Consider the following 144,179-nt stretch of genomic DNA (forward strand, 5'->3'; position numbering starts at 1 on the left):
AAAAAAAAAAAAAAAAAAAAAAAAAAAATAGCTGTAGCTTTGAAGTGGCCAGAAACTATGGCCATCATTTGCTCCTCCAGGAAGATACTACACTAGTGTTGTTAATCTGCAAAGTGGTTTAAATGTAATTTATACAGTAAACAAAAGAACTCACAAACTGTAAAAATACTCTTACCGGCCATAGATCACTGCAGGTTCCAGCTCAGTCTAAAACTGCAAGGCGCACTGAAGCAGCTGCTGAACAAAACTTTTAGATTTTTTTAAAAAAAGAAAGTCTGCAAAACTAATTTCCCACAAAATAGGGCTCAATTTCCGTTTAAGAAACTACCTCTTGCAACTCTCATACAAACGCTGACTATTTTTTTCCCAGTGGCAAATGAAATGACTGTGTGTGTGTGTGTGTGTGTGTTCAGAATCCTACTGAATGGAACCAAAAGTCCTGGATTTGGTAAAAAACAAACTCACACAAAATTAGCGTAGAAGGAAAACAAAATACTCATGTTCTAATGATTGTTGATCAATGCACTACTTTGATGCAAATGTAGTAAGTCTGGCTGCCCTGGCACATTTTGCTCTTTGGAAGAGCCTTCCAAGTTTCTCCAGACACCAAGAAAACAACCACCACCAAAGCAAAACGTCCTGATGGTGAGGGGGCAGAAAAGCAGCAGAGAGGCTGGACTGGAGAATTGGTTTTGGCGGGGCGGCCGTCTGCGATCTGTTTGTGAGCCTTGTGAATCTCTTTAGCACATTTACGCAGGGGAGGTTTTGCCTTGGATTTGCCACTCTTTAGATGCATTTCTCCCACCCCCACCCATATTCTCAAACTCAACCATCAGCCCCCCGTGCAGTTTTGAGAATTCGGATGGGGGAAAAGTGCATCTAGAGTGGCAAATCCGAGGCAAAACCTCCCATGCATAAACACCCTTTTTGTTTTCTTGATAGCTTATGGGTGGGGCTCACAATTCTCTAAAATCAATAGCGTGTTCTGGGACTGCATTCGGGTTGGGGCGAAATGCCTCCCTTGGCTTTCTCAGCTCGGATCCTCGCTGGGCTGCGAGCAGAAATGATCCTGGCTTCATGGCACTGATGCTAGGAAGTCACTCGAGGACTGTTGCTGGCAGGGGACTGCTGTAAACCACGGGGAAGGGCGGCACGCTAATCGTCCCGCCTCAGGAGCATTCTCTCTGTGCCATTTATGCATGGGAGGTTTTGCCTTGGGTTTGCCGCTCTTTAGATGCACTTTCCCCCCATCCATATTCTCAAAACTCAACAATAAGCCGCCATGCAGAGTTTTGAGAATTCAGATGGGGAAAATGTGCACCTACAGAGTGACAAATCCAATGAAAAACCTTCCATGAATCTCTCTGGCCATTGATGCACGGGAGGTTTTTGCCTTGGGTTTGCCGCTCTCTAGATGCACCTTTCCCCCCACCCAAATTCTCAAAGCTCAACAATAAGCCCCCGTGCAGAGTTTTGAGAATCCGGATGGGGGAAAAGGTGCATCTAGAGAGCGGCAAACCCAAGGCACAACCGCCCGTGCGTCAACGGCCACAATCTCCCGCGCTCTCTTTGCACCCCCCCCCCCGCGAGGTGTCCTCTGGGAAAGCGAGGAAGGCAGCCGGGTGACGGGTTCTTTGGAGTCGCCCTTTACGCGCGCGAGAGCTGTCAAGAGGGAAAGGGCGGGAAGCGGCCAATCGAGAGTAACCACAACAAAAGGGGGGGTACTTTTTTGGCGGCAACGTGAGGCGCGCGCCAATCGAATTGCCCAGCTGAGGGAACTTTCCCGCCTGCTGCTGAGCGCGGGAAGCGCCTCGAGCGCGCTGCGGCTCGCGCTCTGGCTCCTATCCCCGAGTGCCCGAAGGCGGTCTCGCGCATGAACCGTTGGTAGTCCAACCGTAGCACCTAGAGAGTCCGTTGGCTTCAGCGCCCCCTCCCCCAGTTCATATGACTGGAGCCTCTAGAAGTTGGATTTGTTTGCCCGCACAAATCGATCCACCAGTCAGTCTTTCGTGCTTGCTTTAATAAATAAATAAATAAAAAAGACTTCCCCAATCCTTCCCCCTCTAAGGGTGTGGTTTTCAAATTAAGAACATTAAAAAAAGCCTTTAAAAAACCCTGTAAAATCAAGCTGGTGTATATAGAACTTAGTAGAAAAGGGCAAGAGTCCAGTAGCACCTTAAAGACTAACAAAAATATTTTATGGTAGGGTATGAGCTTTCGTGAGCCACAGCTCACTTCTTCAGATCACTGTGGCTCACGAAAGCTCATACCCTACCAGAAAATATTTTTGTTAGTCTTTAGGGTGCTACTGGACTCTTGCCCTTTTCTACTACTGCAGACGGACTAACACAGCTACCCACTGTGAATTATACAGAATTTAGACCCTAATCTTTTCTGGGCAAATCTGGTTATCTCCCAGCCAGTCAGTTCTTTAAAAAAAAAGTTTCCAGGAAAAACTGGAGAACTGTGAAGTCACCACCCAAGTAACTCCATTATCTATGTGCCCATTTTTGTTGTTGGGTTTGACCTTGAAGACTTTTAGTGGCTATGAATAGGGTGGCCTTAATATCTGGCGGGTTATTGGGTATTAATCTGGATTCTTGGAGAGCAGGCAGGTTTGTTAGACGTCCAAAGAACTAAATCCTGTCAGTGGTCGCTCCAAGTATGACAGCCAAGCCGTTTAGCCAGAGGGGCGAGGTTAATTCTTCATGATTGCTGGAACTTGGAATCATTTAATAAGGACAGCATTTCCCCCCAGCAAAACTAAACTATAGGTGATTCTCTATCAATTTCATGCCATGACTGAATATTCACTTGTCACAAAGCCCATACTTTGTCAATTGAAAAGAATGATCACATTCAGCTTTCTGTGTGTGTGTGTGTGCCCATGAAAAACACTTCATATATATATAGCATTTTTCATGGGCACACACACACACAGAGAAAGCTGAATGTGATCATTATTTTGAATTAGAATAGAATATAACCTTGGGAATGGGAGTGATCACTTATATTGAACATCACAGACCTGTGTTTATATTTGTGGCAATGTTTGTATCAGTTGGGGGAGAAAATTCTGTACACATCTTTCTTACTTAATTTCCTTCACTACATGCTGTACAAAGAGCACCCATTGTAATAAGAAGAGAGAGGGTCTCATTCAGAAACAAAACACTACTGACTATTTATACAGCATTTGCCAGAGTTTATAGGGATTCAAGATTAACTAGGCAAGTTTAACAACTCTTATGACTGCCCAATCTGGGGATACTTTTCTAGGAACACCTGTAAGAGAGGTAGTTTGACTGTCCTTGTTGCAGTTGGGAGTGGGAGAGGATGCTTAGCCCAGAGATGTTTGGACACCTAATATATTCAAGGCCTAGGCAAGAGCTGAATCACTGACTTCACAGCCTTGCACTCTTAGCCAATATACTGCATCAGCCTAACTAGCTCCTTCTCAAATCCTGTTAAGCAAATAAGGCAGAGAGCATTTTGCTTGCCAGTGGATGAAATCATGATAGTTGTAATAGGAGATATTAATATGGGAATCCCCCCCCCTTCTTGGTGGATCTGAGATGTCTGAGGATGTGTAATAGGAAATATCCTTCTGAGCTACTGGGTCCAGTGGATCTATATAGGTCTGGAAATATTGGTTCAAGACCAAGCCTGGAGAATCAGTTTAAAGGGGCTCCTCTGCACATTACAAACACTAGGAAATGAAAGCCGGGAGCCAAAGAGGTGCTTTTGGCTTACTCAGTTCAACCTTCCAAATTCCTGCCTTATCACCAGGATGCTTTTTGAAGGCCCCTGTTTCCAAAGCAGTTTGCGGAATGGGTTCTTCTATTTGAAAAATGTGAGCTCCGCAAGTCTTAGGAACATTTTCGCAGTGCAATTTGTAAACTGGATTGTCACATGTGGGGATGTTGCGAATCCTGCCTGCTCCTGAGGGGATGCTGCAGCTGTCATTCGGGGAATGCAATCTGCGCTAACACAATCATTCACGAGTCATGATCCCTATGGTGCGATGCATGTCTCCTACCCCGCAGTGCTTTTAATGCAGCACCTCTGTAACACGTGGAGGGGGCCTTAGGCGGCAGGGACCCCAGCCTCAGTTTGCCAGCTGCAGAATGGGAATCGCGAGTGACCCTCGGAGGGGAGGTAAAGCGAACAGGAAGCGCTTGGCAGGCGGTGGGGGAAGGAGTGGATGCGGCGGACTCTTTCTCGCCATCCCACCCCCACCCAGGCGATCCCCCTCGCTGTCCCCTCCGGAGCATCGCGGGGCGAGGGGAGCGGCCGGCGGCGCGGCTGCTGGGGCGGCCGCCCGCCTGTGGTCAGCGCCGCGCAGCCTAAGCCAGCCCCCCGGCTCACGTTACACGCTGCCTGTATTTATAACCTCGGCGAGCCGCTTCCCCCTCGGCGCACTCGTGCGGGACCACCTTCCTCCCTGCCGGCGCTTTCGGGCCGTCGGAGCGCGGCCAGGGGCAGGGCGAGCCGCGCGCGGGGAGGAGGAGGAGTGTGTGTGTGTGTGGGGGGGGGAGAGCTGGAGCCGCCGCGCCGCCGCGCCCCCCCTCGGCCGCTTCTTGCTCGGGGGGCGGCCGGGAGCGGCCGAGGAGCCGGGAGCCTCTCGCCGGAGCCGCGTGGCCTGCCATGGATCACGCGCTCTTCGGCTGCCTGCGCAGCCCGCACCATGCCCCCGGGCAGGGCTTGCACCCCTTCTCGCCCTCGGCGCTGGCCCTGCACGGCCGCTCCGAGCACATGTCCTACCCCGAGCTCTCGGCGTCGTCGTCCTCCTCCTCCTGCATCATAGCGGGCTACCCCGGCGAGGAGGGCATGTTCGGCGGACAGCATCACCGCGGGCACCACCACCACCACCACCACCATCACCACCACCAGCAGCCGCAGCAGCAGCCCCACCAGCCCCTGCAGACGAACTGGCACCTCCCGCAGATGGCTTCCCCGCCGCCGCCGCCGCCGCCCTCGGCCAGGCACAGCCTGTGCCTCCAGCCCGACTCGGGGGGGCCCCCGGAGCTGGGCGCCAGCCCCCCCGGACTCTGCTCCAACGCGCCCAGCCTGGGCAGCGGCACCCCGACCGGGGCGGCGTGCACGCCGGGAGATTACGGCCGGCAGGCGCTGTCGCCGGCGGAAACCGAGAAGCGCGCCGGCAAGAGGAAGAGCGACAGCTCAGGTAAGCGAGGCGCGCGCGGCCGGAGCCGGCGGCGCAGAGAGCCGCGGACCATCGCGCGCTCCCTGGGCCGGAGCAGGCGGGAGTCGCTGGGAGCGTGCGGCATGTGCTTCTCTGACACCTGGCTTTCCCTCCAGCCCTCTCTCTTCTCGAGAATCGCGCGCCGCTTTCCCCCCACCATAGAGGTAGGCTGTGCCCTGGGACGAAGTATTCCAGCGGCTGTTTGGGGTCGATCGTTTTGAACCATGGCTCAATAGGAGGGAAGCCGATGAGAAATTTGTCAGTGTTCTTCTTATGGCTTTGACAGGGCATGTTGGAAAAAATATTCAATTTACATTTTTAAAAGGCAGTAGTAGAAATGCACCTCTGCCCAAGAAGGCGCACGACAAGCAGATCTTATATAGGCGTTGATCAAAATACTTCATCATGTATTGTAAACTATTTTGTACATAGCAGTTTTCGTTTTTAAGCTTCTATAGCTTAAAACATAGAAGTAGATGTGAATACCAATTTGGTCAAGTCAGATTTGAAAATTTTAAAAGGTATTTCTATGACATGGAAGTAAATTCAGTCAATTTCATTCTTTGGCGCTCTGATGTTGAGCACATTTACTTGAAAGTTCATTTGATTCTAAAGTTCAGAAATTTTATTCTAGCATTTAATAGGGCTTATCTTTTTAAAAGTAAAATTGAAATATGCATTCTAGCTGTAGTGTAGATATTCTACAGCCAATTAGTATAGTTCTACAAAAGTTTAGAAAGTGATACCAACAGTGATACCAACAGCCTCAGTTATGAAAAATTGGTCCCATAATAAATCTGATAAAGATAAGACACCTTCATGCCTTTGTACTAAGAAGGTAAATGAAGCTATACACCTTAAAAAAGAAAAGAAAAATATTTCAGATGTTACTAAATGTCAACGGTGAAGTCATGGCTTTTGAAAACAATATTTCTTTTTTGAAACAGCTCTAATTTTCTAATAAAATATTTCTAATTTTGACATTGTATTTCCTACTTGAATACTTTTCTTTGCAAAAATGCCATTTATGTCAAGAAATGTAGGAACTTTTACAGTAAGAAAGGTTAGATTCTGATGGTTCTGATCCTGATAGCTTGATCTCCTACAAAACAATTGGTCCTGAAGTCTTTGATTTTGTAGTAAATAGTGGTTGATCTACTGTATATAAACTATGATAAACAATGCCTTTTTGTGTCCCACCATAGAATGTGTGGGATAAAAACAAGAATTAGTCCTTATTTCTAGAGGGAAATTATATTTAATTGGTGAAGGATGAAGTTATCCATTTGCACTTCAGAAAGTGAAGGAAATTGATAATTCAAGGGGCAGATAATCTTTCATTTTTTATTGTACACAAACATTCAAAAATCCAGGAAATTAAGGATTAGTTATGAGTTACAGCATGATTCACAAGTTAAAGTGTACCCAATTCTATACACATTTTCATGGATGGAAATCCTATTGATTTTCACTGAGATTTTTCCCCATGTAAAAATGTTCAGGATTTCAGCCTTATATCCACATCCTATGAAAATAACACAGAAACCAACTTGCCAATATTGTGAATAGAATTGGGCACTAGTCTTGCCAGTAGAAATTATCTCAAATGCAAAAGCTTCAAATTTCAATTTGTATTATGCAAAAATATTGCTTTCAGAGGATTGTGCAATATTTATTACTATTTATTACTATTGTAACATGTCGGAACAGTATATTTAACATTTGTATAACAAGGGGCAGTAAGCTCTCAGGGATTGCGTGCCAGTATTTTGTAAGAAATTATTGTGAATAGTATATATTGGGTTTCTGGTTCAAATCACTATTGGTGTGACATAATTTAAATAATGAATTTTGGGATAATCACTTTTCCATACCAGTAGTGAGAAGGTTTTGAGTTCCTTTTTCCTGAAACATTTACTTGCGCACTAATATGAACAGATTTATCATACTTACATTTTAGTAATTTGTTATATTGAAGGTGTAGAGTCATATTGGCCATGTAGACTTCTACAAACTATTGAGTTTGTTAAAAGTTGTGTGTCCCAAGAATATCGATGCAGTTTTCCACAATATATATCTGTGTGTCTTCTAGAATTGTGTTGACAATAAAGAATTTTAACTAATTTGCTTCATCCAGCATCACTGTTGTGCAAATCTATTATCTCTCTTGCATTAACAAAGCAGTTAGATCTCTAGGAACTGAAAAAAGCAATGTGTATTTCTCTGTGTTTCATTACAATTTAATTGCCGCTTATAAACTCAGCTGAAAAGTCTTTTTGCAGAGAGATGAAGCAACTTAATTTTTGCCCTTGTCTTATCATTGCTTTTCAGCAGGTTTAAAGGACTTCTCTAAACATGACTTGAGTTGTAGCAGAATCATAGAGAAACTGTCATCTGTTTCCTACACGATTTGTGAATGATATCATGATGGGAAATACAGTCATCCAAACTAGCGGAAAACTGCTGACAGTTCCTCCATGTGCCTGAAGCAGCTGTATTTTGATAGCCCTCTCTGCCTGAGTATTTCTACTTTTTTAAGGTAGCCTAGATTAAAAAGAACAACAATAATTAAAAAACATTAAAAATTAAAAATTGCTTTCTTTTAAATAATCCGTATTATCCAAGTCATCATATATCTTTCATATCAGGAACTTTGAAATTTATTTCAATATAGTACTGAATATCCGTATAATCTTGTTACATATGGTATAATTTATCAATACAATTTATTGTATTATTGGGATGGTAGAGGCTTTTTTTTTTGGTGTATATGTCACTAAATAAGTAATCATTAACAAAATACGAGTCCTTACTTACAGTGCAGCAAATGTTTTCTTGACTTGCTCTCAACTTTGTTTGCAAAACTATAGTTTACAATTACAGTGGAGCTCAAGCAATTGACTGTCACAAAGCTGTCACAGTAGTTAACATCCCACCCTAACATTTAGGATGTGCTGTTGTACAATTATCAGTAATATAACTAGAACTTGTACAGGGGTCATAAACTTGCAGGCCCCATAGGATTCAGTGGATCTTGCACCAGTAAAATAAGATAGGGCTCGAGATGTAAATTGTTGTACTCTGGGTTATACGTTTGCCTAACTAGAAGGGCCTTCTGAGATCTTATTAAATTTCACTAACTGCAACAAGCATTTGATAGAGAGAATATAAAATGATACAATTTCATACAAATATTAAAATGCCTGGAATCCTATTTAGAAAATATTAGTCAATAGAATTTTGGAATAAAAATGAATACATAGATTACAACCACATTTTGAGTTTCAGTAGATAAATTATTATAAAAAAAAATGCTAGACATTTTGTAACTGAATAGTGTCTCTTTCTTTGTTACACACAAACATACAACTTTTAACAATCCTATTAATTTTCTCTGTGTGTTGTATGTGTGCGTGCTGTCAAGTCACAGCTGACTTATGGCAACCCCGTAGAGTTTTCAAGGTAAGGGGTGGTTTGCCATTGCCTGGCTCTGCGTGGGCTTGAGACTAACCCAAGGTAACCCAGCAGGTGTCATGTGACTCGCCCAAGGTCACCCAGCAGGTTTCATGTGGAGGAGTGGGGAATTGAACCCAGTTCTCCACATTAGAGTCCGCCGCTCTTAACCACTACACCACTTTGGCTCTATTAACTTTCTGAGGCACTGAGACACACCGTGTCTCATATACATATATACATCTTTAATATTACATTCCAAATATTAACCTGAAATTTAAAGAAAAATGTGAAACAAATGTAGTTTAACTTTGTATTAAGATGGGCCTATAAAATCTTTTACATGTCAGAGTTTTACTTACAGTTTTCCTACACTTTGATGCTAAACTATTCTATTTAATTAAGTGATATACTTAGCAGCAAATTCACCTCACCTTTATAGGAGAATTTCAAATATACACATTTAGGAATGGGTTATTAATTAGTTATTAATTATGAAGATAAAGTCATTTTAATTTTTAAAAGAAATTTTGAAATACTTAGTTTTAACATACATGGCCACCTGTTAGCTTGATTTTAAACACTTCAGACACTATCTAGCATAGTTGTGTGTGTAAAGTGCCGTCAAGTCGCAGCCAACTTATGGCGACCCCTTTTGGGGTTTTCATGGCAAGAGACTTAACAGAGGTGGTTTGCCAGTGCCTTCCTCTGCACAGCAACCCTGGTATTCCTTGGTGGTCTCCCATCCAAATACTAACCAGGGCTGACCCTTCTTAGCTTCTGAGATCTGACGAGATCAGGCTAGCCTGGGCTATCCAGGTCAGGGCATCTAACATAGTTACGTATGCTTAAATGAATTTAAATCAGTAGGCTAAAGTGTTCCTATTTTTCTATAGGTTTTGGCCTATAATTTTCTTCTATTGTGTTTATTAATGCGACACACAGAATGTGAGTCCTGACCTGGATGGGCCAGGCTAGCCCAATCACGGCAGATCTCAATAGCTAAGCAGGGTCAGTGCTTGGATGGGAGAACATCTGGTTAATACTTGGATGGGAGACCACAGAGGAAATCCAGGGTTGCTTTTCAGAGGCAGGCAATGGCAAACCACCTTTGTTCGTCTCTTGCCTTGAAAACCCTCTGGGGTTGCCATAACGCAGCTGCATCTTTACGGCACTTTCCACCCACAACAGAATATGAGTCATGTACTGTTGTTGTATAATTACCAGTAATTTAACTAGAACTTGTTTAGGGGGTCTTGCCTAAACTCTATTGCTCAGCGATTGCCCAGCACTAGTGTTTGATAGATTATTCTCTAACTATTTGATGTATTTCCCTAGAAAAGCCTTCCTAAAACATTGGCCCTCACCAATGTGCTTATTCTAAAATACCTTGGATCAAATAATTTAATAAATGTGTGTTAATAGAATGAATTCATTAGTTTTAAGACTTCTGATTACATTTCAATAAGAAAAACGAGTTACATGTATATTCAAAACAAACTGCAACTGATTCATCAAAGTTCTTACATTTTTCAGCACACTGCTAGCAGGCGAAAGAAATATATGTGCTATGAGATGAATGTTGTTGTTTTTTCTGGACAGAACTAATTTGTTAATTATATTTGGATTTTAAAATCAAAATATAATTTATCACAAATGAGCATGCCAAAACATATAGACTGATATCCAAAGAGCTACTTTAGGCTGTCCAAACGTCTGTCCAGTTCTATTTTTCTTGGACAGTGGCCCTCCTTACCTGTCATTTCACAACCTGTTTTTGAAAGTCCCTTCAATTTCAAAAGTAGTTTTTTCCATGTTAGCAGGGGAGTTGATTTTCAACAAACATGTCCAAAGCTTCTTTGAGCGCTTGGCACTAATAGCACTATTCTCTGGATCATGGCCCCTTTTTTTGGCCATCAAATCACAGCTGATTAACAGTCACCCCATAGGGTTTACCAGGCAAGAGACATTCAGAAGTGGTTTGTCACTACCTGCCTCTGAGTGTATTCTATTTACAGTGGTGTGTATCCATCACTTGTTTTCCCCTGTTGGTAGGACATTTCCTCCGGTAGAGGAAGAAGGCAGGTGATTTCCGTTGATGCCTCTTTTCCATTGTAGATTCCTACATGGTGTGAAGTGCTATTCCTGGATGTGCTCTCTAAACCCTGGGACAGCTTTTCATAGGGGCCCCACAGTGGACTACAGAAGGGTGGGAAAGTCCTGTTCCACTATGCTCATGGTTTTGATTGGGTATAAGCACCTATATTTTCTAACAGTAGTTATGGCCATCATGATTACACATTAGAAGGTAATTACTATACTGATACCAAGTGCTGTAATAGTGCTTTGTTTTGTTTTAAAATCAGCATGTTGTTCACATTGTCAGCACACTGTTTCAGTGCTGGATCAAAAACTGACTCCAGAGCTTGCATGTGGCAAAGAATTTTTTTTAAAGTAACGTTTGAACTGCATACTCTCCATTCCTTAAGATCATGCCCCATCACTCTTGCATAAGATGCTGTTATCAAATACAAAAGCCCAAAGCATCCATGGATATTCTGGACTAGCTGTGCAGTTCTTTGGAATTAGTATCAAAACAGCTCCCAAATAATTTGCATGTACTATCAGTGCATTTTACCATTTTGGAATCTTGTAAGGAGCAGTCCCAAGCAAATCTACTCAATTGTAAGTCCCATTTTATTCAGTGAGGCATACTGTCGGAAAAAGGGTTCTTAGGAGTTGCTATCAGTCCTACACTCATTTGTTTGAAAGAAGGCTGCAAGAATTTCAATTGAGCCCATTTTTCCACTTGAAGATTGATGCTAATGAGATGCCCCTGGAGGCAGCAGGATCTATTACTGTATAGTGCAATCTTGAACAATGTTACACTTTTCTATGTCAACTGAATTCAATAGATTTAGATGGGTTAACTCTGTTTAGGATTGCACTAGTAGTTTCCCATAAAGCCATATATGTATTTAGGGCCAGTTGTTGTTAATCTGGGCTGTGTTCTTCAGTAAAAGATCCACAGTTTCTGGTTTCTCTCTCTCCTGTATTTCTGAAAGCAAGGGTCACTTATAATTTGTGCTGGCTTGTAACAGTCCAAACTGAAAAGTAGTATTGGAGTAATATCATTCACTTTAGACATACGTTTTGTTTGTACACTTTAATTGCGCTAACGTGTAACTTTTTAGGCAGCTGGCACTAAAAGGAATACTGTCTGTCAATTAAAAATATTGCATTCTTTTTGTAGTTTTTGTCATTTCAGTCATACTGACAAGTGAAACAACAGATTAGAGCCAGAGCCATGTAGGGTGGTGCCTGGAGACCTCCCAGAATTACAACTGAGCTCCAGATTACATAGATCAGTTTTCCTGGATAAAACGGCTGCTTTGGAGGGTGGACTCTATGGCATTATACCCTGGTGACATCCCTCCCCCTCCTCATACACCATCCTTTCCAGGCTTCACTCCCCAATCTCTAAGAATTTCCCATCTCAGAGTTGGCAACCCTGGGACCATAATAGCAATAACTTTTTAAAAGTACATTTTGAAAATTTCTCCTGTAGTGAACAATTTTGGGTTAATGTTACAAATGTCTTTAACTGTATTTTAAAAATAAGGTTGGTATTTTAAAGATATATAGGGAACAAAGAAAGTTCCCTAGGATTAGCAGACCCCAATATATTTCTCAAGGAACCTAGATGTGAGGACTCAAGGACCCAAAGAAGTTTGTGACTCAGTGGGAGGGAAGAGAGACCGGAATCCCCACTCCTGTAGCCTGCAAAAACCATCGATCATAGCTAAAATAGTTATTGGGGTTATGACCAAGAATACATACTTTACAAGAACATAGACAGTTCCCTGTTTTGGAAAAATTAGGAATATCATCATTCGCCTCTGTCCATACATTTAATAACTGCAGCTAACCACGGGGATATTATTTTGTGCCCTCAGTGTGTATTTGACCACAAGGAAACTTCTCTTTTAAATTTTAATTGCAATAAATTTTAATGGCATGTATTAATTCAATCCATTTGCAAGTAAAAAAAAAACATTTACAGAAGTTGAGTTAGCTTTTAAATCTAAACTCTGTTGTTGGGCCCAGCTACTAGGGACCTGTTTGGAGGCAAGTACAGAGATGAAGAAAACATGTAGCGATTATTTCTTTCTGGAACAAAGATCACCTCCTGATGCTAAACATGTTAATGTAGGTAGTTCCATTGATTTCAGTTTTTCATATAAGTGCACTGAAAAGCTGAGGGTGATGGTGGGCTGGCAGGTCTAACAATGGATGATAAAGAGGTATATAAACAAGGCAGACTTTTGTAGTGTGTGCGTGATTCATCGAATTTGATAGAAGGGATATTTTAAAATGTGCTAACAATTACACAAAGGGATCATTCCTGTAACTCAGAAGTTTGACTCTTTCCAGTGACCGTGAAACACTTATCATCCATTGTGTTTGCATTTAAAGGATCAACCCTCCCATTCTAAGAACACAGATCTGCTTTACATATGCTATCTTTCAGCCTGTCTAAAAGAGGCTGTTGTATATGTTTTGGGGTAGTCAGTGATAGAACCCCTTTGAAATAGGTGAGCAAAGGTATGAAACATAGACTTTTTCAATTATTTTTAAAGGCCCTTTGCCATTTAGACCCCCACAGAATTTTATGGTACTTTTATAATGGCAAAAAAAAAAAAAAAACGGTGGGGGGGGAAGTCTCACAGGAATTAATCAAATTATTTAATTCGGAAAGAACAACAAATTTTACTAAAATAATACCACCAAATGAAAACCTACTTGAAGATAAATAAACATTTAACATTTTGTTGATAAAAACCTCTTTCTGCTTTTTTCGAAAAAAGTTATTTTATACGCATATGCACACATGAGCGCACAGACACAGAAGAATAAATGTAATTTGTCCCTTAATTTTGCTGCTTTCTGCATTGCTGGCTTTTTCACATTGGATATCCACAGTAATTCACAGCTATTCTTGCCTTTCCAAACTGGGCATAAATCAGATGACTATGCATCCAAATACAAATGCTGTTCATTACTTTCAGTGTGATGTGCTGCTGGATGCCCAACCAGGTACAAGTACTGTCCTTTGCATTTAGTAGGATGAACTTCTAGATTATGTATTCCCATTCTTAAATCCTGTGCGTCTAGTTGGCCATGACAGAAAGCAAATCTGATAGAATTGGGAGAAGCATAATGTCTGCATAATCGGAACTACAATATCGGAGCCTGCAACATTCTTACAGCATGTCTCTAGACCAGAAAAGTTTTTTTGTTTATACGTAATCTTATTCCGTTTAAAGAACTCTAAAGTTGAAAACGGAAATTTATGTTTTTGAAAAAGTGATGTGAATAATACAATTAACTGTTGGAAGTATCAAATGCTTCTCACTTCCAACAGTGAACTGTATAATTCATATCATTTTTTCAAAGACATTAATTTCTACACACTCCTGTTTCTGCCTTTCTCAGAAGCATCTAGAACAAGAACGAGCTGGGCTTGGAAACTGGAAATAGAGTTCAACCTAAAACCATCACAAATGTCTGTAGAAACACAACATATTCTGTGTAGCACTAAAGTTGTTTCAGAAACAGATTATCTAATGCACTAAGGCTGCAATCTTAAGAACACTTTCCTGGAAGTACGGTAAGCTCCACTGAATAAAGCAAGGCTCACTTCTGTGTAGACCTGCTTAGGATTGCTCCTTAAAGGGATCTCATCAACTTAGCCATCTTGAAAGCCCAGATATAGGTAGGGTTGCCAGCTCTGGCCTGGGAAAAGCCTGGAGATTTTGGGAGGGGAGCCTGGGAGGACGGGGTTTGGGGAGGGGAAGTACCTCAGCAGGGTATAATGCCACAGAGTCCATCCTCCAAAGCAGCCACTTTCTCCAGGGGAGCTGATCTTGGTTGTCTGGAGATCACTTGTAATATCAGGAGATATCCACCTGCCACCTGGAGGGTGTCAAGCCTAGATATATGATCAGTTCAGAGCATGGGAAGTATTTTACCCTAGCATAGTCCCATATTGTTCGAGTAGTATATGAGGAGACACGTATGTTTGCTGATGGAATTCTGGTTCTCAGTTATTACCAAAGGCTAATGTGCATTTCTATCTCAAATGTGCAAATCTAAATCAGATTTTGTAATTCTAATGATATATTGTGTCAATCCCAATAAATGGTGAAAGAAAGAAAAAAGATAAGTAGAAAACAACTTTTTTGTAAAGTGCCATCAAGACGCAGCCAACTTACAGCAACCCATTATGGGGTTTTCAAGGCAAGAGACTAACAGAGGTGGTTTGCCATTGCCTTCCTCTGCACAGCAACCCTGGTATTCTTTGGTGGTCTCCCATCTAAATACTAATTAGGGCTGACCTTGCTTAGCTTCCAAGATCTGACGAGATGGGGTTAGCCTGGGCCATCCAGGTCAAGATGTTTGTAGATAGGGTTGCCAGCTCCGGTTGGGAAATACCTGAAGATTTTTTGGGTGGAGCCTGAGGAGGGCAGGGTTTTGGGAGGGGAGGGACTTAAATGCCGTAGAGTCTAATTGCCAAAGCAGCCATTTTCTCCAAGGGAACTGATCTCTATCAGCTGGAAATCTGTTGTAATAGTAGGAGATCTCCAGCCACCACCTGGAGGTTGGAAACCCTATTTGTAGAATACACATTTTTCTTCCCCCCCCCCCTTCATTGTACTATAACCCTCAAAATGTCCAGGCCTTCGTAACCAGCTTGGGTGTTTTGCTGGCTTTAGCTTTGAACCGTAGCTCTGATTATTTAGTAGAGAGGAGAGAAATACATCATACATCGATTTTCAGAGGCAGTTTCCTGGCTGAACAAATCCAGAGAAGGTTAATGTAGTTGCTGACCTAGTGAAGTAAGGGTATAGAGGTGGCAGGCATTATCCACTGGGAGGAGGAGAGGGGCATTCCAATAGCATGACCATATATATAAGGAAAACACTCCTTAGTATGTGTGCTGCTTTTAGTGTTTTAGGCATTATCAAGCGGGACACCTTCAAGGACTTGTGGACTCATTATTCCCTTGCCTATTATATTAGATGCTGTGGAACACAGGCAGGATGCTGCTGCAGTCGTCTTGTTTGTGGGCTTCCTAGAGGCACCTGGTTGGTCACTATGTGAACAGACTGCTGGACTTGATGGACCTTGGTCTGATCCAGCAAAGCTTTTCTTATGTTCTTATGACCTTCTCCATACTATTTCTTCTTTCTCTTCCCTTTGTTGCCTCCTTAGCCAGTCGTTTTTCACTGCTTCCTTTTCTCCTTCCCTTACCTCACCAACCAAGGTACCTATCTGCTGTCACAGTCTTCAGGGTTTCCTCTTTTCCTCCCCGCTGGCAGCCTTTTTTTCTCTTCTACACCCTCCCCCAACTACCTTTTTCTATTCTTCAGCTTGCATGGTAGAAAGTTTCCTGGGATTTGCTGTGGGTTTTTGCCCTGATGAGTCCTCCCTCAAAGGCCAAAGCTACCCTGGAAATGGCACTGAATCCCCTCCCTTTTTCTGACAGAAACCAATGCTGGAAGGCTGGCAATATTGTTGTAGTTTCCTAGCAACATCCACTGAGGGCATTTGTTTCTTAAAACTACAAGTGCTACTTCTGTCATTTTGGAGGGTTTTAACATCCCAAATTATTTTATTTATTTATTTGTCTGTTTTGGTTCCAGATTTCAGATTTTTCTTCAAAAAAGAAAAGTTTTGTAGAAAGATCTGTCATTCCTTTCCCTGGCCCCAGTCTCTGGATTAAAGTATCCATGGATAGGGGCGCATTGAGAAGTAGATATATTGATGTTGAGTGATTCATGAGTAGGCTTTTCCTTCAGTGTTACTCCTCTGAAGATGCCGGCTACAGCTGCTGGCGAAACGTCAGGAAAGAAAATACCAAGACCATGGTCACACAGCCCGGATAACCTACAAGAACCGATGAACTCTGATCGTGAAAGCCTTCGACAAAATTATATCCTGTTTATTTATTGTAAACGGATCTGGGTATTCTTTGGAACAGAAGGGCAGGATAGAAATCAACCTACTAACTAAAAGGAACGGATCTTGGAAGGGTCTGGCGGGGGCACTTGCCCCCGGCACAAGGAGAAGGGTGCGCCAGCTCGGGCATGGGCAGAAGGAACACCGCTGTACCGCGTCATGGGTGTAGCTGCCCGTCCACGGCACAGCTGGTGCATATGCCGCCTGGGCAGCCACTGTTCTCCTTCTCTTTTTATTTCTGCGGGGGCAGCTGTCACATGCCTTGCCTGGTGCATTTGTCTCTGCCCCAGTGCTTGACTCTAGCGTGCGCATGTGCATGCAACACATTCCTTCCTCGCTCCCCGCTTCCCTGGGTGCTCTTTCCTCCAGCTCCGTGTCTGCTAACTAAATAAATTGTACAGATTTGTTATAGCAGCATGTACTCTGCACACAAATCTCTAAACTTTTCTTAGAAAACGTCTTGGGAATCAAACAATGGAGAAGAAGCATCCACACTATTCCAGCAATATATACGTTAGACCAGGGGTCCTCAACCTTTTTGAACCTGTGGGCACCTTGAGAATTCTTAGAAATAGTAGTGGGAGCAACCACAAAATGGCTGACACAGGAGGCAGACTCAGCCACAAAAGGGCCACTGGAGAAGGCAAAGCCACATGCACAGAGAAAGCCCAAGTGCAGGAAAGAAGAGGAATAATTTTTAAAAATACACTGGGAAAGAGAAATGAGAAAGAGAGAAAACCAATACTGCGGTGGCAGCTGCTGCTGAAACATTATTTATATCTGCACAGTCAATAGAATCTCCAGTAGCCAATCAGAAGCCCACCCACTTTCTAAAGCACTTGGCAGGCACTAGGACAGGTGTCAGCCAGTGCCATGGTGCTCAGGGACACCATGCTGAAAAACCCTTTAGTTAGGGTTGCCAACCTCCAGGTACTAGCTGGAAATCTCCTGCTATTACAACTGATCTCCAGCTGATAGAAACCAGTTCACCTGGAGAAAATGGCCACTTTGGCAATTGGACTCTGGCATTGAAGTCTCTCCCCTTCCCAAACCCCGCCCTCCCCAGGCTCCACCCCAAAAACCTCCCGCCGGTGGTAAAGAGGGACCTGGCAACCCTACCTGTATTAGACTGTGCTGTATTATGATGTATGAATTTACCTCTGTTAATGCCTTTTGGGGTGAGTTACACAGTGACCCAGATGTTGTACAATCCTAATCACAGTTCCACCTGTTCAAAGCTATTGATTTTTAAGCCCATGGACTCTGTTCAGAATTGCACTGTGAGGATATTACTGCTGTACCACACTTATATGATGGCAAGACTAATAATTTAGTGTGTTTTTGCGTGGATATTTAATCTTCGTACTAAATCTGAACACCCAATTTGCTAGTGAACTGAATAAGAAAAGGGCAAACTAAGACCTTTGGATGTCCCGGATCAGATGAGAGATAAGCAGAAACGGAATTCAAGGAGGTAATGCAGTCTTTATTGTGTACACCCTTTATGTGGCAGGACACTGCATCACAGCATGATTGCAATAACATTAGCAGGACTTGGACATGAAATATTACCAATTAACCTGCATAAATATAAAATAAAAAGTAATGCTGTGTTGGCCATGTAATCCACATGGAAGAAAACATGATTAGGGAAATTAAAATGTTTTCAGTCTGTTAATACTATGATTTTAATTTTTTAAAATCTACTGTTCAGTATGAATAAATGAAAGCTCAGGAATAGGCTGTAAAACCCTCCAAAATGATAGAAGCACAGCCTGTAGCTTTAAGAATTGAATCCCCACAATGGCCATTGCTAGCCATTTAACTGGCTTTTTTTGTGTAAAATGGGGCAAAAAGCCCCATAGAGAATAGTAAGGCTGCACCTGCAAAAAACCAGGTGCAGCAATGCCATTCTTGGCGCTAGTGTCTGGGCCCCCCGGAATGCCCCACGAACGCCTCCCGGGACGCTGGAACTCCCCCCAGAATGCCGGCATGGGCCTTTATGCGGTGGGACGCCAGTGGAAGGCCCCACCGGTATGCTGGGGTGGTGCTGCCATGACATCATCCAAAGACCAGTGTCCGGGCCTCCACGCCGGTGCTGGGGCCACTAACACCAGCGTAAGTAGCCCAGGCACTGGCGAGGGAAGCCGGCACAACCCCTTCCTGGCCTCCTAAGGGCTTTCACCCTTGAAGGTCAGGAATGCACTGTGAATCCTCCAAGTTAATTTTTAAAAAGATTTCAGATCTTTCTATAAACTTGGGCTTTTCTCAGGTTTGTAGAAATATATGTCTTGTTTGTCTATAGCTTCAGTCTCTGAATTTAGGTATCCAGAGATAGAGCCACACTGAGAATTGCGTATACTGACAAGTGGGAACCTGTGAGAATTACAGCAGTGGATTCCCCGTGCCCACCAGACCCCAGCTTTGCCATGGTGGTAGCACCTGTATCCTGCCCGACCTGAGCTTCACTGTCTCAGTGGCGGTGGCAACATCTACCCAAATTCCTCCAGCCCTAGGATAGCTGCAGCTGCATCTTCTACTCCCCCATGGCCACCACCGCCATTGAGGTGGTGAATTTGTGGTCAGGGGGGATGGGAGTGCTGCAGATCCTGGCCTCCATTGCCAGCCCCTGCATGACTCCTTTCTTTTCTTTCTTTTATTCTTTGCTCTTATGACAACAGTCTGGAGCACAAACAGTTCCAGCAACAGGACAACAAAAAAAAGAGAGTAACAGTAATAGTAACAATAAATATGCCTATGACAACTATGGCATCTGGTTTCTCAATTCTATCTGTTAAATTTGATTACATGGGGGGGGGTGGAGTTGGCAACTGCCAAAGTAGTATTATGATCACTTCCAGCCAAAAGGGTCTGAAGCTTACAATAGGCTGGAATGCTAACCAGATCCTTTAGAAGGGGAGAGACAAACATAGTTCTATACCTATGAAATTTTGGACAATACAATAGACAATGGAGTAAGGTGTCAAATATGCAAATAGAATCCTCCCAAAGCAACCAAACCCTGCATGGCTCCACAACTTTGCTGCCAAGTCTGGCCTTCTCCACTGGCTAACCCACAGTGACTCCTATACTCCACTGCTGGCCCCAGCCCACCTCCCCAGCTTTACTGCCAGGCCCATCTTCCACTGCTGGCCTGTCTGGCCCAGCTTCTGGCCTCTGAAGTCAACCAAGCTAGTGCTGCTCATGACCTCCTCTGCCATCATCATGGCTCCCAGGCACTAGCAGAGAAGGTATTTAACCATTCATCAATGTAATTTTTAAGACTTTCAGATTTTTCTGCAAACCTGGGACTCCTCAGGTTTGGGGGTATTTAAACCCCCTCAATGTAATTTTTTCAGGTTTTCAGATTTTTCTACAAACCTGTGGGGGGTGTGTGTGGTCCCCATGAGTTTGCAGAACTGTTTGTGTCAGTGTAGCCCTGATCTGTGGATTTAACTATCCACAGATGGGCCCATGCTTGACTATTATAAGATATATTAAATAGAATCAGTTTAGACACAATATCCATGTAACATCGGTACCCAGTGAGTTTGACATAAATGGGACTTCAACTGGCTTAATGTTGGTACTGAAATGTATGCATTTCTTTATGTGAGCATTTATGTTCCATGTTTCTCCCCAAAAGGGACCTGAAGTGGCTTACAGAAAATTCTAATGTACAACCACAACCAGTATAAACAATACAACTGAAATAAAACAACGAAAACACAATCATATCCTGGGCTGGTCCTGGTCCACCAAGCTGCCTAACTCAGGCCCCAGGCTGTGAGTCATGGACTAAGAGCATTTTGGCTTTTGTCCTCACCTTGCACCCAGTCTGGGCTAAGTACCTGCAAGCAGAGGAGAAACAAAGCCAGGCCAGATGGCTTTCATCTGCTGCTAGCAAGCTATCAGGATCTTCCTCCTTTCCTTCTCTGCCACAAATGTACCTGGGAATGCCCAGGTTTAGTACCTGCAAGCATAGGAAAAACATACTCACCCCAGAAGATAGAATTCCCAACATTTGGTTCACTGTATGTGCTTAACTACCAAATTTTGTTTAATGGGATTTACTTCCTGGTAAACATTGTTTGGATTGGGCTGTAAGCGCCATGTCATTTCAGGACGATTTAAGCACCCTCTGAATTCTCTAGGTACTTAAACACCATGGATTCCATTGAGATTTAAGTGGCCAATTTGTTTAAAGATCAGAGTATTAGTGTCTCAGCTCTAGTTGAAATGAGAATTAGATCATATGAATTATAAATTGGCCACTCTACTGCTAGTCCCCAAAGGACTTCTTTTCCATCTCACAATCCCACCACACAGTTTGGCACAAACTGAAGTCTCAACTCAAGAGGCTTGTGTTCCAAGACAGAAATAGCAAGGAGAACTGAGTGTCAGGATTGAGATGCATTTGCAGAGCTCTTTTGGAGACATTTTTACAGCTTTTTGTCTGAGCTATACCTGGCTCTAGCCAGGAATAAATCACCTAATTTTTATGAATGCTAAATTAATCTTACATATAAAAGCCAAACTTCAGGATACTTTTGTGAAGTAAAATAATAAGCTTACAGAGATTGGCCTAGGACAGTAAATCAAGACATTATCCAAAGACAATAAAAAGATTTCACAGATGTTTAAGGTCTGCAGTAATTTCTTGTAGACACCTTGTCCAAATAACAGGGAAGTAACTGAAGGACGAACTGAAGGATAACTTTATTCTGACCAGACAAAGCTCCAGCAGGTTTGTTTGATAACTGACTGCCAAATCACTTATGATTCTTATCCATCATTTTCTCTTAACTATGCATTTAAATAGCACTGAGCTGGTAAATATCCTGTTTTCAATGGAGGTTTTTCACACAGTGGCTTTATATCTATCCTGACTAATCAAAGGCAGCTGACTAACGAAAGGCAGAAAAAACAAGGAACCAACCAGCAGCACCAATTAAACTTCATTAAAAGCTCATCTTTAAACAAAACTAGAAAAGAAAAGCATATGAGATCTTCAATGAAAATAATAATAATAATAATAATTCACTGGGAAGCAGAGTTGCCAACTTCCAGGTGGAGCCTGAAGATGCCTCAGAATTACAACTGATTTCAAGACTACAGAGATCAGTTCCCCTGGACAAAATTGCTGCTTTGAAGAGCAGATTGTATGGTGTTATACTCTGCTGAGGTCCATCCCCTCCCCAAGCCCTACCCTTCCCAGGCTGTACCCCCAAATCTCCAGGAATTTCTTCATCCAGAACAGGCAACCCTACTGAGAAGCTTGTCAGGTATTGTGGTGCTGGGCATTTGCTCAAACCCACAGGAAAAAATGCATAGGTAACAAAATAATTAGGCTTGTATTTCATAAGAGTACAGATTACCACTGACTGGCAACAATAGGGAAGCATATCAAAATATAACTGTTGAATAGGAGAGCCTTTGTTTAAATAATCATTCTCATTCAACTTGTTTAATTAGTTTGAAAAAGATGCAGGAGTTCCCGAACTGAACCAAAAGATAAACATGGGTTGTTTTACCCTGAATAATATAGAAAGGAGATCAAATCTGGTAGCCATTTGCCTAAATATACATAATGTGATTTAAATATAGTCTCCAATGCAAATTATTCTGTTAAACTGCTTGGAAAAATCTTACGGCTGAAAGGTAGTATAAATGTCTTGAATGAAAAAGTAAATAAAGATACATAATGTATTAGGTCTTTTAGATATCTTATGTGTGTATTATCTCACCAAAAAGATCGAAAGCTCAAATGTATATTTTTCAGCCTAACCTGTCTCACAGCCTATTGTTAACAGCTTCAGAGCCTGGACTCCATGGCATTATATCCCTGCTCATCTCCCTTCAGGAATTTCTGGAAATGGAGTTGGCATATGGTTGGCAGGTCCCCCCTGGCCACCAATGTGGGATGGGGGGTAGAGTTGCCAGATCCAGGTTGGGAAACTCCTGGAGATTTGGGTATGGAGCCTGGGGAGGACAGGGACCTCAGTGGGCAATAATGCCATACAGTCTACCCTCCAAAGCAGCCATTTTCTCCAGGGGAACTGATCTCTGTAGTCTGGAGATGAGTTGTAATTCCAGGGGATCCCCAGGTTCCACCTGGAGGCTGGCATCCTTAAATTGGCAATCCTAACAACATGTAGGTTTTGGGTTGCCAGCTCCAGGTTGGGAAATACCTGGAGATTTGGGGGGTTGAGCCTGAGGAGGGTGGGGTTTGGAGAGGGGAGGGACTTCAATGCCATAGAGTCCAATTGCCAAAGTGGCCATTTTCTCCACATCAACTTATTTCTGTCGCCTGAAGATCAGTTGTAATAGTGGGAGATCTCCAGCCACCACCTGGAGGTTGGAAACCCTATGTAGGATAGAGGCCTGCTGTTTTCAGGTTGCAGTATTCTGTAGCAGACTGCAGAGATGTAGCTGGTCGTAGTGGGTGTGTGGCAAGGGGTATGCAACTGCATTTTTCTGTGCTTTAAAATGTCTTCTGCAAGCTTATTGCCCATCCAATGCTCTATCTTGTTAACATTCCTGTTGATATATTTCCTTTTTAATGTTTCATCTATAGCTAGGGGTACCAACCTCAAGGTGGAGTCTGGAATTCTCATGGAATTAGAAACAATCACCAGACCACAGAGATCAGTCCCCCTGGAGGAAATGGCATTGTCAGTCAGCAGGGACCATCTATGGCAGGGGTGGGGAACGTCAGGCCTGGGGGCCGTTTAAGGCCCGCGAAATCATTTGGTCTGGCCCTTCGTGGGTCCTGGCAGATCTCTAGCTCAGAAGGATCTAAGACTGGTGATCTGCCCCCTCCCTTGGACAGGAATAGCCTCTATTCAAGGCTGATGTGAGTTTGTTTTGCCAAGAAAAGTAACCTTTTCTGCAGGGGCAGCTACCTACTTGGGGCTTGGTCGGCTAATTTTTAAGTTGATGATTTTGTATGGCCCACAAATGATGTTATAAATATCCAAATGGACCTTGGCGGAAAAAAGGTTCCCCGCCCCTGGTCTATGGCATATTAAAGTCTAGGAGAAATGAAAGTCCTAGAGTGGGCACAGAGGGTGGATGCTCTAGGCCTTCCACTTCTTCTGTGGTATGCCATATATACTCTTCGATATACCATAGACAGTAGGAGAAACTGATTGATTGTCACCTGTAAAGACACGTAAACCCACAGGCCAGTTAGAGGTTGAGAGAAGAATGGGGCTGCTGTTGGTTGTCATTCTCCTATGGATCTTCACAGTGAATTTTATTATACTTTTGTTATTTGAATTCCTAGCTATTTTGAACCCTGGACAAAGCATGCTATAAATGTTTAAATAAACATGACTGATCTATCAGCTCCTTGCCTTGGCACTAAATGAATGGGTGCTCTTCCATTATAAGCCTGTGTCTTCTTAGCATAGTCTAGTCCTAAATCACTCCTGGCAGCCCATTGCCCTTTGCTTTAAAAGATTGTCTCACATTCCAAAGCATCACAGCTCCTCATCATGACCTTTATTTCAGACACTGAAGCTGTACTATCCCTTATTTTGACATTTTGATCTGGCTGTCTTAGCAGACTTTTCAGTGGCTTTTAGTTATTATGACATTTTCTTAACATGTTGATTTTTCAGTCTACCCCAGCTCCTTCATTCTTATCCAGTCATTTGCCAAAGGAGGTGGGTTTAGACGTTTTATACCAGTCTATACACCTCTTAAATACTTATTTTGGAAGGCTTGTTATTGTCTGTGTCTATGTACTTATTGAACTTGCTGTCTGCTAAAAGGCAAGAAATAGTAAATGTAAAGAAAACTCTGAAAGGACATGCTGTTGAAATAATGTTTTTATTCACCTTAGTATATTAAATAATTGAGAGGCTAGAAAGAGCTGGCAAAAATGAAGTTGCAGTGGAAAATGAGCAAGTAGCCTAAACATTCAGGTCCTTATGGATCGAAAGGAACACTGACATGTTTACAAAGCATTTCATTCCTACTGTTTGTTCCCTTCCTCACCCTACAGTCCACAAACCCATTAAGCTGGAATACAGCGGATTCAGTCTGCTACTGAGGCAGCAAATATGGTTGACGGTTATGGTGTTAGTGCTAATACTGTACTTTGTTCTGTTTCCCCACACACAGATACCACAGCCTGTATATCTATAGGCTCGATATAGCACTACACCTGCCAGCTACACCACTTCCTAAGGGCTGTCTGTCACCTGCAGTGAAATACCATTGTTCAGTTTATAGGGTGGAATGTAGGGCATTTAAAAAACCCTGTGTGAAGCAGCCCAAGCAACACCAAATTGACCTATTTGCCTGGGAAAGGATATTCAGCTATTGTGGCACATCTCTGTTTGCAACTCTGTACCTAATAAAGGAGATCGAATCAGGTTGCCCAGCTGAGTTTTATAGGGCATGATGCTTACACTTTGTTTCTGATTTACAGGGTACTCTGCTTAAGAAAAATGTTGTGCCTATATTAGGTATACACCATTCACCAGAATAAAGTGGTAGAGGGCTAAGGTACCAGAATAAATGGTACCACTTTAGACTACAAATGGAGTTACATTTTTCAAAGTTCTCCAGCATTTTACAAATATTTGTGTCTTGCCCAGTTAGGACCCTGATGGTGGCAAATGTAGAAAGACACTAAACACCAATTTTAAAAACAACATATATGTAAAACAGCAAATTAAACAGGAATGAGTGCCAAACAAAACAAAAAACCTTCACCCATTAACAGAAGGCAATGCTATTATGATGAATCTTCCTGGGAAGGGAATGCCACAATTTTATGCCATAACAGAAAATACCTTTTCTCAGGTTTTCTATTCTCAGATGACAGGATCACCCAAAGCAGGACCTCAAAAGATGACTATAGTGGTCAGGTAGCTTCCTATGGGAGAAGGCAGCACTTCAGGTATGCCGGTCCCAAGCCACACAAGCTTTAAAGGTTAACACCAGTTCTTTAAATTGTGCCCAGAAACAAACTGGGAGCCAGTGTAGATGAAACAAGATTCTCACTGCAGCATTCTGTACCAGGTATTGTTTCCAGATACTCTTCAAGGGCTGCCCTACATAGAATGTATTACAGTAATTTACTGTACATGTCACCATGGCATTTATCATAGTAGCAAGATCGAACAATAATAATTCACTGAAAGTGGAAAATTATCTTAGCATGCAAAGAGCTAGCCTAAAATATTTCTCTCTGATATGCTTTCTTTTCCTACTAGCAATTTGAAATGGTACAGCTTGTTCTACCATCTCATTCAGCTGTGTGTACACACCAGGTTTTACTGCCCTTGTAATCTGTGTGTATTGTTATTGATGGAATTGTTTTACATACGTTAACCATATCTGTAGATGCAATTCAGGATTTCGGGGCTTCTGCTCTGTTGCGTTTGCTTTTCAAATGACCAGTTTTGCAGATGCTTGGCTGAGGAGTCAGATTTAAAAAGAAAATTAATCTGGATCAGGATTATTTCAATGATTGGATTTCATTACCTGGTCCAGTCAGCATCTTCACATATATTGGAAGCTGCCAAATATTGTTGACTGGATTGTTGCTACTCCAGCCGTTGGCTTTTTCAAGTGATGTAACTATGAAAGTACTCTTTGGACCTATAATAAAGGGTGTTAGATAATATGCCTGTACCCATTTTCTTCATTTTGGTTCCTACAATATGCTGCCCCTCCCTTAAACGGTCTTTGCCCATTTAACACCTCAAAACTACTGACAGGTCTGCTCTTTGCTTTCTGTGGCTAAATTTGATCAGCAATGTTGTACAGTTTACCTTGGCTCCCTCACAGGTTTCATATTAATTTTTCATTTTTTATTGCTCCTATGTAATATTCTCCACTGTCTAGTTCTATAGGAACTATTGCTGCTCATATTCCAAAGAATCTAGCCAAGAATTAAGAACCCTTCTTGCTTCCACAGATTTAATCAGAACGCTTAGTGCTTTTCACCTGAAATGATCACAAAAAATTATTTTTTGCCGGAACATAATCTCTAATATATTACATTTGATGAGTTTTCATGTGCATCATATCTAAAATGTTGCTTTATTACTTGACTTTTCAGCACTTAGGATATAGCATTTCTGCAAAATTTCAAGAAAATGTGTGACAATTACTGTGCAAATGCACATAATGAGCCTGGCTTGATTTCAGAAAGGCAGAGCATCTCTTTTTACTACAGTTTCTTTATACTCTGGTTAGAATTCAGCCTGTAAGCAGGAATTTTGGTGTGTGTGTGATGTTCACAAAACCAATAAATCTGTCATCACTGACTGGCCTCCATTTCCTTTGAAATAAACAAATCACTATTAGATTCTTTGAAGCAGCAGACTGCCAGGAAACACAAAAGTCACTTTTGCTTCATCCACTGAGATAAAGTAGTCAGTAAGTGGAAATGAGCTGCAGCTGAAGGAGTTTCAGTGTTCTCACACCTGCTGGAAAGTACAGTAGATTTCCACACAGCAGGAATTCAAACAAACCTCAAATCATTGTGTTCGGTGAAAGTCTCCTAGCCAAAGGAATGAATTGCTTTTAAAATGACTAAAATAAAGCTGGTTCTATAGGAACATAGGAAATTTGAAAATGGAAAGCAGACCGGAAACCCAGCTAGGTCTGTCACTTCCATTGAATTAGCGGCTCTTTTTCCTCTTACTGTATTTAAGCTACCAACTATTTCTGTGACGTCCACATTGGAACAGTTAATAGTACTTCATACTTCATTAACCTTTAATAAACATAGTTCAAAAGACATCTCGTACAGATTCTCACGATCAAAATCAAATCACACCAACCCAAGATGAACAAACCAGGGCCCCTATCAGGCTCAGAAATATACAGTATAAAATACAAATAAATATAAAATATATAAAATATACTACATTTTTGAAATTAAGCAAAAGGTTAAAATAATCTGCCCATCCAGCCGGACTGTGATACAATACAATAAACAATAATAGTCATAATCATTGACCATTCACTAGATAAACCGCAATCACAAAATTCATAGTACTAAGCATAATATCAATAATGTGTGGACACTTTTCTTGGTGCCCTCACATTTGTGCCCTGTGCATTTGTGAAACTAACATGATAATTTCACTTTCTCCTTTGTCAGTCACTTCACGCAGTTCAATAAGTAAAGTGTTTTCTTTTCCACTTATATTGCATACTGGCTTTCTCTACAGTTAATGCATTTAGTAATGCCTGTTTTGGTTATGTTTTATTCTCATTATGCAATTAGAGTGGGTTTCAGGCAGGACAATACAGTTGTTTTACAAAATTTAGGACTACTTTTGAATACGAACCTTTGAATGTGGAGATTTTGTGTGTTTGATTATTGTTATACTCACTGAATGCGAAATCACCCATTACACTTAAGACAAATTCAACAATTGCAGGCTGTGCCTTAAGCACTGTACTATGCAAGTGCAGAATCCAGTACCAGATACTGAATTGAGTATCCTCAGAATTCATGTTCTTAATACAGAAGTATTTAGCCTTAGTGGCTGCTAAAGTAAATATGGAGAGATCCTAGCTCAGCAGAGTACACTTGCTTTCCATGCAGCAAATACAGGTTTGATTCCTGACATCTCCATTTAATGGATCTTAGTTAACACCTGTTGGGAAGACCTTTGTCTGACTGAGACCCTGGAGAGTTGCTACCAGTTATAGGAGATGATAGATGAACCAATGCTCTGATGGTATAAGAAAGCTTCATAGATTCACATATGTAATTTTGAAAAGGTATGAACAATATTTGGTGAATTCTCAGAAGTCAAAGGGAAGCTGTGAAGGATTTCCAATGGTCAGGGATGTCTGCATCCTGAAGTAGTGCTTTGCTCTTCTGCTTGGTGAGCAGAAATCTGAAAAACGGCAAATATAGGAAATACCTTGAACACACATGAAGCTGCCTTATACTGAATCAGACCCTTGGTCCATCAAAGTCAGTATTGTCTACTCAGACTGGCAGTGGCTCTCCAGGATCTCAGGCTGAGGTCTTTCACATTACCTACTTGCCTAGTCCCTTTAACTGGAGATGTCAGGGGTAAGGGACATATCTGATAATTAAAATAATTATTAATAATTTTAAAATGCCAGGGTCATTTTGTTCCTGGCCGCATGCCACATGTGCACAGCTGAGGGTGGGTGAGCAGCAAGGAATACTGAAAATGGCATATTCAAAAGACATTTGGGGTTAAAACCCAAACAATAATAGAAGCAGTACCTCTAGCAATAAGAAAATAATGCTCTCTGGCTGTTGCTAGGCAAATACAACAGTACTGTCAGCCTTCCAACCTTGGTTTCTGTTGGTAAAAGGGGGAGGAGCAGGGCCCTTTTCAAGAGAAGGACAGAAGTAAGCAGGAAAAGGGGAGACGCTATGGGGGCTTTCAGGGAAGGGAAAGAGGAAATAGTGGGGGATGGGGGAAAATAAGATTGCCCTCACAAATCCTTGCAGGTTCCCCACTTGTAGAATCCTAATTCTCTAGCACAAAATGTTCTCAATATGAAATACAAGGGTAAGTGTCTATGACATCTGAATTCATATTTTTATGGATGCATTCTGGACATTCTGAAAAGCAGTTTCCCAGTATATATTTCATCCTGTAACTTTGACATAAGCCTTGCACTGTGTTTCATCTCTGTGAATGACTGGAGACATAATTAAAAAAAAAAAAAAACTAGGGTTGCCAATTTCCAGGGGAGGGGGGGGCCTGGAGATCTCCCAGAATTACAACTGATCTCCAGACTACAGAGATTGGTTCCCCTGGAGAAAATGGCTGCTTTGGAGGGTGGGCTCTATGGTATTATGACCTGCTTTGGTCCATCCTCAACCCAGACCCCACCCTCCTCAGATTCTACCCCCAAATCTCCAGGAATTTCCCAAGCAGGAGTTGGCAACCCTGAATTTGAAACAGAAATCTAGGAAATATTATTGTAAATATTCATATTTTTCAGCCACCTTTCATTGCACAGTTGTCATTGCTTATACGTGTCTTTGTATTCCAATAACTGCTAATTTATAAATTTAGTACTTATTGGTACATAAAGCCACATGCTCCTATATGAACTTGCTTGTTTGTTGACGCCGTCTTCAGAAACCCTGCTCTAGGTGCTTTCACTTTCAGAATTTAGACCCATGGTAATGAGATTTTTTTAGTGACTTAGCTCTGGTTATGGAATATTCTCAGAGATGCTCAGCTGGTGCTGCCTTTGATGTATTTCAGGTGTTTGGAGAAAACGATGTTATTTTCTCTTGCTTTTAACAACTGATTTATTGGCTACTGCTGCTGTTCTTTCAATCATTTTATTGGTAGGAATGTCTGATGTAGTGGTTTTCATTTTCTCTTTCCTTGGAAGTTTTTAATCTCTTCATATGTATTAGTTTAAAATATGATGCAATCTTTTGTTGTAAAGATATACAAGTTGCGTAGGGCATCAAAACCCTTTTGAGACGGAAAACTGTTATGCCTGATGTTCTGGGGTAAGAATACACTGAACACACACATTGTTTTCATTGAGCATCTACACTGTCAGTGAACCATAATGCTGAATGGTTTATGTGCATGATTTCATTGTTTTGGCATTTTCTCACTGTGTGGGTAGATCCACGAGCAAGTATCTTTGTTACCGTACATTTATTTTTTTCTTCTACCACGTTTTGCTGTGTTTGCTGTAGGCATTTTCAAATAGAAATAAAATATTCAATGCATATTTTCAGACCTCTTAAAATGGTTTTAAAATAAATATAGAGAAAGGAACAAAGAAATCTAAATAAGCACAGGTGCACTACTCAGGAAGTATGAAAAAAGATCTTTTAAAAGTTTTGAGTCATGTCCTTAGATAATTTATTTGTGTAACTGCTAAACCACCTCACTGCAGGAAGGAAGAAAAAATTGAGGACTATTAAACACTTAGAATTACATTTTATGAACTGCAGGGGGTCTTGGCCACCTGACAGCTACAAAGGGACAGTCAGAATTTCAAATCTCTATATAACCAAACATTTAAATAATATCTTTTTACCACCAGTGAGTCTACAGAAATATGTTTAAATTTGTAGGGGAAAGCAGTACTTAATCCCAAATACTTGACCAATGGGCATCAATATTGATGAATATTTTTCTATCAGAATTTGTGTATAATATGTTTGTTTGGCAGTCACAATGTTATCTTTAAATTAAAACACAGAAACACACTTGAATCACTAAAGTTTGAATCCAACCAGCGACTTCTCTGTATTTTCCAATATACCATATTTTAAAATCTATTTTCCACGAAGTTTACAATAGAATTGACAAACAAAATCTGTTAAATATATGTACCTTTCAACTGCCTTTAAAAAATATATTATCAGCCGCTGTATTATCAGCCGCTGACAGTGCTATCCCTAGCAGGATTATATGCCTTTGAGTCCATTCAAGTCAATGGATTTCGAAGGTTATAACTCTGTTTAGGATGGCACTGTTAGTACAATGTCTTTTGTCCAAATTTCTGGTTTAATCCAAACTGCCCCCCTTAGGAACTTCTTCCTCAGATCGGTTCTGTATATAGGGTGGGTCAGTAATGTTATCATATATGAAGAGATGGGAGGCATACAAGCTGCTGAGGAATGACTCCTGACCCCAGAAGTAGCTCTGTAAGTTTCTTCGTGCATCTGATTTTCTCTTGTTGCAAGAGACCTGGGCTATAGACGATGCTTTTTGTCCTGGTTTTTCAGTATTGTCCATCCCTGCCAGTAAAGATTACATTGGAGGTAGACCCCAAGTTTGTATTTCATGCTTGATCTCCACTACCCTGTAGGTAAAATGGTCTCAGCTTCGTGCTTGCCCTCCCATGGCTGTGGCAATCCTCCTTCAGGTTTCCAGTTTGTCACTGCTTAGTGTAAATGTATGTCCTACTTTTGAGGCTTCTTGTGCCATATGGAAGAGGATAGATGCCTTTCTGGATAATCTGAGATCTACTCACCGTGGAGTTCTGCTGTTACTTTGTGGAGACTTTAATTATAGACTGGGGCAAGGTATGAGGATCTGTTGGGCTCTAAACATTGGATGGGAAAGGTGAATGTATATTCCCCTTTTCTAGATAGGTGGTGGTCTAAAGACAATAAGGTTAATTTAGCAACAGTAAAGTTAGCTCAGCTCTCTTGGAAAGATGGGCTGATTATTCTTAATGGCTGCGAGGGATGGGGTGACCAGAGAGACTATATTTTCCTTTCTGTTCACTGGCAAAGAGTTATTGACTATGCTTTAGTTTCACAATCGATTTGGGGTTCGGTGAAGAGTTTTAAAGCGGGAGAATTTTATGGTGGTGATCATCTCCCCTTCCAGTTAGTGCTGGATCTCCCTTAGCTTGTCCACCAAATCAGTTCCACTGGACCACCAGTGGAGTTATATAGGAACATGATTAAAACCAGTTAAATGGACTCGGACAAACTCTCACTGGTCTGGTGCTCTCCTTTTTCTCAGTTTTGATGCTTGCTGAAAACTATTATTGTTGCAGCCCCTACAGTGGAACTTGGGGTACAGAACTTTGTGGTGCCATTGAATGTTTTACAATCCCTTTATGTCAGGAACTCAAGGCCCCTCTTTTCCTCTCCCTCTAGGCTGGATAGCAGCTGGTTTGACAATGAGTCATAGGGTTGCCAATCTCAAGGTGGGATCTGGAGATCTCCCAGAATTAAAACTGAACTTCAGATGACAGAGAGTTAGAGAGTGGATTCTATGGCATTGTGTTCGGGTGAGGCCTCTCCCCTCCCCAAACCCTGCCTTCCTCAGACTCCACCACAAAATCTCCAGGAATTTCCCAATCTAAAGCTGGCAACCCTAATGGCCTGGCCCCAATGAGTCCTCACTCAGATGCCAAAATAAGCCTGGATAGGGTTCTGCCCCTTACCCTTTGCTTTTACTAACAAAACCAAACCTTGGAATGCTGTGGTTGCCTAGCAACAGCCACTGAGGGAATCTATTGCTTAAAGTTACAGGCACTGCTTTTATCATTTTCCATTTTTTAAACCTCCCCCCCCCCATTTTTTTTGTTAGATTTCACACTTTTCTGCAAAACTGGGTCCTTTTCCAGGTTTGTAAAAAGATCTGTCTTGCCCGTTCACAGCTCCAGTCATCGATTTAAGTATCCAAAGATTTGGCTGATTTTGCTATTCGAATATAAGATAAAACATATGATCTGTTTTTATTTATGGTTTGTTAAACCAGTTTACAGGTTCAGATCATGGTATAGCTTGACAAATGGTGTTTTCATCACTATCACTCTTTCTCTGGTCTCCCAGCGCAGAGACCTAGCTAGTATCTTGGCCCTTTTTGTGGTGTTAGGAAACAAGTCAGAATGAAGCCAGGATGTCCACATTTGTATGTGTAAGCCCAGGTTTCAATTTCTGTCCCAGATCACCTTCCACTGGGAGGGGAGTGTGTCTGCTGACCCCCTGGGCCTGCTGCCATCCAGCCTTGAAGGCATCTTCTGCCCTTTTGCTCCTGCCACAAAGGGACTACAATCACCTTGCCCTGGTTCCTGCTACAATTCAACACTTTTGTGTGACTCCTATGCAGAGGAAGAATCTAAAACAGAAATGCTGAATTGGAACTGAGCAAGAGATTAATACTACATCACTCCCTAATTTAAACAGAGCCTTGGATTTCTTAACTCACTATAGTTGTTAATAGTTCAGCAGGAGCCATATTTTGAGAAATCAATTGGTTCTTATGTTGCAATCACATTATCATGATGTATCCCACTGTAATCTCTTTCTTATGCTTAATACTGCACCTTCCTTGATTTATCTCCCTGTAACTGCATTCACTTGGAAACTGCACCCTATTGACCTCTCTCATCATTTATTGTGAAACTACCACTATTCCATTCCCTTATGCAGGGACTCACATTTGAATGATTTACAACAGGATTTACAAGTCTCTCTACAACTCTACAACTCCTCCTCTCCGCATCTTTTCTGATTTTGGTTATACAAGTGTTTGTAAAATAACATATGCATTTGAAGAAGTGAGGTCTGACTCACCAAAACTGATGCAAAAACAAACTTCATTAGTCTTTGATGTACCACTTGATTTGTTTCACTAGGATTAGACTAACTCTTTGACTTGAATGTGGAAGATAAAAATGAAAGGATCACAGGTGAGGTATTCTGTAAGTCTGGGTGTGTCTGGAAGCTACATCAGCCTGATCTAGATATCCTAGTGGCTCTATTCCCAGATGCATGAGGACTGGTTGTTGTTATCTATTGGTGAATGAAATTCACTTTTTTATTACATCACATTATTTAAGGCTGAATTCTTGTTCTAGAACTAAAGACTCAGAGTCAGCCCTGACATAGTAAGTAAAGCCTACATTCAGTGGGAAACTGAGACAGAGAGCAGATCTGAGAGTTGATGATGTTGCCACGCAGGCTTCTGCAATTCTTTTTTATCAGCTGGAACTTTCCCAGCATTATTCCCAGATGTGTTTTTAAATAATGAAGCCAATAGTAAATCCTAATTACAGATGCTGGGCATATGTCCAGAGGCATGGCATGCAATAACTTAAAAATGAGACTTCTTTAGTGCCATGGCTATTGGGGATCCTGGAATTACCACAGAATCCCTGAATGCTTCAAGAGTAGGCATGCAGCATCATTAGAACAGAGGCAGCTCTTTGTTTCTCCATTCACATCAGTCTTGACTTTTCCAGCAGTGCTTTTTTCCTGATTTTTACCAGCTGAGGAATCTGAGGGTGGGGTTGCAGTTGGGTTTTATATAAAAGCCACGAAGAACAGAGTAGCATGAATATATCCAGCACTTCAACAATTGGATAATTTAGGGCAGGGAGAACTTTGTGAGACTCAGCTAGCTACGGTTTCATCATGCATAGATTTGAAAGGAAAGACTTGACGTTTCCAAGAATGTCTGTTCATCTTGCAGTTTCTTGGAATGAGATCAATATGTGTATTGTATAAAGTGGGATAAGGAGAAATACAGATGGTCTTCATCCATCACAGTAAGTAAGGTCTCTTTCATTGGGCCTTGGACCAAATCCTGATCAAGAAGAAGCCTGCATGTTGGTCATTAGCAGTGCAGTCCTAAATAGGGCTGTTGGGAAAAAAAATTCGGTATAGTTCAGATTCGGCCGAATTCAGCCCGTCTGGATTTGGGATATGCCGAAGTCCGAACTCCCCAGCTTCGGGTCGTGCAATTCGGCGCGAATTCAAAGTTCGGGGAAATAAATCAGCCCAATAAAGCCATTAAAAACAACCGCACCTTTCCGCAGCTCCAGGGGGGCATTTTTGGGGGTAGAGGTCCCAAACTTTCAGCGGAGCTTCAAAGGACCCTTCTTGCAAGACCCCCCAAGTTTTGTAAAGATCGGGTCAGGGGGGCTGAGATATGGGCCCCGAAAGGGGTCCCCCCACCCTTAATGTGCATCTCTGAGCAGAAAGCTCCCAGCTCCCAGCCCCGACAAACAAAGCTCCCAGCCCCGACAAACAGCTGAGAGCAAGGGTGGGGCAGGTGCTAAGAAGTTTGCAAAGCAACACAACTGCAAAGCAACACTGCAAAGCAACACAACTGCAAAGCAACACCCACAACTGCAAAGCAACACCTTTGCAACCATGCAAAGCAACACCTGACACCTGGGAGTTTGCAAAACATGGAAAGGGTCAGAGGCAGCTAGCTATGCATAATGAGCAGGAGGGGGTGGAATTTCCCCTTTTGCATCGGACCCGGGACCAGGAAAATGCATTCTTTAAGTAACCATTTGAAAACCAGTTTTGAGCAAGCATCAAAATAGACCTAACCGATCTCATGAATGAGGGAAAACCTGAGAACACACAACTGAAGCCCCCCCTCAAACCAGGGAGAGAGAGAATCGAGGGGGCACACACACCCCAGGCAGAACGGGCGAAAGCCCCCTTTGGCTTCCCCCCCACCCACAGAAACTGCTTCCCCCCCCACACACACACACACAGGAGAAAAATTATAGATTAAAGCCCCCAAAGGGGTCTTACTGTGGCTGTCTTCTGTTCCATCAGGAGGGGCTGGGAGGCTCCCCCCTTTTCTCTTTCTGTTTTGCCGCTCTGGAGATGCATACGGATAGGGTGATCCATTCATCCCAATAGGGAAAAGGGGAAAGCCCATATCTCGGGACCCCCTGACCCAATGTTTACAAAACTTGGGGGTCTCTTAAGAAGGCTTGTCTGAAGCTATGCTGAATGTTTGGGGGCTGCACCCCCAAAAATGCACCCCCTGCAGCCATGGAAAGAGAAAAGGGGGGGAGCCCATATTTCTGCCCCCACTGAACCCATCTTTACAAAACTTGGGGGGTTTCTTAAGAAGGCTCGTCTGAAGCTATGCTGAAAGTTTGGGGGTTTCCCCCCCAAAAAAGCACCCCCTGCAGCCACGGAAATGGAAAAGGGGGGAGGGAAAAGGGGTGGAGCCCATATCTCGGGAACCCCTGACCCAATGTTTACAAAACTTGGGGGGTCTCTTAAGAAGGCTTGTGTGAAGCTCCTCTGAAAGTTTGGGGTCTCTACCCCCATAAATGCACCCCCTGCAGCCACGGAAAGGAGCTAATGTGCACAAGCACCCCCTACGAGGATTTCTCTCTCTCCCCGGCCTGGCCGCGCAGCAGCTGATCCCTCCAGTACTCAATCCTGACTGATTGGCCAGAAGAAGACCCAGCTTGGCCACCAATTGGCCGGGGGAGGAGAATGCTGCTTACCGACGGTTATGCTGCTTACTGACGCCCTGAATTTGCCAAATTTATTCGTGAACTCCCGAACTCACTGAATTCGGCTCCCCCGGCCTTAGCCAGATAGCTGATCACCAAAAAAGCTGAATAGATATTAGGCTTTTTTTGGCTTCGGGTTTCCCCAAGCTTTTCCCTACGGGAATTTTTTTGATGAGCTCTGGGGGAGCATTTTTCAAGATAGTCTCACCAAATATGCAGCAGAGCTGCAAGGGACTCTCCTTGCATGAACCCCAAAGTTTGGTAAAGTTTAGGACGGGGGGGTGCCCAATTTTATGGGCCCCCAAAGGGGTCACCCCCTCTTCTTTGGGGGCCCATAAAATTGGAACCCCTGTCCCTAATTTTACCAACTTTTGTGGTTCATGCAAGGAGTGTCTCTTGCAGCTACCCTGAAAATTTAGTAACTCTACCTTGAAAAAAGCCCTCCCCCCCAGAGCTCCTCAAAAATTTTTCATATATACTATAATGGTCCCCAATTTTTTTTGGGAAACCCAGAAATAAAGCCAAAATATCTATTTACCAGTATGGGTATTTGGTTTATTTTGGGTTTCCCAACAAAATTTGGATTCAATAAACCCAAACCTGAAATTTACTAGGTTGGTTTTTGTGTGTGTGTGTGTGTGCAGGCTTATCAGAAGCATAGTTAGGTGTATTCAGTAGGCTTTCCTAGGACAATGTTCTTAGGATTGGACTGCTGCAGCCAAAACAAGAAGAGTCTTGTAGCATCTTGATGCTAATAAATAAATTGTTCCATCATCTTTCATGAGCCAGAGCCATCTTTTATCAGGTGCATTTTTAAGTAGTAGTCTGCTTATTAAAGTTATTTTAACATATGTGAATGAGTTTGTTCTGAGATAAAATTATACCCACTTTAGTCTCAGCAAATAAGCTCTACAGATTTAGATGTACAACTCCAGAATATCCCTTATAATTTAAGGCATTGTATTTGTGAGGCTGAGGAAATGTGCAATGTTACACACTACTCATTGGATTACAGTATAAGTGAAAGTGTACAAAGTTCTTTAAAAATTAAAAAAACCTTTCAGCTTCAGTGTTCAGAATTTTATTAACATTCATGTGTTCTATTGCATATGCATAAATTATTTTAACTTGTATTACTTTATATATTATATAGTACTTTATTAAAATTACCTTATATATTTTATCCATCACTGATGTGTGATTTTTGTGTGTGTTGTGTATTTGATTTTGATCATCGTGGCTTTATGCTGTCAATTTCACATGCATAAAATTCTATTCATAGTTTGTTTTGGCTCCTAGCTAAAACAAACTTTCTAATATGATATATTTTATTCAGTTTGTGAGGTGTTAAATATCAATAGTACAGTGTCCTATAATGATTTTGTTCAGATTAATGCGATGGAGAAGTTATCAGGATTTGCTGTAAAGATCGTAAACCATATTGGTATAGACACTGCCAACATTTTATACTACACACATTTTTTAAAGTTCTAAGTAAGAAGTCATTCATTCATAGCAGGTTGTCTACTTTCTCTGAGAGAAGCCAACCAAGTTCTGGTCCTTTTATTCTGATGAAGAAGGCATGCAGACCTACACCTACCCATGGGCTAGGGTAGGACTCTGAGTTATCTTGGGGGATATTCCTAAGCAGCAGTTTTCTAAGATAATGCCGAGAACCTCTCTTACACATTTCCTGGATAACTAGTCTTTGTACACGACAGGGGGATTAACTTGGATTCTATGCAGCCTGAGTAAAACTGTGCTATACTAACAACAACCTTTTCACCTCCCCACTTCCAGTGCAATCCTCTAAGCCTCCTAGACCTGTATTGCTGTAGATCATTGGATCCCTATGCAAATCATAGAGGTCAAAGTGGGTGGGGGGCTACAGTGAGAGTAGGAATTGGCAAAAATGTCCCTCCCCCTTCTTTGAGCAGAAAAAGGATTGTATATTGTATTATTTGTATCATCAGTATATTTTATATGGTATCATCAAATGTTATATTGTATCATCAGTATATTTTAATGTAATTAAACTTCATACATTGTTAGGACAATATAACCCCCCCACACACACAAATTGTGTTTCAGATGATGTGAATAAAATAAAAGTTATGTTTGGAGTGTTTTATTTATTATGTATTCACATTAGCAAGCCACCACTTATGCTGCAGAAAAGACGTCAGAAAAGACATGAGTGAATCACTTGCAAGTGTTGGGAAATCAAATAATAAGAGTTCAAGTAGTGAATATGTTTCTCCCTGGTTTCTTGGTGCTGCTTTTATCATGAAAAACAGCTCTCTGGAAGTGCCCTTAGTATACATCTGTGCCACATAATTTTTTCATAAATGCAAACTTTCCTTTGTTGAAATGAAATTATATTTTGGGTGTGTAGGTTTATGAGTCTAAGATACAGACACTGTTGTGCTAAGTAGTTTAGCAAATGCTCATTTTTCCAGAGATGTATGATAGATATTTTATAAGTCAAGAAAATGTGTTTATTTATTTGATTTTTTTTTTTTTGCCTGCCTATCCTTCAAGGAACTAAGGGCAATATACATGCTACCCCCATTTTAACCTCACAACACAAGTAAAATAGGCTAGGCTGATGGAGAGGCAGCCAGTGAGCTTCATGACAGAGTGATGTTTTGAACCCAGGTCTCTATCCATAGCTCAACATTCTGGACACTGCATTGGCTTTCCTTTTAAGTTCTGCCTATTTTAATTCCAGCAGCGTTCAGAAAGTGTCAGAATAATTCTTATTCATAGATGTGATATTGGAAGGATACAGGAGTGCATTCGTTTGGATCCACTGAAGGATTTCTGCAGACGAAAGGGGGAGCAAGTTTTGCCAATTCCCCCTTCCTCTGCAAATCTTTCTCCCCCTCATTCTATTCCTAGGGGTCCCCTATCCCGCACAAGCAAACTTTGGGGGCATTTTCGGCTGTAGCAGGAGGGAAGAGGTAAGCAACTCTGTTCCACTGACAGAATGCTTTCCATCTGTAAAAAATTCTAGTGGATCCAAGCCATAGTGTACAGTTATAGTGCAATCCTATCTGGTTTGAGCAAACACCGCACACTTTCCAACGTCACCAAGATTTGTTTTATATTGTTAGTACACATTCTTACAGACAAAATGTACTTGGCTCTGTTAGTTGTTCCATGTATGAATAAGTCACATTATACAATACAAACAACCCCCCCCCCAAAAAAAATAACAATATTTGTGCTGGCAAAGGTTAACAATGTATAATAGTTTCTAAGAAGTTTCTCTTGTCACACACTTTTGGCTTTCTCAGATGTTTTGCCATTTGCTTCTAATTTTGCTTTAGGCACAATTTCAGAGGCAATGCTACTAGAAACGTAATAAAATTTGGAGCTAAAGCAACATTTGGTGATTATTGTCAATATCTAACAAGAACTAAGTTAGAATCAAGCATTTTGGACATCATTCCAATAATTGGATTGATCACCTTTAGAGGAGATTTTTTTTTTAACATGTTGGTTGTCTCTATACCAAATCAGGTCACTATTCTATGTTTCAGTCTTCATAAAATTAGGTTCATCTGTATTAATTAGGATATAATTCTTGTGGACAAATAGTATAGTATCAGAGAATACATCTAGTAATTACAGGTAAAGCAATTGGTATAGATTTCAGACAAGAGCTGCCAACCTCTTATGTAATCAGTGATAGAACTGAATCCAAAAGGGCAGGTTCTGCTGAAGCCATCGCAAGCTGCAAATAAGGCATCTTTTTTTTGTTGTTGTTGAGGGGCCCTTTTAAAAAGGAGGAAAATGTTTGCCAGTTGTATAGCACCTTTGCTCTTAACAGGTGTCAGTTGGAGGAATGTATTCCCATTGTTGCAGCAACCAGGCCAATACTCCTTGTTTTGTGCACTGTGTTGAAGCAACAAGAAGACCACAGTGCAGCACAGCATAACAGGAAATGTTCCTCTAGTTGCTTGGCTAGAACGACAAGAATGTGTTCCCTTTCCCTGTCACCTATTCTGCCTAAGCAGGCACGTATGACAAGCTTAGTTTGTCTTTTGTGGTGTTAACCAAGTCTGATTGCCTATATGTTGATACAGTGGGGTCTTCCACGTGGGTTATCTGCTCCAAAACAGGTTTTGGGGAATAAAAACAAGCCAAATTTTGCCGAATCCGAATTTTACCGAATGTTTTTTTTCAACAGCCCTACCCATACACACACAGCATTGTGGTGCATTTGTGCACCTCTGGAGGTTTCCCTTTTCTCTGATCTTTCTCAAACCTACTTTGCTCTGAAGTTTTGGAAAAGACCAAAGTAAAGCCTGGATGGCTAATGTATGGGTGGATAATTCAGATTTTCAGACCTACATGGCAGCCATTTTCCCTGACCCTGTCCTGGTGGTAGCCATTCCCTCCAGCCACTAGAGGGCCATTTATTTTAAAAAAAGATCAGCACTAGAAAAGTTTTATATAGATATATCATTGCAAATAAAGATGTAGTCGGTTCTCTGAATTCTCAGCTTTCATTTTGTGAAAAAGCAATTCTCTCATCACTGTGGAAGTAAAAATAAACTAGAATAGAGACATATTGGAAAATATGCAAAGCATACTGAGGAGAAGTCACGTCGGCTGGGTGGGATGTGCTGTGTCTGCAAAGATAAGGGGAAGAGTAAGTGACTGCAAGATTGGAATGGACTGGTCTGGAGCAACCCATGACCAGCTGCAGAGAAAAGATACTAGGAAGTCAGTTTCAAAAGAAAATTCCACCTTTAAGTTTTAGTTGTGCATGCTTATCTAAGGGTTTCCTACAATCCCATCACTGTGTGGAAGACACCAAAGTCATCATATTTACTTGAGGAGGAAACAATCTTGGAAGGAAAAATAATAATGTCAAAGTAGAAGCAGACATGGGAAACAAAGACTGTGAATCCCTGTGAGTAGCAGCAATATTAGGTACTGTTTGGTGGGAATATTTCACACTCCTTTGAAAACTACATTTCACTTGTCCTAGGCTTGAATGTGCTGCAGTTGTCCACTGGTAAAGTTTTTGTTTTGTTTTAAATCTAACGGATGCTCTCAAAGCTAACTATCAACTGCCTCATAGAGGATGTGTGCCTGAATCTTACCCAGAATGTGTCACTACATGATTGCTTTAGATACCCAGTACCTTTTGTATTCTGGAGTCTTAAATGGACTACTGCCACATGTGGATTAGCTTTCCTGATGTCAAACTTAATTTTCTTTCCATACTTAAGAGATTTCAGATATAGGGTAAAAATTAACATGCTTCAAAAATAGAAAATGGAAAGGTGCTATGGCTTATTATTGCTCATAAATGGTGGAATACCAGGACAGACTATTTACTTTTATTCTTGTTTACATCAACAAAAAGTGTAACTGAAGATATATCCATTGCTCTAGTGGCTTACAAATCCTGTACTAAACTAAATTATGTAAAATTATATTGTCAAAGGCTTTATGTAAAATATTTATGTAAAATAACCTTGTACAATTACTCAGCAAGTACCAGGAGTAGTATTAAACAAAGATCTAAAGAAAACTTATGCTTGATTAAGTCAAAATATGAAACTATTTTATTGTATTTTAATTGTGGAAGTTAAGTGAAAGGATTAATCTCACAGATGATCATTCAGTCCTAGTTTGCATCAAGACATGCTGGCTTCACCACCTTTTCTTTTTCACCCACTTTGCATGCAAATACCTACTTGGCATCCTATTTTGCACTGTGGTGCCTGACCTCAGTACATCACCAGCTCCCTTACCCAGAGAGAAAACGTTTGTTCGAACCAAGTAACCTGATTTGTTCTTGAGCATATGGAGGAGCTTCACTGTAGGCTGTTGAAACTGGGGGAGTTGGAGTCCTAAGCAAGCCCAAGGGCTCCAGACATATCTAATGAGCTGGTTAGCAGTCCCGAGCACTTATTTACATGATCAGTCATACTGAAATATTCTTTTTAACTCACTCAGCTCTAATTTGTTGACATATTTTAGTAGCTAATCAGAGGCTGGAGTGAGTTTAAAGAAACAAAAATATATGTTGAGTGAGCTTCATGTGGGTAGGTTGGTGCTGTGCCAAATTATGATTTGTGCTTGTGATGATTGATTCAGATGACCCCTTTGCCACATACCATGTGCCACATACCATGAGCGAGAACACAGTCAAATTCACAACACTGACTATGTAAATCTGTCCTGAATTCTCTCAAGCTCTGATTGTGCGAGATTAATGGTGTACTACTTTCACTTAACCAAAATGGTAAACTATACAATCAAATACAGATTATTTGAATAACTGGTACACAAATGGTGCAATGCTGGGAATAAGACTCACTGAACAAAACTGAGTAGGATTCTGAGTAGACCTGCTTAGGATGGCACTGTTAATAGTTTTTTTTTTAATTCTCTCACATTGTTAACTCATATGGGTAGTTCATAGGGTTGCCAACCTCCAGGTAATATATCAATCAAGATAGCACTTATGGCCAAACAATGCAAAAGTAAGCACACTTATGCCAAAACACTGTATTAGACTATTATAACCAAAAGCTAGACATACAGTTATAACATTTCCATTACTATAACATGTACTATGCCAAATATAATAGTCCACAGCTCATTCAAGATATAAGCCCATTCTTTCAAAATGTACATTGATATCAAGATTAGTAATTGTAACTTTATAAACGTCCATAGATGCCAAAAGTAATGGGTTTCTGGTAGTTATTCCCATTTTGCTTCTGCTTCTTCAATCATGGCAGTCCTACGGTGGAAGAATTAATCCTGGAATCTTCGTTCTGTAACAAACATACATGCACATGCATTCAAAGCTCTAGAAAGGCATTCCCTTAAAATTATAATACAAATGCTCCCGTAACATAAATCCAAATAGCATCAAGATAGCATAACATACCCGGAGGTCGGCGTGTAGCCCTTCTCTACTGGCGGATGGCTGTCTAAGTCATCTGCCTTAACTCGTCTCCCCCTCTCATTTAAAGAAACATTCTACCAAATACACAAACGTCCTCCTACCATACAATCATTTCTGTCAAAGGTACATTATTCATTATACAGAAAAAACACAATTCCCCATCCACAACAATCTTACAACTCTACAAAAATTATTACAGAAAACCCAGCATGCAATTCTACAAGCATATTACAGAAAACTCGATAAATCTAAATTAGTATTAAGTCCTTTGGGAGAAATGGTATTGAAAAGAAATATGAACCTAGACTCTTGTTGTGCCACAATGCGATCAACGTTCTGGATGTGGTAAAGTTTACCCTCAAAGCACCACACCACAAAAAAATGCATTTCATGATCTTGATGTTTCATTAATTTATAATGCACTGTGAGGGGTGCCTCCATATTGTTGTTCCTTACCTGGGACCTATGTTCCCCAATTCTGAGTTTTATTTGTCGTTTAGTCTTGGCAACATAAAGCAATCCACAAGGGCAGTGTATAATGTAAATCACAAATTTACTATTGCAATTGCTAAAATGATTAAGTTTAAAAGTGAAGCCCGTGCGTGTGTCCTTAAATTCTTTCACGGGCAACACCTGTGCACGTGCGATACAGGATCCACAGCGAAAATGCCCTATAGGTTGATCCTTGTTCTGTGGTCTCAAGATATCTGAATGAGTCAGATGATCCTTAAAGGACCAGGTCCTACTAAGTCCAAATCTTGGCGGATGTACACAGCCCAGGATGTCACGAACTAAGTTCCAATGTTTAGTGATGATTCTTTGTATATCTCTCACTAAAGGGGAGTATTGTAAGGACACTGTAATGCCCGTATTGGGACTTCCCTTATAAGGAACTTCCCTTAGTTCATGACATTTTACATAATGGCACACCAGTCGTTCCTTGCTCAGTTTTTATTTTGTAGGAGGAGAGACTTGGAGGTGATCCAAAGTAAATTTTGAGTTTCATGATCTGAGGTTCCTGATCACAGGTGGATAGATGGCACTAGTGCCAAGTGGGATATGCCATGGTATAGTGCTGGGGGGAAAAAACCCAGTACAGAACTGTTGTCCCAGCATATAAAACTAGCTGTTAGATTTCCCCTTGTTTTTAATTTTGTTTATATATTTTTAGAAACAGCTTTGTATGAAACAAGAAATGAGAGGGAGGCTAGTAGAAATGGGGAATGTTACTTGTCTTTAACAACTGAACATGTGGTTCCAGGGTTTAGGAGGTCCTTGTCAGGATGTTGCCTGATGGACCAACCTACAGAGGGCAGGCATGAGTTACCCCAAGTGGGCACACAGTTTAGTGAGTGATAAGCAACACTTCCTCTAGATGCTATTGCAGTTCCAGGCAAATGAGCTAGCAGCAGTGGCACCTGTTTACTTTATTCAGAGGCCAATTTTCTTGGATAAAACTATGGTGGATTATAGAATAAAATCCCTGTGCAATGACGTAACCTCCGACACAATGCAGAAGCGCAGGCATTGCATTGGGGGGACGCTCTATCACTCTCCCTAGAACTCTATGGAAACCATAGTTTTGTGGCATGTTCTAGAGTGTCTCCCCGGTGTGATGCCCGTGCTTCCACTTCATATCAGAAGTGACGTTATCACACAGCAATGCGGATCACTGCCCCCTGTGCCTGCCTCCCAAAAGCTCCGGCCAGTTGCCAGGAGGGACCCATGTGCAGGCTTGAGGCTCCAGCAGATGCTTGATGCTACTCACAAGGATTTTCTCATTAATTTCATTGGACCTGGCATCTCTGCTAGAGATTAAGGAATCTCTGTGTGGTACTGCTTCTTTTTCTGAAGTGAATGGGGAAACTTGTAGAAACAAACTTAATGTGAACAGCACAGAGCACACTGGTCTCTGATTTAGGGAATACCTACCAAAAGGTACTGTTAAGAAGAATATAAGGATATTTGTTCTTGTATTTTCCTTAAGGCGTATAAGATAGGAGAACACTGGAAAGCAAAAATACTTGTAATTAAAAACAGATTAATTGGGAACACACACATATCTGTATATAAACTATGCACAATGAATCTTTGAAAAAATTACATAAATGGGAATCGAGGTATAATCACAACTCCAAGTCAAATTCCAGCTGTCACCAAACAAATCTTTGTTTGTGGCAGCAGAACTGTTTCTCTATAGGCAAGCTATTATTATTAATTGTGAAAGTTGTTTCTGAGGTTATTTTTCTACCTCTGAACATATCCGGCCAAATGAGGTGGTGAATGTTCTCAAGTGAAAGCCAATTGTTTGCCAACATCCTGGACAACTATAACAGTTCAGTTCTTGCCTGGATCAGTTTTCTTTGCAGAAACTTACAGGACTTTTAAAAATCCCAATACATTATATTGTTTGGGGATTAAAAAGCACAGCAGATTGGAGTTGTTTTATGACTAGCCCCCTTTTTTGCAAAAAGAAAGTGGTAAACTGCTGTATTTTGGGGGCATTACTTACTAATGTGCAAATGACAATGTCCTAGAAGGCAAACTTGTAGAGCCAAAAAACATGCAGCTGGAGTGGAATCTTTCTTCATATTTAAAAAGCGATTTAGTTTATAAATTTAAAATACTTGCAATCTGATGTCCCTAAGAAATTATACTGTATTTTTAAATGTTGTGATTTTTCCTGAGCTTTTTCTTCTTAGAAAAGAATGTTAAAAGAAAAGATTTTTCTTTGAACTACAACTTTTGCTATTATAATTCTGATAAAAGACAGGGCATAAAAGGATGGTGGCATAGTAGGTTGCATTATATTATGATACACATGAAAAAATTAAGTAGCATGTAATAACACTGCAGAAGTTGTACATATTTCTTGTTATGTGTTGCTGACTCTGTTGATTATGTTATTGGTGGCCGATCAATTATTGTAGTGAAATTAAATAAATACAGAAACTAAAGTTGCCAGGTCCTTCTTCGCCACTGGCGGGAGGTTTTTGGAGTGGAGTCTGAGGAGGGCGGGGTTTGGGGAGGGGAAGGACTTCAATGCCATAGAATCCAATTGCCAAAGCAGCCATTTCCTCCAGGTGAACTGATCTCTATCGAGTGGAGATCATTTGTAATAGCAGGAGATCTCCTGCTAGTACCTGAAGGTTGGCAACCCTAACAGAAACTGCCAGGGATAGCTGCAGATATTTATGCATCCTCAAGGGTAGAGGATATTGGGATCCCCATCCCAGTTCCATTCTTCCAGTCCCCCCACACATTTTGCAGCTCCTTGGGTCCCTCCCTTCTGTTCTGCACAATCATAGATCATCCAGGGCAGCAGCACTGTTCTGTCTCCTGTTGGAATGGTGCTGGAGTAGAACATGTCCCCCATGTGTTGTTTCCTCTGTTGCCGCCAGATATTCTGGATATAAGATAGCAGCAGACGAATGTTGTTTTTTCCAAAGAATCTGGTCTGTTATGTACATCTGGAAAATTAACCAGGGTTTGTGCAATAAATTGCAGTGTAAGCAAACTACAGCTTTTTGTGATTGCTGAGAAGAACTGTTATGTAACACTAGGGATATCACAGTGTTCAGTTACTATTATATGCAGTTCTTCATAGGTCAACATTTGTATTCCCCCACCATGTGATTAGATGTTTGAATGGTTCCAGGGCCAATAGGAGCCTGCAGATTTAATTGTAAGAAATAAGGAAAGATAAAAAGTTCTATTTCAGGTTTAGAAAGCAACGTGTGTTCCTGTGCTTGAATTTAGCCTTTAGGTCAAACGGACTGTGGTCTGATCTTTAGAGTTGCCAGGTCCGGGTTGGGAAATAACTGGAGATTTGGGGGTAGAGCCTGAGTAGGGCAGGGTTTGGGGAGGGGAGGGACGTCAATGGGGTATAATACCATACAGTCCACCTTCCAGAGTGGCCATATTCTCCAGGTGAACTGATCTCTGGAGATCAGTGGTAATAGCAGGAGCTCTCCAGCCACGACTTGGAGTTTGGCAACCCTACTGGATCCTGTCCCTGTATATCATGGAGGAAAGGTATTCATGCATTCCTGCTCTGCTCAGCAGGCACATCTTTCCCACATGAAGTTGCCCTTGGCTTGGGGAGCAGTTCTAGGGATGTAACATTTGAATATATAATACACACATAAAATCCAATTGTGTAGTCTGGAACAGCATGATTGATATCCCTGTAACAATCCAGGAATTAAGTGTATAATTTGGGCAAGGGGTTGGATCCAGACTATATTTTTATGTCAGCAGAATGCAATTTTTATGCCCTACCCCTCAGAGCACTGAATTCCACAAAAAGCTGTTCCTAGGGGGATAAAGAACTCATAGGAACAAAATGAGGGGGGCATCAATAGGAAGAGGAAATTGGTGGAAACTGCCAATTTAGTCTAGATGGGTCCAAATTGTGATTTTGGTTTCATTTACATATATCTTATTTAAATGTTTTAAACATGCATACATATCCAGGGAGGACTGGATTTTTGGAGGCAGGACAAGCCTGCCTAGTGAGTGCACTCGGAAAGGGGCTATTTTGCTCCCCACTGCCCATTGAGAACAAGACTGAAGAGGTGGTTTGCTTTAATGTATCAAGACACAGAATTTTTGAGAGAAATAATTTGTTCATTGGAACGTAATCTGCCATATTCCACATAAGCTCTAGCAGAAAACAAATGTGTTACTCTTTGACATGACTGTGGGCAATAAAACCCCTTTTCAGATGTTTAAACTATTAATATTTTACAACCCTTTTTATTTTTGGCTTCTCCTGAAAGACAGGTAATTCCATTTAATTGCATGTGGGAAAGTACTTTCCACTGTTCCTTTTTCTTTTATGGTTGGTGTTACACTTCAAGACAATGCTGTAAAAGTAAACTGTGAATGAAATAGTAGAATACGCATGCTGGCAACCCCATGGATTTTAAAAAAAGAAAAGCAGATAACGTCTGGGTATTTACTAACCTACATTTATGAGCACAGCTGGCCCTTTTTGGTTCCATTTTAATACTTTCACAGGGGTAGTAAGATACATAAAATATGTGTATAAACCTCATGTATGGATACATGCACATATGTATGATAAACCGGCGGTGAGACATTCTTTTCTAATACGCAAAGTTTAGCTAGAATTCAACAGATGAAATAAAAGGAGAAGATCCATGTGTGATTTAGACTGTAGAACAAAATGGATTGTGAATGCATGGTTAGGTTTATAGATAATGTACGCCATTAATATGTAATATGGACCAAAAAAATTGAATCAATGACGCAACAAGAAAGGAGAAAGTAATATGATGTGGAAGCATTGGATTGAAGCCAGCTCATTCTGCCTAATTGCTGGTGCAGTATCCCCCCCAGGGTTGTCGCTTCTTCCAGACTTTGTGCTCATGTCAGAAACTACTCCATGCATTTTTCCTCCAGCATGATGCCTATTTTATGGCTATCATAACAGATTCTCCTCTTTCACTCTTCCCCAAATATTCCTCGAGCCATCGACTGGAAGTGACACCAGCACTTAGCATGCTGGTGGTAAGTGTTGCATTTGGTGGTGCTAAGCAGATCTGTAGGTGAAGGAGGGAAAGTGAAGAATATATTTATTTGAAGAAAAGCCACTAGCCCAGGGTTTGAATCTTTCTGGGCTCATCCCCAAGATCAGAGTGTCATGCTGCTGTTTACTTATGTACATACTTCATTTATACCTTAGCTTTCTCCTCAATGGAGAACCCTGGGAGGGCACTTTCACCCAAAGTGGCTTACATCATTCTCCTCACCTCCATCTTATCCTCACAAGAACCTTGTGAGGTGGGTTAGGTTGAGACTGTGTGACCGGCCCAAGGTCACCCAGAACAGCTTCCCTGGAAGAGTGGGCATCTGAACCTGGGTCTCCCAGATCCTAGTTCAGTTCTTTTTGGTCACCATGCCATAAACTATCTTTGTTGTCATATAATACTGTAGCTGAGCACAGTGACGTTGTCAAAGCACAAATTGTCATTATCTTTCATGTAATCCTACTTTGAGGGATGGCTTGTAGAAAGGAAAAGCAAAGCAATAAAAGGTTTCTGAAGAAACTCAACCCGTGTTAAGCTTTGTGAGTGTTTCAGATTTTATTGCTAAGTATGGAAAACTTAAAGCTTAAATTCCTTGGCTTACATGCAAGCTATTTATTATTTTTGGTCAGACAGGAGCTCGTGCACTGGGGGAAGGGGGAAGCAAACTTGAAAGGCAGCAAAGTCTGAATTAACTTACGTACTCATATTTTTTTCAGGGGGGGACTGCATAAGAGCCTAAGAAAATAAAATTGTAATCAAATCAGTACCATTCTTATGGATGTGCCTAAAGAAAGAGTAAGTTTGAGCAAATCTTAAAAGGATGCATGCAATTCTCACTGTGTCCAAGTATGAGTAAATTTGTTCCAGTCCAGCTATGGCACTTGGACTTCATTTCTCAACTTTTAAAGTCTTTGCCTGTGGATAAAAGACTGTGGTTTGTAGCAGCTTGGTAGCAGGTGACACACAAGCATCAACTTACACCAGGCACCAGGCACAGTTCTCAAAAGGTCCTATTGGTTATGGTTAAACCCAAAAACATCAGTGCAGCTGTTGATCTGCCCATGGCACACAAGGAAGTGAAAATTTTTGTTTTCAAGGCCTGCAACCTCTTTGTGCAATTTTCAAATTACTGTCAATTCCACTAACAAATGTGGGGGGGGGGGAGGGCTGATACCATTGGTACTGAAGACCTCTGAATTCTTTATTGTTAAATACAGAGAGGCATTATCTGATCTTATGGAACAACATAAATTCCAGTAGTACAAATACTGGCATGTATAATTCCATCCGAAATGTGATTTAATTCCAGGAAAGTGGGGTTAGTAATTCCCTTACCCAGTCATAGGAAGCTGTTCATACTCCCTGTGGGCTACCCCACCAAAGCAGTATAATGTCCCTTGGGAGATGCAGATGAAAAGGAAGCATTGGCCAAACAATGGAAGAGGAACAAATTACACTTTTCACCAAATGATTGTATTGGTAGCCTGACTGCCCTTTTCTGGAATGAAGAAGTCACTCAAAAAAGCTATTGAGAGCACAGAAGTCAGGGGTGGTGAGTGCCTTAGTGGCCCTGATTGGATGGAAATGTGGCATATAAATGCTGTAAAGGAAAATTTTAAAAAAGCCAAATAAGCATAATATCTACAATAAGGAAATAGTGTTTGTATATTGAATGATCATCTGTTACAGCTTATTGAAACAGTGTAGTGACTACCCACTGTATACCCAGGCTAAGGGAGAGGGTTAAAAAGGAAGATCTATTACTCACAGTGAAAGTCATGTTGCATTTATCTCTATACATTCAACTGACAATAGATCAGAGTAAGAAAAAGTCGATGGTTTTGTATGGCACATCTAATAATTGAACATGGTTAAATAACAGGTGCTTGCCTGACGACAATTGGTCAGATTAGGTTTTGCAAGATTCATTTGACCCAGGGCTTGGAAAACCATTTCATGTGTTATAATTAAAGTGTAATCCACAAATAAGTAGTCATGTATAACAATCCCACTCATAAACTTTGCGGAGGGGGGGAGCTAGCTACACCACCAAACAGAACTAATTTTTTTAAATGAATGAGAATAAAACAACAATTTTAATGACAAGTCCGGATTCCCCCTGATGTCACATATAAGGGAAATAAATTTAGCTTGTACAAGGAATTAGATATATAGGAAAAGATAGCAGAGGATGGAAGATCAAAAAGAAAATATGTAAAGCACAGGTGATGGGTAAAATGGAAGAAAGGAAATTGGGCCTTTTGAAATGTGGTAGACAAGAATGTAAAATGACCAATGAATGGAGACCAATGAAAAAACACTGAACTGAATGGAGATGTTTAGGGTTAACTCATGCAAGGTATAAAGAACAGGCATTCATATATGACACCTTCTAAGAAATTTATTATTTGTTGGTCCATAGTGGAATACATAAAGAGAAAATATCACACAAAGAAGACAACATATATGCATATTAATATGTACTGTTCTATTCAGAAAAAGCATATTTCCTTCATTGCAGTGCCGTCAGTATTATAAAAAATCCATGTTCCCAAGTAAGGGGATAGAAATGCATTGCCCCACTGAAGAGTAAGAGTCATGGCAAGTACTTGTAATGGAATCAAGATTCCATGATGGTACAATGGCTTATTATGAATAGTAGCAGTGTAATATCCTGATTTAATGCTGCCGACATAGGATCTAATCTCTTTGTCTTCCTCAGTTTGCCATTTGTACAAAGTTAAATAATTCCCTAGCTGGTGATGGACCTAGGTCCCTTTGCAAACAACCACATTTTCTTTCACTATGCCAAGCTAAATTTAAGATCTCTTCTGAACTCTGTAGCCTGTAGAGGAAAAAACACTTGGAAATAAGCTTGTAGGTTTCTCAACTATGCTATCTATTTCAGTTTGCTTAGTTATAATGAACCAAGTTTTAAAGAACAAAGCCCATCAAACTACCCTTCCCTTGATCACTCGTCTACGCTTTATAAAATATATATGTGAGTGGCAGAGAGTGTGAAGAACAATACATGCTATACATAATGCCTTCTTTTAACCTCAGGTGTTATATACCATATGTTAATACTTAAAATATTATGCTGGAAGAGGGAGTGTATTCTGGGCCCCTCTTGGATTTTTCCCCCTCTGCAGCTACACCTACTATTTGGCGTCAGCAGTAGAGGAAAACTGAAGGGTTTTGCCTCAGTTGCAACAGCTGCAAAACAGATGGGAAGCTGACAAGAAATCTGCCAGAAATCTCTTCCAGGTTTTCCACCCATTTTCCACCAAAGAGAAAACAATGCAGGTGATACCGAATACAGACCTCAGGGTCAAAAAGGGATGGAGTCTCCCTGTCCTGGCTGATAGAAACTGCTAAAAAGAAAAATTCCAGGAGAATGAAATTTACTGATTTGGAAATCAAAACAACCAAACTTCATGTACCTTAATACTATTCCAAGTAGCTTGGTTTTAATAGAAAATAATGGGGAGATAGTGCTGGACAGGCCAATAGAAGACAAAGACAAAAAGCATTTGGAGTTTAAAAGTTATATATTTGCTCAATCCACTTTCCCCTGAAGTTATTCCTTCAATTTCTTTGCATTTGGCTTCTAAAATCTATTTGGCATTAAGTGGAATACCTTCATCATAATCATCACCATCCCCATCAAGTATGTGAACTAAGTCATGATGACAGGGTTTGTAGATCTGTATGATTCTGCTTTGCCAAGGGTCGCTTAATGGAGTCTTCCAAAGTGGACAAGTCAAAGATGAGAGACCAGACACACAACATATACCACAGAATGCAAAATATGGTGGTGGATTTAAGATGGTGAGCATTTGTAGCATTCGTAGTAGTATCCTCCAGTGCCAGGGAGGAAATGGCTACTGCAATAGCCAAGCCTCAAATCAAGGAGACTGCCAGTCTGCGTACCATTTTCTGGCTGAGGAAGTGGGCTCTGCTGCCTCTGCTGCTGGTTCCAGGGAGAAGCGTCCAGCAAGGACAATGCCAGAATAGTAATTCCAGTCTTTTCTCTTTTAAAATTTAAAGGGCCATGGACTACTTAATCACCATCTGTCGGGCAACATCTCTCTTCTCAAGAGATGCTAACAGCTGTTTCCCAGGCCGGTTTCTTCTCTTTTCCTCCCCACTCCTGCACCTCCCTGAAGCCCTGAAACACCTTTGAAATGCTAGGAAATACATTTTTGTTACTCCCAGAATCATTGTTTCAGGTCTTCCTGAGCTAGGGTTCCGTTCCAGGTACTAGCTGGAGATCTCCTGCTATTACAACTGATCTTCAGCCAATAAATATCAGTTCACCTGGAGAAAATGGCCGCTTTGGTAATTGTATTCTATGGCATTGAAGTGCCTCCCCAAACCCCGCCCTCCTCAGGCTCTGCTCCCAAAAATCTCCCGCTGGTAGCAAAGAGGGACCTGGCAACCCTATCCTGAGCAAACCCAGAATAGCTAATTTTCCGTGTAGTTTTGTCTTGAGTATATCCAAATGCATATCACTAAGCTGGAATGATGACACCACATAGCCATTCAGATTTGTTTACTTTGCAAGAAAACAAATCCAAATGAAATATTGTCCTATTGCACAACTGGTGTTATGCAGCAAACACTGTCAGTCATGTTTAGATCCTCCTCAAGATAGAATAACACAGGACTTACTTCTGAGGACTTACTTCCACAGCAGGAGAAAAGAAGCAAAGTTGTTTAAGTGAGTGGAGACCTTTCGGTAGCTGAGGACTGTAGAGCAAAGATCATATTCAGGGATATACAGTTTTTGGTTACACTTTTTGATTCTGTAGACCTATGAAGTTCTGAATAAAGCAAGAGAGCTGGTTACCACTGTAACTGTAACTTGAGTTACAGCCAGACATTTGTGGAAACAGTCACTAAAATGTTTATAATTCTGTTGAATAAGCCTTGTTACTAGGACTTTGTGGTTAGTGTCTAATGTTTCTATGTACTTTTCCAATTTTAGAATTTATTTTGTTTGTACTAGTGGTATGACCTTCTTCTATCGTCTCCCCTTGCCATCTTGAGTTTTATAAGGTGCTATAATAGGCAGAAATTTTGCAAACTAAATTAAAGTAAATAGAGTTAAATATTTTAATTAATTTAATAGCACCGAATATTCATAAGAATGTTTCTAATAAAGCCACAGCTCCTAGTCCATGGTATTCAGCATTAAAATAAAATGGTCATCCTCTATGCCATCATTTGCAGACTGATAGAAGGCAATATTTCTGGTAGTGACGTCAGCGATTAGAGTTAGCAAAGTTTTAGTTATGATTCCACTGGGTTGTCTTAGGCAAATCACACTCTCAGATTCCTGATGTGTATAACAAAACTTGCAAGATAAAATGTTCTCTTTTGTGCAGAAATTTGACAGAGCAACTAGCACTGAGAAAATGACTCACTATAAAAAGGAATGCATTCATTATATTTGTATTAACAGTTGCAAAAGACATTGGATTATCTCCTGCTGTTCCTTTTATTTTTAATTTTTGCTGCTCAAGCTTCAACAGTACCTGTCACTGTAATATTTATTTTATGAAATGGAAACAGATTTGGTTTCTAACACTATATTTAATGGTTATCGCTTAATATGCAAAGATTATTTCATTACAAGTAGAGAAACATTTCAATTAGTCCAGGTTAGCCATGTAAAACTTATAAGGAAGCAGAAGGCCCGCAAACAAATGTGGCAATGAGGGCACCGTGCATAGAGCAGTCCCAGAGTAGTTCAGCCAGGGCATCTTTGCCAAGAAAAGTTGCCTTATGACACACATACATTCAGTGAGATGCCATGAAACTCTAATCCAGACTTTACCCATATGCCAGTCTTCCAATGAAGCCCCCTGCTGCTGCCAGAAGTGCTTGCTGCCAAAAAAAAGGTTACAGCATAATATTCATTTATACTTAGCATCCAGTAATGGCGAGAATGTCTAAACAGCGAGTCTTCCTTGGCTGCTTAGGTTTCATGTGGGATCTTCCTTAACTAACAAAATGTGATCTGCTGTGCATTAAAGTTAACAGTTCGTTTGCAATGAAGGGTGTGGACTGACAGCCAAACAAACTATCCAAAGGAGAAAAGGGTCCAGTTGCAGCTTCTTTATCATTAAGGTAGTTTCAGGCAGCTGTGTTGGTCTGCAGTAGAAGAACAAAACTTTAGTACAGTAGCATCTTAAAGACCAACAAAGTTTTCTAGGGTATAATTTTATGACAGTCAAACCTCTTTTCATCACATACCCTTATACACTGGAAAAACTTTGTTGGTCTTTAAGGTTCTACTGGACTTCAGTCTTTCTCATTAAGGGTATGCTAACATCTTCCAGAGCCCTGACCTGGATGGCCCAGGCTAGCCTGATCTCGTCAGATCTCAGAAGCTAAGCAGGGTCAGCCCTGGTTAGTGTTTGGATGGGAGACCACCAAGGAATACCAGGGTTGCTGTGCAGAGGAAGGCACTGGCAAACCACCTCTGTTAGTCTCTTGCCATGAAAACCCCAAAAGGGGTCGTCATAAGTCGGCTGCGACTTGACGGCACTTTACACACACACACAACATCTTCCAGAACTACTGTAGTGCTATCAGTGAACTTTGTTTCCTGAACCATTGTGCTTCAGAAAATGTGATTCTGTTTTCATTTGTTTCTTTGGGAAGTGCAGGGGTAGGCAGGCTGAATATACTACATGTTATAGATTTGAGCCATGGCTGCCAACGTCATATTACAGAAGAATGTGACCGCTTAAAAATGCTGCAACGGCCGAATCCTGATCGGTCCCAAGACACAAGGGGACTAGGTGATCTTGTTCCCTCCGCACCTTTTCAAGTACTGAACAGCTGTGTTTGTGTGTGGAGCGGAAGATAGAATGATGGGGGCACAGGAGCCTAGCAGCAGTGGAGGTGAGGAATGGTGTTTGCTGGGTCATGGAGACACCACTGTCTTCATCCCTAGCTTCTCCCTCATCACTAGGGTTGCCAACCTCCAGATAGAAGCTGGAGATCTGCTGGGATTTCAGCTCATCTCCAGCCGATAGAGTTCAGTTCACCTGGAGAAAATGGCCGCTTTGGAAGGTGGATTCTATGGCATTATACCCCATTGAAGTCCCTCCCCTCCCCAAACCCTGCCCTCCTCAGGCACTGCCCCAAAATCTCCAGGTATTTCCCAATCTGGAGCTGGCAACCTTATCATCCAGAAAGCACTGCCCCTTACATCTGCTGCTGCTGCTGGGATCCTGCCTCTATGCTGTGCTGTCTCCCCCCTGCACCATTTTCAGGACTCCTCAGTTGGGAAAGCACCTTGGTCTCCACCCAGCTAGGGCACCTTTATGTAAGATTTCAGGATCAGGCCCCCATGGCATTTTTGAAAGAAGAAAATACAAGCCTTAAAATGGCAGTGGTGTCCCCATGGCAGACACAGGGATGCTTTCACATCTAGTTGAGCCCTTATTAATCAAGCATGTATCCACAATTAAGTATAGATTGTAACAGCTGTTTCTGCAATAGGAGACAGGATCTAGGAAGATGGCTGGCATAGACACATCTCTGTCTCCCTCCTGCAGGGTTAGCTGGCCCTCCTTCATGCATTATTTATTTACTGGTGTGCAAAGGAAAGTCTTTAGGTAGTGCAAGACTTACACTGCACAAAGAAATGTTAGGGGTGTAGAGCAGGACAAGGGTGGATATTGTTTCTTACTATGAGGGCCTTGAAACTGGATGACAGAGCTTTGCAATGGCTAACCTTGGTTTTTAAGAGATAGGGTGGCACTGCCCTGCTCTACTTTCCTTGTTTCATATAGGATGCCATAGTTGCAGCTACACAGCACACCCTCTGTGCTCTTGCGGCATATAGAAAAGCCTTTCTGAGTGTCTGGTCTATAGTTGGAATCGCCATGCCTTGAAAGCCTGCCAAAGCATCTACTCAAAGCATTTCCTGGAAGTATAGTAAGCTTTCTATTTGTATATGCCTTTGGGGGATTTTTCCTCTTAGGATTTTAATCTTACTTTGCTTCTATTGGCTTCCTCTTAGTGTTCCATCTACTATAGTTTTTAGAGTTTTCTTTAAAAAAATAGTTGCTTTTAAAAAATTGTTTCACATATAGGAAGATGAGCTTTCCATCACAGATATTTCCAACAGTTTTCAGCACCAACAGCAATCGTTTAAAGACTGTTCTGTTTTTTTTAAAAAAAAAATCTTCCCATTTGTATCCATGGCCCTCAAACAGATGGTTAACTTTGATTCAAATCATTTTTATTGTCTGCTTATAAGATATAACTCTCATAATTGGACTTTGCCGCCAGCAAGACAATCTCAGGCATGCTGATGACTCATCCTTTAGCAAAAGTCATAAAGAGGCTGCTTAAGGGCTTGTCTGCTGGAAGCTGATGCAGGTTTCTATTTAAGCCATCAGCTGAAGTGTGAATTTATCTGTGACATTTTTAAGATGGTTAATGAAGCCAAAAGTTGACTAGTGATTCTCATGGTGAACGCTAGCTAATTTTGGATTTACAGCATGCGGTATGCCAAGATTAGAAACAAATGGCTATAAAATTTGGGTGGGCGGGGTAATCTGATATGCGGGTCATAGTTTGATTTAAGGCCACTTCGCACATGGTGGTTTTCCTACATGGATAAAACTTGCAAATACATGGCAAAATAGATACGTGTGCATTTACCACTAGTGATGGTGTGCAGATATTTTCCTACATAGAAGTGATGTCTACACATGAAAACCATAATGTGAGAAAATGGTAATAGTATTATCATACCTTTAGCATACCTTGTTAAAAATGTTTGCTAAGACAAGCACATCCCAAAGAACCACCATATAAATGAGCCAATGTAGATAATAGCACCTGACCTTTCATTCATTTATTGGCTATGTTTAAAGACCCCCTTTCAGCTATAATGCCTTCTAAGGCAGTTGACAATAAAAAAAACACCATCTGCAGCTAAAACCATATCATAAAATAAAATTTTCAACAGAATAAGTCACTTGAAGGGTATAATGGTCAGTCTTCCCCACCCTAAACCCTCTAGATGTTCTGTTTGCTGCAGTTTCTTGCTTCACAGAGGCCAGGGAAGGACTTCATCCCCAGAGGCCAATCACTGCTAGGGCCTCTCATTACCCAGTCACAGATTATAACATGTGCCTGGTTTTTTCTTTTCAGGCTATGCTTGAAGGAGGAAGCCCTGGTGGTATGTGATAGTCAGCTACCCCCACCTGGTCATTCTGGCTGTTTTCTTGCTTTACTGGGCTCATAGCAAAGCTATGAAAAATACCCTTTCTGCCTCATGAAAACACACTGCAAAAGAGAACCTGTGTGTGTGTGTGTGTGTTGTAGCAATAAAAATACCTTTCGTTATGAAATAATAGCATTTGAAAGCATTTAAGTGACTAATAGGTATACAATGGTTATTTGAAATGTGGTTGCAAAGACAGTGTGTGCATGGTTCCCATGTCTGGGTCTTTCTGTCCATCATTCAGAACTGTGCATGCATTCCCAACAGTGGATAAATAACCATGCACAAAACATAAACCCATGCATAGAACTGTCATTTTTTTACGACATCGGTTATCAAGTTGCTTGAATCCAGACTTTCCTCCTCCCATGGAGTGGGAAATTCAGGATGCCCACCACTCTAAATAAGCAATCAGTGCTGACCAAGTGTTGGATGCAGGTGAGTAGGTACGCACCTGTGACAAAAGTCAGGCTGTTCATTGCCACATTTGAGTATCTCCAGATTAGGTCCTTGGTGTTTTGACATAAAATATAATATATATCAATTGATCCATAAAATAAACCCATTAATCAATGAATCCATTGACATAAATAGTGTATAGCTAGTAGACAAGATCTTGGCAGAACATCTCTTGGATTAATAATCCTGTATACTAGTGGTTCACAACCTTTTTGGTATGGTGACCCACACTTGGTATAGTGACCCATCCAGGTCTGGCACAAGTTTTTTTTTTGTTTTGTTTTGTTTTTTTGCATCCTAGGCAAACTATGACCTTGGCACCCATCTAATTCAGCATTCCATTTTTCTACAGTGGCTAACCAGATGTTTTTGAGAAACCAAAAATGTTGCACAAAGGGTAGAGCAGTCCCCACTATGAACCCCAAGCAAGTGGCATTCTGACATACATAGCCTTTGCATATAGAGGTTATATTCCAGCCTTTGACCACCCTCTCCATCCCCATTACTCCTTCTAATCCCCCCTAAGATGCTAAGAAACTCTGTATAGTAATCATCAGGATACATTTTATGTGATCAACATGCATATGCAGTGGAAAAAAAATACCAACTAATGTTCGACTTGGAAGATACTATTTCCAGGGTCAGATCTTGGTTTTCAGAATACAAATGAGAACAATGGAAACAGCAGGAGCAGCCATTAAGGAGGCATGACCCAATTTTAGAGGCTTCATGACCCACTTTTTGGGTCCTGACCCAGGGGTTGTGAAAACTACTATATATTCAACATTTTTCAAATATAGAAGACATCTTCATCTGTGATGATAGCATCCCAATGGATCATGCATGCTATGATTTCTGATTTGATTTTCTGTTCATTTCAGATTCTCAAGAGGGAAATTATAAATCAGAAGTCAACAGTAAACCAAGGAAGGAAAGAACAGCTTTCACCAAAGAGCAGATCAGAGAGTTAGAAGCCGAATTTGCCCACCACAACTACCTCACCAGGCTGCGGAGATACGAGATAGCAGTAAACTTGGATCTTACTGAAAGACAGGTAAGGAAGGAAATTAATGGAGTTTCGAGTGTAGAGAATTACTTCAAGCCAAATCTATCACATTTACAAATGCACATAATAATGTGTGGAATAAAATAAAATTCTAATGTGACATTTATATTGTGTACACATACTGGATAATATCAATGTTGTCTTTGAGAGAGATACTCATAAAATCAGTTAACACATTGTAACAGTCATGGAAAATTAATGATTTAAGTGCTGTGTCTGACAGAGTAAAACAAATGCATTTTCAAGTTGCACATTTAATATTCACCCTATCCTATGCATTTTAAAAAAAAAGTTATAGGCATTTACTGTATGAATACATTTTATTCCTTTCTCATTTGACTAAAATATCCATCTATCTGCAGTCTCTATTAATGCTAACAGAACTTGGTAAAAGGATGACATATAGCAATACAGGGAAGAGGTCAGAAAATAGACCCCCACACACACTCACAAAGATAAAATCATGAAAATGCTGTTACCAATAGATAGCACCCAACAGTCCCATGCCTATGTTCCTGTTTTCTTGTATTCCAATTTTTAGTGTTCAAATATCTCTAAAAGTATCTCCTAGATGTTGTCATAGAATCATAGAGTTGCAAGGAACCACCAGGGTCATCTAGTCCAACCCCCTGCACAATGCAGGAATTTCACAACTACCTCCCACACACACACACACACACACACACATACACACACACACACACACACAGTGACCCCTATTCCATGCCCAGAAGATGGCCAAGATGCCCTCTCTCTCATGAACTGCCTCTCATCAACTGCCTAAGGACATAGAATCAGCACTGCTGACAGATGGCCATCTAGTCTCTGCTTAAAAATCTCCAGGGAAGGAGCACTTACCACCTCCCGAGGAAGCCTGTTCCACTGAAGAACTGCTCTAACTGTTAGAAAATTCTTCCTAATGTCTAGATGGGAACTCTTTTGATTTAATTTTAACCTGTTGGTTTTGGTCTGACCTTCTGGGGCAACAGAAAACAACTCGGCACCATCCTCTATATGACAGCTCTTCAAGTACTTGAAGATGGTTATCATATCCCCTCTCAGTCTTCTCCTCTTCAGGCTAAACGTACCCACCCAGCTCCTTCAACCTTTCCTCATAGGGCTTGGTCTCCAGACCCCTTACCGTCTTTGTTGCTCTCCTCTGCACATGTTCCAGCTGGTCTACTTCTTTCTGAAATCGTGGTGCCCAAAACTGATGTGTCATATGTAAATGAATTAAAAGCACTGGATTAACCATGTGAACCTCGTTTTTTTATTATTATTATGGCCTTGGTTTTGTTTAGTACAGTCATTCCTAATCATATTTTTTCATTGTAGAAATAATGCCATTTCCTAATGTCTGAATTGCTTATCTACTGAGAGTTCAACAGAATGTGGTTCAGGAAAGGTTACCTGTAGAGCATCATCACACATTAGGCAAAAAAAGATTTAACACAATATGAATATTTGAAAAAAATAAAGGTATCATTAATTTTAATTCTGCATACTCTGATACTGATGCTCTGACACTGGATAGAATTCCATACATAGTGTGAATAAATATTACAGTATTAGATTGCTACATTGATTTCATGAATATTAATAATCAAATAAGCATTCCAAGAAATCTCAGTTTATAATTTTAATCCTCACAAAATACACTGGCATGATCATAATTACTATTACAGGATAAAATTACAAACTTTTTTTATTTCCCAACAATTGCTTTTTGCAGGAATTAATACAGTTTCAGTTTTGTTGATCAAAGGCCAGTGCATTAGCCAATCAGAGTGCTTTAAAAAAATCGCAGCATTCCATTCCGTTTACAAGTTGTAGAATGTTATGCCAAATGAAACAGAAATAGATCACAGGGAACTTCCTTCTTTGGCCACATTCCAGAGCAGACTCAAATTCATTTAAATCCATTAAAATCATTCAATTTAAGTCCATGTCATTCAGAACTGGATTGTGAACTTTTATCTATAATTATGCTGATTATTTACAGGCACAGTATTATACTGTGTATAATCACTCACTCTTTTGAAAGGAGATATGTATATGTTTACTATCATATGGAAGATGCTGGAAACATAATATTCAGTGCCTGTTGTCTTATGATTCTTTCATATCATGTGGAAACTCTCCACACCGCACAAATCATAGTGTCATCCATGCCAAACTATCCTGTGGTGTGGAAAAGAAACCACATATTAAAGTTTTTACACAGATCCCAGGTAACGTATAGAACAACTTTAATTCACTTTTACCCTCCCCCCACAATTGCCTGACAATTAATTAGCCGGTTGTCTGATGATTTAGGGAAAAAGTTGTTGGTTGATTTCATTGGAAGAAAATCTAACAATGATTTGGCAAAGAATACTGCACTTTTTTCAGATCTGTTTTTGTAAAGGATACATTGCACCATCAGTGCGATGAAAATATTTATTTTTCCCAGGGGCCATTTTTTCAAAGGCTTCGATTCAATACACTGCATATGAGCAAATGGTCATGTTGCGGCCACTGAATAATCTGAGATATATCCTTTCCTTCCTTCCTTCCTTTTATCCCTTAGAAGCTCCTTGATCAATTGATCTTGAGCAGCATATATCTAGTGTTGGAGGGATATAAGGACTGAAACAAATCTTGCCACTGACAATGTAGCCTTGGGGTCCCTGTCGCTTAGTAAAAAAGGCATTATGTCAGTCACAGAGGCATTGGATTTGTGTATTAAAAGGGGGGAAATATAGTGCGATCGAAGTTCCTCGTAAAAGCGGCATTCCAAAAGGGCATGGGGTAATGTGTCAATAGAGCCAGAAGAGCAAGGGCAGATCCTGTCTGAGTATGGTATATTCAGAATTCTGCCCTGCATTACCATAGAAGGATTAGCATTCAATCTAGCCAAGCAAAAAGCTCTACAGAGACGAGGAGTTGTCAGATAATATGTATAGGCAGGCAGACCACGTGGAGGGGGTATTCCGAAGAACTGGGATGAACAGACGCGACGAGCACGAAAAGTAGTGCTGTTATAATCGAGCTCTTTAATGCGCTTTTTAATTTTGGCAAAAGCTTCAGTTTTCCCAAGATCTGATATCATATCCTGCGAGAAGCCCAGCAACGCCAGTTTCTCATCTAAGATTTTTTGCCATGAGGATTTAAAAGGGTCATGCTTCAGAGAAGCTAGGAACCCCTCAGTGCTAAAGCACAGTTTAAGGTGGAGTTTAAAGGTGGCCAACCACGCCCTAGCTTCAAGTGACATTTGGCCAAACTCGGAACGAAGAGTAACGCCAGCAACACATTGAGGGGCATTTAGGAGTTTTCGTAAGAACTGAAGCAGTGGACGATCTATAGATTCATTGATGACTGTAATCCAGATGGCAACACCAAAGAGGATAATTGGGGTAATTTTCAGGTTAAAAACCTGAATAGCCCCTGGAATATATTTGCCATCTTTGGTGTGAAAAAAATTGACAATAGCACCAACCCCAGGTTTAATTTTGTTGGACACTGCTTTTTGATGGGCATTCCAATTTAGGTTATGGGAAAACAGAATGCCAAGGTAAACAAACTCCTTGACTTGGTCAACCTCAAAGCCATCTAATACCCAGCGAAAAAGAGGCATTTTTCTCCTCTTAGTGAAGATCATGATCTTAGATTTATGATGGTTTATTTTAAGACCTTCCCTAGAGCAGTACTCAGAAAAAGTTTGTAAAGATCTTTTCAAACCAATTCTTGTGCGGGACAGGAGAACTGCATCGTCAGCATAGAGTAGAATCGGGGTGGAATGGCTTGCAAGCTTTGGGGGGTGGCAAAACTCTGAGAAATTGGTTGCCATATCATTCAGGTATAGATTAAACAAGAGAGGAGCAAGGAGGCAACCTTGTCTAACTCCCTTGGCCAGTTCAAAAGGCTCGGTTAGTTCTCCTTGGTTGCCACAGCGAACCTGAGCTGTGAGGTCAGTATGAAATTGCTGGATAAGCCATAGTAACCTCCTATCCATAGTAGAATGTGATAGTTTCAACCATAGCCTCTCCCTCGGGATGGTATCAAAAGCTCCCTTAAGATCCATAAAACCTGCATAAAGGGTGCCATTTCGGGGGGAGGAATATTTCTTGGCTAGATGGGAGAGCACTAAACAGTGGTCCATGACAGACCAACCCCTTCTGAAGCCAATCTGTTCCCAGCCAAGGATGTACTCTCAACCCAGTCCAACAGCCTCTTTAATAAGTAGGAGAAATACAATTTGCCTAAGCAAGACAAAAGGCTGATTGGACGATAACAGCTTGGGTCAGAGCGCTGACCTTTTTTAAAGATTGGGACGATAATGGTATGTCTCCAAGATTTTGGAATAGCTCCTGATGCATTAATTTGTGTGAATACAGGAGCAAGAATGTTGGCCCACCATTCGCTGTTGACTTTAAAAAGTTCGTAGGGAATTAGATCAGGACCTGGGGCTTTGCCTGAGCGTAGGCGATCAATGAGCGGTTTAATGTCCTTAGGAGACACATCTGGCCAGGAATTCAACAAAATAGAAGGTGCTACAGGTATAAGACCCTGGTTTTCCACAGAGTAGGAGAAGAGGCTCTTGAAGTAAGCTACCCAGACCGAAGACATCTCTGAGATATATCAGAACCTTAGGAACTCTCAAGGAGAAAAAGCAGCCTCCCAAACTGTGACGCCAAAGACATTTCTCAGATTTTCTTTGCTGTACAAAAACCTCCAGGGAAACCTGGAATGCAGAGAGAGATTTCTTCCTCTTCCCATTGTACAATATTAGTTTAAATTGTCGTGTATTGGTCTTTCTTATTCTTTCTGTACTGGAAACGATGCTGTTTTTTTGCAAGATAAAGTAGGCTAGTATCCTTAAATCAATACATATTTTGAAGACATCACGTTGATTTCAGCGGGAGTTTTCTAGGAAGAGTAGTGTGAAAATTTAACCCACAGAGAATGAATTAGCTTCAAGATGACAGCCTTGCTTCATTGCCATCCCAACATGTAGTGGCTGTTTGGAAAGCCTGCCCATGCCAGCTGCCCGGCTCATATGAACCTGTTACTGCAGGCAGGATCTGGATTGTAGCATGTGCAGTAAATTACTGGGGGTTGTGTAGTTGTTATTGCTTGCACAAGATGTCAAATTTAAAGGTGATACCAGCCATGCAAGAAAAACCATATACACCTGGCTTCACATTTAAATCATAGGTCATAGATCCTTGGCATGGTAATGCTGAACATCTTTATATAAGAAGTTGGGTATGGGCATGCCACAGACAGGTAAATTTTTCTTGTGCCCCAGTATCATGTTTAAGTTGTGCTAGTCCAATGGTGATGATTGGGTTCATCACAGACTAGGAACAGCTGGGATCCAACGTGATCAGTTTTTTCACATGACACATACATTGAAGTAGTCATGCGACAAGGAATTCACATAGCATCTATTGCCTATTTTTCTAAAATACTAGGTTTATACTAAAGAGTTGGATCATTCTATTCCTTGGGTCACTCTTTGAATGTTTCCAATGGCTGGACTAAATACTGTTGCAGATCTGAAAGCCACTGTTCTACAAAACAAACAAACAAACAAACAACTTCAAATAGAATATACAATGTGAATATATATGTGAAAGTACTGTTTTAGAACTCACGAGGAAATTAAACATTTTCTGTCGTCCTCGCTTAAACCTTGCTTTTCTGTCGTCCTCACTCAAAATTTCTAAGGATCAAACAGAACTCAGTTTTTAGAAACTGTAATAGACTGTTTTTAACTTGTTGTATCATATTATAACCCTTTACTGATGTCAGTTAATTCTTTCATGCTTTAGTTTATTTACTCTAATTCATTGCACTTCTGTTTATCATCACTAGATGAGAGAGAGGCTAGCATCTCTGACGTCTCTCATCATCTGTTATATACAACAAACCAAGCATTTCAAACCTTAACAGAGAGAATCACACCTGACACCAAACCTTTTTTTGCTCTGCTTCTCCCCTTCTCTCCTTCCTCTTGTGTAATGTTCTAGATAAATATGGGGAAATTATCTTCTTTTTTTCTGTTGCATATGAAGAAGTGACCCATGAAAGCCTGTGCTGACATAGGTCATTTATGCATAGTCGCTTTACCCTCCTCTATTTCCTGTTTCAGCCAGGATCCAATTTTTCAGTATGCACGTTACCTCATTCCTTGGAAGCTCAACACTGTTTCAACGCAAAATGAACCCGGCTTTTCCCATTCCTCTTCTGGCCCAAATTAAACCGCTCATCCTGGCTCATTCCGGAGTCACAGAGCGAGCACATTCCATTCTCGGGTTGAGCTTCGCCCCATCCTTTTCCAAACCCCTCTTCAAGGCAGCATGCAGATAGCCAAACAGGGGAAGCACAAAAGATTGGCTTCTCTCACAGCCAATCACGAAACAGTGTGTAAAGAGGCAGGGATTCATGTTCTTCCTGCTACCTCGGAGCTCTTTCTGAGCAAAAGAAAGTTTTTTTTAAAAACGAAGCTTGGATTCCCCCCCCCTCCTGCCCTTCTTTCAGATTGTTGTTTTTTGTTCTTAAAATTCTTTTTTATGCTGCAGTTGGGTCTGGGGGGAAGGAAATCTTCTCTCAGGGTGAGTACTGCGAAGTTAGCCAATTACAGAGCAGCAATTAAAGGGGTGGGACTTGATTTGAACTTGGGAGACTGCTTTTCTGTATTCATCCCTGATCATTCCATCCAATGCATACAGTTTCCCCCAACCCAGGTTATTTTGACCCTGGCTGAAACGGGGAATAAAGGAGGTTAAAGTGACCATGCATAAATGACCACAGTTTTTAAGGTGCCCGTGGGCTTCTATTTCGTTTGACTAATTAAAGTCTGTTCCAGTGGTAGAACTTTCACATGATGTGTTTATCATGGGTGGAATGCAGAGGAAAAAGTTATCTGGTCTAAGAAAATGATCAGAATATGTATATGGGGGGATGTGTTGTGCCAATTAATCTATGTTATCTTACACATGCTCTCAAAGTTATATAACCAATGCAAATAATTACCATGGCTTATAGCAATATGCCCATTCACCAGAAAGACATGGCTGGATCAGATGACACATTTCCATAGATCTATGCTGAAGAGCAAAGGAGGAGAAAGGAGGTAGTTGCCATTTCTACCCACCCAGCAAGCCCACTCTATTGCCATAATTCCATGTGGTAGTATAGCATTCTTATAGGATGTACATGTGTACAATCCCCATTGTGTGGTTGAATCTTGCATTTTATATAAAAAATACCTGTATTATCTTGATACGCATTAAGTTTCAGCTAATCAAAATGATAGCAGGCATAGATATTAGGAACTATATTTTCATACTGTACAGAGGCCGTGTTAATATTTTCATAAGACTAAAGATAAGAAGCTATTTGAGAATTATTTGAGTGTAGGTAATCTAATAATATGCATCCATTATGTTTGTTTTTTTAAAAAAAAATACCTTAGATCACAATGCTGTATTATTTGCATCTTACTGAATTGGATGTCATATAGTATAGCCCTAACCTTATTGGAACAGGAAAATTTTGAACTTGTCAGAGAGTTCTGTTAGGTCACAGGCTAACTTCCATGATGCTGGCCATCTTAGAAAGGTTTCCTGAAACTTAGCTGTTCACTGAGTCTTCTTTTCCATAATTCCTATAAATACCTCACATGAATATATGAAACTTCCCTAAAAATAGTCAGGCTGTTGGTTCATTTAACTCAGTATTAACTCTGACTAGATTGACTCCAGGATCTGAGGCAAGAAAATGCTTTCCCCAAGACCTGCTACCTGAGATCCTTCTAACTGGATATTCCCAAGTCTGAACGTGGACTCTTCTTTATGTAAAAAATTACCACTGCTCCTTCTTCATTTGCTGTGCAAATGTGCAAGACTTTATAACTCTGCCTGTGGACTGTTGTCTGCTTCTATTGCATAATAATCTACAATAATGTTTTCCATGTTCTACTTTTATTCTTTAATGCCTAAATTCCTGGTGGTAGTTCTCTATGTACATTTTGATTGTACACTAGTAGGCAATATTCTAAATCTTCAAAATGATAATAAAAGGGTATTTGATTTGTATGAATGCATACTAAAAAGGCCAAGAACGGAACTTAATTTCTTGGTCATTCTGGGTTATGATGGGGGAAAGTGGCCATATGCTATGGTTTCCTGGATTGTCAGTCTCTAAAGTCAAAGAACTGGGCATGGTCAACACTTGGTCAAAAAACTGAAGAAAGAGAAAACGGGAGAAAAGAATTCCTCCCCTCAGATCTACTGTCAAGTAGAAATGATTTGGTGGGGCTTGACTGGTCCTGAGCCTGGAATGTTAATTCAAGCCAAGTGCGGCTGGATACTGGTGCAGTGAAACTTAGTGGAGTCTAGTACTAGTCTCTTCCTGTCCTTGGCCCATAACAGCATTCCAAGCAAAGCATTCCCGGGACACTGAGGCAATGACCCACCAGTGTGCCTTTTCTCCAGTGTGAAGTAAAACTGGAGAACTGACTTAGGAAGGGATGGAGTTGAAGATGTAGGAAAGAAGTAGGATAGAGTGGCGGAGAAAGGTGGTGGTGGAAGCATGTTAGAGACAGGTGAAAGGAAAAGTACTAGACACTCTGCTCTTTCATAGATGTAAAATATGTGTGTTTTTGATATTCAGTAATTAAAGGCAACTGCTGGGGTATAAAAGATACTTAAATATTTAATGCCCCAGGTGATGTAGAGCTTAGGGTAAAGGAAATAGTGAGAAAACTTTAATTATGTCTAAAGGAAAAGGGACACATCAGGGAGTGGACAAATGTAAGCCCTGTGGCCACTAAACAATGTAGACCATGTGTAAACGCTTTAAAACCATTGAGTTTAAGTTCACAACTCTGAACTTCATGGGAGTCCCATCTTTCATCAGATAGCATGTGTTATGTTTTGGCGAGCAACCTTGTTTGATGAAGCTGTCTTTAAAAAAAAAAAAACCCGACCTAACTCAACCCATTTGCAACTGTATATTCTCCATGAATTCGTGAGCTTGTCTTTTGCATTCTTGACTTCTTTATCTTGAAGGAAATTCCATCCAAATTTTTACTGTCCTACACTGTGAAGAGTAGCAGAAAACAGCTGCAGTTAGGTGTGCTGAATGGCAAATAGAATTTTGCAGCCTTCTAAATACAGAAAGTCCCAACCTCACAAGATCTTTTGTGAAAGGCTATAATAAAAAGATTGCAGCTCACCACAATAGTCAAGTTGACCAGAAAAACAACAGCAGTAAAATTCATCATCATCATCATTACCTTTATTAGGCATTTACATCAGTATACCATAAACAGAATTACAAAATCGGTTAAAACAGATTACATTAAAAGGACATTACTTAGAAGTACATACAAACTGCTCGCAAATCCTTTGTGCAGACAGGAGAAAACTAGCTACTTGTTGGGTAACGGTAGGGTTTCTATCAGATAAAAATCATTAATTTGTTAGCATGAACAGAAAATCTTGCCATGTTGCCATTCTCTGTTTTATGGCCATTAGTTATTTAGAAAATATTTAGGATTAGTATTGCCTTTGAGTTAATGAGCAAAACATGTGCCCCCAGAGGAAGTGAGATTTTTTTTGGTTGATAATCCTTTCAGTTAGTCACGGGGGGGGGGGGGAGTACCCCTCCCCCAGTTTCTCAGAACTCTTTAGGATGAGACTCTAGTGAACTTGGGAAATATTCACTCACTCACAGTAATGCCAGCTTTCCCTGACTGGACGTTTTGTATGACTTTAGCATCATAAAATCTTCACTTGGTGACAGGGTGGATATTTCACCTGTTCCATCTATATAGGAAGCTTTTATAATGTGTTGCTGGGAACCCCCTTATTTGAAGGGCAGATCACAAAACTTATGGGGTATAGCTTTTATGTTTTATTTTGGGTTTTTTTGATATGGTGTCCATTTCCTGCAACTTTGACTGTGGAATGTGAGATCTGATCCCATCTGTTCCCTGCTGGAACTGTCTTTGGGAGAGACAGTTAAACCAGGTAGACTCACGCACACACAAACATTATTTTTTCTGTATCTTAAAAAAAAGTTATTATTTTAGGAAACAGTAAAACCACTGTAATTTCTTTTTTTAAGGCTGTTTTACTTTTCCAGCACTGAAGTAAATTCTCCACAGACGTACAACTCATGCAACTTCATTGATTCTAGGGGAGCCACCTGGGTTGAAGTGAACCCAGAGTTCGACCCTGAGAGGAAAAGCTTTGATCAGACAGTTACCTTTGTGCTGCCTGGACCCTTGAAATAATACATCTAGTCCAAGTGCTCATCCTATATCCTGTCCCATGATTACTGTGGCACATTCCTCAGACAGGGCTAGAGATTTTTCTCTGGTGCCTGCTCCCAAGGAGATGTTCACTAGGAGGTCATATATTCTTCAACCTATTTAAGCAACAGCTTAATCATCAGTCTGGGAGACCAAAATACTAACTGAGTTGTCAACTAAGGGAAAGCCAGTGACCAGTGAGCAGATGTGCCTAACAGATCAATCCATAATTGGTATTATAGAAATAGTTGCTGATGCTGATGCTATAATAATTTCTCTGGCATGGTTATCAGAATGTATGTATACTTAAAAGAATGTCAGAATGTATGATGATAAACTACATAAGAACTTCTCCTTCAAAGAATTGTTGGAAATAACTTCGTCAAATGGTAAAGTTTCCCCAGCTCATGTCCATATCAAATCCACAATCCACCTACACAGAAGTATTTGTCTTTAAATAATTGCTAATGTACCCTTAAATTCATTGTCGTAATCCAGAACATAGGGTTGTAAATGGGATTTATAACACGCACAAAAATGTGGATATTACTTGTAAATAAATTCCAGTTATTACTGAGTGCATGTAAGTTTCCTTCCTTCCTTCCTCCCTCCCGCTATGGTCAAGAGTTGGTCTGAACTATTTCCTTCCTTCCTTCCACCCACTATGGTCAAGAGTTGGTCTGAACTATTTGTCAGAAACACTGATCTCAGTTGGGTATACTACGATTCAACTCATTCGAGAGCAGTTTCTCATAGCTTACAATGTTGTGACGTATGCATTTTCTCGTGACAACTGGTTTATTATGCACAGACTGCTACATGGGGTTTATTGGAGGGGGGAAGGGGAGCACTCAGTGATGAAATATAATATTAATAGAAAAAGCATAGGTATGTAAAAGTCACTTCTATTGAAATCACCAGGATTGATTTCCAAGAAAATGAATGCTTTGGGCTTGGAAAGCTTCCAGGCAGCAGCTGTCCTCAGTAACAGTAGTGCCAACACAGGAAGCTGAAGAGGAAGTAAAGCCTTTAGATTGCTATAGGGACCAAATAAACCAGTAGCTCAAACAAGAGGAGCTTTCTGCCATAACGGCTGATTTAGCACCACCATCACTGTGCCACCCATATTGATCCTGTTAGTCTGTTTAATACAATAGCAAACAGCACAAAGATTGGCACAATAGTTCAGCTTACAGAGGTTTAGGTGTGCTGACTCGATGCACCTGACTCTTCATGAGCTTCAAATGTGAACCATGAAGTGTCATGCATTTAAGATGCAATACTTTTTTGCAGTGCAATCCAATGCAGAGTTAAAAGGTCAAGGTAAAGGTCCCCTGTGCAAGCACCGGGTCATTCCTGACCCATGGGGTGACGTCACATCACGACGTTTTCTAGGCAGACTTTGTTTATGGGGGTTGTTTGCCAGTGCCTTCCCCAGTCATCTTCCCTTTACCCCAGCAAACTGGGTACTCATTTTACCGACCTCGGAAGGATGGAAGGCTGAGTCAATCTTGAGCCAGCTACCTGAAACCAACTTCCTTTGGGATCGAACTCAGGTCGTGAGCAGAGCTTGGACTGCAGTACTACAGTTTACCACTTCGCCATGGGGCTCTTAATGTAGAGTTACTTCAGTTTAAGTCCTTTGATTTCAGTAGGCCTAGACTGAACTAACTCTGCATAGGATTGTAAGAACATAAGAAAAGCCATGCTGGATCAGACCAAGTGTGAGCTCTAGTCCCGTGATAATCCCATAAACAGACTTCAGCAGACAGGCAGTCCAAAGAAAGCTGATTTATTAGAAAAATCCACAGGTAGCAGAAGCCAGGAGTCAAATGGACACTAATAAAAGCTATGGGTACAGTACAGGGCATATATAGAAAAGCAAAGGGCAAATCTGGGTAGATCTGGATACCATGGCAACCCCCCTCCCTGGAGCTATCAGGGTGCTAGGAGAGTTCCCACAGCAAGGAGTCTGGGTAGATCTGGATACCATGGCAACCCCCCTCCCTGGAGCTATCAGGGTGCTAGGAGAGTTCCCACAGCAAGGAGTCTAAACACACTGTTCACAGGGCACGAAGCTGGCCTTGGCCGGCACCTGGGGAAACCACAACATTCCTTTCTCAGGCCCATGCGTGACACCAAGGTCCATCAAGTCCAGCATTCTGTTCACACAGTGGCCAACCAGGTGTACTATGTGGACTTTTATTATGATTGGCAATCATTTTTGTGGACTATCTTCATTAGAACATTTTACAAAAGCAATTTATAATTTTTAACATAAGCAAATAATATAAATATAGTTGATTTATGGAAAATGATTTGTTTTTGTTGGTTTTAATGATTTTTAAGATGTTATTTTATTATGTATGTTTTTAATTTGTTAGCCACCCTGGTGGCCCTTATGATGGCAGATATGATTTCGTTAATAACGATGGCAGAAATTATTTCATTAATAAATAAATAATAAACGCCAACAGGATTTCAATGGATTTGCAGTGCAGTCCTGAGTAGTTCACCCTTCTACATCCATTGAGATCAATGAACTTAAGAAAAATGTAACTCTGCTGAGGACTGCACTATTGGAAAACAAACACAGTCAGATTTGTATTGGTTATTATGCAGATCAGGATTTTCAGCTACTAAATTCCTCTTTGCCCCAAACATTAGGCATGGACCAAATCAATGGAAATAAAGCAACACTGTCTTATTTTTCTACAACTACCTCTGATTAGATTCTGGCAATTTTCTTTCTTCTCAACATATATATAAATATTCAAGCGGACTTCTTGACAATTTCAGACATACAAGAATTTTGTATAGTAGGGGCTTACAGGACTTTAAAATAATTCATTTGCAGAATTCACACATCCTTCCCATTGCTAAAATGTAGCAAGATCATGTATCACTTCCATTATCAGCATTTCATGAAATCCAAAGGAAGTTCATATTTCATCTCTCTGAATTTGATCTCAAGAGGAAATAGCATATGAAACATCCTCCACAGGTTGTTATATTTAGCACACAAGTGATGAATGCAGCTCAATACTAATTTTTTTTCAAACTACAGCATTGTAAGATGTGAGAAGATTACAAACTAATGGTATTACATGAAGCTGGATTGTAAAATGATTTGTAGCTATCCTGAAACAAAACATGCATTTTAAATATATTAGCTAGCACATTAAAAATAACACATTTAAAACCTTGACTTGGAGAAAGGGGGGTTATTGCTTTGGGGGAGTAACTGATTACTTCAGACAGTGGTGCCAAATGGGCTGGACTTTGGGGCAGGGCCCCATCTTATGGGCTCAGCAGGGAGCCCCAAAATCAGGTTGAAGCTTTCCATTTGAAATACACATTATCATCTAAATGGGGCTCCTCATAAGACCTTGAAGCCCAGAGTCTATAATGACCTAATTACACCACTGAGACAGATTGATTTTATGGCATTCACAAATGAAATTCAATACAGTTTAATTGTATTTGATGATGTAAGTCTGTACATATGACAACACACATTGTATACTTCTACATGTCCTTCGAACACAAACACAAATTATTGTGTTTTTGACCCACATATGCATATTCAGTTACCAATGACAACTGTGGTTCTTTTACAAAAGCAACAGTTCTATTGAAAGCAGAACAAGCAACTTTATCTAAGCTTCTAATAATTTGTGAAGACTTCTTCCCATTACTAAACATTTTAAAATATATAGTAGAGTTGGAAGGGGCCTTACATACCATCTAGTCTAACATCCTACCCATACAGAACATGCTAAATTAGAGCATCCCCAACAGTTGCTTTTCTAGCCTCTGCTTGAAAACTCCAGTCCAAGGGACAATCCACCTCCCCACTAGATAATTGGTACCATTGCTGAACTGCTTTGTGTTTGCTGTTTACAAGAAAAATATCCCTGTGGTAGGTAATTGCCACTGAGATTCACATCAAGCTACAATACAAAGGAAAGCTGTATTTTTAAAATTATTTATTAATACTTCCTTTTTATCTTCACATATGTTATGCATGTTCTTATATATAGGCTTACCAACCTCAAGGTGGGACCTGGAGTTCCCCCAGAATTAAAACTGATCTCAAGACTTCAGAGATAAGTTACCATGGATGAAATGGGAGCTTTGGAGGATGGACACTATGATATACCATAGAATCTAGGAGTAATAGGAGTCCTAGAATGGATGCTCTAGGACTTCCACTTCTCCTATGGAATACCCTAAAGACTCAGAAAAACTGATTGATTGTTGCTTGTAAAAACACTAAAAGCCAGAAGACAGTTGGGGATTGAGAGGGGGACGTGACTGCTGTGGGCTGGGATCCTCCTGTGGGTCTTCAGAGTGTATTTTTTACCTTGATGCCGATAAAAACTTGAAAAGTACTTTTGAGACTTTTTTAAGGTTGAGTAGAACGTAACCATGAGAGCCAGCATGATGTAGTAGTTAGGGTGTTGGATTAGGAGCTGAGCAAGCCATGGAAGCTTGCTGAATGACCTTGGACCAGTCACACACACTCAGCCCTGACCCTGGCTAGTATTCAGATGGGAGACCTCCATGGAATACCAGGGTCGTGACGCGGAGGTAGGCAGTGGCAAACCACCTCCGATGTCTCGTGCCTTGAAAACCCTACAGGGTCGCCATAACTCAGCTGTGACTTGACAGCAAAAAAAAAAAAGTAATCAGATAGCAGATTACACAAATATTTAGGATCAAAGGGTTAGTATGACACTTGCATATAGAAACTTACAAGTGATGTAAAGTGGGAGAAAGAGGTGTGGGAGAGAGTGATATGAGATGTGAAATTTAAATTTAAAATTTGAATTTTGGAGGGTGGAGGTGGCCTCACGGGGAAGGGAAGAGTTGGAGGAGCTGGCCTTTGACCTGGATGTGATAGCACATCTCCTTTGAGCTTCCTCTTCTCCCCAAACTCCACCCAGCTCAGACACCATTCTTGAATCAACAGGAATTTTCCAAGCTGGATTTGGTAACCCTACTTATACAGTGAATATTAGATAACTACATATAATTTGCTCAGAATGCCTCCTTGAAACCAGCATGCTAAAATGATAAAAATAATTAATAAAAAATTAAGTAAGGGACCCTATGTAAATTACTGGTTCTAGTCCTTACAAATATGGTTGAATAAGTTGAAACCAATGAAGAATTATGGAGTGTGTTTCAGTCAGTGGTAGAGGAAGGTAGTGCAGTAAACCAGTAGGTAATGAGATGTGTATTTTGACAAACATAGTTCAGTGCCTCTGGCCTTTAAATGTTTATATGTTTTTATACCTTCTTTCTAGTCATCCCAGTTGGATTGGCATTGTCCATTGCTTCATACCTGCTAGTCTTGTTTATGGGCTATGGTCCCTTTTTCTGCTTCCTTCTATTCACCTGAGTGCCCAGTAATGCATTATGTTGCCCCCTCAGGAACAGATTTGTAGATAGATTAGAAATATTTTTAACTAACTAACTGAAAACAAATTAACAGAAGTCTAATGGCACCTTAAAGATAAACATTTTTTTCGGTATAAGGTTTTGTGGACTACAGAACTGTGTCCCAACTTTTGACCTTGTATGGGTGATGGGACCAAAGTTCAGAACATCTCTTCTACATATGTATAGAATGTAAAAATTTATGTAGTTGATACAAAAGTCTGTGTGCTGTCATTAATTTTCTTAATAGTATTTCTATACATCACCTAACAGCATGCTGTTAGGATGCAAGTACAAAGGAAGGTATGCAGCTTATATTTCCACAGTCTACGTATTATTGGTTGGTCGTCTTGAGCATATATGTATACATATATACACAAGTGCCTTGTGCTGACTTAGACCATTGGTCCATCTGGCCCAGTGATGTCTACCTGGACTGGCAGCAGCTCTCCGGGGTCTTCTCTAGCTCTATTATCTGAGATTTGGGAACTGAACCCTGAGAAATGTATGCATGGCCATTGAAATATGGCTTTTCCCTTGCCCTTTTCCTCTTTGACCCACGCAGTGGTGAATAAAATGAAGAGTACAGTACAACCCATTCAGAGTATTTATACTGGTGTGCTTGCCCTTATGTTGCCTTGATCTTAATGAAACCAGTGCAAGGTCACCATAGAGAAAACAGGGTAATTGACTTTTGTTATTCACAGTCGAAGTGTAATGGAAACAGAAAGTGAAGAGAAGGGCTTAGAGAGAGAAGGTTGTCTCATCTTACATAGACTACTTCTGAATTTTGCCATAAGGCATCTAAATTTAGAGGAAGGCTCAGATGGTTTAACTTATGCTGTCTTCCAGCCCTTGCTGGCCAAAGTAGATTCCCTTAGATTGACTTAGACTCCCTCAGGCTTACTCACTTCCTTAGACTCACAGGCTCTTGCCAATTTACACCTCTTCTTACATATGACCTTTGCAATTTGGGCCTATTATATTTCAAGCAGTTTTATCTATTTTTCCATTCTTTTTGCCATTCCACTGTAATCTTAAATAAAAATACAATTACTCACACACACTTGTACTCTCAGTTGCAGTGAGAAAATAAGAGTGCTATTAGGATTTCACAGTCTCATTTTTCCCTTGGTAAGATATTGCCTTAAAGCGTTTTTTTTCCTAAAGATTTGTCTAGACTGTTATCCCGTTTCCATAATATTAAAGGTTCATTCAGTTTTTACCTTTTCTTTATCCTGAAAGACTGAATGTAGCTATCTTACAGTTCCATTCTAAGTAGAATTTAACCATTTTAACCCCACTGATTTCAATGGGAGTAAGTAGGACTGCAAATCCAGGGTTAAGAAATTCCTGGAAATTTGAGGGGTGGAGCCTAGGGGTTGGGGAAGGGAGAGACCTTAGCAGGGTATAGTGTCATACAGTCTACCCTCCAAAGCACCCATTTTATCCAGAGGAAATGATCTCTGTAGTCTGGAAATCAGTTGTAATTTTGGGAGATCTCCAGGCCCCTTCCAGAGGTTGGCATCCTTAGGTGAAACTCTGTTTAGGATGGCACTGTTGACCCATCCCATGGTTGACAAAATACTGTAGCATAGCCCCACACTGCATCAGAACTAACTAATTCAATATGAACAGCATAAAATATTTTCACATCAGATTACACTTTCCTTGCATAATTCTTAGCTTCCTACTGCTGCTTTCATTTCCATGTGTAATTTATGTATTTATATACTAATAGCAAAATTGGTCAAATGTTTGGATACTTAGATCCGATGACTGGAGCTGTGAATGGGGAAGGCAGATCTTTCTATAAACCTAAAAAGGGCCCCAGGCTTGCAGAAATCTAAATCTAAAAAATCTTTTTAAAAAAATCTAAATTAAAAAAATACATTGGAGGTTTTAAAAACCCAAAAATGATAAAAGGAATGCCTGTAGCTTTAGTCAAGGATTCCCTCAGTGGCTGTTGCTAGGCAACCACAGTGCCCAAAGCTTGGTTCTGTTAGTAAAAGCAAGGCATGGGGGCAGAGCTCTTTACAGGCCTATTTTGGCCTTTGAAGGAGGGCACCTTGGTGCCAGGCCTAACTAGGACTGCCAGCTCCAGGTTGATAAATTCCTGGAGATTTTGTGGTGGAGTCTGAGGAAGGCAGGGTTTGGGGAGGGGAGAAGCCTCAGCTGAATATAATGCCAGAGAGTCCACCCTCCAAAGTCGTTATTTTGTCCAAGGGGACAGATCTCTGTCATTTGGAGTACAATTGTAATTTTGGAAGATCTCTAGGTCCCACCTGGAGGTTGACAACACTAAGCCTGGAAGCAACCTCTGGGTGACTTGATACCACCCAACTTCCATGACTTAACTAGGCCTGGCTGCTTGCTACTGTTGAACAGCAGCCACCCAATGAAAGCCAGTGTGGTGCAGCAATTAAAGCTTCAGAATAGGGTCTAGGAGGCCCAGGTTCCAATCCCCATCTTCCTGTGGATGGTCACTGGGTGATTTTGGGCCAGTCTTATACTTTCCGCCAAACTTACCTCACAGGGTTCTTGTGCAGGTAAAAAGGGAGGAGAGGAGAATAATGTAAGCTGCTTTGGTCCCCATTGTGGAGAAAGGGTGTTTAAATGAAGTAAATAAATAATAAATATAACCGAAGATGGGAGGCGGATAAAATGAAGGCTGGTGAATGGCTGAGAAGGAGAGAATGAGGCATGGAAGATATAGGGCCAAGAAGAGGAAGTATTGTGGGTGGGCTATACAGAGGAAAGTGAGGTGTCATCCCACAAGTCCTTGAGTGTTCCCTATCACGCAAGTGGGCCTGGCTCAGTAGCTGGCACCCCACAACTGGACCACAGTTTTCCTAAATATAGGCTGCTGGGGACTGGGGGAGAGAAAGCTTGACAGAGAGGGCAGAGATAGGTTTGCTGTTGGGTGGGAAGGAAAGAGGGTTACCAACTCTTGGTTAGGAAATACCTGGAGATTTGGGGGTTAGAGCTTGGGGAGGGGAGGGTTTGAGGAGGACCTCAGAGAATATAATGCCATAGACTCCACCCTCCAAAGCAGTCATTTCCTCCATGGTAACTATGGTTGCCAACCTCCAGGTGGAGGCTGGAAAGCTCCTGGGATTACAACTGATCTCAGGATAACAAAGTATCAGTTCCCCTGGAGGAAATGGCTGCTTTGGAGGGTGGATTCCACAGCATTATACCCTGTGGAGGTTGCTTCTCTCCTCAAACTTCACCTTCCCAAGGCTCCACCTTCAAATCTCCAGGAATTTCCCAACCTGGAGCTGGCAACCCTCAGGGGGAACTGATCTGTATAACTGGGAGATCTGTTGTGATTCCAGGAGATCTCCAGGCCCCACCTGGAGGTTGGCAACCCTAGAAGGAGAGAAGGAAGCAGGGACGGGAGAGACTATGGGGGCTTTCGGGAAAGAGAAAATAGTGGGGGAGGGGAAATGAGATGCTTCCCACAAGTCCTTGCAGGTTCCCACTTGTTAGATCTATATCTACCCTGTCTTTCATAATGAAACTAGAGGTGGGATTCCTAAAATGTCCCCTATCAAAATGCTAACTAGACCCCAGACTGACTTAGGTACAGCTTATCACAAGCCTATCAGTCATACCCTGGAACTAAATGTGAAGATAAATCTAATTTGTGTACTGGGCACATAATTTTTGTATTGGATCACAGTTTTATGAAATCTTATAGATGTTCTGCAAATGCATGCTCATAGCTCAATGTTCCTTCCAGTTATGTATTTGGTATATCATCTAATCATCTAATAATTAACAGGTTTGTCCTACTTTGTTTGTTAGCACTTTTCAAAGTTATATTGCCAAATGCGTTTGAAGCATTTAACCTCATCATAGCTCATTGAACCTTCTAGATTTATATCAGAGCCATATTCTCAAGCATTATAATTTAATACATTGTTTGGCACCAGAAACACACCACTATTTTACTAAAGGAAATTCATAGTGAAAAGTGACATATATTATTTACCGCAAAGAACTGGATGAATAGTACAAACATTATGAGCCCTTTGACATTGTTTTTGTGAAAGGTTTTGACAGATGGCGTAACAATATTTCCTAACATCAGAGCAGCTAGCAATAAATACTTTCCTCCTTATATTAGTTTTATTTTACTAGCCTGCTTCTTTGGCTCTGGTGAGCTGTCTAGCAGCAAGGATGTGCCAGTTTAGCATTTTCTAACAAATCTGGAATTCTCTTGCCCTCCTTTGAGATTTTTAAATTTAGTCTTGCTATCACAGCGGCCTGACAACAAAACAAGCCAACCAATCTGAATTCTATTTCTGGCAGTTGTCATCTTTATTTTCAAATCTCATCCTTGCTCTGTGAAGTTTCATTTTGAGTTTTAGCTTGCAGAAATGTTATAGCTTTGTTACCTATGATCAGTAGTGTCTCATGCTGTGATTATACCCTGGTAGCTTTTGAAAGATCAGAAATAAAAATTATCAACCATACCTATCGTATTCCCTATTACTTTGTATAGTTGTGAAAGCTGGACAATGAAGAAAGCTGATAGGAAGAAGGTAGACTCCTTTGAAATGTGGTGTTGGAGGAGAGTGTTACAGATACCAAGGACAGCCAAAAAAAACAAATCAGTGGGTTTTAGGGAAAATCAACCCTGAACTGACCCTAGAAGCTGAAATGACTAAACGGAGGCTGTCATACTTTGGACATATTATGAGAAGACAAGAGTCACTGGAAAAGACAATCATGCCAGGAAAAGTTGAAGGCAGCAGGAAAAGAGGAAGGCCCAACAAGAGATGGATTGACTCTATAAAGGAAGCCATGGCCCTCAATTTGCAGGATCTGAGCAAGGCTGTTAAGGATAGGACACTTTGGAGGACATTGATTCATAGGGTCGCCATGAGTCGGAAACAACTTGATGGCACTTAACACACACACACACACACAGCTTTTTAAAGATCAGAAATAAAAATTATCAATTGTACCCAAAAACACACGAGTGCCCTCCTTTTTCTTTCCCGCATTGTAGACTTTTCTATCCAGCTTTCCTTTTAGAAAGCCACAATAATAACATTGCAGGTCTACGGTAAGCATAATGGTATATAAAAAGAATAATCTCTTTCTGTTATTCCAGTTGTGTAAAATGAATGCCTTGTGCTTCTGCATGTTGTCACCACATTGACCAATCTGCCATTGATTGAAAATTCAGTAAACCTTATATTATAAATGCACATTAATGAATGCTGGCAGAAGATCCTATAGCTTCTTGAGCTGTTTCTGTTAGCTCCAAAATCTACTTACATGTAATTTATAAAATACTCGGTAATATATACAGCTGTTTCAGAAAGGAAAGTTGAGATGACCACACAAAAATTATAAATATACCAGTGGAAGCCCACAAAAATTCATATAAGTTTATTCATATTGGCGTATTCTATGTTCAGCCTTCCAGTACTGGCTCCAGGATTTGGGGGGGGTCGTCCTCTGGCAAGAAACTGCCTAAAGATTTCAGGTTACAATATGGGTGCAGATGGCTGTTTGCCCCAGAATGCCAAACTTTGCCAATCTCTGTCCCGCTTCATCCTCACTCTTCAAATTCAGATTCATTTATTAATACAGCAAATACCATTAAAAACATTCATATCAGTTACAGAATTAAAATTGGAGAGTATACAGTAACTAAAACTAAAGGATATACAATTCATAAACAGTTTATATAGAATCATAGAATTAGAAGGGTCCGCCAGGGTCATCTAGTCCAACCCCCTGTATAATGCAGGAATTTCACGACTACCTCCCCCACACACACCCAGTGACCCCTACTCCATGCCCAGAAGATGGCCAAGATGCCCTCCCTCTCATGAACTGCCTAAGTTCATAGAATCAGCATTGCTGACAGACGGCCATCTAGCCAGGTGGCCATAATTTAAACAGACCTCAAATTAATAAAACATTCTCCATTTTAAGTTAAATTACCAAGCCCCAGCTTTGTCTGACAGATCTTATATATTGTGGCACAGAATTTAGCTACTTGCTTCACCCTCTGGTCTGATCCTTCCCATAAGAGACTCCTCAGCCTCCCTTCCTCGGAGCTATCCTTTATTAGATTAAAAAGAGGGGAAATTAGCTTGTATCGGACTTCCTGATAGAATGAGCAGGACTTTCAGGACTTCCTGAAAGAGAGATGCGCAGAAGATTCAGCTTCACGACTTGCAGGGACATCCCCATCCTGATCTTGGTTATCTCCTAAATCTGCCTTCTAGGATCATCCTCATTCTTCTCTCTGTACTCTGTTCTTTCAAAAGTACACACCTTTTCTTGTCTCTGGGCTTTTTGTGAACTTGTTAATATTGCCTGGTTCATATTGTCAACAAGCCAATATTAATATTGTATATATTTAAAGGAATCAATGTACGCAAATTGACCACTGGTCAGTGGTGCTACAGGGCACACAAATGACTCTGTTTCGTTTTGTTTTTATTCAAAGGTAAAAGTTTGGTTCCAGAACCGACGAATGAAATGGAAGCGGGTAAAAGGGGGGCAGCAAGGGGCCGCAGCACGGGAAAAGGAACTGGTGAACGTGAAAAAGGGCACGCTGCTCCCCTCAGAGCTTTCTGGCATTGGTGCAGCCAGCCTCCAGCACACAGGGGACTCTCTAGCGAATGATGACAGCCACGACAGTGATCACAGCTCTGAGCATGCACACTTATGATAAAGCATGACAGAGTCACAGCTCCATTCTCAGGAAAGATATGCTAACACGGCAAGCCTTACACGGACATTACTGATGTATGCAAGAGACTCCAGCAATAATACAAAATCGGATGTATGGTTTTTGCTTCTCTTGGAACCTTTGTAGATGAATTCATTAAGTGCCACGTCATAAAGGTGCCTTATGAGCAGAAGGTGGGGGGGAACCCATTACTTGCTTTTGAACATTCCAGATTTGTTTGTCATTTCAGTGACTATGGGCAGGTATTTTTTGCTTTAGCTTGCACTGAAAATGCCATTGTTTTCAATAGATGTAATATTCTGGAAAAAATGTAAAAACTGCAGTGCCAACAGAAACACTGACTAGTGGATGAGAAATATATTTTAACTCTGTATATATCTATTTTACAGCATTTTTACTTTTCACTCATTTTTAGCAATGCAATCATATTAGCTGATGGCAAATAGTCACTCATGGCAATAAATGGCTTTTTTTTGTCTCTCTCTATTTTTGTTTTGTTGCCCCACAGATATCTATAATACATGCAGACAATTGAGTTTGGAGAGTAAACAATGCACAAGAGTCTGCTAGGCAAAGTCCTTATACCACAGACAAAACAAATCTTATGTTGCATTTACTATCAATTGCTGCTAATAGAAATTTATTAAACCTTGCTCCTCCAATCTACTTATTGTATAATAGCAAAGTTGTTCTTCTAGGGTCATACAAGATCTACCATCCATTCAATTTTTTACAGTGTGTTACCATGGACATTTTATATGTGTATGACATTTTGGCTCACTGCAGCTGCTGCCCAAATGCCATGTGTTCCAAGGTAGCTCTGATCCACTTGGTATAACTGCCTCAAAGGAACTGGGTTGTGGTGAGTAGCTTGTGTTCACAAACTGGACACTTTTATCTTCAGCACCATCATTCATATCTCCTTAATGCCACAAGGAAGATTTGACTATCCCTGGTAATTGTCAGACAAATTGATTAAACATAGCTGTGTATCAAAGTGCAAAGGTCAAGGCATCCTTTCTTTTCCAAGCTTGTGTGTACATATAGTTCAAACTTTACACAAACCATTGATTGTACTTTGTAAAGGGAATCTTTAATAAATGATGCTTTTGAAATAATCATAAAAGTTTCCGTTGAAGTTTTCATAAATCACTCAAAATGTCAAAAGTTTCAACAAAGTCTTTAGCCAAGAACAACAAGGACCACATTAGCACCTTGTACAAATCAAGAAAAAAATGAATATGTTCAAAAAGTGATGTAAGATAAACAATTGTGCGATGCAACATAAAAATATTTGCTACATTAGCAACTTAGCACAAAATTAAAGGCAAAGATCTGATAAGAAACAAATATGTTATCTGAAAGCATGCACAGTTGGCCACTATACCCATAACCTTTGGCCACTCATCTTTGTTTCTCTGTGGCCATTAAGTAAGTCTACATCCAGACTGTGGCAGAGCATAGAGGAGGGACAGATAGGAGGTTTGTTGTGTGGAATAGAATTGCCACATGGACATATACAAAGAGAAGCGGTCTTTCAGGTTTGTAAGTTCCCAGGTCATGGAGGGTTTTAAAGTAAGCACCAGGACCTTATTTTATTTAATTATTTTATTTTATTTATACCCTACCCTTTCCCAACCAAGTCAGGCTCAGGGCAGCTTCAAACAATAATACCTTATAGCACAAATATGTGCCATAAGTTAAAAACACAGAATTAAAAACTAAATAACCATTTAGCTTAAAAGATGGCATTCTGAATTACATACTACTATATATATATATTGCACTAATTATTCTCAGTGGTGGGTTGGCCCACAACAATGGCGAGCAGGTGACCAACCATGACCCAGGATTCACAGGTCTTCCAAGGAATCTAGACAGGAAGAAGAAAACCAAGGGAAACAGAAAAGGAACAAAAGTTGGAAAAAAGAGGAAAAGGGAACGGAAGGAAAGGGGAGAGGCAGAGAAGAGGAACAAAGGGGACAGAAGGGAGATGAGGAAGGAGGACCTGGAAACAAGTAGCCAGTGAAGGGAGCACAGAATGGGTATGAGATGTGCCTGTGTCCAGGTCAAGATCACCAATTGCAATGTCTCGGTCATTTTCAAGGGCAGTCCCATACAGAGTGTATTACAATAACATGACCTCTTTCTACTAGGGTACCAGTCTAGAAGGGACAACGAACACCCCAGTGATAACATTCTCATCCTCAAAAGGAAATCCCTCAGAAGATACAACTGCCGCAGTTTCAGTGACCTAGCTGACAATTTGATGAACTCTCTCATTGGACACCATATTGACAAGATGTATTATATTTGACAGGTACAGGTCAGAATCTGTCAAAGTCAGGAGACAAAACAATCAGAAGGACTGTAGAAGGACTGTTCCACTTCCAATTAACTAGCCAAACATCTTATATCTTCCAGTAAATAAGGCTGACTTTGCTCGTTTCCTTTCTGAACAACTCATACTCCAGGAACCTAAGAATGAGACCATAATTGTTTCCAGAGGGTTCAAAGGAGACAACACAGTGAAGTCTTCCAATCCCACTGCATGAGGAGGCTGAACCAAGAATTTTACTGCAATCTAGGCATGCTAGTGCCAATACAGTTGTCGTGTCAGCATGTTACTCTGATCTCCTTGCTCAGTTTCTGGCTTTTTCAGAAGAATGACTTGTGAAAGGTTGTGGATTAAATCAGGCTTGTCAGTGAAGCCTGATTCAGTATTCTTGTGTGCACCATCGGTGACAAGTGGCTTCCACATTCCATGTTAGTGGAATGGGATCTGCAGGAATCAGCTCAAGTTTTCCAACCTAATAGAAGATCTGTCTGGCAAAATCACGTTGAGTTGAACCCCACGAACTTTTTTTGCTCAAGCTCATCCAATTCTCCTCCTTATTATAACCCCTGTGCAGATCCTATGATCCCTAGAACAGCCTTTTCAGTGATCAAAGAGAACTCCCACTTCTCTTTTTCATCAGCAGAAAGACTAGTTGGCTTCAACCCACTTTATGCAATTGTAGGCTGTGGTATGGTCTCCTACACTGCAGGGCCTGGAAAGAAAATAAGCGTGGAAATCATTTTGCTCCCCTCTTAGTCTTCTTAAAAATCTAGGAAATGGTCATCTTTAAAAAGGTAAAGGTCCCATGTGCAAGCACCGGGCCATTCCTGACCCATGGGGTGACGTCACATCCTGACGTTTACTAGGCAGACTTTGTTTACGGGGGGGGGGGTGCCAGTGCCTTCTCCAGTCATCTTCCCTTTACCCCCAGCAAACTGGGTACTCATTTTACCGACCTCGGAAGGATGGAAGGCTGAGTCAATCTTGAGCCAGCTACCTGAAACCAACTTCCGTTGGGATCGAACTCAAGTCGTGAGCAGAGCTTGTACTGCAGTACTGCAGCTTACCACTCTGCGCCACGGGGCTCTTGGTCATCTTTACCAAAACTCTTCAAGTCAGCAGTTTGGTTGTAAGTTGTTTAGCCTTACCAATGCAGGCAGCTGTGATTTGGTTTGGCAAATGTCAGTCATCTGAAGCATTCTTTTGTACAAATGATGCTATATGCCCTTGAGCTGTATAAAAAGAGAGCTCATTATCAGTCAGTGGTGTGGAGGAAAGCAATAAGTAGCATTCCAAGCCTACTTGGTCCTCAGAAAACAGGGTGGACAAAATGCGTTGTAAAACTCATTCCAAATTTTATCTCACTATCTGATGTTGTGATATTGTGGTGAACTCATGATTAGTGGGCACTCTATTGGATCTATATCAGACACTTGTATATGCCAGAAAGAAACATGTCAGTGCACCAGAGAATGCAAATGTAGAACTAATGAAGATGTTTGCATTAATGAGTACATTATCCCTTCCAACATTATAATAACTTCAATTATTTAAGTAGTACAAATATTGAAAGTATGAAGCAATGATTGTTATAATGCAACCTGTTGGTAATTGTTACTTTAAAATGATTAGATAAATTATGTAAAGGAATGTTATTTCATTGCAGTGAGCAGTAAATGTTACTAGTCTGAAATTAGTCCACTGTGAAAAAAAGTAACATGTTCAAAGACCATTTTCTTCTTGTTTTTTTTTTTTTTTTTTTTTTTTTAAGAATACCGTAATTGTCAAGAATGACCAAAAAGAGGTTGGGGAATACCATTTTTGAAGTATCTTCAAAATATTTTTTTTAAAATTACTAATTTGCCACTTAAACAGACGTTTAATATTCTTTCAGAAAATTTGTCATTCGAGAACTTTCTTCCTGTAATGAAAATGATAAAATTGAGCATGATGAATGATATTTTTAAATTCAGGACACTATCGTTAGGTAGAAAAATGTGTTTACTGAATTTTCGCCAAAATTACCTCTTGCCTTCTTCTTTCAGATTATGACATGAGCCTTCCTCGTTACTACTCTGCCTCCAGTACAGAACAGGAAGCCAACATTGCTATGGCAAAGGGCATCATAATGGCTCCTGCCCCCTCCCCTGATGGAGGGACTAATGGTGACAGGGCAGGAGGGGATCCCAGGTGGATGGAAGGCCACTGGTCAGCCAAAGCAGGAGCCACAGCACTGGGGCCAGAAGATGATGCACAGGATGGAGATGGCTGCTGCCAGGTGTCCTATGGAGAGAGGGGAATGGGGCAGGGGAGGCTGTGGGTAGAGCAGGGGGGGGGGCTCTTGGAGAAGAAGCCATCCAGGACACTGTGCCAACAGAAATCTCCCAGGTAACTATAATTGCCACGCTCTGCCTAGGTAAATTAAGTAAAGGGGTTATGGGGAAGGCTTGTTCTGTGCTGAAGTATGAATAGCCAGATGAGATCCTGTTAGAACTGCTTGGATTTTGGAGAGGAAGATCTGAATTCGATCTGAGAGCAGATGCCAGGACCGTGCCATCCTTAGCACAGTTGATTTCAATGGATTTAGAAGGGTATAACTCTGTGTATGATTGTAGTAAACCCCCCCTTTTTTTTTAGGATTCTGTCCCTTTACAAGTTCAAACCACTTTTCAAATGCTAGAAAGCATGCAGTAGGGAAATTAAACTGTACAAGCTGAGAACAAATATCAGTTCCAGCCTTCATTTTGAATTTCCTGGCTGCTGCCCAGCTACCTCTCTTGGGTAGATATGTATTTTGGGCTTGTGCAAACAAAGGAGCACACACAATGTAGGATCAGCTTGACACGCCGGCATTAATGTTTAACTGCTTCTTTGCTTCAACTGAATGTGTCAACCATGTATCAGTATTCTTTTGTGGATGAATTATCTAAATATTTGTTAAACATGGTAATTAAGATTCATGTTCAAGTGTAGCATAAACATGCATATGAGTTCCTAAAGTAGCTACTAATTTCAGAAGCCATGGCAGGGATGTTTCTAGTGGAGTTGAAACAGAAAAAGAGAAGAGGCGGGGAGTGTGATCCAAGAGAGAGTGGCTGCACAAAGCTCAAGGCTTCCATCTGGATGACCTTTCCCCCTTTGTTGTTCCTACAGTCCCCTTGTACATCTCGAGGGACCTACTAAGTTTATAGGCACAGTCCATGTGCTCAATGGAAATATCAGGGAGTACCACAAAAAGAAATTCATCCCCCTGAGTGAGAAGACTCCTTCTTATTTACAGGAAGTTTTCCATCTGGAGATAGAATTACTGTCACATAAGGTACTTACAGAAGGGCTTTACCATTTTTCCTGATAGAGATATTAAGGCCTGAAACCACTTCCCAGTGTTTCGATTCAGTTTTGTATATTTTTTGAATTGTCTAACTTTTTGCATTAGCCGCTTTGGAGGCCAAACTGGGAACTGGTGTGAAAGAAGCATTTTAAACAAAGATTTGAAACTTAATATGAAACAGTTGTACATTTAAAATGATTATATTTGCCTCTCTGATTATTTTTTTAAAATGTTGTTAGATGGTGCTGGTTGTAGAAATGAGAGGCCCCCGGTACACGACACCAGAAAGATATTTTGAACTGCTAGAAGCTGACTTTGCTTTTTCAAGAAGTCTGAGAGCAATGTCATTATATCACTGGTCACGCCTGTTGGGAGTCTATGTGCCAGCAGTCTCCAAGCTCAAACCAGGAAGTATTTGAATCCCCGCCCCTTGAAATTCTGCTTTGTAATTGGCTGTAGTGAGAGAAAAGTCCCCCGAAAAAACCCAATTGCCACATAAAAAAGCATTTTAAGAACATTTTAAGACCTAAAACAAAAAACTGAGCTATTTGAAAGAAGGGGGGAGAGAAACCCAAGCCGCATTTTTAAAAGCCTTCTGCTCAGAAAGAACTCTGAGGAAACAGGAAGTATTTGAATCCCCGCCCTTGACATGGTGCTTTGTAATTGGCTGTCTGCTTGCTGTGAGAGAAACCAAGCTTCTGCATCCCACGCCTTGCCTTATGCATGGGGATTGGCTGAGCTCAATGGAGAGGGAAGAATTGGGTTAATAGAGGGACGGGAAGTCTCGGGATTTGTGAGGGCTGGCAGCGAAGTAATCTATAATGGAGGGAAAATTCATGCATGACTCCAAGGAAGAACCGAGACAGGGGGGGGGGTGAACGTGAGTGAAAGTACCCATGCATAAACGACCACTTTCTTCTGTGTAAGATTCAAGCTGAGCTGGCCATTTTCATTCTCATGTTCAAATGGAGAACCTGGGCAAGACAGGCTGTGGATTATTATAGCTGGCAGCAGTTCTGTGATCAAGGCAGCATTTTCTTCAAGCTATAGCAATCACAGAAATTGTTGCAGTTCTTGCTTCCTTTTCTCTCTAAGTATTCATTCTAAGCACTGGTTTGGACGGCTCAGTGGGAGGTGAAAATAACTGTGAACTGGCTCTCATTCAATATATTCCAGCTTTCTATTATGCCACCCTTTATAATAATATGTGCAAAACAATTATTATTTATACTTCAGCCAACCTTTCTCCCTAATGGGGACCCGCTGTGTCTTAAATAAATCTCCTCCACTTCATTTTTATCCTCACAACAACCCTATGAGTCAGGTTAAGCTGAGAGTGTAGGACTGGCCCATGGTCACCCAGCAAGCTTCCATGGCAGAGTGGGAATTTGAACCTGGGCTTCCTAGATCCTAGTCCAAAGGAACTAACCACTACACCACATTGGCTGAGTACACAATACACAGAATACCTCTCCTTTGTATTGAACAATGAAAAAAAGATTGGCAGAAAGAGTGCATGAAGGGTATGCGTGTGTTGGGACTGGTCTCCTTTTTTCAGAAGAAGAGCACCAATAGGAAGCCTTACTCTACACAACATTACAAAAACAACCACTGGAATGTTCCAATATATCTCCAGGATATTTCCATGTTGTTAGATGTTACATATTTCTACAAAATATATGACCGTATGTAAAAGCCTCCAGGAGCACTAATGAACTGTGTTCAGAGCATGAGCGAAGAACTGGGATATCCCTGGTTGGAGTTTTGCCTCAGTTACTCTCTCCCTATGTCTTCAATCCTCCCTCTACAATATGGGAATGGCCAACTTTACAGAGTTGTTGTTATTTTAGACTAATACGTGTGCAGTTCTTTGAACACAAAGTGTCATATAATGCTACAGCAGCACTCTAGCAAATCCTGCCACCTGGAGGCTAACTTAGTTTTTTTGTTTGAGAATAACACAAAATGAGCAATAATTTGTAATTTGTATTATAAATGTTTGCTTCCTTCAACATCTTCAAATATTTAATTTCACCATAGGTTTTAATAATGATGTTGCTGTGGAAAGCCTGCTGAACAATTTACTACATCTCATGTTATTTGTGTTGACTTGTGGAGTGCTGTTTTATTTTTTTAAAGATCCGTCTGAACACTGATCATTTTATTTGCTAAGTGAGCCACAAGTGCAGCTGGCAAAACATTGAAATATGTGGTTGCCAAAGTACATTTTATCTTTAATGCTACCTTCACACACACACAAAATGCGCAGGAGTATATACATTCCAATGAGGAAAGAAGCCAAGCCTAAATATGACCCAACAGGAATTGAAAACCAGTATTTCTGTGATTCTTATGAATGATGCTTACATACAAGCAATTTAGAGAGGAAATGTTTGCATGACCTTTTAATTCATAAAGCATTCCAGCTGCAAGTCAAAACATTACCCTGTGCTTATTGCTTTACACTAACATAGTTGCCTAAGCTGTTTGATTGTACAGTGCACACAAAACTCCCAGAAGTAATTTTTGCAAGAATTTGAAACTTAAAAAAAAAGAAAGAAAGACTTCAATGTGCTTTGAGTCTGGCACAAATTGGATACATCAGTTTAGGCTCATTTGCCCTGATCTGACAATTCCACTTGGGAACAGGAACTTGGATGCATGTGCTGAGAACTCCTCTCCCCCTATACAAGGACTTACTCATTCAACTCTATGGAGGGAGCTGCAAAAAGATGCTCATGGAGAGCTGATCCATGCAGTTGCATGACAAAGCCTACTCACACAGGAATTTCATGTATACATTGGAGCACATGCATCTGTGTAGCTAGAGGGTAGTGTAATATGTTTTCAACAGCAGGCATTGCCTGTGTCATGTCCCAAACATTCAGCCTGACTGAACACACTTTTACACAGAAATAATAAAGGTCTTAAGCAGGTCTACTCAGAATCCTGTTCAATTCAATGTTTACCAACTTCAAGGTACAAGCTGGAGATCTCCAGCTATTACAACTGACCTCCAGCCAATAGAGATCAGTTCCCCTGGAGAAAATGGTTGCTTTGGCAATTGGAATCTATGGCATTGAAGTCCCTCCTCTCCTCAGGCTCCACCCAAAAAAGCTCCCGCCGGTGGCAACCCTAGTTTACTCCCAGGAAAGTATTTTTCAGATTGCACTCTACTCTTCTAAGCCTATTGACTTGAATGGATTTAGAAGCATGTAACTCTGTTTAAGACTGCAGCGTAAGCCTCAGTGAGTTTAATGGGGCTTATGCCCACAAAAAGTGAGCCTGCGATTGCAGCTCTAAACATATTTAATTGAAAGTAAGCCCTACTGATTTCAAGGGACGTGTCTCCAAGTAATGCTGTAATCCTTAGCACAGAAATTAGTGGCATATCCCTCCCAATACCCCCTGGGCTTTCAGAATAATTGCCTTGTCTTGTGGAGTCATCTATCTGGCATACGATTATAAAAGAGGCAAATCTGCATAAACTTATATTAGCCAAACATCAATTTTACAAGCAAAATAAAACGAGTCTACTATCATGCCCGTTTTGTTTTAATGTGTGGCGTCCGATAAGAAAATCATTTTATATTAAGGTAGGCTTTAAACAGATGTTCACATATAATTTGGGGGGGGGGAGAAGTCGAGCTCTCTTTCCACTCAGATGTCTGTCTTGAATTTCTCACAGTTTTTGCAGACAGTTTGGCTGGTTTCCAACATACATCGTTGGCTGTCTGGTATGAAAAATGCCATCTGTAGTATATGGAAGTCCTGTTATTTTTTTTTAATGTGGATTGCTAATTATTCTCCGGGCAGGTGTTGTTAAAGTGAAGTCATGTGTCGAGCACAGTCCAACCTTGGAATAGCCTAAAATTGCAATATTCTGTTGGGAAAGCACAGCACACGAGAACATAAAATGGAATTAAAGCACGAGTGATTCGGGAGGCTTTTTGGAAGGGCTAAAATGACATGCAGCAAATACAGACCCGGGAACTATATTTAAAAACATTAATAAAGGTCGAGGATGTGGGTTGGCTCATATGTAAACTTCTCGACATGGGAGGAAGCTTCCCCTTCATTTTTACATCCTCGGTTTCAGTTCCCTTGAATTCCAGCCGAAGCCTTTCAAGGAATCTCCTAAGCCTTGAAATAAAACCGCCGCCGTTTTGCTCCAGGTGGCTGTACTGATTCCCTCGAATGGGATATTGCAGCACTGGGAGGTATGTCCTTTTCTAAGCATTCAGGTCCTGGGGCCGAGGTTTTGTTTTTCACTGGCGCTAAAAGGCCGCTGCTTGCCTTGCAGCCGGATCCCTGATGGTCTGCTCTTGAACAGCGATGAGAGCTTTGGGCAAGGCATGAAACATTGCTCAGAGCTTTGTTTGCTGCTTGTGTTGAGAGTTTGACGTGCTGTGGGACCCAACGTTGTGGATGGAAGGACTGTTTGGAGCCCTTGCTTGGAGGCAATTGATTCATTTTTGCCTCATCTGCAAACCATCGTCCCTGCTGGACAAAGCTGAAGTGGTCACACCAATCCATGGTTCTGTAGCTAGACTGAATACTGCTCCATGCTGTATGTGGGGCTGCCCTTGAAGATACACTTGGGAACTTCAGTTAGAGTCTATTCATTATGTACACATCACAGCGGTTTAAAACTGCTGCAGTGGTGCCAATTTGTTTCGAGGCTCGATTCAGGATGCTAGATTCCAGATTAGTAGGCAGCAGCAAAATAAAGCAGGAGTTCACTGGACTCTGAAAATTTGTTTCAGCATATTTTTTCATGGAATAGAGATAGTTTCAAGGCTTAGGAATGTACAAGCTGCTGCTTCTCAGATGCCTGGTACTAGTTCTTAAAGACATTCAGAGCCTCTCTCTGTATGGATCCATCTGAAGGCTACATTTTTAACATGTTCTGCTTCACTGAGAGTGATAAGCATATGTATTGTCTGTCCGTCCCCATTCATTTTCTGTCACAACACCAAAACTTTGGAACAGATTCCCAGAAAGTGTGTGCAGTAAGCCATCTTTGCCAGCTAGTTGGCATTCCAAAAAGCCTGCAAAGGATTGCTGTTTTTGAGTTTTCCAGGTGGAAATGGGCTTGTGTGGTTTCCCTGTTGCTGCTGCGGTGCTGATACAGCACAGTGGAAATTGAGCTGGTTTCCCCTGTCCCACTACTAGGAGGTTCAGGTTTTTTTTAATCATCAAATGAATATCATTATAGCATTATGACATTATAACAATCTGTCTGTCAGGTTCTTTGAATTCCTAGCATTCGTTTTTTTTTAAAGTACGTCTCTATCCACTTTCATTGCAGAGATAGAAGGGAAAAGGTATATCTCTTCAATGAAAGGGACTAGAGACTTACTGAAAGCTGAAGATCCAGAAGATCTGATACACCATTGGAAATAATGTTATTACATTATAATAACATTCCTATTTGTTAATTTTTTAAAGCCCTCCAGTTGCAGGGGGAAATGGAAATGGGCAGAAAAAAGGATGCCAATGTGGGTAGGACTGGAAGATCTCTATCAGGTGGAGATCAGTTTTAATAGCGGTAGATCTCTAGCTATTATCTGGAGGTTGGCAACCCTATTGACTGGTGGTCACTATGCCAATAAAGGTATTTGAATTTGAATTTGACTGGTGGTCTTGGCTCCTTGGCCTCTTCTTCTGAGGACTGAATCGCTGAGTTGGTCTGAAGAAATCATGACAGAAGCTGTCAGCTTCTGACCAGCAGGCAACTGCAAAGATAGTTATTAATATTAAATATATAACTATAACCTTTTAGATTACCAGAGTACCTATGAGCATGTAGGGCTGTCCCTCCTCACCACTGTTGAACCTTAGTCAGCCCCTTTCCTGAGGAGAAGGGTTTGCAAGTCAGACTTATGACACAAAAAAGTATGCAAAACTTTCAAGTTCCACAGAACTCTTTATTAGAATGGATGTTTTAAAAATGCTGGCTATCATTAGCCTATGTGTTGATCTGGGAGGGAAGGCAGCATGGTACAGCCCGATCTCGGAAGCTTAGCAGGGTCAGTATTTGGAAGGGAGACCACCAAGGCAAACGCTGAAGAAGGTGGCAACGGCAAACCAGCTCTGCTTCTCACTTGCCTTGAAAGCCCCTTCCTGGGGTTTCCATAAGTCAGCTGTGACTTGACCGGCACTTTACACACACATGTTGATGTTGTCCTGTATTTGAGAGTGGTCCTGATCCTGAGGCCTAATTATATCAAACCAAAGATACGAGGTTTCTACTTTGAGTGGACTTCATCTTGCATGGTGTGAAAACTGGTTTGTTAGATCATTGTTTATGGCCTGTCTTTGAACGCATCCTCTCTAGTTCCCTATTCTCAGTAACCAGAACGGAACTGGTTGTATTGCTGCCTTAATTTTTTTCAGCCGCCAGCATGTTTGGATTGACTGTGCTGGTTACATTTGGACTGTGTTGACTTTGTTTCAGTAGTTAAAATTAAATTAAATAGGATGAAAATTATTTACAATGCTGAGAGAGCTGGATTTTTAAAGTGGATCTCATCCCATGTTGCTGACTGGCCAGGAGAAGGGGGGGGGGAGAAAACCTGTTCCTTTAACAGAGATATGATAGGCAGAAATAAGCTAGCCAAAGGTTTTGTGGCATGGAACTCCACATGATCATCTCTTAATTGCTTCAGACCAAACTGCAATAAAAAGGAACTATGAGCTACTTCAATCATTAGCAACCATCTGAATTATTTGATTTTCTTGTTTGTTTATAGTCTCTAGGTAGCGCTGCCAACTTCCTGGTGGGGTCTGGAGTTCTCCTGAAATCCCCTGAAATAACACAAGATCTCCAGACTACAGAGATCCATTACAACTGACCTGGAGGTGACAAGAGATCATTTGACCTGGAGAAAATGGCCACTTTGGAAGGTGCACTCTATGGCATTATACCACATTGAAGTCCCCCCTCCCCAAACCCCACCCTCCTCAGGCTCCACCCCCAAAATCTCCAGGTATTTCCCAACCTGGAGGTGGCAACCCCTCTGCATAAGCATACAGTGGTACACAGTGCACATTAATTCCCCCACTGCTACTGCTTCACTGCACTTCACCACCAATTGTTAAAATGAAGATTGAACAAAAAGAGCCAGTCATATAAAAATAAACGCTATTTTTAAAAAAGCCTTACCATCTGGTGTTAGTCCATGCCTGTCTCATCAGTGTTAAAGACTGCTGATCTGTCTGGATCTGGAGCAGTTTGCATGTGCCTGATTTCACACAGCCCCCATGTGAGTTGTATCGTTTGCACATACTTGTGCATACATGTACTCCCAACCATCCACGGCTGTGGGGGAAGGGATCGATTTCACCTACTGTGCAAGTGTAAGCATGGCCGCAAGACAGAAAGAAATGAAACTCCACCACTGCAGTAACTGCACAGCCACAAAGTCACCCAGCATGATGCTTGAGTCATGTGCCAAACGGTAAAGACAAGACAAGCCAATCTGAGGCTCAGCCCATGACTGATCCTGGCTGTCAAGAATGCTATGTTTGCTGAGAAGTTCTCAGCATGCTTAATTTGAACCAGAGTTTCAAACTGGTTTCGGATGCTAGGGCTCAGCTGTTGAACCCATCAAGTAATATTATAGACATCTCTGAATAGCCCTCACATTTATATTTCTCTTTCCTCCAAGTTCAGGATGGTGTACTCACATTTTCCCCCAGCACAGAAACCCAATGAGGTAGTATAGGCTGAGAGAAAAAGATGGCATAGTCATCCAGTTTGCTGCATGGACCAAGCAGGGACTTCAACTAAGGAACCCCACCCCACCCATCCCAGTCTAACACTAACCATTATGCAACACTGTCTCACCATGTGAGAGGGTGTCTGTTTCTCTCGACACTAGGCAAAACTATCCAATCTTCCCTCCCTATTTGTTGGATTAGGAAGCAAGGCATGTAGGCAAGAGTGTGTGAAGGAAGACGTGAGTCACAGCACTTCTAGTCTTTCACAAATAAACCTCAGACTACTGTGTATAAGGTATGGCTTGATTTTTGCTGTAGCTCTTCTGCATCTGGACAATTTCAAATTGCTAACATACCTCCGTGAAGAGAAATTTTGTACTGTGATGAAGGATTGACCCCGGTGTTCTTAATATACTCAGCATCTGAATGTTTCAGTGACTTGGGATAATGAGATGTACACAAAGCAACGGGCATGTTGTACTACTGGGATTGTTTCCTTTCTGGCAGTGCCAGATCCCTGTTCAAAGTTTCTGTGGAATTTTTCAAAGATGAGCACAACCTTAATTTAAAAAAAGCCAACATGTGTGGTGAGACAACCTGGCTAAAGCAAGAGCCAAGATCTTACTAAAATTAAATGCAGACTGCACAAGGATAAACTTAGCAAATTACCTCAGTGGTGTTGAATAAAACAAACCTAGAATAGGCCAGAGAGTTGCTGGGTCCAGTTTTAAGGCATATTTGGGGGTCTGATCTTGAGACCACCCAACATGTTAGACCATACGAATTGTTTTGTACATGTATTCAACCAACGGATTCCCCTGGTGGATTTCCACTTTTGGTGTGTTAAAAGCACAAAACCTATGAAATACCTTTATAGAGGACTAATCAAAGTGACATTTAACTGTGTGCAACCTTTCGGGTTCTACAGAATTTTTCACCGTTGCCTGTTTTTAAAAGGTAACCAATTGAATTGGGTTGTCAGTTGATAAGGTTGCTAAATGAACAGGGAAAAAAACGTCTTGTCCTTTTAATACAGGTTTAATGAGAAGTAGGCAGCTGAGGTTTTCATTGCATGAACATTGCACCTGACCATTAACTGTTATTAAAGGGACAGCTAGAGGGACCATTTTAAATACTGGCAACCATAGGCCTTGATCCAGTTTAGAAACAGTTGAATTTAATGCACCTAGAGGGAATCTTCAACTGGATGAAAACATCTTAAGAGATCTCCAAGGGTTTGCAAATGTACCTTGAAGATTGCAGGTGTCGCTTGACCTGAGGACTGAGAGTTCCAAGCTCCAAAGTAATTTTGCTCCCACAAATAACCCTTCTGTAGGTGGAAACGACAGTCCTAAGAGCTTTGTGAATTGTACCTATTCAAAGGTGTGCTTGGTTTATATAAGCATGTCTGTGGTCCTCCACAGACTGCATGGCCTGGCAGTGGGTTTTATATATACTTTGTGAGATGTTCTGCTGCTCAAGGATATCAGATCAATATTCATGAGGGGAAGAAGTGTTAGCTTTTGAATCCCCAAGCCAAGATGAACCAGTACAACCTAACTTCTTTCTGCTCTCCAAGTTTCTTTCTGATGCTTCCTGACCTTCCTTTCCCTCTGAGCTTTGATAATGTTGTTGATGCTCAAATGATGGCGATGCAGAAGACCAAATACAGAGATACAGTGACAATCTGGCCAATCTTACTGAACTGAGCAGGGACTTAAAATAAATTATTTGGTACAATAAGTTTGCCTTTGAATAAAAATATTAAACTACATGGCTAGGAGCATGGCTCCCATTCATTTCCATGGGATGCACAGAAAAGAACATACCAATGTTTTTCAAGAAGCCAGTTATGGGTCTTTATTTTTCCCCGTGTACTTTTTTATTGCTATGAGACAGCTTCTTAAAACCATATCATTTCAGAAGCTGTTTCAAACAATTCAGCCTGTGAGCTAGTTTATGAGACTATTTTATTACAAGCTATATACCCAACCTGACCTGGCCCTATATACCAGACCCTGACCTGGATGGCCCAGGCTAGCCTGATCTCGTCAGATCTCAGAAGCTAAGCAGGGTCAGCCCTGGTTAGTATTTGGATGGGGGACCACCAAGGAATACCAGGGTTACTATGCAGAGGAAGGCACTGGCAAACCACCTCTGTTAGTCTCTTGTCATGAAAACCCCCCAAAAGGGATCGCCATAAGTCAGCTGCAACTTAACGGCACTTCACACACACACATATACCCAACAGTGGTTGGAGATTTAAGAGAAGAAGGAATGTCATCCTTCCTTGTGTTCCAATACTAGGCTGGGGACCCAAGGGTGAGAAGGGGAGTGAGTCTTGGGGGGAGGGGGGAGGAAAAACACATACACTTCGCGTTGGAGAAAATTCGGCCACAAGTTTTATTTTCTGCAGCAGAAGAAGCACTGGTGCAGCATGGGGGCAGATCCCACATTGGGGAACACGCCTGCTGGCTGATGTTTTGTACACGCCTGCTGCCCTCTGAGTGAGGGCGGGCCTCCAGTGCTTGGCTGGCTAAATAGTGGGGGGTGGGCCCCGGGTGGAGCCTGAGCTCCCTGTCAGGTGGCCTCTTCTGCCTGGCCCCCCTCTGAGATGCCAAACAGGCACCGGCTGTGGGCCACCGTGGCCCCACCCCCATGCTGCCCAACCCCAGCACTGGCCCACCTGTCCTGGCAGCCTCCCCCCTGCTCACTTCCCAGCCCTGCACCACAAACATGGCCCTGGGTGAACCCAGGGGGCCGAGGCTTGATGTGGTGGAGGCATGGATTACCATGCAAAAGATAAAATCTTCGAACACACACACACACACACACACACACACACTCAATTCTTCGTTCCTCCCATTTAGTGAAAGCACCACTTATGAAAAATTATTTGAAAGCTTTGAACTAGTTTCCAAGAACTCGATGACAACATTTTGTGGAAATTAGCAAGAGACATTCATGTGCAACTTGCAGAAACAGCATCACCTTGATAAGCTACATGTTACGATTTTGAATTAGTCGAGTCTGCGTTCTCTAAACCCCGAAAGCTTTCCCTATAGCCATGCAGCAGCTTTGGGGGATGGCATCGGAAAAGCCTATAAGGGTCCAATTTGGCTTAGGACTGTGGCATGGGGGGCAGACTCAGACATAACCTGAGGCCTTTGTAGCATGTACCCATGGGCCTGTGACAGCAGACTCAGTCCCTCAGATATGAGTATACCCCACACCTCTCTTTAACAGGGCCCAAATTGGCTTACACCATTATTTTATTCTCACAACCTCCTTGTAAAGTAGGTTAGGCTGAGAGATAGTGACTGGTCCAAAGTCACCCAGCAAGCTTCTTTGGCAGAGTGGTGTTTGAACCCAGGTCTACCAGATCTCAGTCTGACACTCTAACCACATTTTAACCATTACACCAAGGTAATAATCAGAAAAGAAACCAGAAACACATTGGAAGTCAGTTCAATTGCTTAAAAATTTGTGTTTTATGTGCTAAGCAGCCCACCCCTGTAAGGAAATGGTTTGCTCCATTCCGCATCAATTGAAGCTTCTGAGCTGCCTTCAGCGGCAGCCTGATACACAGCACATTGCAGTAGTCCACCTTTGTCCCATCCTGATGAACACAAACCAATGGATTGATAAGAAATCCTGAGAATAAGATGCCTGGCATGAAACAGGTTTTCTCTAAGAACATAGGTTATATTTCTGTGCATTGCTGTTTAATATAAAGTAGACTGTTACATTTATATTGAAGCCTGCTATTGTCATCAATGAGCTTTGGATAACATTTTAGGTCTCCAGACTTTATGGGACTGGTAAATAAAAACATATAGAGAAAAATCCCTCCACATCTTGATCACAGCTGCTGCAAAAATAGTTTGTCGCACTCATCAGATTCATCCTAACTGAAAATAATTGAGTAAATTCCACAGCTATGATATTCCTTTCTGACACTCTCCTTAATGGATTGGAAACATTCATGAGTATGTGGAATCCTGTTAATTCTTTTTGGAATGGCAACAGAGAAGAAAACTATGAGTTGTTAGAGCAACCAGGGTTGCAATCTTAAGCATCCTTACTAGGAAGCAAATTCTATTGAACTGAGGTTATGAGGTCACAGCTTGAAACATGGAACACTCTTTTTACTTTTAATTATTTCATGATACTGGGAGAAATTGCCACCACTGTGTTGCCTGCCTGTTTTATGGTTTTTGTTTTTTGAAACTCTCCCACCTGTTAAAAGCAAAGAAGCAGTGGGATCAAAGCAGCAGTGGAATACACAAACGATATTTTTTCACAACACTGATACTGACATCAGGTTATATCTTCTGCAGTTATCTCTGTCAATTATTTTGGCCTACAAAAAAACAAATCTTTGGTCTCATTTCTGAATAATGTATGTTAAGATGTGAAATGCGTTGGATTTGTTTGAAATACATTGTCACTCAGCCAAATTTCTCGGCCATTAACTGTTTCTAGTAATTATTTACATACCTTACCATGTAACTAATAATGGTATTATCAAGATAAGCTTCTACAAAACCACTACAATAGTTTGGCCACCAAGTTGTGGCTCTAGGTGATTACAAAGAATATTGTTGGCTGCTGTTGTTAGTCATCTAAGAGACAGAATTAGGTACTGGTGTAGCAGTAGCTGCTGAGTCCTAAAAGCAGGGTTGCCAGGTCCCTCTGCCACCGGCCGGAGGTTTTTGGGGCAGAGCCTGAGTAGGGTGGAGTTTGGGAGGGAAGGGACTCCAATGCCATAGAGTCCAATTGCCAAAGAGGCCATTTTCTCCAGGTGAACGGATCTCTATCGACTGGAGATCAGTTGTAATAGCAGATCTCCAGCTATTACCTGACGGTTGGCAACCCTACCTAAAAGGCCTGTGACACAGTGGTGATTTGTGGTAACCAGCCATGTTCCCTTTGCAATCACAGGTATGGCAATCTAGTGAGGTTATCAAAGAAACAAATGCAGGTGTTGCTCAATACAGGGTTTTAATTGGCACAAAGGAAAACCCATTCTCCATTCTGGTTAACAAGGCTAAGAAATTAGGTAAGATTAACTCACTCTAATTAGCAGTATTGCCACAGTTGATGCTACGTACTGAACTAACAGCACACAATGTATTTTTTAATTTTAAAAATCTGATTATTTGTTTAAACTATTTCCCATATTACTGTAGAAGTTGGAATCATTCAAACAAACTATCCTTTGCTCACGTCTGGATACAATTTCATTTTGCAGTGAATTGCTGCCAAGGCAAACGGTATTGCCCAACCCATTCCAAATCTACCCCAAGTCCCTTTATGAGTTTATTATTTAATGCTGCTGCAGAGCTCTGAAGAGACCCAAACAGGAAGCGTCTGGGTGTTTTCTGCTCATAGAGTGGGTGGGACAGAGTTCTTCAGAGAAAACAAGAATATGAACTGCCTGATCACATTGGGCCAGTTCCTCAATTTCCTCTGAGAGTTTAGTTTCTTTGGTTACTGAAAAGAGTCAACAGTAGAATCTCAGCCTTTTCAACCTATGTTCCCTGAATTCTGCTGCAGTTATACAAGCATAACTCAAGGATTGGAGGGGGGGGATCATCTGCACACACGGCTCTCCCACTCCTCAGATTGTAAATAGGATTTGTAGTGGTGATTCAAGTTCATATGCTTAGGGCAGGATTGCCAACTCCAGCTTGGGAAATTCCTGGAGATTTGGGAGTGGAGCCTGGGAGGGCAGAATTTGGAGAGGGAAGGAGTTCGGTGGGGATTTGATTCCATGGAGTTCCCTCTGAAACTGCCATTTCCTCCAGGGGAACTGATCTTTGTAGACTGGAGACCAGTTGTAATACAGGATTCCAGGTCCCAGCTACAGGTTGGCAACCCTAGTTAAGGAGCATTCTGCCCTCCAGGCAGCTTGCATGAGCACACAGTTTCCCTAAATCCATTATAAAAGATACTGGCTTGGAACCTATGAATGAGTTGTGTGCATGCTGGATAGTCTTAACTCTTTTATTTCTCTCAAACTTCTGTTTGTCCAAGGCCCAACAGAAAACCATTAATCTTGCGCAAATGAAAGTTTTAGAGGAACAGGAAGCGTGCTCTACAGCACAGACTACCTAGCACACACTGAAGACATCCATAGGATCCAAGCCACTATTTAGGAGCCCAGCGATAACACCTAAGCCTACCACCAGTAAATTCCAGCTCCCATTCAGCATAGCATTATTGTTATATTGCTCTTTCAGCTTTTCTTCTGTGGGCGCTGATATTCCTTTGGTCAGACCCCAGGAGTTCACCGAAGTCCAAGGAAGTAGGGGAAAGAATAATTCAGCAGATATGAAACTTGACAGTGATATTTCCAGTCTGTCAATTTACACAGATCTTGCCACTGGAGAGGATCACAGTGATAAATCTGTCTTTCCTAAGTCTTTCACAACAGCTCATATTAACCTAACTCTCATATTCTTGGCTTCTGTGCTACAGAAGCTCTATCCATCAGTCCTATCCTATGATATTAGGATTGCCAACCTCCAGGCAGTTGAATCAAACAAATAACCTGTGCCGTGATAGAATAGCTTAGAAAATTGGCGGCACGAAGGCTCTATAAAATAATGTGGTGTAGAAAATTCTCGTACACCATATAATGTTTACAGTATTTTCAACAATATTTACTGGGCATTAACATCATGCTCCAGAAACCAAGCATAGCAAAGCCAAAAATACATGCAAATAACATAAATGATAAACAGCCAAAAATGTAAATATTCAGAATTGCAATTCAACAACAAAGCAACAGAAGTTCTAAGGCAAAAAAGCCTCAAGTAAGTTGCAATAGCATCCGGTAGAGGATCCGCGGAGGATCCATTTATCGATAGACACATCTCCTTCCTGCTTGTTAATTTCCGTTGATCCTCCGCGGATCCTCTACCGGGTGCTATTGCAACTTACTTGAGGCTTTTTTGCCCTAGAACTTCTGTTGCATTGTTGTTGAATTGCAATTCTGAATATTTACCTTTTTGGCTGTTTATCATTTATGTTATTATGTATTTTTGGCTTTGCTATGCTTGGTTTCTCGGGCAGGATGTTAACGCCCAGTAAATATTTGTTGTAAACATTGTATGGCATATGAGATTTTTTTACACCACATTATTTTATAGAGCCTTCGTGCCGCCAACCTCCAGGCAGTAGCAGGAGATCTGCTATTACAACTGATCTCCAGCCGACAGAGCTCAGCCTACCTGGAGAAAATGGCCTTTGGCAATTGGACTCTATGGCATTAAAGTCCTGACATGGAAGCAGGCGGATTAGCAGTTATCCAGGACACACCACCAGAACTCCTTGCTTTATAGAAAAGTGTTAATTTACAGCGCACAGATAAAAGACAAACCGTCACGTACACTTCTCTCCACCAAACTTTCCAACACATTACAGTTACATAGGCTTATATACAAAACTCCACCTGAAACCAATAAGGCCACCTGCAGACCTGGCCACAGTATTACATCATCCTTACTGCTTCAAACCGGTTAGTTGCAGTTCACCCTAGAACCTGCAAGGCTATTGCTGCCTCTTGCATCATCCTAGATGCCTCTGATCTGACAGCTCCCTGCCAGCTGTCTCTGTCAGATGATTATGGGCAACTTGTTATTATGGACAAGTCCCTCCCCAGGCCCCGCCCCCCAAACCTCCCGCTGGTGGCAAAGAGTGACCTGGCAGCTGGCAACCCCGTATGGTATGCACAGGTACTGATGGGCTCATTGAACTCAATGGCTAGAAACACTCCAGCGCCTAGGAGAAGGCGCTTCTACAACGGCGCCATGGTTGCACGGCGACTCACGTGGCGAACACCGCCTTCCTCATCCCTGCAGACAAGCCACGCCTCTCGCCACGAGCTGCGGAATTAACCCCGCCCCCTCCCCCGCCGCGCGCGCTCGGGATGTTGCATTGGCGGGCAGGCGGTCTCCATGGCAACCGGGGAAGAGCGTTTAAGCGCTGGCCGGGAGGGGAGAGACCGTTGGTCGGCGGCGCCGCCGCCGACCAACGGTCTCTCCCCTCCCGGCCAGCGCTTAAACGCTCTTCCCCGGTTGCCATGGAGACCGCCTCCCGCAACGCGAACGAGGTTTCCCGACGGCCTCGCCGAGGTGAGAGCGCGCAGGCGCCGGACCGAGAGGGAGCCCCGCCCCGTTGGACGCTGCGCGGCCTTAACAGGAGGAGGAGCAGCATCGTAGGGCCGGGAAGGAGCGGCTGGCTGATTGGCCGGGAGTGAGGCTGGTTTGAGCAGAAAGCCCTGCCTAGCCTTCGTCCCTTTTCGCCTCGGGAGGTGGCTGCAGCCGGCAAAGCGGGGCCAATAACGCCGCAGCCCTTTCTTCCTTTTTCTAAAAATATTTTTTTTTCCGTTTAGCATAAAATAAATTGTATAAACTTTTGCTAACGGAACTAATCCCTCGCAGCCCTTTCTTCCTGATGCCCGGTTCGCACGTGCAGGCGAATGAAAGGGGGTGGAAAGGGTGGCGTGGGCCGGCTTTGAATGTTTGTGTGGAAAATCTCCGTGCAGGTGGAAAACCAGCATCGCAGGGGGGAGGTTACACTCCGGCCGCTTATGCGTGGGAGGTTTTGCCTTGGATTTGCTGCTCTCTAGCTGCACATTTGCCCCCATCTGAATTCTCAAAGCTCTGCATGGGGGGGGGGCTTATTTTGGAGTTTTGAGAATTCAGATGGGGGAAAATGTGCAGCTAGAGAGTGGCAAATCCAAGGCGAAGCCTCCCATGCATAAGCGGCCTTCCTCTCTTGGAGTGCTGGTGTTCTGTTTTTAGTTAGTTTTAACAGGTGCTTCTCCGCTTGCTGGTTTGAAGCGGTGCAGACCATTTTGCCACTAGAGTCCGTGCATTTTTATTCTCTTGTATGTGCGAACCAGAAGTTATAACCATGCTGTGCTGCTGAAGCCTTTGTGGCTAATAGTTTCATTGGTTATCCTTCCATCAAATTGTCTAACACTGATTTAAAGCCATCTTACCCAAAGGTCATCACTACCTCTTGGAACAATAAATCGTAAATGCGAAGCATATTTGTTCATTTGGAAGACGTAGACCTGCCACTCCAAGACGGGTAACAAAATAAAATGACGTGTAATGTTGTGCTTTGCAAGCAAACAACATTCAACACATCAGCCAGCAAAGAAAAAAAGAATCAGGTAAAGCACTTTAAAGAGAATTGAATTGAAACCTGTCAGTTTCCTAAAATGACTATAAACTAGGGCATATTCCCTTGAGCCCAACAGATGGGGCCGAACAAAGAGCTTTTTATATCCGTAATCAGGGATCATGGCATTTGATTAAATCTGCCCTAACACATATTTGCAGGCACATACACAATATTTAATTTTTCAGTCTTTTTTAAATGGGAAAAAGTTAAACATTTGCTTAATTTTCCTCTTTAAATCTATGCAGAACTTAATTTTCATACTATCATCCTCCACCTTGTCAAAACATGTAGTCCTAAAAATACTAAAATGGGTAAAAATCTAGCCAAAAAAACCACACGTCTGTGCATCATTAACTAGAGTTTAAATGGTACTTCAGCCTCTTACCATTCCATGCTATGCATTCCGCCACAGAAATCTGCCTTAGCACACTAACTTAGAAGTTAGTATCCCTCTCCCCATAGTATTTCCTCTTTCCTTCCTGGCAACTCCCATATTGTTGTGTGTCCTCATTTCTTCTGTCCATCCCATTCACTGACCAGCCTACCTTATTTCTGCCCACCCGTCCTCAACTATATTTATTATCTATTTTCTTCATTTATACCCCACTTTTTTCCACATTGTGGACCCACAGCAGGTTATATCATTCTCCTTTTCATTCTCATATTCAACCTTGTGGGTTAGGTTAGGCTGAGTGGCCATGATATCCCCCCCCCAAAGGCCAAACTAGCCTTTCTTTTGTCTTTTACTGACAGAAACTATGGCTTGAAGGCTGGCAAAACTGTTGGGGTTGACTAGACGCCCCCACAATGGCCCCTGAGAGGGAATGTTTTTTTTTTTAATGCTACAGGCACCGCCTCTATTTTGGATTTTTAACCACCACCACCCCATGGTTAGTGTTCTGTTGTGTGTTGATGGCTCCGATATTTGGACTCAAGTATCCACAGCTGGGGCCATGCTGAGAATCAGATGTAATGATATGTTTCTGTTTCCATTCAGTTTCATCAAAACGTTGTAATTCTAGGGTTCAAACTTCCATTGGCTGCCAATATGGATTTAACTGTTCTTGATTCACTGCTTGAGGGGAATGCACCTAGTTTTGAGTGTTTGCATGGACACTCAGCTACTCATTTAAAAATGCCCTGATTCTGTTCGACTTTATTCCTAGTAAGAAAATTGTAGCTATGTTTCCTGATCAACAGCAATTAACACTGAATTCAGTGAGTATTCATGGCAAGTGTGTACAACTTGTCACAGAAAACCACAAGGGGAGAAGATATTATAATAGTAAGTTATTTTCTTAATGCTCCCTTTTCATCAAATCCAGACGAAGAAAATCTGACAGAATCTGCTAAAATAATATTTTACTGTATCAGGGGAAATCCTAACATAAATCATTAACAGCTGAGGCTTAGATTAATGTACTATTGATAGTATCCTCTCCTTGGGACTAATTTTCATTTTCTCAGCAGAATTTTGCCACTTGTTTGCAAAGCTTGTGATTAGTATTAAAACAATGGGCTGCAATACATCAACCCCGCAGTTAGAATACATTGTCACATACATAATCAGAAAGGCCTTTTTAGATTCACTGGAAGAATTTGAAGCTGCAGATAACAAATTTAAAGTTGTTGTTTTTTTTACTAGGCTGAATCTATGGAATACTTTAAAGGGGAAATAACAGCTCGTGAATACAGATGAGATTTACAGTTTTGTGGAAAAGCACAGAGAGGTACTTGAAAGGATCCCTCTAGTAACAGAAACTACCAAGAGTTAAGGATGAAGCATGTCTACTTCCCTTTATTTGTAACATGAAGTCTTCTGGAGAATTTGAAAGTTTGCACGCTTTCCGTTCATTTACGTTGGTCTTCATAATAAAAGGTATTGTTCAACTTTTATTTTTGTTCTTGCTATTCATTTACTTTACCTTGCTCTTCTTCTAAATGCTTCAGCGCAGCTGAATGGTTCTAGGCTGAGTGATTGCCCCAAGATCAGCTGTGGGCATTTGGACCTGGTTCTGCCCAGCCCTTATTGGACACTCAGTTCTGCAGTCCACTGACTCTCCCGCAGGTGTCTGGCTGTTTTGTTACTGATATCACACTTGGAGGTAGAATTTTTTTTCCATGTTTTAGTACCTGCACCAAAATTTTAGGTGTTAGATGTATGCAGGTCCGATCAATTTCTCTTCAAATTCCTAGGTATGGCATTTAATTTAGAAAAAGGTGGATGACTACTGATCTTCAAATTTACCAGCCTATTTGAGTTCTATGGGATATGGAGTCCAGATGCAAATTGTACAGACTTCTTATTTACAGTACACAGTGGATTGAGATTGACATGAGTTTAGGGTTGCCAGCTCTGGGTTTGGAAATTCCTGAAGATTGCGGGGGTGGAGCTTGGAGAGGGTGGGCTTTGGGGAGAGGAGGGACTTCATCTGGGTATAATGCCATAAAATCCACCCTTGAAAGCATCTATTTTCTCGAGGGGAACTGATCTCTGTGGTCCGGAGATCAGTTGTAATTCCAGGAAATTGCCAGGCCCCACTGTGAGAGCCATTGTGATATAGTGTGGTTGTGTGGCAGACTCTGATCTGGAGAACTGGGTTTTATTCCCCACTCCTCCACATGAAGCTTGCTACCTGACCTTGGGCCAGTCACAGTTCTCACTGAACTCTCTCAGCCCCACCTACCTCACAAGGTCCCTGTTGTGGGGAGAGGAAGGCCATGTGATTGAGACTCCTTAAGGTAGAGAAAAGCAGTGTATAAGAACCACTTCTTCATCTGGAGGTTGGCATCACTACATGATTATTGCTCATGACCTTAGGAAGATCCCTTATACTCAACCAACCAACATCTGGCCCATCTAGCTCAGTATTTTGCTATTCTGACTGGCATCAACTCTCCAGGGTTTCAGGCAGAGAAAGGGTTTCTCTGCTTAGACACTTCTGTATGTAACTTCTCCCACAGAACTGTGACCTTACCACTTCAAACTGATAAGATCATCTTAAAATAAGAGCGTCCATCAAGGCTGTTACTACTGCATTTCTTTTCTGTATACCTGTTCATCAGAGAGCTTTTCAGAATCTCTAAATTTCAGTGATATTTCAAAGACTACAGAATCTGTCCATTTCCAGAGTCCCTGTCAGCACTGTGTATGAAAAGTTGGTAGCCACGTTTCTGTCTATCAGTTAATTAGTCTGCTGCCCCGTTTTTCATAGCGCAGAAAATTAACTCACCAGCTCCCATGCAAGCTCAGTAACGTGTTTGTGTGATGACAGTTGTAACTTGCAATTCTGCATGAATTTGTGGTTCCTTTGTCATACAAGCAAGAAGAATGCTGCTTGAACATTTGTTTGCCATGTCTGCTAGCTTTTGAGTGTCAGAACCAGTTTTCAGTAAGGCCAGACTCGGAATAAAGTGGTCAGATTGGGCCTGAAGGAGCTCTAAGGAACTCTCTTCTGAAGCACTAGAAAAATAGAAAAAATAGAAAAACAATTGTGCCTTATTTTTTTACTAAGACATCGCACAAGTTCACCCCAACTTTCTTAGGATGTCTGCCTATAGGTCCAGCTTTCTTAGGATGTCTGCCTATAGGTCCGAAGGTTGTGAAAGCTGGGCCTGCTTAGGACAGATGAAGGCTAACTTCAGAAGTTTCCTGGTTATCTTTGGCTGCACATGGGCATCAGTCTTCCTGTCCCTTCTTCAAGTTGAAGGTTGCTAGCTCCATGAAATTCCTGTGTGTCAATTATTCTGAAAACTTTTCCTCTTCAAAAATAAATTACAAACAGCGCTTGCCAGGAGTCTTGAAATGCTTTCTTTAAAAAAAAAATTTTTTTTTTAAAAAAAGCATTCTCCCAGGAGAAGCTGTATTCCAGATATAAATATCGGCTACAATACAAGAATGTATGCTATTTCTTATTGGTACATTTCTTCTGTTAAAACAGCATGCACATAAAGTAAAAAAGAAAATTGGGGCGATAATGGTGGTGAGTATGTTTATATTATCTTAGAGTGGATTTGATCCCATGATTCCTTTCCGTTAAGCTTGGAGTCTTCTCTAAGAGGAAGTAGTTCTTCCTTCAAGGCAATGGAGCCATTGGGTTGGATCCAACCAGATTTTCCGCTGGTGAAAGGAGATGCGGAGTCCTTATGACAGCCAAAAAGAACATGCTTGGGATCACGAGACCTGCACGTACAAAAGCAATGTGGGATGGAAGCTGTAGCAAGCAGAGAAATTAGGTGAAATTGAGTAGAAAAGCTGGCTGGATCCAACCCATTGTGATCCTAAACTCATTTATTTCAAGGGTACTTGTAAGATGCCCATAGTTCAGAGCAAACTTTCCAGTCAGCTTGGCAGTAAAACTTTAAATATAGGCTAGGCCAGTGATGGCGAACCTTTTAGAGACTGAGTGCCCAAACTGCAACCCAAAACCCTCTTATATATTGGAAAGTGCCAACCCGGCAATTTAACCTGAAGAATCCCCCTGAAGGAACCATGCAAAATAACAGTGGCGGGTTAGCTATGCACATGCTAATGGCTATGCAAACAGGAACAAAGGAGCAGGCGAGTGGGAGGGGTGGAATTTCTCCTTTTGCTTCGAGACCGTGAATAGGCAGTTTTAAATTCGCATTTTAAAAAAGAGCTTTTAGCGAACATCAAAACTGACCATGCATAAATGGCCAGGGTATCTGTTGTGGGGAGGGGAAGGTGATTGAAAGCCGGTTTGATTCTTCCTTAAGTGGTAGAGAAAGTCGGCATATAAAAACCAACTCTTCTTCAAAGTGAAACTTGATATTTGTAACTGAACCATCAGGAAAAGAGGTAAATGATTGGGGGAGAAACACCTGGCAACCCTAAGGCAAATATATGAAGCAAAACCTTCTCTATATTCAGAGGGTTCCGTCTGAAAAAAAACTCTGCAGGGGGGCTTATTGTTGAGTTCTGAGGATCTGGATGGGAAAATGTGCATCTGAATGGCAAATCCAATGCAAAACCTCCCATTCATAAATGGCCAATAACCCCCCATGCAGAGTTTTGAATCAAACATTGCTTTCCCCACCCCCCCGAGCCCCGACCTCCTCCTCGCCGCCTGCCTTGGCGCTGCCGGCCCTCGAGCGCGCATTCAAAACCCGGCCGCGCTGTGAGGGGAGGGGGAGAGTGGCGCTTTACCTCACACACCACCTCTCTTGTGTGTGTGGGGGGGAATAAACCAGAAATGGGGCGGTGAGGAGAGGCTTCGTGGTCGACTTTTGGTGGGGGTGGAGCCTCCTCTGCCGGCACGCGGGTAAGTGGCTCGGGACGGGACCGAAAGTCCAGACGGGCGAGGCAGCGACGGATGGAAGCGGTGGAGAGAGAGCAAGCCCGCTTCCCAAGGGATGGGGTGAGGAACCGGCAAGCCGACAGAAGACGGAGCGCAAAGACGCGGCGGCGCGCCGCCGCACCCCACCGCCCGGTCGCGCTGTAGCCCCACCGCCCGGTCGCGCCTGCGCCAGTCAGAGGACTTGGCTGGGGGCGTGGGGAGGAGGACAGGATGTTTCAGCCCTTCCTCTAGTCCCGCCCCCAAGACCTTATTAGGGCTGAAACATCCTGTCCTCCTCCCCACGCCCCCAGCCAAGTCCTCTGACTGGCGCAGGCGCGACCGGGCGGCGGGGCTACAGCTGGGTTGTGGCGGCGCGGCGGCGCGTCTTTGCGCTCCGTCTTCTGTCGGCTTGCCGGTTCCTCGCCCCGTCCCTCGGGAAGCGGGCTTGCTCTCTCTCCACCGCTTCCATCCGTCGCTGCCTCGCCCATCTGGACTTTCGGTCCCGTCCCGAGCCACTTACCCGCGTGCCGGCAGAGAGGGCTACGCGTGCCAGGTCGGGCACGCGTGCCATAGGTTCGCCAACACTGGGCTAGGCTGTACTTGCCTCGTTAATTGTGCCTGCAGTGAAGCTTTTCATTCCTAGAGCTACGGTACATCAATTATATTTTTGAAATTGGCAACATTAGCTACCTTTTTGCATTTTATTGACCACTGAAAATACTGCCCCCTGGATTTCTTAAAAACTATCATTTTTTAATGTCAACTGAATGTATACAGTTGTGTTTCACTACCTTCAGTTTATAGGCCTTTTCTTCATGCATCGCTTACCCTAAATATTCCATGTTGTCGATCTGCGAGGCTTGGAATCACATTACACGATTTTTATCCACACGCCTCCTTTCGAAACATTGTTTTTTCCCTTCAAAATCAGTTTTGTCCTGTCCACACTGGTTTCCCCAAAAAGCAATGTTCTCGGTTGGGGGGTGCCACGTCATTTGTGATGTTGTGGCTGATAATGCTGGATGCTTCCACTACTTCTAATTTTTTTCTGGTTTTGCTCATGCGCTCTAGTGCTGATGCACCCTACCATTGGATGGGAAATCACTGTTGCACCTGTGCATTAGTGCATATGTGTCTCATCCGCCATTATGCATTTGCAAAAGTTTGCTCTCAAAATGGATGCCCCAAACTGAAGCACAATCCACCATTAGGCACATCTGCAGGTGGCCCCCCCAACAACTAGCGGCCCAGTGCATTCGTCTTTGTTTTGCACTCAAGCGCCATTGAACTGTCAAGCTATCACGTACTTTAGAATGCACTCCAATTACAGGCTTGTCAATTTCCTCAAAACATCTTTAATTGTTTTGCTTTTTGACCTGAATAAATGGCTAAACTTGTTGTTTTCTCCTCCCCCCCAAATCCAGAAGGGAGAAGCCTGGGAAGCGATCCTCACCAGCTTTCCCATTGCCGTAGAACATTTGTAAAACTGTTGTATCTGGATTAACAATTGGGTAGCTGTTTGCTCTCCCCACCCCCAACACCTTGCACCCCTTCCTGTGCCTGGATCCTCTGTTCTTCGGTGCTGGAAAAGTTGGTTAGGAGTGGAGCTTGTTTTATTGCCTTTGCATGGATCAACATTCCTAAGGGTGTGTGTGTTCGCATGTTAGTCTGTGTAGGATTGCCGACCTCCAGGTGGTGGCTGGAGATCTCCTGCTATTACAACTGATCTCCAGCTAATAGAGATCACCTGGAGAAAATGGCTGCTTTGGCAATTGGACTCTATGGCATTGAAGTCCCCACCCTCCTCAGGTTCCACCCAAAAAACCTCCCGCCGGTAGCAAAGAGGTACTTGGCAACCGTAAGTCTATGCCATGTTTAGGGGACAGAAGGTCAAACCAAGGTCCAGTGCGTTCGTCCAATTTGCTTTGCACTCAAGCACCAGCAAAATATCAAACTACTGTCCATTCGATCTATTGTTCTATCACTAATCTTGTAGTCCATTTTTTTTTTATTAAGGGGAAATGGGTGGGGGGAGGAGAAAGGAGGGGTGATGAGCAAAACCGTGGGTGTGAACAAGGGAAGAATGTTTGGTGGGGTGGAGAAATAAAGTCAGTTTCAAGAAGTTTGCACACTCAAGGGAAGCTGGCTCAGAAACGAGAAAAAAAACCATTGCTGTAAAAGTGCTTCGGGGGAAAATGGAGAATAAACAATGGGAAAACATTTCCGAAATACAACCAGAGGAAAAAATGTGCAGAAATTAAAAAATAAAACTTAGCTTTTGACAAAATATTGTAAACCATTTGTGTGGAAAAGGCCATAGTTTGTATGTTAGATTCACAGTACTGCTAAACTAGGTAAAACCAGAAACATGAGTCTTCAAAAATATGCAATTTCTATCTATCTTGATGTATGTGTTTTTTGCACAACTGATAGCAAATTATATTTTTGACATTGCAAACTATTGATATACACTTTTATAAACATTTAATTTAAATTTATAGTAGAAAGATTTCTTCTTAAGTAGAGGGCATTGGATTAATTGTTATTTTCAGTTTGACATTTAAGATATAAGGGATAGCTTGAGAAAATGCTCTATTTCAAGGGACAGGCTTCCTCATATGGGATGTATTTGCAATAGAATGTACTAAGCAAACTTTGATTTCCACTAGATGGAGCAGAGATGGAGCAATTTTAGAAGCAGCCATTTGGTTAGATTCTTGGAAACTTAGGGAAATATATATGTACAGGAGACAGAATTGTATTTTCTGTTAGGAAAAAATGAATTTGTGGGAATGCATTCTTTGGCCATATATCAATATATTAGTACGCAGTCATTGTGTTTTGTTCCATTTCATACCTTTTGATAACATAAGGCAGCATTTAGGGATGCTTGGATACATGCTGGTTCCAGTCATATTTTACTCATCATGACTTACAGTCATGGAGCTGATTTGGGTGGGATGGTCAGCTTGGCAGTTTTTTAGTAGCCTGAACGTCTTCAGATTATTTTCTTTGTTCTGTATTCATACACTATAGTGCAGTCAAGAGCATATCAAGCATGCATGTTCTCATACAATCCAGAAGGAGTCCTAGCCTCCCCCCAGAGACCCGTCATTGCTGTATACAACTCTGCAGCCAATAGTTCAGATAATGTGCAAGCAAACCAGTCAGTCAGTTATTTGGTGTTCCACTAAGTCCATGTTTCAAAATTATTTTGAACGTACATGTTTTCGCACAGTCTTATGGGAGTTGTAGTTTACCTCCTCGCATCATTTAATTAATTCTGTGGGACTTTCTTCTAATTAAATATGCATAGAATCATGCTCTAACAGTACAGTCCTAAGCAACCCTCTGAATTCATTGACTTCAGCGGTCATAGGATTGCACCTTACTTGTATGAAATGGGTTCAGCAAACTATCCAGTGATAACTTCTGAAGGAACGGTATAATTTTATTTATTTACTTTTCTCCCAAATAGAGATACAAAGCAGCTTACAAAAATTTCCAATTGTTTTGTCAGAATCTGGGCAAGCCATGTGATACATTTCAATAATGTTCTCACAATATTTGGCAGGACAACAGTATAAACATTGCTGTTGGGGAACATCGTGTAGAACTCATACCAAAGCTAGCATTCAGACTTTTGATTGTTGTGAATCCCATGGCAATCCCTCTTATCTTTTGCGAGTGTGCGAGACTGGACTATATTAAAGTTCTAATTGGTTGGGCTATCAGGAAAGTAACATCAGTCAAGTTTAGCATTTGCTAAAGTGGGTGCTATTTCCTGGAATGAAGGCCTTCTCAGTGTCTGATGTTTGTACTCCAATTATGTCATTTTTGGGGAATTGTTTTTAGCCCTAGGTTAGCTGCCTTAGTTGAGAATTGTTTTTAGCCCTAAGTTAGCCACCTTAGCATACTGAGAAGGGTGAGGATTAAGTTTGCTTTGCTGAGCGAAGGCAGGGAATAGAACTCCCACTGCTTCCTTCCCCTTTCCGCCACGTTGCGGAAAATTTGGCTTTATACAAAAGTGTGAAGAAAAAAGCCTTGACTGTGGCGTGTCAGGCGTATTTCAGCTCGATTTGTGTCAACTCTAATAAGTTGGTTGACAGAGTAATAAATTGGGTGTCAGCTCAAGAGCTGGCACCTGTGCAGACAATAAAAGGGGATCTTAAGTTTGCAGACTGGTTTCTTTTCCTTTTTCAATCTGAGGTTTCCCCAAAGGTGGTTCTCCCCCTTCCTTTTGCATAGAATCTTCATTACGAAATCTTATTATTCAGATTTTATTATAATTTTTTTAACTCTAGGAAAGGTAGGTTTCAATTAAGAGAACAGAGGGTGATGCAGTTTTTGGAAATATGAAATGTTACAGTGTTGCCGGTTTGGACCACTTTTCTGCTTGTTGTTATTACTTTAGCAGTAGTAGGTATACTTTTCTGAAATATATTTGAAGCTTTTCCTACCTTAACACTTAGAAATTTCTAGAATTTATTGTTAAAACTTAAGGTGAATTCATATCCACTATATGTTTTGGTGTGATACCCTGTGGATTTCAACCCTCATGATTTACCTTTGGTGCCCACAATTTGTATTTCCTAGCAGTTAATCTAACATCGCTCCACTCTTAGAGATTTAGAAGTTATAATTTTAGGGAAAAGATGGATTTTGTAAAATTTCCCAGTACAATGAATGGACTTTCACAAGTAAGAGCCCTTGTATGAGACTCCCGGAAAGAATCACATATATCGAACTAAGGGTCTTACTTCCAATAACTGTATTTACATCCTAGTTCAGATTAATTAGCCTTTTTTTTCCTTAAGAGATTTTCACAGGAGGGCAGAATGGAAGTTTAAAATTAAGAACTCTGTGCTTTGTTTAAAGGTAACTAAAAAATAGTTTTGGATTTCTGTACTACTCTATCCAAACATATCCCAGCAACCATTGACTTACTTTTTTAAAATCCCAAAACTACAATTATACTAATGATAATCTATCGACTTATTTTTATATATTATACATTGAACAATTAAGGATAAAACTGTAAAAATATTCATATTATAGGCTCCCTCCTTTTCAAAGAAGTGTTACTGCAGAGTTGGTCTGTGTTTTATACTCTGGCTTCAGCTCATGGAAAAAGAAGACTCTAGGGCAAAATGAAAGTTCATAAAAATGGAGGAAATGTATCTATTCATATTTCTGGATATGCTGCAAAAACATTACAATACTTTCATTAACAAGGCCAAAGTGAGAAAACAGTACCTAATAGCCACAGCCCAACACAGAGTTAGGTACTCTTAAGCCCCCTTGATTCAGTGGGGTTTAAGTATGTGTAACTATGTGCTGGATAGTAGCCAATAAATGATAAAACTGCAGTACAGGAGATTTTTTTTTAAATTTCCTGGGCAGTTAAATGATGTTGAGCGAATGTTTTTGCTCCCTTTAGATGAGCATTGGTTGGTTCCCTTCTGGCCAGTTGTCTATATGATTGAGAGTTTAAGCTGAGACTTGTGGATACTTCATGCTATAAATTGCAAAAAAATATGGTTGATCACATAGATTCTTCTTTAATAGTATCTGAAGAGTAAGGTTTTTATGAAAATTAAACATCTTCCAGGTGTTTTGCTTTAGAAAATGGCAGGTACACCTGTCACTAAACCTTGCATGGAAATTCTTGGTCCACCAACTGCCAAAGTGAAGTTAAACAGATAGCTTGAGTAGAAAATGAGGACAGCTGTTGAAGGGCTGTGAGTGAAGCACAAGTGGGCTGTGACAGCCAGAGGAGAAAGAGGGTCCTCTTGATTCCAAAGCTTTTCTCTTATTTGAAATAGTGACCAGGAAACATTCCTGCTATTAATAGGAACATTAGAATTCTTATTTAAATAGCATAGTCAATGTGCACCACTCTTTGCAGAATACAAAAATCCTGTGCCTCAAGGAGATAAGCTAAAGGAGTGAGCAAGAGAGGTGGGTATGGCGACAAATGGGAGATGAATAAGAATTCATTTGAGGTTCATGTACTTATGGAATAATGGGGGTAAGCGGACAGCCAAAAGCATCATAGAAAAGACAGGTTTTGAGGAAGGACTTGAAAGAACTGATAGAGGTGTCAGCTTAGTGTTAAAGGACTTCAGTCACCGTTATCTTTGTTGCTAGAGAAATCAGTTCAGCGGAGCATTATAGGTAAATATGTATCATCTTGAGAAATATCATATAAAATCACCCTCACATGCATACTCTAGTAGCATATCAGAAATGCATCTGTATTGCTAGATTCTGTGTCTTACGAGTTGCCTTTGGCTCTTGAACACTAGCATGGGTCATAGGTTCATAGCTTCATATTATGTGGATGATCATGGAAGGGAATCATGCTGACAGAACTTGGCAATTAAATGCTTCCTTATCTGTGACAAACCATAGCTTGCCATATTTTCTTTTGAACCACAAACTTTGCTTTGGAGTGTACCGTCCAAGTTAGGACTCCCACTCATAGTTTAATTGGTAGGAATCCTCGTTTGAAGGGCAGAGTACAAACCATAGTTTTAGGACATAGCTAACTTTTGTTTATTGCAGATGTGTGTGAGGTGAAATAGAAAAACCATACAAGCTTGAGGTTCCACCAGACTCCTTCCTGTAAGGACTAATTATGCATCTCTTTCTGCTGGCTTGAATCATGCTTCTATAGATTTAGACTGGCTTGGGTCTTCTTGGTGTTGTTATGAATAAACCTACCTTCGTTGGGTTTTGGTTTTTTTTTTTTTTTTGCATATTGCTACTCCTGTTAATCGATATATATAATTCTGAAGTGTGCCCCCTGCCTGTGGATACTTAAATCTGCACATAGTGGGCATACTCAGCCCCAACAGAAGTTTCTGCAGATCTGGAGGACCCCCTAGGTCTGCAGAAAAATCCCCCCAAATAAAACAAACTTATCCTTGGCTGTTGGCGGTGGCTCCTGGTGGCGGCTTCGGTGCTCCCGCCCACTGCCAAGAGGGAGGGTATGGGGGGAAGGCTTGGAGCACCAGCCTGGACTACTCCAGGCAAGCTGCTCAGAGAGAGCGAGAGAGTGAGCAAGAGTTTGTGAGACTCCACACCATCCAGTGAGAGAGCACATGAGGCTCCTTGCACAGTTCAGAGGGAGAGGACGGGAAAGAGAGTGGGAAGGAAGCCTTGCTGTGCCACTGCGGGGGATGGAGGGAGGGTGGAGGGGGGGCAGCCTCTGCCCACCTAACTCCAGATGTTTCTTGTGGATCTCCACTTGTTTACTCTATTAGGTATATTTCATGCTATTGATTACATCAGCAAGTGTTGCTCCAAAGTGTTTCTATTATAGGGACTGCAGGCTATTTCCTGTTCCATTAAACCATGGAAGCCATTTGTTTGCTTCCACAGCAGACATTGCATTATGGATAATTTATGGAAAAGGCATTGTTTGGTTGTGAAGCTAAATCTGAGTGACCATCTCTTGTCTTGTCTTGTCTTGTCTTGTCTGTCTCTTTCTTTCTTTCTTTCTTTCTTTCTTTCTTTCTTTCTTTCTTTCTTTCTTTCTTTCTTTCTTTCTTTCTTTCTTTCTTTCTTTCTTGTTAATGTGATTTCTTTCAAGGATTGTTGATAAACTTGTAAATCCTATTTAGTTATTGACTGTGCACTGATCATGGTAAACCCCCCCCCCCCAAAAAAAACACACCTGGATCTGAAACTGTAATGAATTTTTTTATTGGCACACACCCCTAGTGGGGCAGCAGGCACTCACTTTAGGGGCCTGCTCCCCAAAGAGGCCAGCAGGAGGGAGATCAAAAACACAGTGGTGACAGAGCTGTGGCTGGGTCCTGGTTCTGGCAAACCAATCAGCTCGGTAGGAGGCACTGGTATGCATCTTCCAGCCCCCATGGTGCTGCTGAGGGGCATGTGTTTGCCCCTCACTGGGCCAAGCCAACCAGGAGCATCAGATGCACAATGGTAGGCTTAGGGGGTGTTGCTGTGGGGACAGTGGTGAGCCCTCGCTAGGGCTGTTGAAAAAAAATTCCGTAAAATTCGGATTCGGCAAAATTCAGCCCGGTTTTATTCGGGAAATGCCGAAGTCCGAACTCCCCCACTTCGGGTCCGTGCAATTCGGTATGAGATCCGGAGTTTGGGCAAAAATTTGGCCGAATAAAGCCATTAAAAACACAATTGCGCCTTTCCGCGGCTTGGGGGGGCATTTTGGGGGGTAAAGGTCCAAAACAAAAGGGGTCCCCCCTCCTTAATGTGCATTTCTGACAATGGGGGTTTGCAATTAGCAGAGCTTGCCGCCCACTCCCGAAGCTCCCAGCCCCGACAAACAGCTGAGCTGCGGGGAGCAAGGGCGGGGCAGGTGCAAAGAAGTTTGCAAACCATGCAAAGCAACAGGTTTGCAACCATGCAAACCATGCAAAGCAACACGTTTGCAACCATGCAAAGCAACACGTGACGCCTGGGAGTTTGCAAACCATGGAAAGGGACAGAGGCACGCTAAAGGAGCAGGAGGGGTGGAATTTCCCCTTTTGCATCGGACTTGGGACCAGGCAAATGCATTCTTTAAGTCACAATTTGAAAACCAGTTTTGAGCAAGCATCAAAATAGACCTTACTGATCTTATGAATGAGGGAAAACCTGAGGACACACAACTGAAGCCCCCCCTCACCTCAGGCAGAACGGGCAAAAGCCCCCTTTGGCTTCCCCCACCCACCCACAGAAACTTCTCCCTCCCCCCCACACACACACAGACTCTGCTTCCCCCCCCACACACACACACACACAGGAGAAAAATTATAGAGAAAAGCCCAAAAACGGGTCTTACTGTGGATGTCTTCTGTTCCATCTTCTTCGCACCTGCCCCACACTTGCTCCCCGCAGCTCAGCTGTTTGTCGGGGCTGGGAGCTTTGGGTGTGGGCGGCAAGCTCTGCTAATTGCAAACCCCCATTGTCAGAGATGCACATTAAGGAGGGGGGAACCCTTTCGGGGCCCATATCTCAGCCCCCCCTGACCCAATCTTCACAAAACTTGGGGGTTCTTTTAAGAAGGGTCCTCTGAAGCTATGCTGAACTTTTGGAGGCTCTACCCCAAAAATGCGCCCCCTGCAGCCACAGAATGGCTGCAGGGGGCGCATTTGTGCTGTAAATTGAATAAAAATGCATATTAAGGGGGAACCCCTTCCGGGGCCCATATTTCGCCCCCCCCCCAATCTTTACAAAACGTGGGGGTTCTTGCAAGAAGGGTCCTCTGAAGCTATGCTGAAAGTTTGGGGGCTCTACTCCCAAAAATGCGCCCCCTGCAGCCACAGAATGGCTCGAATGTGCACACGCACCCCCCCAAGGGGGATCTCTCTCACACACACAGATACTCTCTCTTTCTCTCCCGGGCCGCGCAGCAGCTGGGCTCATGCACTCAATCGCCACTGATTGGCCAGAAGAAGGCCCAGTTTGGCCACTGATTGGCCGCGGGAGAATGCTGCTTACTAACTGACGGTTATGCTGCTGCGCCGAACCCTGAATTTGCCGAATTTATTCACCGAACACCCCGAACTCTCTGAATTCAGCTCCCCGTTTTCCTGCCTTTTTTGAGTTTGGTTCCATCCGAACTAAAAACCGCTGAATCGGGAAATTCTGCTGTTTTTTGGTTCGGGATGAACCGAATTGACAGCCCTAGCCCTCACAGGCCATGGAAAGGCCACCTGGGAGGAGTTGTGCTGGACTCTGTAAAGGCGGGTTGGAAACAAGAGTCTGAAGTGAAGAAACAGATGGTGGTAGAAGGAAGGAGAAAGAGAAGCAGCCGAAACAGGAAGAGGAGGAAGACAGTAGCCAGAGCCAGAGGCCGAAGAGAGCTCAGCCAAGAGAGGCAAGATGTACTCCCCACCAGAAGTAAGCTTTCAGCTTACAAAGCACCAGGGTGAAGTCAACCACAGACTAATGTACAAAGAACTACAATCATAACACAGAAAACCTGGTCTGTGAGTTTGATACACAGTGGAATGTACTTTTGACATGCCCCTCCCCTTGGGTGGAGCCATATCTGTATTGAACATAAATATACACTTGTTCAAAATGCACTGGTTGAAAAGAAAGAACTTGAAGAATGCTCTGTGGAAATAATGAGGTTGGATAGATGGAACATATTGACAGTGGCGGGGTTGATGCAAAAGTATTTGGTCCAAAATATATTTCTCTCTTGGGCTGAACCTGGGGAGTGGGGGAGTTCTACAAATTTACAACAGAAGCTATTGTGGATGGCACTGGTTGTACATGTGATTCTTCAACAGATAAACAATAGGACATGTACATGTGACTTCAAGAAATAAATAATTGGGCATCCCTCCTTAAGGATAGGACAGAAAGACAAGTCTTATGGCTGAACATTCAGTTTACTAATATTTACATCTGCCACTGAAATTGTGAAGCCAAAATGAAATGGATCTCACACAGCTAAGAGTTTGCTCTTTCTATCACTCTCACTCTAATATCTGTCCTCAACTCAACTGACCTTAAAATTGGATGTTAACACTTTTAGGTTATCCTCAGTTGGCTGTCCACTTTGCTCCTCTCTTTTCTTCCTTTCCCCCTGTTTTTAGACTAAGGTCTCGAACAATTAACCATAAAACTTAAATAAGACCCATCTCTAAAAACACCTCCCTTCGTCTCTTCTCTGCAGCCTCCAAAAAAACGAGCAACAAAATAAGTACACTGAGGGCCAGAGTCCTCTAAGAGGAACTGGACCTTTTGCTCCAAAGTTGCTCAAGAAGATGTGGACCATTTGTTAAAACATGGTATAATCCATTTTAGCCTAAGTTGGCATATGTAAGGACAATGCGAAAGGATATGTACCAAGGAGTCCACTGACTGAATAGGGCAGGGACACAGCCGGTCTGAAAAAGGGATCTTTAGCATATGGCCCAGCAAAACCATTGAAAAAGGGGGTATACTTTGCTCCTATGGTACTTCAGGATTCTAAATTTTGTTTTTGGGAGGGGAGGAATTTTCTAAATGTGCAAATGAGTGGAAAATATTGGTGTTGACTTTGACAAATAATAGGAACAGGTAGGAAATTCGTATGTGCTGTTGAACTGAGTGAAAGCAAGGGATGGGCTCTTGTCCTGATGTGAACAATGCTGATGGAAAGAAGAATGGGGTCAGACCCAGGCTAGAACAATACTGGGAGTATTTTTGAATTACGCTTCGGAAGGCGGAAGTGATCAGACATACAGCAATCCTATGGGGAGGAAATTCAGACTTCATTTAGGGAGAGGGGTGGGTAGGATTTGAGGAAGTGCATGGGAGATGAGACAATACTAAGGGGAGTGGAGTATTCATCCCAAGGAGTTGCCAAGTTCTGTGTGTGGGTGTGAGAGAGACTTAGAGTTTGCTTCATAAACAACAACATTAACTGTATTGGCAGCAATAGTTGCCTTTCTGGAAAAATATGATTTCCATTTTTGAAAGCCATAGTGTTCAAGAAAAGCTATTACATACAGAATAATGAGAACATAATTCTGTCAGCTAAAGCTGTGTTAACAGAGTTAGAAGGAAAGTCTGTTCCCTGCTCTTTGAAAAACCCTGCCCTGGATGACTTAGCCTATTCAATTCCCATTTAACTTAGACAGAAATCATGTCTTCAGTGAAGCTGCATGGTTGCATGGTTTTTTCGTCAGAGGCTTTGTTTTCTTTAACACAAAGTAGCCCCAGAAGACATGAGCATTAGCAAGATGGTGGAGACAAGGGATTGCTTCACCCTTTCCCTTCCTGTTGCTTATGTGCTTTTCCTTTTTCCGTAGTAGAAAAAATGTGCGTTCCTGTAAGGGGAAGAAACAAGCAACTGCGATCCTGTGAACTGCATGCCATACAAATAGAAAGAGAAAATATACTGGGTTTATAGCTGGCAAACAAGTATGCTATGCGGGAGACATGTAATTCAAAAAGATGCAAAAAACCCTTACCATTAATAGATGCATGGAATATGGAATTCATAGAAACACCTTTCTCCCACTGTAGATACACCAATACCTACTGAAATGTGTTGGCTTGGGCACTTGGAGAAAGCAGAGGAGTCAAAGGAAGGAAAGGAGGATTACCAGTCAGTCTGGGTTAAAAAAAAACTCACTCGCCATTAGGATTGCCAGCTCTGGGTTGGGAAATACCTGGATGTTTTGGGGTGGAGCCTGAGGAGGGCAGGGTTTTGAGAGGGGAGAGGCTTCAGTGAGGTATAATACCATAGAGTCCACTTTCCAAAGGGGCCATTTTCTCCAGGTGAACTGATCTCTGTCACCTGGAGATCAGTTGTAATAGCGGGGGCTCTCCAGCCACCACCTGGAGGTAAGTTTGCCAACCTCCAGGTAGTAGCTGGAGATCTCCTGCTATTACAACTGATCTCCAGCTGATAGAGATCAGTTCACCTGGAGAAAATGGCCCCTTTGGGCCGGAGGCATTCTGAAGCTCTTGCCTTAGAAGCCTGAATCCAAGTCTAACTTTGCAGTACTGTAGAGGGAAAGTATCTAAACCAAACACAATTCTGTTTAAACACTTATCTGTTTAGGTAAGATTTGTACACACTGGCTAGGAGCTTTTTGATTTCGTAGGTTTAGGCTACTTATGGCTTTAACAATGACATGTAATCTCACTCACACAGATTTTATTTTTAACTAGTGCAGCTGCAACTTCTAAGAGAGACTGGCATTTTAATTCTTCTCTGCTGATTTTCTTCAACTAAATAGACCTCCCCAGATGCTTTTGGTTCGGGGTGGGGGTGGGGAAGGGTACCTGGTTTTGTTTTATTTTTTCCCCCCAGTGGGACCAAAATAAAGGAACGTGGGATGACTTAGGGTTAAACTAGCAGAGTTAAAAAGCTTATCCTGAGCCATTCTTCTGTTAGAGATTACAATCTAGGTAACTGTTTAGGTAAAAAAAAAAAAAAAGGGTAGGTGACCAGCTGCACATCATTAATATCATGTGCAGTTTGATTCTCAGCTTCACTTCAGTTTTGACTGCACTTTAATACCATAGAGGAAGCAGAGGGAAAATGGACCCCAGAGTACTCATGTGTTTGTGCTCTGATGTCCACATGGCCTTTGGAGCTGATAATTTCCCCTGACCATGTTCCTCATAGTAACAACTCATTAACCACTGTTCCTTAATTCTCTAAATCAGCCATTAAAAAGCATTTAGAATTTGCTTTTAGAAAGGTTTAAATGTTTATGAAATCCTAAAAATTTTCAGTAAACAAAAAGCTTTACTACAGAAATGGGTAGAAATTACCTATGAAAAAAGCTGAGATAGTTGACTTCATTTTGATGGAAGTTATTAAAATACATTATTACAATGGGGTTTTTTAAATGCCAATATTTAATAGAAAATTCACAAACTGACATGCGAAATATTAAAACCAAAACAGAAAAAAGAAGATAAACTTCTACCTAGTCAAGTCAGGTAGCCAGGAAGACTGACAAAAAAAAATTAATAGGCTTCTATTGGCTGGTTTTCAGCCTGGATGTTTAACTAATACATGTATCATCTCTGATCACAGTGTGTGTCCCACCCCCCCTGAGAAGCTTATCTTCACCCTATTGAATAATTAAATTTTTAAATGGCCTTAATATCTGTATTGACTTTGTTGTACTTTAAAAGCACAGGCCCATAAAAATATTAACTCTGTGTTATTAAAATGTTTGACCTGTTGTGTGGTCCTTGTGATTCGTATGCACAGACTTAAAAACTGCAAAAAGCAGGCTTCAGACTGATGGTATTTATACTTATTGGCATCCTAGGGAAAAAGGTAAAGTTCAGTTTATAAAACCTGGGCAAAGAAGGATGTAACTTTTTCTTTTCTCCCTTGGGCTGAATCTCAGCTGAAATAACTGACAATTTCTGGACTTACAGGAGGAAATGATGAGCTAAGATAAATATCCAGATGTTTGCTGGCCAGATGGATAATATTACATTTTAGAAGACAATGGTATACCTGTGTATTCTGACAGGAAGTTGTAAATGTAAACTTTTTATCATTTATAGTCTTGATATGTTTGTCTTGGATTCATAAAAAGTAGCATGCAAATTTTTGTAAATGGAGGAGAAGTGGAGGAGTGTATTTGTTTATTGTGTAAATGAGCTACCTACAGCTGACCTATAGCTATCAAAGACAGTGAGGAAGTAGAGTTTGAAAATAATGATTGTTATGTGTCAAGCTGATTTAACGCTCTTTGTGTAATGTTTTGAATTCATAAGAGATTTGACTTCTATAAGTGCCTTTGCAGAGTTCAGAAATTGGTCTGCCTCTTTCCACATTTCCTACAGACAATTCCATGTTTCAAGCTATTTATTTACAAAACACAAAACCTTGACTGCTTCCAGTTTTCACCCACCCAAACCAGTTCTCTTCCTCTCCCACCTAGTACTTTTGTTCTGCTTCATTTCAAGCAAATTATTGGAAAAGGCTTCTCCCATGTGCAGATGTTAACCTCTTCACTGTCTAGCATCACTTTCAGACTTACGCTTCACACAATGTAAAGTCCTTGTGGCCATTGGTTGCGTGATGGGAGATTTGAGCCTCACAGATGCCTGTGGACCTGATCTGATCACAACTGTGTTATGTGTACTGAGAAGGGATTCAGCCTCCCTCACCCCATGTTGTTTTCACATTCTGAAATGGCCCTGGGGAATTGGTATTTGCTCCATTGGGAAACTAGTATAACTTAGGCAGCTACATGTAATTTTCATAGTGAAGCCAGTAACAACTTCCCATGATGTTTCAGGTCGTGAGAATGGTGCCAGGAGTGGGAGGCTGGAGTCCTTTCTACATGCATACTGTGGGCATGATTGGAATCAGGCCTGCATGCAGCAGTATCTGAAAGAAACAGAATACTTATCACATATCTAATACAAATTTCTCATGGTGGCTACAAGAGCTTGGTATCATGGGAATTGGCTCCCAGGAAGGAATACAAAGGTTGGTTGAAGCAATACCAGTTCTTTTACAGTATTGCTTTTGTGAACTGTACTCTTCAACGTGAGTATTCGTTCCTACAGTCAGATGTTTTCCATCCAGACTGGTTATATCCTGAAGGAGGAAACCAGCACAGAGTTAAATAGGGTGACTTTTTAATGTAAACTTGATGAAAAGCTGCCCTTCTCCTTTTTGTGGCAATTTTCCAGAGGTGACTGTGAAGAGGAGCAAAACCAACAAGCGCTTCTTGCCCTTCCTCCGAGTTGTGACATATGGTAATGTAGCAAAATCTGACTCTCTGGTTTTGTGATGTGATACAGAATATGGAAGCCCTGATTGACTGGGGAGTATGTATTCAGTAGGAATACGATTACAGAAAATGGCATGGAGGCAGTAGCCAATAAATACTAGTGAAGAAAGTGAGGAGGATGGGGGAGGGTTGATGTTGGAGATTATATTACTACTTTCACAGTTATGAAAACTCGGCACTGCCTGAAGAAACCAGCAAAAGAATATCAAGTGCAATTGTGATCGTGCATTATAAATTTGGTTCTCTGAGTGTACTTGCAGGGGTTTTTTGCTGGGAAAGAAAATTTTATTTATTGAAGTAAGTCATGACAATCTTGTGTCCTCAAGTTTCCAACTCCCCTTGATAAACTATGTAGACCCTAAAATAAGCAGAGTATTGATCCCAATTATATATACAGTGGCTCTGTTTTAGAGAGCTGTGGGCTCAGTAGTTGTTACAGACCCTCTGATTCCTTGACTGAGCGCGTAATTGGCAAAAGCAAAGAGGATAGCAGCACAGAGGACCAACCTTCATCTTGCAGCCGATATATATTTAAAGTTGCCGCTTTTCATTTTCTATGCAGGAAAGGGGAGTAACCTGTGAAGGTAATATTTATTTATGTATTTATTTATTTATTATACTTTTTGTCCCACCCTTCTCAGCTAAAGCCGGGCTCAGGGCAGCTAACAACATAGGACTTCAATTAAAATCATAAATATCATATAAATAATTGAAACATTAGATTATCAATAAACAATTATGGTGCCCTGATCATGGCTCTCAGATGGTATCATTTCCAGGTTCAGAGAAACCATGAACACATGAAGCTGCCATATACTGAATCAGACCCTTGGTCCATCAAAGTCATGCTTACCTTCCACATGCTTACCTTCCATACTCCCAGGAATGAACCGTCTAAGCGGTTTACAAATTCATCCTCAATGCTTACCTTCCACACACAATTTTTTTTAAAAAAGCAGCTTTTGATTCTTAATTTTTGAAGATTCCAAAACTGGTTTGGCCTTGTGTAGATTAAAATTCATCTTGCGCAGACAGTAACTGCGGCAGTTCTCTCTGTGTGGAAGGGAAGTGTATGTGAATCAGGTGCACGCCCCAAATCCATGTGCAAATTATTAATTTGCATGATCCTTCCATCTCAGAGAGGCAGAGGGATGACCTTTGGGTGGATATATATATACGTCATCTACCTCATTTCCCACGGGCTGCACACCACTGTATATAAAGAATTTCCTCAATTAATGACATCTGAACTAGCTCTGAATTGCTAGTAAGCACCAAATACACATGGTTTTTAACCTGCGGCTTCCTTCCAGATGATAACATCTCATATGTACTGACACAGAAAATCATCTCATTGAGCAAGCCATTCAAATTGGTTTTTGAGCTGCGCTGATCAGTCGTTAATTTCCTGAGTTTCCTCTCAGAATTGTTGTGTGAAAGTCTGTCAAGCAATTGATTACAGTAGGAATATATGAATCATCTCCTAGAAATGACAGATGGTGTATTCCTGTGGAAAGAAATTCAGCATGCGATAATTAGGGTCACCTGCACTGTGGCGAATCCTTCTAGATCTCAGTGTGATTTAATCTTGGCCAAACCATTTATTAGCTCTTGTTACCGAAAGAGATGCATATGACATCTGTCAGAGGAGGGGGGAGAATCCGTGCCATTGAAAGTTTTAGTGCACAATAGCACAAGGAATCTAAAATTAAAACTGTGGTTAGAAACAACTGTGGTTAGAAAGAAGGCACTGAACTGAGCCTGTACCTTGCAGTCTTGGCTATTGTTATATTATTGCAGAGTCCCACAGGCAAGCCTAACATGAACAGCACAGAGACTTCACATCCTGGCTCTTTTGATTCTTTTGTCTGCCCTCCAACCTGCACCGCCAGGAATTTTCGGTTGAGAAAGATTTATGAAGCCCTCACTAACAGGGTCAACCCTGTTATATCATCAGAGGGCCCTTTCTTAAAAATAATAACATCCATCCACAGCTCTGTAGGGTGGCCTCTCTTGGCATCAGCGTTCTGTGTTTGTCTTAACAATCTGTGCACACAAAAGCCCCCAACTCCAGTGAGGATGTCCATCAATTCTGCTAGGCACAGTAGCTCAGACGGTTGTTATCTGTCAACCTTGTGTCATCCAAAGAAACTGATATGTTGGAGGGTTGCTGTAAACTTCAAAGGGGTGGAACTAAGCATCCCAAGGAGGGGTGCTTAGTTTTAGAGGTTTCCAGAACAGAGAGTATAGTGAGTGTTGTTTTTTGGGGGTGAGGGGTGGATGAAAGGATTCACACACACACACGCACACACACACACACACACACACACACACACACACGAACCACTGGAGTAAATAAGCATATTAAGTTAGGTTGCAAGTATCCTGGAACTGATTGACAGCCTGAAAAATATGCACTTAAAATTAGAAAATGGGAGAAATGTTGGTAGATGTGAGAAAGCAAAATTGTTTTGTATACAGAGAACTTGTAAATATTAATAGATCATTTATCATGCTGCCGTCTTTTTTGCTATTCAAGCTTAATCATGTAAATGAACTAATCAAATGCATTCTTGCTTATAAGAATGATGAAACAATAAATGAAAGGGGTGTTATGTTTTGCTATTTCTCCATCACAGTCAGCCTTCCAAACAAACTGTCTCCTGTTTCAGGAATTTAAAAAAAAATCCCGGGTATTTAGCCAGGGATTTTTGAGAGTTAATACTCCCACTCTTCTTTGTCATGTGCCATGGGATTTCTAACATCCGCAAAACAGACAGGAACTTGGTTTAATGCCTTAAAAAAGAATGGATTTTTTTTCCACCACATAATCTGTAGTGCAATTACCAATAAAAAAGTAATATTTAAGTACTATAAACCGTGCAATCTGCAAGAGATTCCTCCTGTAAAACGCAAGCCTCAAAGTAAAAAAGACATCAGGAATATACATTAGTGAGTTTCACAGTGAGTGTAAAACTACCAAAATAGATTAGATGGCCAGGACATAAGGCCAGAAGGGTGGACAGGAAAATAATGTATGTCTTAGAAGCCCAAGACCCCAAGCACTACAGGTCACGCTATGATCTTCAGTATGTTCTGAGTCTTCTGCAAACTACCTAACCTCTGCTGGTGTTCTACAGTACACACCCTCTTGGCAAGCATATCATGGGCAGATTTTGGAGGTCTCTGGATTGGGATGCAAACTTGGGCCCTTTGACTGCAAGAGGAACATGGTTCCTCTGTGACCGGTGAAGATGATCTAATTTGCTCCAAGTATACTCTGGGGTGACTTGCTTTCTATCCTGTCTTTGTAGTTCAGAGATTTACAAGTAAATGGTCTGTTCAGAGCTCCTTTACAGAGTCTCCCCCACCCACCAACCAAAAGAGTTCTGGATCTTCTCACAGTTGTACAGGAAAATATATCATGGGAGTTTGGCTAATTTGAGGTCTATATATAAAGGAACATTTGCTTCTTTAAAATAAATAACTTATTTTATCTATATATCTAATAGCCATGTGTGGATCAAACAACCCACACGGCAGAGCCAAGCAGAGGTAGGATTTAGGTTTCTGCCCAAAGAAGGAGATGGAGGAGGAAATCATGAGCATAGAGAGGATGGGGAAAAGGAGACACTACAACGTCTGTGAGGAGGTGAAAAAGAGCCTGGGAGGGCCCAAAGAACAAGTGGGCATCTCATGATGAAAGGGGAGAGGAGGAAGAACTAGCAATGTAAGTGTGAAAGGAATTCCAAGAAGGCAGTAGGAGCATGAATATTGGAATGGCAAGCGTGAAGAGATGTCTGGAAAAGACAGGGTAGTAGGGGAAAGTGGGAGCTAACGCCAGCAAGGGAGAGTAGTGGGGGAAAGTTAAGGGTGAGAAAAGCAGGACTGAGAAAGGGGGGAAGCAGAGCCAGTGAGCTGGCTGGGGGAGAGGAATGGGATTTCCTCTCTCCTGCAAGGGGTCATGGGTCTTTGCTAATTCTATTTATTTATTTTGGCTTGGATTCTAATCTTCCTTTCTGTTTGTGTTGGATACTTCTACTTGCTGAAGAGAAAAAGGTCATTTTTTGCTGACCCCCCCCCCCACATACACACACGCACAAACACTGCAGCACATACTTTTTTGACCCTCATGGTGTTCAAGGAATCCAGTGATATCCAAAATATGAACAGTAAGTCTTCAGGAATGTGTTGGAAATGCCCTAAAATCAGAGGAACTTTCTACCATTGCTGGTGGACATGTGAAGCTGTCCAGAAATTTTGGGGAAAAATTCATATGAATTTGGAAGGCATCCTGGGACAAAGCATAAAATATGACCCCAAATTTTTCCTACTAAATAAAACACCAGTCACAATGAACGAGGATCAACAGGTCATAGCAAAATATCTTGTAACGGAAGCGAGAGTGGTATTGGCATCACTTTGGAAAACAGACACGATCCCAAATATACAAACATGGATCGACAAATCTCTAGAATACATAACGATGGCACAACTAACAAATCATATGAAAGACAATACACAAGAAAAAAATCAAGAGAGATGGAAATCGTTTTATGAATATATTAATATCACCAGATAAAATGACCTAACTTACTCAAATTATTACTTAGATAAGAACAGTTACATGCTAGATGGCAATAATAGGGAACACTATACTACACCTAATAGAGGGGTAGATATCCCCAAATGTCAACAAAACGATATTTAATCAATATCGTTTTCCCATTCCCTTTTTCTTTTCCTGTATACCCAATCAATAATGGAAAAATAAAAAAAAATATTGGGGGGGGAAAGGAATCCACTGATCCAAGTCAGCCCAAGTCTGGGGTCTGTAGAAGAATGCAGCAGTAGGAGGAAGGGGAGAAAATTGCCATTTATGCAGTGCGGCTCCACTTGCACTGCAGGAGATCCAAGTTTTTAAACTTACTTTATGAGGGAGGGGTTACACACATCTGTTAGAAGTTTTTGGGCACAGAATGGTGGTGTATTAAAATTGTAGAATGTTTGTATCTTTTTTCTGATAAAAATAGGTGGGCTTATGACCGAATTAAAATGCAAAATCCTATTAAAAACCGACAAAAACACAAATCTATCTAGCATTTAGGACTGATTTGGATACAGAAGGGTTTAAAACCATCACTGGGACAGACTATTAACTGGTACACTTCAAAATCCTTGGAGATATCACTTCCACAAGGATGGGGCATTTGTTTGTATGATTAGTTCCTATGCGGCTGATGCATCATCTAGTTCGCTTTCTTGGGATTTTTCAGTTGTTTCTACCAGCAGCTCTGTTGGTCTCTGAATAAAGAGTCGACACAGGCAATTTAGAATGATAGTTTTGAGAACTGCTCTCTCCTGTTGTTTTGAGCTTGTCTGTACAACTGGAAATTGCAGGAAGCGAAGCAGCGTGGATGTCTCAAATGCAGGCAGATGAAGATATTGGATAAATCTAACCAGTAATGGACTAGAACTCATTTTAGAGATTATAAGAGAGCCAGCATGGTGTAAGGGTTAAGAGCGGTGGTTTGGAGCGGTAGACTCTGATTTGAGCAGCGGACGTTAATCAAGTGAACTACCGTAAATTTGTTTCCCCACTCTTCCACGTGAAGCCAGCTGGGTGACCTTGGGCTAGTCACAGCTCTCTTAGAGCTCTCTCAGCCCCACCTACCTCACAGGTTGTCTGTTGTGGGACGGGGGGGGGAGAATGGAAGGTGATTGTAAGCCGGTTTGATTCTTCCTTAAGTGGTAAAGAAAGGTGGCATATAAAAACCAACTCTTCTTCTAAGTATAATGGTGGTGAAGTATTTCACTTCCACGGGGTTGTCTGGCAGAGCTTTTTGGGGTGATTCAGGGCAATACGGGATGTAGGTCTGACAGAAAAGAAGTTTGCTTGGAGGTCCATGTTGAGATGTTTGCAAAATACTGATGAAATTGTTCACATCCACACAATCTTGGATTTCACATAGGAGATAAGGTAGTCACAAATGTTTAAATGAGTTTCAGTTGGTGTACCTGGAAGATCTGTGCAGTTTTTGGTAGCTGTGCATCCTACAAGCTGTATAGCCAGGCCTTCCCACCCATAAGGCACATCTAGTGCTTAGGACACTTAGAGGGCTGTGGGGTGCCATGGGTGGCAAGTAGCACATTGGCAACCCTGAGCAGTGCCCCAGGCCCATGCTCTGCTGCCTGGGATTATACTGGCCAGGGCCTGTTCCTCTGGCCTGACTTCCCCAACCGACCCAACCTCAGCCTCCATGAAGGAGGAAAAGAGGAAGAAGGAGCCATCGCCGGGCTACCCACCCACCTGGCTCACAGGTTGGCAATGGCTCCTTCTCCCCACTTGTGTCCATGGGCAGTGGTTTGGGAAGTTCACAGCCCATTTACAGTGATTTCATGGGTCATGGCTTTATGCAAGCCCCAGTTGGCAGCAGTGGGGGGGGGTGTGCAGCTGGTGGGGGGGGGCTAGGGAACCCCAAACCCTTGGACTGGCCCTGCATCCTAGCAAGTTTTATCATACTAGAAAATACCTGTAGAAGCTATAATAGAAGCTATAAGGGTGATCATTCATACAGCAATTAGTTATCACCCTTATAGCTTCTACAGGTATTTTCTAGTATGATAAAACTTCATTCATACAGTAATTAAGTAAGATGATTTTAAGGCCCTTAAGGACTCAGTATCGATGATCATATTGAAAACATCTTTTTTGAATCCATCACATTCAGAAAACTGTAGACTAAAACATTGTTAATAGTTAGGTTCATAGAGTGGGCTGTGGATGGTCAGCTGTTAGTTTTCTTGGAAGAATCTAATTTTCTAGCCCCATTTCGATCTGTATTCAAGCCATGGTTTGAGGTGGGATGGAAACTGCTTTCGAGGCATTGGTGGATAGCCATCCCAGGAGATACATGAGACACGTACCTGTTGATTCTCTTGGGCCTCTCAGTTACTTTCAGTACTATTGACCATAGCATCCTTATGAGTCACCTGGCAAGAGTGAGGGAGGGTTGACTTACTCCTTCTTGACAGGTAGGGTCCAAATGGCATTGGGGGATGCCTGCTGTGCATATGCTTAATCATTTCAAACTTTCCTTGCTTGTGTGTTATGTGCTGTCAAGTCTCTTCCGACTTATGGTGACCCTATGAATGAATGATGTCCAAAATATCCTAGCATTAACAGCCTTGCTCAGGTTTTGCATGCTGAGGGCAGTGGCTTCCTTGATTGAGTCAATTCATCTGATGTTGGATCTTCTCTTTTCCTACTGCCTGCTATATTCCTTGTAGTTCACATATTTGCAGATTGTGCCTGACCTAGTTTCTCGGCATTCAAACTGTTAATAGGGCAATTACTGTTCTGTGTATATTTCAGTACATTGTTGCTATGGGAATGTCCTATGGGAGCAGGGAAGGTCCCTGTCCTTTCCTGGAACATTTTTCTATGCTTATGGTTATTTCCTACAGCACTGGATTAAGCAGGCCTCTGTTGTATGTGTTTGTATACTTGTGTTTCTCCATAACTATACCCAGCACTGAATTGCCAGTGCTGGAGAATTTAAAATGCATGTCAATTCCATTAAAAAAAAAAAAACATCCAGAGAGAGCAGGCTGAGAGAAATTTGCATGCATGCATGCTCTTGTTTGATCTGGACTGAGTCATTAATGCTGGAGCATATGTTTTATTTAATTCAGCACAATGAGACTTCTGAAAACACTATCCCAATGTTGAACTCATAGTCAAGAAAGCCAGGTAGCAGTTTGGTAATTTCCTTTGTGATTGCACCTTTTGATAGACAAAGGCTACAATTTTAAGAACACTCTTCTGAGAGAAAGCCCCATTGAATAAAATTGGCTTTATTTCTGCATAGACCTGTTTAGGTTTGCTCCTTAAGCCCTTCTATATATTACAGGTTGGAGGTGGGGAAGAGAACTTTCTCCAGGATGCTTGGGGTGGGTGGAATCTGGGAAAGGTGTACATCAATGGATTCCAGGCCACAGTTGTTTTTTGATGTTGTTTTACTGTTCACACCTTAAACCAATTAAGCTGAGCCAGTGTTGTACAGTAGTTAGAGTGTCAGACTAGGATCTAAGAGACCCACATTCAAATCCCCACTGTGCCGTAAAGCATGCTGGGTGACCTTGGCCTGGTCATGCTCTCTCAGCCTTTCTGATGATTCCTAGAGTGCACTGACAATACTTCTGGGTTTTCCCTGGAAGTGATGCCATGGTGTTGCCCAACCAATTTTTTTTTACATTTTTCTCCTGCAAGCCACTGGATCTGCAGTGGGAAACAGCATCTAGGGGCAGGGATCCCCCATCCTTGGTGGGAAGTTGGTAAGCCTGTTGTCTTCCCACTGGTGTCTCAAAGCAGCTGATGATGAGAAACACAGAAATATAATTTAGAAGACATATTAAGTATATACAATCCAACTGCAGCATCACTGGGCTACTCCTGGATCCACTGGCCTGGTTTACTCAGGGTCACAAACTGCGTGCCATGGGTCAAGAACCCTTTGGCTCCAACCAAGAGACCCATGATTCATGCCACACCCAAGCTTAAATACCTATAACAAAGGAGGGGAACCAATGGTCAGCTCAGATCTCACTTAGCTGGCAGAGTTTCCCCCAAACTCCCCTTCCTTGTGCAAATTCATGCACACTTAAAGTGATAATGAAAAACCCTCCAGACAGATTTGTAAATAATAACAGAACATCTAAGCCAAGCTCAAGCTAGTTTAGTTTTACTGAACACAGTGGGAGTCTATCCATTTTCAGATAGACCAGTTTATCTGGGTTGGTTGGTAAGAACTGTAAATATTCATTTTAAAAAAGCATAATGAAAATTGAGACTTAATTCATTTTTAAAAAAGAACACAAATCTGAATTCAGTATGTAAGCCATCTCTGAAAATTGGCACAGGACAGTGAAATGCACTGCTATTGGTGTTGACAACATGTGATGTGACCAGTGTCCCAGAATCCAGAGTTTTACTTGGCTTGGTTGAAGCATCACATTCCTTGGGCTTTTGCACCCCATTGACTATACCAGTGACAAGATTTCTTAAGTCAATCAGCAGACTGAAAGTCAACACCAGTTCAGCATATTGCGCCCATGTGCTAAACTCTACAGCTTTTTTGGTAGACACATTTAAAACGTTTTTAAAAAAATGAAGTGTTCTGTATTAGAAGATGATTAGAAAGCAACAAAAATATTCCCATGCCTCCCTTGTTCTGTCTTTCTTTTTCTTGGTTTGCTTTCTCTCCACAGTTTCGTCTTGCACGATGTGTTCCACTGTGGGGCTATTTCCATCTTCTCTTTTGTCTTTCTGTAGAGTAGGTATCTCTCCCAAATTTTTAATTCACTGATCACATAACTTTTGAAGTGTTAAAGGCTAAAATAATATAAATACAATAGACATGATTTACTCCACACTGCATGGTAAAATAATAATAATATTGCACTATTCAAAGTACTTCGGACACATTATCTTGCAGTAACCTTTACAAAAGGTCTGTAAATGGATTCATTTTATTAATCCCATATTGAATATCTGCAGGCGGAAGAGAGCTGAGAGAGAATTGCTTGCTGAAGCCCTGTTAATCGGATCAAGGGAGAGGCAAGATTTCAAGCAGTCATAGCCTTAGTCAGTAAACTGCACCAGCCCATAGAAGAATCCTATCTGATGCATGTTCATTTGGTGAATAACTGTTTTGTTTATAAATGGCATTATTCCTTCAGAAGGGGGTGGCAGTCGTCTTCACTACTGATGCCATCAGCTCTGACAGTACCAACCATATGGCTTGCATGACCTTGACCCAGACATGGGCACCACATGTATGCCCCCAAAGTGATGGATTCTCCTCAGCCATCATGTAGTAGCCCTTTGTATGCATAGGACCAATAATCCATAGGATGCTCCACATGTGGAAATGGATGCTGAGCACACTGATCATTCCCTCTGGGTCCCCTCTAGATTCAGATAAAGAAACTACTAAACCATTCCATGCAAAATGTCTGTTGCAAGAGAGCAAATATTTATACTATGAAACATGCATTGCTAATTATATAGCCAATGTCAAATCTAGGGTCTTGCATTACCTTTTTCACAGGTGAATTTAAGAAGGTGTTTGTGGTATAGAGGTATAGCAATAAATTTTAAAATTCTTGACTATTGGGGAGAAGCTAACTCTCTATGGAAGTAATAGAATTTTCCTTGGTAAGTATAGGGGTTTGGCTTCTCTGCATTCCTAGACATTTGATATTGCTTGAGTATGCTTTTTCAAAGGTACTTTTTAGCCATGTATGGGCAAATTTCCAACTATACGAGCTTTTCTCTTGTGACACACAATTAAAAACTGTACTGGTTACTGATATAGTGTATTTATCTTTCTGTAACTATAATGTGACCATTTGTCTTCCAAGAACTGGTAGAGCCTGAATGTTTTTCTGAGTGGCTTGTTGGAATTACCAAAGGTAACTACCTAGAATTGCTGACTCAACAAAATAAAAATCAGTAAGTGAATGATGTACATGATCTTGCAAAGTGGTCTAGTATCAGTGAATTGCAACCCTCCACTCAACTACGACAAAAAGACCCTAGGAAAGTGGGATCTAAGCCAACATACTGATGTGTGCATTTGAACAATATTTTCTAAAATAAACCAGAGCTAGTCTAGTGGCCTAGGTTTGTGAGGTTTGAGCAGGAAATTCCTGGTTCAAATCTTTCCTCAGTCTTGAATCAGTTAAATGCCCTTGACAGCTCCTCTGGGTCAATTTTGATGACATGCAAAATGATGGTTAAGGAAATGTATACTATGACATGATGTCTGAATTAACAAACCATAACTGTGGATATTGCTACACCTCCAGGGGTCACTGCACCCAGAGATGGGAGTGGGAAGCAAAGAAAAAATGAGATTCAGAGAAGAGCTCAACCATGGTTTTCCCGATTTGATCATTGTTTGGCATGATATCTGAACTAAGCCACATTAATTAACTTCATACTTATATTGGAGCCAGCATGGTGTAGTGGTTAAGAGTGGTGGTTTGGAGCTCTTGTGTGTGTGTGTAAAGTGCCTTCAAGTCGCAGCCGACTTATGGCGACCCCTTTTGGGGGGTTTTCATGGCAAGAGACTAACAGAGGTGGTTTGCCAGTGCCTTCCTCTGCACAGCAACCCTGGTATTCCTTGGTGGTCTCCCATCCAAATACTAACCAGGGCTGACCCTGCTTAGCTTCTGAGATCTGATGAGATCAGGCTAGCCTGGGCCATCCAGGTCAGGGCTTGGAGCTCTTAACCACTTATATTGGAGCCCGTGCGGTGTAGTGGTTAAGAGCGGTGGTTTGGAGCAGTGGACTTTGATCTGGAGAACCGGGTTTGATTCCGCACTCCTCCACATGAGCAGCGGAGGCTAATCTGATGAACTGGATTTGTTTCCTCACTCCTACACATGAAGTCAGCTGGGTGACCTTGGGCTAGTCACAGCTCTGATAGAGCTCTCTTAGCCTTACCTACCTCACAGGGTGTCTGTTGTGGGGAGGGGAAGGGAAGGTGATTGTGAGCTGGTTTGATTCTGCCTTAAGTGGGAGAGAAAGTCGGCATATAAAAACCAACTCTTCTTCTTCTTGGTTCCTGAACCTTGGGTTCATGCAGTCCCTTTCCTTTGTGTACTCAGATTCCCCTCCTTTTTCTTAGCAAATTAGTTTTATTTATTTACAAGAGAAATGATAGGAGACAAAAGGATAGAATGGTGAAGGCTTCTTGAATATCTGGGTTTGGGCTTGTGAAAGGATTTTGAGATTCTTTGCTCAAAATACTGGTTTATTGCCTTTCTCCAGAAATACAGTGATCACATTTAAATATGTGGACAGAACAAAGGAAATTGAGGGGATATTGAAGCTTTCCCATAGTCTTCAATTTTGTTCCAAGCATTTTTCATCACTGCTTAGCCAACCCTGTCACTAAAACAGCCTTTCCTAAAGCGATTAATAGAACAATAGACCCAATGGTGAGAGGAATAGGGGTCCTTCTGTGAATGTTTTTCTTCCTTTCATAAAATGTTGATTCCCCAGCATCATCTCTTTCTTCTTGGCAGTACATGATGAGCATCAATCTGCTTATACTCTTCTTCCAAGTCAGCGTAATTGAACCCCCATTATTCTCCTCCTGAGAGGATTGTTAAGTTCATTTGTCTTAACTGTTTTTCAAAGGGAGAAAAAATTGGCCTCACTTAGGAACTCTCTCTTCTGCATGCCTTCAGAGTTTTAAATCCTACTTAAAAGCACCACACAGTGATGCAACCTTCCTGGTCACTTTTTCATTATGGTTGGGATGTTTGGCTAGACAAATAATTGTTAAATGCATCCTGGGCCATGCACCCTGCAACCCTTTTGCTAGCTCAGAATATAAACTCCTGGCTCCTTTCATTCCAACTCTGTTGTCAACATTTTCTTTTCCCTCTCCCTTATACATAAATGAGAATTCTTGGAGCACGTCGTTTTATTAAAGTAGATTGACTTGTTACATGCTGATTCCAGAAGGGTAGCTGTGCTAATGTAGTGTAGTGAAGCACACCAGAAATCCAGTGGCATCTTAAAAACTAACTGCAATCCTGAAGGGGGCGGGGCAGAGCCACGTAGGAGCAGGTGTGAACCCTATGCTGGCATCCATCCCACTTGCGCCATGTGATGTGGCACAAACGCTGGCACAGGGTGACTTACACTGGCCCTAGGGAGCAGTGTAGCAGTGCGGAGCTTGGGTGCTAGTGCTGCCTCCCGGTAGCATTTTCACGGCATGTCTCCCCACGCTGGTGTGCTTGGGGGCGTTCCCAGGGCATACCTGGGGGCAGAGCTGCCTTGAGTCAGCTTCCCAACCCCTTTTGGGCAGAAAACATGTCATTTTGCAGGCATTCAGTTATGCCTGCAAAATTGTGGCATAGCCCCGTCAAACTCTATGGGGAGTTCCATGGGTTTTTAATTTAAAAAAAAAAAATCAGCTTGCTGCACTGGCAGCAAGTTACTCTGGAAGCTGCCTAACCACTACCACCCTTAGGAATGGGCTGCCCCTAGGGTTGCCAGGTCCATCTTCGCCACCGGCAGGAGGCTTTTGGGGGCAGAGCCTGAGGAAGGTGGGGTTTGGTGAGGGACTTCAATGCCATAAGTCCAATTGCCAAAGCAGCCCTTTTCTCCAGGTGAACCGATCTCTATCAGCTGGAGATCAGTTGTAATAGCAGGAGATCTCCAGCTAGTACCTGGAAGTTGGCAACCCTAGCTGCCCCAGTTATTACAGCTTGAGCGTTTGTGAGTCAGAGCTCAGTTCTTCAGATGCAATGGCAAGAAAGAAAATAATGTGTTTCATCTTTATCTAGAAAATTACAAAATGGGAGGGGGAAAGTGGATGAGTAGAGCAAAGAGAGGCCTGGTGTCATAAATCCAGTGTGATTCTCCGTCAGAGACTTGAGCAGACCTGTCATAATCCATTATGCATAACAACCTACATCGTTTAAGTCCCTGACTCCTCCCGTTTCCCCTCTACCTTTTCTATAATTTTCCATATAAAAATGTGAAATACGACTACCTGTTCATTTCATCTGAAGAACTGAAATCTGACTAATGGAAGCTCACGCTGGATTAAGTGTGGTCGGTCTTTAAGGTGATATTGGACTTCTGTTTTGTTTTATCTGATGGTCGTTGCAAACAAGTCTCTAGTGGAACTCATGTTGGGCAAGGTTTTAATGCATCATCTATCGTTATTGTATGCTAATTTCTGGTTTTGCCCTTTGAATTTTAATACATGTGTGAAATGTATCTTGTTCCTCAACACCGAGTAGATTTAGTGGAAGTTTTTATTTTTGAAGCTATGTCCTGTTTGAAATCTAGCAATCCCCCCCATGATAGTGTTTTGTGATTATTTTGATTTTATTTTTGTATATACATTATATCTCAGTTGTTTAGTTAAGATTGTGTATTAGTTTTGCTGATATTGTTATGGTGTATCAGTTTCAAACCAGTTGTTTGTTTCTTACCTTTTGTGGCAGAGATTTTTCTCTCAGACTTTTCTGCTGTTCTGTTTAATGGCGTGCAGCAGCCACTGCTTTCTGACCTATGGCTGACGGGAGAAAGAGGAAGAGTCACTACCTCCACCTCTTGTGACGGCATCATGCCAAGGACAGGAAAAGGAGTAGGCAGGCTCAAATGTTCCAGGGAGGCCAAATGCAAACACTGCCATCATGCATACAGAGAGAGAGGCAACTTATGATTGCTGCTGCAGGGTGTTGGCCCTTGCAATACATCAGGACTTTGTCAGCTGCCCATGAATGCCTACCACTGAAGTCATTCCTGGCTTGGGCTCAGCCCTGAAACATAACATAGAAAAGAAAAGAGGGTGCAGAGTACTTTCACCACTAGGTATTTCCACCTATCTGGGATTATTAAGCAAAGGACATGATTTCATAGCAGACATAAATCAGACAGGACTGGGTACAGGGTTACTTTTGCCCTGTGTAGCTCATCTCCTCTTTGGGTAATGGCTTTTTGCCTGTCTGTGATGCTATGCAGACTTCACATAGGAAATCCACAACTGAAACATGAATAACTAAAAATTGAGAGAGACATATTCCCATGACTTTGATTTATATTATAAATGTGCTAATAATATTCTGCTACGAACAAAGGTTCATAGAAATTGCTGTGGAATTTTTCCCACACTTTGAAAATACTTGCATGGTACTCTTCTTGTATGTTGGGCTTTTTTGGTTTCTCCTTCTGTTTCCTATTTCACAAACATTAGTCACTTTAAAAAAAAATGCAGATAGTGTATATCAGTGCACAAAGATTCAGTTTTAGCAAGCAAATAAAAATGGCTGGTATAAAATATACAGAACAATTTTGGAGGTTATTCTTTTGTGCACTATATGGTGCGTGTGTGTGTGTGCTCTGTCAAGTCACAGGTGACTTATGGTGACCCCATAGGGTTTTCAAGGCAAGAGGTGGTTTGCCATTGCCTGCCTCCACGTGGACTGAGAGAGTTGTGAGAAAACTGTGACTGGCCCAAGGTCATTCAGCAGGCTTCATGTGGAGGAGTGGGGAATCAAACCCAGTTCTCCAGATTAGAGTCCGCCTCTCTTAACCACTATACCATGCTAGCTCTCTGCATGAGGCGCCTACAGGAGAGGCAGTTCTTCCACCCTCTCTGCATGCTACAGGGGCGGTGGCTGCCCTCCTCGCCCCCCCTCCAGTTACAGCCCTGCATTGGCACTATATAGTACACCTACAGAAATGATCTGGGTTAAAACTATTTTTTATTCACATAATAAATGTTCCTCTACTACAATTTTGATAAGCTGATATTTTAGTGGCTTTTTCTGTTTTCTGAACTTGTAAAAACTAAGCTAAACTTATGATGCAACTTGTATTTCCATATCGGGGAAGTTTATTCAATTGTTGTTTGAATTAAACTAAGCCACTTGTACTTTTTAATATCATAAATATACCAAGTAATACAACTGATGTGTTAGCTTTTTGTATGTGATGCGTTTTATGTTTGTAACTATGATAAAATAGATTTAGCTTTGATAACAGAAAAAGCATTATAGAGTTTTTCAACTTCCTTCCATATTTCTAGTTTTGCTGGGAAAAGTAAAGAAACATATTTCCTTGCTCATGTCTCCAAAATTTTTAGAAGCTTAGTGTGCTACATTTTTCAGATGCAATGGTAATAATTGGAGGTATGTCTTTTTCTGGTATCCTACAATTCAGTCCTCTGATATGCCCCAGTTGTTCAGTTAGATGTGAACTGAGCATATCTGATACAAAGTGTTCATCATCCTTTTTACACGAGAGCCAGACAAACCTGTACTGGTGCCTTGCCTGAATAATGATACTTCAACATGACTACTTGTATCTGGTGAAGGGAACTTTGACTCTCAAATGCTTATACCCTGGAAACCTTGTTGGTTTCTAAGATGCTTCTGGACTCGAATCTTGTTCTTCTACTGCAGACCAACATGGCTACCCACCTGAAACTATCTTTGAAATGATTAGAAATGATAACATAAAAAAAAGGGGGGGGGAATCCTGATGGAACTCAACCAAAATGCTGATTACAAACCAAAGAGGTTGAGCTGAAAAATGCTAAAATTACAAATATATAAATTTTAATAAGGTGCACATATAGATTAAAAGCATAAAACTCCTAGTAAAGACAAAAACTAACTAATTCAATATATACAGACATGAACAACTGCGATGTACAATCTTTCATTGACCAATATGAGATCTCATGAACAACTGCAATGTACAATCTTTCATTGACCAATATGAGATCTCATATTGGTCAATGAAAGAGTGTACATCGCAGTTGTTCATGTTTGCATATATTGAATGAGTTAGTTTTTGTCTTTACTAGGAGTTTTATGCTTTTAATCTATGTGTGCACCTTATTAAAATTTAGAAATGATAACATCCATATATTGAAATGCCTTTCTGTTACCAATATTGAATGGCTCTAAGAATTTGAAGAGAACGAGTTGCTATGAGAAATAGAAATGTGCATTTGGAATTTCTGGTCCAAATATATTATCACCAAAAACTAGACCTTGTGGTTCTCTGAATACTGTAATGCAAAGATGTTTGCATAATTTGGACTAAAATGTGTTAATTTCTTTCTCCATGTGTTAATTTCTGCATGTGTTAATTTCTTTCTGAAATTGGAAATTTACAATCTCTACAGTCAGTGAGTGATGTTAGATGACAGGACATATTTCAGCCTAGCTGGCAAAGATAGAGAGTTATGTGTCATGAAATCTGTGTGACTTTAGGTTAGTTATGGCTGTTAGCTTCTTGTCTGGGGTTGAAGAAGCAAACTGTATTTCTTTTTCTTTCAGAAGGCATTGTCTTTCATTTTCCCTGTTACCTGATCCAATGCGTTTTTTTTTTTTTTTTGTATAATTCAGTCATTTCTGTGTAAGTGGAAAGTTTCTTCTGTTCCCCTACAGAAGTGCATTACCTATGTCTGAACCCAAGTCTCTTTGATGAGATGTGGAAACCAGAGCACTGATCTTTTGTAATCTGAGTCAGAAAAAATATCAACAGATAAATGGTTAACCTTTGGCAGCTGAATACAAATATTAAAATAGTGTAACCGGGAAAGGCTTTTGGTCATATTTGCTTATAAAGCTACTCGATTGTGAACACCTGTATTTTTCTGACATAGACCACCCTTCTTCTGCCTTCCCCCCCAAACTGTCCTGAATTTGAGGCACTCATGTAATCTGTCTAGGACACATCTGCAGCTACTGGCTTATTCTTGTCTTTTAGGTTGATACTTAAGATTCTGGAAGATTTATTGTCATCTGTTATCGGAAGTAAAGAATTCCCTGCACGTGGGGCCTAGGGTTTTCTAGGTCAGGACCTAAGACACAGCAAAGGATGGTTCTTGTGCAAAGGATTTATAGGATGGGTTAACAACAAAACACAGAGAATTCCAGTGTGAGCAAGGAAGAGCAGTTTTCCATTAGTAGGGCTTTATGTGCCTGCTCATTTATTAAAAATGCTGTATATGAGTAAAAGCTGTTAATTTAGGCCTGCAAATTGGGAAGGCTGGGAAAGGTCAGCTGCCTGTGCTGTGACCCATTTGAATGGCCCTCTCCATATGGTCTCCCACCACCCATGCCTTCATTTGCATAACTTAGTGAGAGAATTAGAACTCTTCCTACTGTGCCCAAACAAATTGTCAGGAAGGAAGAGCAGCTGCTGTTAGTATTGAGCTGTATCTTTGGAATAAAGTTATAGTTGCTGTAATATCTTCTGGGGAGGGAAGGCAGCATGGTATAGGTCCATCTGAGATCTGAGGGACAACAATCCAAACAGGGACAACAGCACTTCTCAGCCAACAGAGGTGACAAATTCACCAAAAACCCCAAACAGTGACTCCATGTCCCTAGAAATAGGGGGCAGGCTCCTGCAGTTTCACCAAACGTGGGAGCGCTCTTACATGGATGCCTGGGTGTCCCAGGTCATCTCATCGGGATACCTCATAGAATTCACCAGCATTCCCAGGGACAAATTCATAAATTCCCCAAGGTCAGTTTGAGTAGAAAAACACCAAAGAACATTACAAGCAATTTTACACCTACAACAAATTCGGGCCATAGAACCAGTCCCTCAGAAGGGACAGGGCAAAGGAGTATATTCCATCTTCTTTACAGTCCCCAAGAAAAATGGGGACTGGAGAGCTATTTTAGACCTGAAACATCTAAACAGAAAGGTCAGGTACAGGAAGTTTTGTATGGAAATGCTCCGTTCCATTCTGGAGGCCCTCCAAATAGACCAGTTTCTAACCTCCCTAGACCTGAAGGAGGCATACCTTCATGTCCCCATACACACCTCCCACCGCAGATTCCTCAGATTCTGTTACAACAGGAAACACTACCAGTTCAGGGCGCTACCCTTTGGACTTGGGTCCGCCCCATGTGTATTCACCAAAATTCTGGTGACGCTGGTGGCACTACTACGTCAGGAGGGGATTACAGTGTTCCCTTATCTGGATGATCTATTAATCTGCTCGAAGTACAGAGAGGAGGCCCTCTCTCATACATCCAGAGTAATCCACATCCTTACCAAACATGGCTTCCTCGTGAACATGGGGAAAAGTCATCTGACCCCGACACAGAGGTTGGAGCACCTGGAAGTCATCCTGGACACCCACAGGAACCGGGTAATTCTTCCTCAGGACAAAATTGCCAAAATTCAGTCCATGGTTCAAACCACCATCAGCTCCACTCAGGGCAGGCTCATGACATTAGCCAAGCTGCTAGGGAAAATGACAGCATGCATCAGCTCGGTTCCGTGGGCCAGGTTCCACT

The 144,179-nt window shown here is 41.5% G+C and overlaps 1 protein-coding gene across 1 annotated transcript; it reads left to right on the forward strand.

Annotated features, from left to right (window-relative positions):
- The first annotated feature begins 4,642 nt into the window (after positions 1–4,642).
- MEOX2 (mesenchyme homeobox 2) lies at positions 4,643–82,316 on the forward strand. The gene is made up of 3 exons (XM_056857628.1): positions 4,643–5,185; positions 59,513–59,685; positions 81,927–82,316. The coding sequence occupies exons 1-3, from the start codon at positions 4,648–4,650 to the stop codon at positions 82,149–82,151; spliced, it is 936 nt and encodes a 311-aa protein (XP_056713606.1). The 5' UTR covers positions 4,643–4,647; the 3' UTR covers positions 82,152–82,316.
- Positions 82,317–144,179: the final 61,863 nt, after the last annotated feature.

This window comes from Euleptes europaea, chromosome 11, assembly GCF_029931775.1.
Source record: "Euleptes europaea isolate rEulEur1 chromosome 11, rEulEur1.hap1, whole genome shotgun sequence".
In the NCBI taxonomy this organism is placed as follows: domain Eukaryota; kingdom Metazoa; phylum Chordata; class Lepidosauria; order Squamata; family Sphaerodactylidae; genus Euleptes; species Euleptes europaea.

What these genes read in the sequence shown, in the direction of transcription:
- MEOX2 (XM_056857628.1), top strand. Translation starts at nt 4,648, where the DNA reads ATGGATCACGCGCTCTTCGGCTGCCTGCGCAGCCCGCACCATGCCCCC. An exon ending in GAGGAAGAGCGACAGCTCAG is followed by an intron (nt 5,186 to 59,512) that starts GTAAGCGAGGCG and finishes TGTTCATTTCAG; the next exon opens with ATTCTCAAGAGGGAAATTAT. An exon ending in TGGATCTTACTGAAAGACAG is followed by an intron (nt 59,686 to 81,926) that starts GTAAGGAAGGAA and finishes TTTTATTCAAAG; the next exon opens with GTAAAAGTTTGGTTCCAGAA.